Here is a 113,986-nt window from a genome sequence, read left to right as displayed (position 1 = left end):
AATCTTGGAAAACATTATACAAGCTATTAGTACACTATATGAAAAATGCATAAAAATACAGGACTTTTGGGAATGCAAATTCCAATCACCAAACAAGACTTTGCACAAATTCTTACAGGAACCTAATAACCATGGAGTAAACAATAGAGTACATGAAATTGCCTATCATCCAACACATGTGTCTGAAATCACACAGATTTAGTAGATTATAGGGCCACCATTTAAACTTCAATTGTTCATCCTTCTATGGGAGCTCTATTGAGAGCGCCCTGGCTGGCTGCATCACAGGGTGGTACAGTTACTGCAAAGAAATGGATCAGAGGTCAATCAACAGGACTATAAGAATGGCAGAGAGGATCACTAGAGTCTCCCTCCCGGCATCGATGAAATCTACAGGGATCGTTGTCTGAAGAAGGCGCACAAAATTGTTGGGGAACCTTTCCACCCTGCACACCCGTAGGGAAAGTCATATGGGAGTATCAGAGGCTGAGAAGCAGCTTCTTCCCAGGGACAGTGAAAATGCTGAACAACTAAAGGAACTGCTCATACTAACCACACGAGACTCTCATATTCACAAGACAAAATTTATTTATTTATACATATGTATACTTGTCCTGCATATGTATTGTTTATCTGCATATGTGCTGCGTCTTGTTGTGTGTTTGCATGTCTTGCTCTGAGGACCAGAGAACATTGTTTCGTCAGGTTGTATTTGGGGTGTATGGGCTGGAAGGGCCTGTTCTCTAAATTTAAAAAAATGTTATAACTGGGCCAAGAGGACACAGAGGTCACTAGATAAATAGAAGTTGAAGTTGCAGTTAAACATATAATAGAACATCTGGTGGGTATGTAGTATTCACTACTCCACACAATCTCATGCAGGAAAGCGTTTGGTCCACCAATGTGACAAGGCAATTCATTGATAGCATAATATTTTTCAGAATAGAGTAAAAGGTGTTCTCAATTCAAATACAAAATCCTTTTATAACCATGTGATCATTGCCATTTCTATATCTTAACAACTTTATTCTTATCCTAACCATTCAGCATTTTGAATGATGAAATAGAGTCACAGAATTACAGATAATGGAAATAGGTTCTTTGGAATACTTGCCTCGCTATCACAGACACCAGCAAATTTTATTTCTTCTGCAAACATTTTATATCCATATCCAGATTGTTCATGAACATAAAAACTGTTCCAGCACCATCTCTGCTATAAAAACACAATGAAATGCTGGAGGAACTCAGCTGTTCTTTCAGCGTCCATAGGAGTCAAAGATATATTGCTGACGTTTCAGGCCTGAGCCCTTCTTCAAGGAATAAGCAAAAATAAACAGAATGAATAAATCAATGGGAAAGGATGTGCTAGATAAGTGGAGGACCTTCAAAGGTGAAATTTTGAGGGTACAGAGTTTGTATGTTTCTGTCAGGATTAAAGGCAAGGTTAGCAGGCAGAGGATATCTTGGTTTTCAAGGGATATTGGGGATCTGTTTTGAAGAAGAGAGAGGTGTAAAGCAGTTATAGGCAACATGGAGCAAATTAGGTACTTGATGAGTATAAAAATGCAAGAAAAACCTCAAGAAAAAAATGAGGAAGGATTAAAGAAGACATGAGGTTGCTTTGGCACACAATGTGAAGGAACCCCCTATGGATTTCTACAGGTACAATATATTAGGAGCAAAAGGATAGTAAGGGACAAAATTGGTCCCCTCAAAGATCAGAGTGGTTGGCTTTGTATGGAGCCAAAAGAGATGGTGGGAGATCTTAAATTTTTTTTGATTAGTATTCACTTACAAAACAGGCACATGGCCATGGCAAATAAGCAAAACAAGCAGTGAGGTCATGGAACCTATACACATTAAAGAGAAGGAAGTGGTTGTTGTCTTAAAGCAAATAAGGGTGGATAGGTCCCCAAGGCCTGACAAGATATTCCCTTGGACTATGAGGGAGGCTAGTGTAAAAATTTTGGGGTATGGTGCCAGAGGATTGGAGGTTAGTTCATGTTATTCCATTGTTTGAAGAAGGCTCCAAAAGTAACCCTGGAAATTATAGGCCAGTAAGCCTGATGTCAGTAGTAGGTAAAATATTGGAAAGTGTTCTCAGAGAACAGATATACAACTATTTGGATAGCCAGAAACTGATTAGGGATAGTCAACATGGCTTTGTGTGAGATAGGTCATATTTAACCAATCATAGAGTTTTTTGAGGAGGTTACCAGGAATGATGATGAAGGAACAGCTGTGGATGTTGTCTACATGAACTTTAGTAAGGCCTTTGGAAAGGTCCCACATGGGAACTTAATTAGAAGGATTCAGACACTAGGTATTTATGGTGAAGTAGTGAACTGGATTCAATAATGGCTGGATAGGAGAAGTCAGAGAGTAGTGGTGGATCATTGCTTCTCGAAGGCCTGTAATTAGTGGTGTGCCTCAGGGATTGGTGCTGGCATCATTGTTGTTTGTTGTATATATCAATGATCTGAAGAGAATGTTGGATCAGCAAGTTTGCAGATGATTCTAAGATAAGAGGTGTTGTGGACAGCGAGGAAAGCTTGCAGAGGGATCTGGACCAGTTGAAAAACAGGGTTGTAAAGAGAGTTTTTGGAATATTGGCCTTCATAATTCAAAGTATTTAGTATAGGAGTTGGGATGTTATGGTAATAAAGAAACTTGGGTTATTTTATAACAACTATAATTTATTAGCTTTAGAACTCATGACCTTGTGGAGACATCCATTTTGAACCTAATCCTTGCTGCAATAACTCATCTCTGACTCCCTCTAGTAGTCAAGATGATCACCAGCACTCTATCATTATATCCCCTTTCCTAGAGATGTTTAATCTAACAACATGACATACGAATACAGTACACATTTCATTGTAAAGTTCAACAAAAGCATAAACTCAAACATCAGCAGCACAAACTTTTTAAGTGTGCAATTATTTTATTTTAGAGATTCAGACTGATAGCATGTGTGGATCTTCTTAACACAGGTGCTTATGTTGGCTCTACTGGTCCACTACTGTCAAGCACTGGTGGTATTTTATCTGTCTTGCTCGCCAGACAGGAGATCATTGCAAATGGCATCTCCAACAATACTGAATCTATAGCAACAGTTTGCTATGTCATGGTGCAAACGAGAGTCCAGCAGTATAACTGGATGGGTAGGTTGGGCTCATATGCCTTGGTTGGCAGCCAGCCTAAGAGATGGCAGGTTGGGCTCAGTAGCCTTGTCAGGGCATCCATCTAGGAGAAGGACACTCCCACATAACAGCTACGACCCAAGGACCTGGCTGTCACCGTCCCAACATGATAGGCGTGGCAGATAAACCCTGGGTGTAAAGAGTGAGGCTAGTACTGCACACACTGCACTCCACCAAAAAAATCCATTGCCCATGTCAATGATCCTTCCAAAATCTTTGTTCACAAAGCCAAGCCAAGAAGTGATAGTTAGAATGGTCTTCAGTCGTCCCCATTCTTCCTCGTGGTTGGACATCTACTTGAATTCACATTTGTCCTGTAACAACTTCCTCAGGTACATGTTTTGGAAGACCGGTTTGGTATGAACTCACAATGAAATTGACCATTCTCAGCATCCTCAATATCCATTTTTTGTCAGTGGGTCTGGGCATCTAAAATTGCTTTCACCTTGCTCTTGTCTGGCTCTATACCTGCCTCTGACAGTTTATCTCCCTGAAAGGTGTTTTCCTTCACAACAAACTGACATATTGCTCTCTTTAGCTTTAATCTGTATTTCTGGATGTGTTGTAGCACTTTGATGAGCCTCTTGTTGTGTTGTTCTTGTGTGGATCCCCATAGGATCATGCCATCCATGTACACACGTACCCCATTTATCCCTTCTATGATGTGCTCCATTGTCCTGTGGAAATTCCAAACAGCATCCTCAGTATCGGCAAAATGGTACATTAAATATACAGTGTTTTGTGATATATATTCTGGCAGATTTTATTTGCCAGAAGCCATGGGATGCATCTAATTTGGTGAAAAACTTTACAATTAAAAAAAAAGATATCTGGAAATTGATCCAGTATTTCCTCTACGTTGTTCCATGCATTGGTGCTGTTAATGTTGTACACTCTCTTGACTAGACTTAAGTTTACACATGCTTTGTCATCAAGCAGTGATTCATGTCCATCTGGGATACTTTACCTTTAACTTTCACCTTGAGTTTACATATACCTTCGTGTTGATGCCCTGTCCATTGTAGGCTTTGAACTGTACAGGATTTGTATGGATATATGGCTTTACCTTCATTGCCCTGATGTCACATTCACAGATCAAATTGGCCTTTGCTCCTGTGTTCAGCCTGAAAGGAATATTTGTTCCATTTGGATGCAATGACACAGTCCACTTCTCCTGCTTGTCTCTGTTCACACTTGGCTGTTCAGTGTCTGTGGGCTTAGAATCTTTCTGCACTACCATGCCACCATAGAGTGCATTACTGAGAGCAGTTTCTTCTATAGTGCGTACAGTGTGTACGCTTTCACTTATGTTTTGTTTCCTTTGGAAAAAAATTGCTTTGCATAATGGTTCTTCCCTTTGCACTTATTACAGGCTTTTCCATAGGCAGGGCATTGTTTTGGTACACGTTGAGTGCCACATCATTTACTATTTAACTTTTTGTTGTTCCCGATATCTTGTTTTATGTTTATGTTCAGACAATGTGGCTATGACTAAGCCTTCATTTTCACTGGCTTTTGCACTATCACTGAACTTTTTCATGTGCTGCAGAGTTATTTCACTGGTGTGACACATCTTCACAGCACCAGCTAAGGTAAGCTCTGTCTCTCGCAGCAACCTCTCTCTCACTTTCTTATCAATAATCCCAAACACAATTTGATCACAGATCTGTGAATCTTGCAGCTATCCAAAATTGCATGTGTCTGCAGCTGCGTGCACGTGTGAAACACTTACCTCTTGAACATTTCATTTTTCTTTGGCGGACAGTGTTCATTAAACATCTTGATAATCTTGTCAAATTTGTCCTGGTCAGCTGCCTCAGCAAAAACAAATGTGTTGAAAACCTCTAGTGCTTGAAGTCCTGGCATGGTAAGTAGCAGTGCAATTTTCCTTGCATCAAGTTTGCTATCAAGTCCCGTGTCTTGCAGATCCAGCATAAATTATTGCTTGAACAACCTCCACTCGTGGTCAACATTTCTAGTCCAATTTACAGCATCAGAAACCTTTATCTTTACACTCTTCATGTTTTCTGCTGCTATCTACTGATTCTCACTCTGCATACACCTGGTGTTTCTAACAGTCCTGGTGTTTCTAACATTCCTGGTACCATATGATGTTTCTTTTATTGTAATAAAGAAATTTGGGTGCTCTTTTTGTAACATGAATAAAAGCTCTCACGACTGGAGGGAGAACAAATGTTTTTATTAGCTTATAACTAAGGGTAATCTTCAGAAGGGTTCACAGATCCAGCAGGTAGTCATCGATGGTCTCTCCTGGCCGCTTCTGATGTGGAGCGAGATCGTGCCTCGCTAGGACCTTGTTCTGTGACTTCAGGTACTTTGTCTTCAATGCCTCAATAGCAGCGTCATACGTAGTCTCTGATGACTTTATACGCTTTCGTTCCTACCCTCGAAATGAGTACAGACCTCCTGAGTTTATTGGTGTGGAATACGTCTCTGGTCGTGTTCAGGTAGCTCTGGAAGCAATCTAGCCAGTACCTGAACCCCTTAGCTGCGTTGGAGGACAGAGGGTCTATCATCAGCACCCCTGGCTTGAGCAGTGCTTCCATCTTCTAGGGAATAAGCTAATAAAATTGTAGCGTGAATAAAAGCTCTCACGACCGGAGGGAAACAAATGCTTTTATTAGCTTATAACTAAGGGTAGGGTTCAACAGTACTCTTCAGAAGGGTTCTGGGTTTAGGAGGGAAACCAGGTTTATATGTGGCAGGTGGGGGTGGAGCCAGGAAGAAGGGCCAGCCATCAGCATGACTGCTTTTATAGCAACTATAATTTATAAAATTTAGAACTCATGACCTCGTGGAGGCATCCATTTTGAATCTACTCCAAGCTGCAACAACTAGTGTCTGACTCCCTCTACTGGTCAGGATGATCACTAGCACTCTATCATTACAATTGGTAAGGCCATATTTGGAGTATTATGTGTAGTTTTGGTCACCTAATGACAAGAAAGTCATCAATAATGTTAGAAACAGAATTACCTTTAAAGAAATTGCTCGAGACAAAAATTGAGAACAAAGAACATTTATTGTACAACAATGCAAAGTTGGGTGCTTCCCCTTACCCTGGGAATACACACATACACTGGGGCTCACCCAACTTTTATACAGTCAATTTCAGTATCAGAATACCCTCCCCCTTACATTCTTCTGCCCCCTGGATGGGTTTGGCATAGGCAATCCTTCCTGCCTACGTGCAGTTTCAGTATACTTGGAGGACCAGGGGGTATCCTGTCGGTGTCCCTTCATGTTATTGTCCTTATTCACACCTTCCTGATTCTCGGGGCTACAGTCTCTTGGTATGCAGAGTTGGCTCATCCTGTCTAGGGTTGGCTAATTTAATATGTATAAATCTGTGTAAGGTTAGCTAATTAGAAATGTAGGACTTGGTACTTCTGTCTAGCGCTAGGAGACCCTTATCTGATCCAGACTACCTCAACTTCCTACATTCTATTGTACCTTACCACTCCTTATCTTAGTCTTATGGTGGCTCTTGTCACAAAGACTAGAAGATTCTTATGTTAATCGTGCTGACTCTGCTTTCCTGCATCCTAGTTTCCAAGCTCATCCTGTTTGTACTGGTTACAGCCATTAACTGATGTATGAATTTTAGTTTCTTTCATGTTCATAATTTTACATCAGTTTTCCCATCTCTCACAATCCTCACTTTACTTTTAGATCAGTAATACTGATCTTTCACCATGATGAGTGTTACTGATCTTTGGTTACTGGTCTCAGTGTGACTGATCCCCCCCTTCCTCACTTTTGTTTTAGATCAGTATTACTGATGCTGTAAAGTGTAAGGTGTTGTTTTTCCCAGCTGGTCAATAACCGAATTGTAGTCTCTGTGTCATTAGAGAGTTAAGGCTTTGGGGGGTAGTGTTAAAGTCTTAAGGTAGGGGAGCACCATAAAGGTCAGAGTAGCGAGTCCAGCTGCTATTAGGGTTGTGAGTATCAGGCTCCAGTTCTCAGTAAAGAGTCTAGTCCATCCCACATCAGTCCGAGGTTGCCAAGTCTGAACATGGGCATGGGCAGATTCTCGTTGAAGTCTTGAAGCAGTGTCTTTAACCGCCTGACTGTTGTAAGCATTGTCCTGAACAAGTCTTTGAGAAACGCTGCCTTCAGCAGCGAACGAGTAGCGAGAGTCAGGCGGTTCCGTTGAATCGTGGCTAGTATCTGACGTTCTCTTCAGCCCTGAACCCCAGGGCCACCGATCTCCGAAGGCTGTCTGGAGTCTGATATTGAGATGCCAAGCAGCTTTAGAGTACTGTAGCAGATCATGTTGTTTGTAACTGGTGCTCCCCTTCACGGAGTGATGAAAAGAGACCAAGCTGGGGGGGGATTGTTTCTTATCGTTTAACTTGTGTGTTGCAGCTTGTCTGCTAACATTAGCATGGGTATCATTGAACTTGTGAGTTGCAGCCTGTCTGTGTACATTAGCATATGTATTAACTCTCTCTCTCTGCGACATGTACAATCCTGACTACCATTCTGTCTGTCTTTGTCCCACCATGTCCTTTGTGCTATCGCTTTAAAACTCCTGTCTTTAATACCTGTGTAGGCTAAGATACAAATTAGATGTACTCCACTAAAGCTGTTCAGTTCAGTTCAGTTCCCCTGGTCCGTATTGGAATCCCTTGTTAACCCAAACCCCACTATGACTATACATTAAATCTATGCCCTGTCAACATTCTAAAGGAAAATAATTGTCACCTCTGCTGCCCCTATCTCAGGACATATACATTGTGAGTAATGTATTTCTCCAGAAATGGAGAAGCAACAATTAAACAATACAATAAATGGTAAAAACAACATTACGGCACTTTTTCACGGTGTAGTGTAACTTTCAGGTCAGAAGGATGAGGGCTGCACGCCAGGTTGAGGGTTGAGTCTGTGTGTCATGATGTTGTGGTTCGGAAGCTGGTTTGATTCTTTGAATGTGGGTCCAGCCTTTTTCTCTTGTTCGTACTGCGGTGTCTGTAATTAAAAGTACACAGTAGGGACCGTCCCAGGCAGGTTTTAGTTGATCCTCTTGCCATGCTTTTACATATAATCAATCACTAGATTTTAATAAAATGAATAACAATCTGACTTTCCTTTGTGTTAGTGTAAAAATTGTAAAATGAAACACAAACCATATTTCCATGGGTTTTGAATATGTTAGACCTTATTAAAATGCAGTTGGAGCTGCTTGTCTGTATGGGGCAACAACCCTCCAATTTGTTAGAGTGAGTACATAACAGACATTGCAGCACAAGAGCCCCTGCGAGAGAACTTGAAACATATTCAACCTTTAGTTCTGCCTTAAGTAAAATGCCTTGTGCCACAGCTCACAGGAGCTGGCCTTATTTAAAACAATCTGTAAAACAGGCACCAAAAAAATTTAAAAGATGTTCTTATGAAGATTGCACACACAATCATTTAAGTACAGGCTAGTTTCTATTATATTCCACTTAAAAGTTCTGCTGCATGAATCCTGGGGCTTGTGGAGTCATTATTGAATCAAGAAATATTGGTGCCATGAGCTACGCTGAACTATATGACTTTAAATATTAATGGAATACATAACCAAATTAAAAGGAAGAAACTACTAAATTTACTGAAAAAGGAAAAAATAGATATAGCATTTGTCCAAGAAACACACTTAACTGAATTTGAGCACAAGAAATTAAAGAGAGATTGGGTAGGACATGTAACAGCAGCATCGTATAATTCAAAAGCAAGAGGAGTGGCTATATTAATTAGAAAAAATGTGCCATTTAAAATAGAAGAGGAAATAATAGATCCAGCAGGGAGATATGTTATGATAAAATGTCAGATATATTCGGAGCATTGGAATCTACTTAATATATATTCACCTAACGAAGAAGATCAAAAGTTTATGCAAGATATCTTTTTGAAGGTAGCTAATACGCAAGGGAACATACTAATAGGAGGGGATTTCAATCTGAATTTGGATCCAAATATGGATAAAACTGGGAAAAAAATTAACAGAAAGAACAAAGTAACCAAATTTATAATTAAATCAATGCAAGAAATGAAACTTGTGGACATATGGAGGAAACAAAACCCAAAAGAAAAGGAATACTCATACTACTCAACTAGACATAAAACATACTCAAGAATAGACCTATTTTTGTTATCAGCTAGTATGCAGGATAGAGTAAGAAAAACAGAATATAAAGTGAGAATGCTATCGGACCATTCACCCTTAATACTGACAGTAAAGCTAGAGGACATCCCTCCAAGAATGTATAGATGGAGATTAAACCCCATGCTACTTAAAAGACAGGATTTTAGAGAATTTATTGAAAAACAATTAAAAATGTATTTTGAAGTAAATACGGAATCAGTGGAAGATAAGTTTATACTATGGGACGCAATGAAAGCATTCATTAGAGGGCAAATAATAAGTTATGTAACCAAGATGAAGAAGGACTACAATCAGGAAACAGAGCAGTTGGAAAGGGAAATAGTAAACATAGAAAAAAAATTAGCAATGAAGGAAGATACAACTAAAAGAAGAGAATTGGCGGATAAAAAAATAAAATATGAAACATTACAAACATATAAGGTGGAGAAGAATATAATGAAGACAAAACAGAAATATTATGAACTAGGTGAAAAAACACACAAAATCTTAGCATGGCAGCTTAAGACAGAGCAAACTAAGAAAATGGTATTGGCAACAAGGAAAAAAGACAAACAAATTACATATAATCCGAAAGAAATTAAGGAAAACTTCAGAGAATTCTATGAACAATTATACCGAACTGAAAACGAAGGGAAAGAAGGGAAAATAGATGAATTTTTGACTAAAATTGAACTACCAAAACTACAAATAGAGGAACAAAATAAATTAACAGAACCATTTGGAACAGTAGAAATACAAGAGATAATAAAAAAATTACCAAATAATAAGACACCAGGAGAGGATGGACTCCCAATAGAATTCTACAAAACATTTAAAGACCTATTAATACCGCCCCTCCTGGATGTAATCAACCAGATTGATGAGACACAAAACTTACCAGATTCATGTCTTTGGCTTGGCTTCGCGGACGAAGATTTATGGAGGGGGTAAAAAGTCCACGTCAGCTGCAGGCTCGTTTGTGGCTCACAAGTCCGATGCGGGACAGGCAGACACGATTGCAGCGGTTGCAAGGGAAAATTGGTTGGTTGGGGTTGGGTGTTGGGTTTTTCCTCCTTTGCCTTTTGTCAGTGAGGCGGGCTCTGCGGTCTTCTTCAAAGGAGGTTGCTGCCCGCCAAACTGTGAGGCGCCAAGATGCACGGTTTGAGGCGCTATCAGCCCACTGGCGGTGGTCAATGTGGCAGGCACCAAGAGACTTCTTTAGGCAGTCCTTGTACCCTTTCTTTGGTGCACCTCTGTCACGGTGGCCAGTGGAGAGCTCGCCATATAATACGATCTTGGGAAGGCGATGGTCCTCCATTCTGGAGACGTGACCCATCCAGCGCAGCTGGATCTTCAGCAGCGTGGACTCGATGCTGTCGACCTCTGCCATCTCGAGTACTTCGACGTTAGGGGTGTAAGCGCTCCAATGGATGTTGAGGATGGAGCGGAGACAACGCTGGTGGAAGCGTTCTAGGAGCCGTAGGTGGTGCCGGTAGATGACCCATGATTCGGAGCCGAACAGGAGTGTGGGTATGACAACGGCTCTGTATACGCTTATCTTTGTGAGGTTTTTCAGTTGGTTGTTTTTCCAGACTCTTTTGTGTAGTCTTCCAAAGGCGCTATTTGCCTTGGCGAGTCTGTTGTCTATCTCATTGTCGATCCTTGCATCTGAAGAAATGGTGCAGCCGAGATAGGTAAACAGGTTGACCGTTTTGAGTTTTGTGTGCCCGATGGAGATGTGGGGGGGCTGGTAGTCATGGTGGGGAGCTGGCTAATGGAGGACCTCAGTTTTCTTCAGGCTGACTTCCAGGCCAAACATTTTGGCAGTTTCCGCAAAGCAGGACGTCAAGCGCTGAAGAGCTGGCTCTGAATGGGCAACTAAAGCGGCATCATCTGCAAAGAGTAGTTCACGGACAAGTTTCTCTTGTGTCTTGGTGTGAGCTTGCAGGCGCCTCAGATTGAAGAGACTGCCATCCGTGCGGTACCGGATGTAAACAGCGTCTTCATTGTTGGGGTCTTTCATGGCTTGGTTCAGCATCATGCTGAAGAAGATTGAAAAGAGGGTTGGTGCGAGAACACAGCCTTGCTTCACGCCATTGTTAATGGAGAAGGGTTCAGAGAGCTCATTGCTGTATCTGACCCGACCTTGTTGGTTTTCGTGCAGTTGGATAATCATGTTGAGGAACTTTGGGGGACATCCGATGCGCTCTAGTATTTGCCAAAGCCCTTTCCTGCTCACGGTGTCGAAGGCTTTGGTGAGGTCAACAAAGGTGATGTAGAGTCCTTTGTTTTGTTCTCTGCACTTTTCTTGGAGCTGTCTGAGGGCAAAGACCATGTCAGTGGTTCCTCTGTTTGCGCGAAAGCCGCACTGTGATTCTGGGAGAATATTCTCGGCGACACTAGGTATTATTCTATTTAGTAGAATCCTAGCGAAGATTTTGCCTGCAATGGAGAGCAACGTGATTCCCCTGTAGTTTGAGCAGTCTGATTTCTCGCCTTTGTTTTTGTACAGGGTGATGATGGTGGCATCACGAAGATCCTGAGGCAGTTTACCTTGGTCCCAACAAAGCTTGAAAAACTCATGCGGTTTGGCATGCAGAGTTTTGCCGCCAGCCTTCCAGACTTCTGGGGGGATTCCATCCATACCTGCTGCTTTGCCACTTTTCAGTTGTTCGATTGCCTTATATGTCTCATCCAGGGTGGGAACCTCATCCAGCTCTAGCCTTAGGGGCTGTTGAGGGAGCTGGAGCAGGGCGGAATCTTGGACTGAGCGGTTGGCACTGAAAAGAGATTGGAAGTGTTCTGACCATCGGTTGAGGATGGAGATTTTGTCGCTGAGGAGGACTTTGCCGTCTGAGCTGCGCAGCGGGCTTTGGACTTGGGGTGAGGGGCCGTACACAGCCTTTAGAGCCTCGTAGAAACCCCTGAAGTCGCCAATGTCCGCGCTGAGCTGTGTTCGTTTGGCGAGCACGGCACACGAACCATGGGTGTAAAGGGTGGGGCCAGTACTGCGCGCACTGCACTCCACCTAAAAGCTCCTTTGCGCAGGCCCGAGGACAGGTCCACGTCCTCCCCCTCCACGTCCTCCCCCTCCACGTCCTCCCCCTCCACGTCCTCCCCCTCCACGTCCTCCCCCTCCACGTCCTCCCCCTCCACGTCCTCCCCCTCCACGTCCTCCCCCTCAAAAGATGCTCACAAACTCAAGCTAGCATGCTGGAACATCAGAACCATGCTAGACAAGGCTGACAGCCACCGACCTGAACGTCGGTCTGCCCTCATTGCACATGAACTCCTCAGACTTGACATCGACATAGCAGCTCTTAGTGAAGTCCGCCTGGCAGATGTAGGCAGCCTCCAAGAACGCGGCGCGGGCTACACACTCTACTGGTCTGGCAAGCCTTCGGATGAACGACGCCTATCTGGTGTAGGCTTCATGGTCAAGAGCTTCATTGCCTCCAAACTCGAAAACCTTCCGACAGGCCTCTCGGACCGAATCATGTCCATGCGACTCCCACTTCAAAACAAGCGTCACATCACCCTCATCAGTGTCTATGCTCCAACCCTCCAGGCGGAACCAGCAGAAAAGAACAAGTTCTACACCGACCTGCGCAACCTCATCCAACGTACCCCTACAGCCGACAAGGTTGTCATCCTGGGCGACTTCAACGCTCGTGTCGGCAAAGACTCAGAAACCTGGCCAGGAATCCTGGGCAAGCATGGCGTCGGCAAGTGCAACGACAATGGGCGCCTCCTGTTGGAGCTCTGCGCAGAACAGCGACTTGTCATTACAAACACCCTTTTTCAGCAGAGGGACAGCCTTAAGACCACCTGGATGCATCCCCGATCCAAACACTGGCACCTCCTGGACTACATCCTGGTGCGAGAAAGTGACAAACAAGATGTGCTCCACACCAGGGTCATGCCTAGCGCGGAATGTCACACTGACCACCGGCTGGTTCGCTGCAAGATCAACCTTCACTTCAAGCCAAAGCCCAGGAACAATAAAGCCCCCAGAAAGAGGTTCAATGTTGGAAACCTGCAGTCAGACGAAGCGAGAGGAAACTTCCAGGCAAACCTCAAAGCAAAGCTCGACGTTGCAACCCGCCTCACGGACCCGTCCCCTGAAACCCTCTGGGATCAGTTGAAGACTACCATACTGCAATCCACTGAAGAGGTACTGGGCTTCTCCTCCAGGAAAAACAAGGACTGGTTTGACGAAAACAGCCAGGAAATCCAGGAGCTGCTGGCAAAGAAGCGAGCTGCCCACCAGGCTCACCTTACAAAGCCGTCCTGTCCAGAGAAGAAACAGGCCTTCCGTCGCGCATGCAGCCATCTTCAGCGCAAACTCCGGGAGATCCAAAATGAGTGGTGGACTAGCCTCGCCAAACCAGATTCATGTAAAACAGCAATAATTACAGTGATACTAAAACAAGGGAAAGATCCACTCTCACCAGCGTCATATAGACCAATATCTTTGCTAAACACAGATTATAAGATAATAGCTAAACTATTAGCAAACAGATTAGCAGAACAGGTACCGAAAATGGTAAATTTAGACCAAACTGGATTTATCAAAAAAAGACGCACAACAGACAATATTTGTAAATTTATTAACTTAATTCATGCAGTAGAAGGAAATAAAGCACCTGCAGTAGCAGTTGCTTTAGACACAGAGAAGGCCTTCGACAGAGTAGAATGGAATTATTTGTTCAAAGTATTGCAAAAATTCAGTTTACCGGAGAAGTATATTAATTGGATTAAAGCATTATATAAGGGACCGTTAGCGAAAGTGACAGTAAATGGACATGTATCAAAGCAATTTAACTTAAGCAGGTCAACGCGGCAGGGTATCACCGTTATTGTTTGCGCTAGCTATAGAACCACTAGCAGAATTGATAAGAATAGATAATAATATAAAAGGAATAAAAATAAAAGACAGGGAATATAAAATCAGTCTATTTGCGGATGATGTGATAGTGTACTTAACAGAACCAGAACTATCAATAAAAGAATTATATAAGAAATTGAAGGAATATGGAGAAGTGTCGGGATACAAGATAAACGTAAATAAAAGTGAAGCAATGCCTATGAATAACGCGGATTTCTCAAAATTTAAGAAGGAATCCCCATTCAGATGGCAAATGCAGGCAATAAGATACCTAGGTGTACAAATAAACAAAAATCTAGGCCAATTATATAAACTCAATTACAATCCACTAATGAAAAAATTACAGGACGATTTAGAGCATTGGAAAGAGCTACCACTAACACTGATAGGAAGGATAAACTGTATTAAAATGAACAATTTTCCAAGGATACTATACTTATTTCAGGCATTGCCAATACAACTGACAGAAAAATTCTTCAAAGAGTTAAAGAAAATAATAAGGAAATTTTTATGGAGAGGGGGGAAACCGAGGATAGCACTAGATAAATTAACAGAATGATATAAACAAGGAGGCTTACAATTGCCAAACTTCAAAAATTATTATAGAGCCGTACAATTAAGATACCTATCAGATTTTTATCAAACAAGGGAAAAACCAGACTGGACGAGATTAGAATTAGATAAAATAGGGGAAAAGATACCTGAACACATATTATATAAATGGGACGAAAAATTGGTACAACATAGAACTTCTCCAGTATTACACCATCTCCTCAATATTTGGAAAAAGATTCATGTAGAAAGAAATAAAACAAATTATCAATTACCAAAACTAATATTGACGCGAAATAAGCTACTCCCTTTTACAATAGACAACCTTTCCTTTAGAAAATGGGAAAAAAAAGGGATTAAAAGAATAGAAAATTGTTTTTCAGGAAGTAGATTCTTATCCTTTGAACAAATGAGAGATAAGTACAATATAACTGGAGATACAGCACTGGCATATTACCAACTGAGATCCAACTTGAAAGATAAATTAGGAAGCAATTTGAGTTTACCAGAGGGAAGTAACCTTGAATATGTGACTACAGATACAATGTTAATCAAAAGATTTATAACAAATATGTATATTAAACTGCAAGAAAAGGAGAATAAGGAAACAAATGGTAAAACTAAACAAAAATGGGAACAAGATTTAAATATAAAGATAAAAAAGGAAACATGGGAGAAATTATGTTCTGGAACGATGAGAAATATAAGAAATACGAGGCTACGTATGATACAATATAATTGGTTACACAGACTATACATTACACCGCAAAAGTTAAATAAATGGGACCCAACAGTATCTGATAGATGTTTTCAATGTGAAAAAGAAAGGGGAACAACAATTCATGCAATCTGGACATGTGAGAGAGTAGAAAAATTTTGGGATGATCTCAATCAGATATTAAATAAAATAACAGAAAACAATATACCAAAGAATCCAGAGATCTTTCTCCTAAGTAACATAAAAAATAAAGAATTTGGAATTGACTTGGAGGATGCACAAAAAAAGATTTGTTAAGATAGCCCTAGCCGTAGCAAAAAAATGTATTATGTCAACCTGGAAATTGGAAGATAATTTGAAAATACAACAATGGTATATAGAAATGAATAAATGTATTCCATTAGAAAAAATAACATATAGTTTAAGAAATAATATTGAAATATTCGAACAAGTATGGGAGCCTTACATTAAATACAATAGCGAAAACCTACCGGGAACAAACATTACCTAAGTTGATGGAAGGAGAAGAGAAGAAAAGAATGGACTCAGTAGAATTTCTGGTGTATTTTTGTTGAATGACAACATTGTCTGACTGGCTTAATGCAACCTAGATTGTATACCTAAAATGGATGAGAGTGGGGGGTGGGGGGGTGGCTTGGGAGGAGGGGGGGGGGAGAGAAAAAGTCACTGTATATGTGTGAAAAAAGAAAAAGTGTATATCATGGCTAATGTGATTTATGGTGTGAAAAATAAAAAATTTAAAAAAAAAAAAAATATTGGTGCCATGCCAATCTCATTCTAACATGCCAATTTCTCCAGTCCTTAAGTCAAGATGTCCTGAGGCAGTTTACCTTGGTCCCAACAAAGCTTGAAAAACTCATGCAGTTTGGCATGCAGAGTTTTGCCGCCAGCCTTCCAGACTTCTGGGGGGCTTCCATCCATACCTGCTGCTTTGCCACTTTTCAGTTGTTCGATTGCCTTATATGTCTCATTCAGGGTGGGAACCTCATCCAGCTCTAGCCTTAGGGGCTGTTGAGGGAGCTGGAGCAGGGCGGAATCTTGGACTGAGCGGTTGGCACTGAAAAGAGATTGGAAGTGTTCTGACCATCGGTTGAGGATGGAGATCTTGTCGCTGAGGAGGACTTTGCCGTCTGAGCTGCGCAGCGGGCTTTGGACTTGGGGTGAGGGGCCGTACACAGCCTTTAGAGCCTCGTAGAAACCCCTGAAGTCGCCAATGTCCGCGCTGAGCTGGGTTCGTTTGGCGAGGCTAGTCCACCACTCATTTTGGATCTCCCGGAGTTTGCGCTGAAGATGGCTGCATGCGCGACGGAAGGCTTGTTTCTTCTCTGGACAGGACGGCTTTGTAAGGTGAGCCTGGTGGGCAGCTCGCTTCTTTGCCAGCAGCTCCTGGATTTCCTGGCTGTTTTCGTCAAACCAGTCCTTGTTTTTCCTGGAGGAGAAGCCCAGTACCTCTTCAGTGGATTGCAGTATGGTAGTCTTCAACTGATCCCAGAGGGTTTCAGGGGACGGGTCCGTGAGGCGGGTTGCAACGTCGAGCTTTGCTTTGAGGTTTGCCTGGAAGTTTCCTCTCGCTTCGTCTGACTGCAGGTTTCCAACATTGAACCTCTTTCTGGGGGCTTTATTGTTCCTGGGCTTTGGCTTGAAGTGAAGGTTGATCTTGCAGCGAACCAGCCGGTGGTCAGTGTGGCATTCCGCGCTAGGCATGACCCTGGTGTGGAGCACATCTTGTTTGTCACTTTCTCGCACCAGGATGTAGTCCAGGAGGTGCCAGTGTTTGGATCGGGGATGCATCCAGGTGGTCTTAAGGCTGTCCCTCTGCTGAAAAAGGGTGTTTGTAATGACAAGTCGCTGTTCTGCGCAGAGCTCCAACAGGAGGCGCCCATTGTCGTTGCACTTGCCGACGCCATGCTTGCCCAGGATTCCTGGCCAGGTTTCTGAGTCTTTGCCGACACGAGCGTTGAAGTCGCCCAGGATGACAACCTTGTCGGCTGTAGGGGTACGTTGGATGAGGTTGCGCAGGTCGGTGTAGAACTTGTTCTTTTCTGCTGGTTCCGCCTGGAGGGTTGGAGCATAGACACTGATGAGGGTGATGTGACGCTTGTTTTGAAGTGGGAGTCGCATGGACATGATTCGGTCCGAGAGGCCTGTCGGAAGGTTTTCGAGTTTGGAGGCAATGAAGCTCTTGACCATGAAGCCTACACCAGATAGGCGTCGTTCATCCGAAGGCTTGCCAGACCAGTAGAGTGTGTAGCCCGCGCCGCGTTCTTGGAGGCTGCCTACATCTGCCAGGCGGACTTCACTAAGAGCTGCTATGTCGATGTCAAGTCTGAGGAGTTCATGTGCAATGAGGGCAGACCGACGTTCAGGTCGGTGGCTGTCAGCCTTGTCTAGCATGGTTCTGATGTTCCAGCATGCTAGCTTGAGTTTGTGAGCATCTTTTGAGGGGGAGGACGTGGAGGGGGAGGACGTGGAGGGGGAGGACGTGGAGGGGGAGGACGTGGAGGGGGAGGACGTGGAGGGGGAGGACGTGGACCTGTCCTCGGGCCTGCGCAAAGGAGCTTTTAGGTGGAGTGCAGTGCGCGCAGTACTGGCCCCACCCTTTACACCCATGGTTCGTGTGCCGTGCTCGCCAAACGAACACAGCTCAGCGCGGACATTGGCGACTTCAGGGGTTTCTACGAGGCTCTAAAGGCTGTGTACGGCCCCTCACCCCAAGTCCAAAGCCCGCTGCGCAGCTCAGACGGCAAAGTCCTCCTCAGCGACAAAATCTCCATCCTCAACCGATGGTCAGAACACTTCCAATCTCTTTTCAGTGCCAACCGCTCAGTCCAAGATTCCGCCCTGCTCCAGCTCCCTCAACAGCCCCTAAGGCTAGAGCTGGATGAGGTTCCCACCCTGGATGAGACATATAAGGCAATCGAACAACTGAAAAGTGGCAAAGCAGCAGGTATGGATGGAATCCCCCCAGAAGTCTGGAAGGCTGGCGGCAAAACTCTGCATGCCAAACCGCATGAGTTTTTCAAGCTTTGTTGGGACCAAGGTAAACTGCCTCAGGATCTTCGTGATGCCACCATCATCACCCTGTACAAAAACAAAGGCGAGAAATCAGACTGCTCAAACTACAGGGGAATCACGTTGCTCTCCATTGCAGGCAAAATCTTCGCTAGGATTCTACTAAATAGAATAATACCTAGTGTCGCCGAGAATATTCTCCCAGAATCACAGTGCGGCTTTCGCGCAAACAGAGGAACCACTGACATGGTCTTTGCCCTCAGACAGCTCCAAGAAAAGTGCAGAGAACAAAACAAAGGACTCTACATCACCTTTGTTGACCTCACCAAAGCCTTCGACACCGTGAGCAGGAAAGGGCTTTGGCAAATACTAGAGCGCATCGGATGTCCCCCAAAGTTCCTCAACATGATTATCCAACTGCACGAAAACCAACAAGGTCGGGTCAGATACAGCAATGAGCTCTCTGAACCCTTCTCCATTAACAATGGCGTGAAGCAAGGCTGTGTTCTCGCACCAACCCTCTTTTCAATCTTCTTCAGCATGATGCTGAACCAAGCCATGAAAGACCCCAACAATGAAGACGCTGTTTACATCCGGTACCGCACGGATGGCAGTCTCTTCAATCTGAGGCGCCTGCAAGCTCACACCAAGACACAAGAGAAACTTGTCCGTGAACTACTCTTTGCAGATGATGCCGCTTTAGTTGCCCATTCAGAGCCAGCTCTTCAGCGCTTGACGTCCTGCTTTGCGGAAACTGCCAAAATGTTTGGCCTGGAAGTCAGCCTGAAGAAAACTGAGGTCCTCCATCAGCCAGCTCCCCACCATGACTACCAGCCCCCCCACATCTCCATCGGGCACACAAAACTCAAAACGGTCAACCAGTTCACCTATCTCGGCTGCACCATTTCATCAGATGCAAGGATCGACAATGAGATAGACAACAGACTCGCCAAGGCAAATAGCGCCTTTGGAAGACTACACAAAAGAGTCTGGAAAAACAACCAACTGAAAAACCTCACAAAGATAAGCGTATACAGAGCCGTTGTCATACCCACACTCCTGTTCGGCTCCGAATCATGGGTCATCTACCGGCACCACCTACGGCTCCTAGAACGCTTCCACCAGCGTTGTCTCCGCTCCATCCTCAACATCCATTGGAGCGCTTACACCCCTAACGTCGAAGTACTCGAGATGGCAGAGGTCGACAGCATCGAGTCCACGCTGCTGAAGATCCAGCTGCGCTGGATGGGTCACGTCTCCAGAATGGAGAACCATCGCCTTCCCAAGATCCTGTTATATGGCGAGCTCTCCACTGGCCACCGTGACAGAGGTGCACCAAAGAAAAGGTACAAGGACTGCCTAAAGAAATCTCTTGGTGCCTGCCACATTGACCACCGCCAGTGGGCTGATAACGCCTCAAACCGTGCATCTTGGCGCCTCACAGTTTGGCGGGCAGCAACCTCCTTTGAAGAAGACCGCAGAGCCCACCTCACGAACAAAAGGCAAAGGAGGAAAAACCCAACACCCAACCCCAACCAACCAATTTTCCCTTGCAACCGCTGCAATCGTGTCTGCCTGTCCCGCATCGGACTTGTCAGCCACAAACGAGCCTGCAGCTGACGTGGACTTTTTACCCCCTCCATAAATCTTCGCCCGCGAAGCCAAGCCAAAGAAGTCAAGATGTACTGAATAGCATCTGGTACAAGATCTGTGAGTTATTAATGATATTATTATTCTTATGCACCCAATTGTTCTGAACTATGCCACCAATTTAAATCATATTCCACCTATTGCAGTACTCACACAGCACCATAGACCAGTCCGCAGGTTTATTTCTCCATTAAGCTGAATCCAGTTGCGCAGGGTTTACCTCCGTGATTATTTACAATGTAACTTCCGCACTACCGGATTTAAATATAAACCTGATGAATGGGGGGGAAAGTTATCATGAATTAAATAACAGCGGCAACACAGATAAATTGTGCTGAGGCATTAATTTCACTCCGGGGGTAAATGCACCAGAGAAATGAATGATTAAACTTATGGGAATCCCCAGAGGTATCTATTCTCCAGAGGTGGGTGATCTTTAAACTCACGGACCTTGACTGCTGAATGTGTAGAAGAAATGTATTAAATCTATTGATAGGGCTCCATACCTCTAACTGCAAGACAAGACCTGAAGCCTCAATTTCAAGTGAACAGCATACAATTCATTAGAGCCACAACATGCTTAAAGGGACATGCACACTCCCCCTTCAACTGGCTGATCCAGCCACTTTACACATCAGATCCTTTCTTTATCTCACATACACTTAAAGTTAAGATGTATAGAACTCACCCTATTTGCGCAAACATTTCTCCCTACAAATGTTATAACATCACTCAACTCTCAGGTACTCCCTGTGCATTTGAATACAATTTATTTCATAAATTGGAATTAACTGGTAGTTAAATTCGCTCATTCTACAGTATTGATAAATGATCATTTATGACATTTAAATTTTAGCATGAATTTTAATCAATATTGGTCAGTGACTGAAGTGGGAAGTCGTGATTTATGAAATTATCTCTGGTCTCTACTCTCCCACTCCCGGCACTTCTCCCAACATTCAGGAGCTGGCACACAGTCCCTGCCTTTTTCATGTTACTCATCTACTATTCCTTTAACTGCTTGCATCAAAATGTTAGCCTTTGCTTTCTGCTTATCCTCAGATGTCTGGACAAATGCTTTTTGTGTGATCTGTAGAAGCTGGGTTATTCCCTGCTCATGCCAATTTTCTGTCTTTTGTAATTTTCTTCTAATGTCTGGGGCTGAGTTGGTAACAAAATCTGTTAGTACCAATTGTTCCCCTGCTGGGGATTCTATGTCGAGACCTCCATATTGTATATATATTTGGTCCCAAAAATTGGTCTAACTGTTCGGCACATCCCTGGGGATCTTCTATCAGGGAGGTCAGTTCTTTCTTAAAGTTACGCACTTCAGTACTGGTCAGGGGCACATTTACGAAACCGAGACCCTCTCCCACGGGAACTTCCCGCAGTGGTCTCATCCAGTTGGTTTCTGGCTTATTAGGTCTGGGTTCCTGCTCCCTGGGAAATGATTCAAAGGGTTCTGCCCTTTCTTCCTGAAGAGTCTCAGACTGTTCTGAATTAAAGTTACCTCTCTCTCCTGTCAACAGAGGTGGTAATCGAGTCCTTTGTGAGCGAGTCATCATACCACTCCTATTCTCTTCTCTTTTCTCTAGCTGTGGGGGAGGAGGGGAAGGTGCAGAAGGGTAGGGCATAGGAGGGGGAGGAAAGATAGGAGCCGCCATAGGAGGAACATAAGGTGGAGGGAGGGAATGTAAGCACATCCCACCCTTGTGGTTCAGGGACAAAAGGTTCCTCCTCTCTCTTGTCCTTGTACTCTTTTTCTTTCAAAACCAATTGATCCCCTGAGCCACCAGGCTGCATATTCCCTGCTCTCTAGGTTATCTCTCTGGTTTTGATAGAGCCAGATGTTCAAAGCTTGACACATCCAGTAATCCTCGGATCCGAGCTTTGGCCAGTACACGGAGCTCCCTTTAATCGGGTATTTAACCCAGTCCCTACCATGGTCAGTTTGTCCTTTCCACGGGTCCTTCCCGTGCCCCACTCAGATAACATCAACGCGGGCGGGCTGTACGTAGTTATCTGATTCTCACATCCTTTACCAGGACTCTCTTCCTTGCTACCCATACTTCCCATACTGATAGGCAAGTAAAATTCCTCTTACCGGGTTCCAGTAGCAAGGCTCTAATGCGCTTCCTTCCGTCGTTTGTTCTCAATGCCTCTTCTCGGATATCACTCGCTTCTTCCACTGACCAGCCACCCGTCGTCCGTGAGTCCAGCTGAATCAGCTGGGGTGCACCTACTCTCGTCGTCGGGCACTCTGTCAGTGGAGGGAGTGTGATCCCGGACGAGCCCCCATTTGTTAGAAACAGAATTACCTTTAAAGAAATTGCTCGAGACAAAAATTGAGAACAAAGAACATTTATTATACAACAATGCAAAGTTGGGTGCTTCCCCTTACCCTGGGAATACACACATACACTGGGGCTCACCCAACTTTTATACAGTCAATTTCAGTATCAGAATACCCTCCCCCTTACATTCTTCTGCCCCCTGGATGGGTTTGGCATAGGCAATCCTTCCTGCCTACGTGCAGTTTCAGTATACTTGGAGGACCAGGGGGTATCCTGCGGGTGTCCCTTCATGTTATTGTCCTTATTCACACCTTCCTGATTCTCGGGGCTACAGTCTCTTGGTATGCAGAGTTGGCTCATCCTGTCTAAGGTTGGCTAATTTAATATGTATAAATCTGTGTAAGGTTAGCTAATTAGAAATGTAGGACTTGGTACTTCTGTCTAGCGCTAGGAGACCCTTATCTGATCCAGACTACCTCAACTTCCTACATTCTATTGTACCTTACCACTCCTTATCTTAGTCTTATGGTGACTCTTGTCACAAAGACTAGAAGATTCTTATGTTAATCGTGCTGACTCTGCTTTCCTGCATCCTAATTTCCAAGCTCATCCTGTTTGTACTGGTTACAGCCATTAACTGATGCATGAATTTTAGTTTCCTTCATGTTCATAATTTTACATCAGTTTTCCCATCTCTCACAATAGGATAGAAAGAGTGCAGAAAAGATTTACTAAGCTGTTGCCCAGACTTCAGGAACTGAGTTACAAGGAAAGGTTAAATATCTTAAGACTTTATTCCCTGGATCATAGAAGAATGCGGGGAGATTTGATAGATGTATTTAAAATTATGATGGGTATATCAAAGTAAATGTAGATAGACATTTTCCACTGAGGGTAGGTGAGTTACAAAGCAGAGAGCATGGGTTAAGAGTGAAAAGGTAAAAGTTTAGGGAGAACATGAGGGTAAACGTCTTCACACAGAGAGTGGCGGCAGTGTGAAACGAGCTGCCAGGTGAGGTGGTGAGTGTGGGCTCAATTTTAATATTTAAAAAGAATTTGGACAGGTACCTGGATGTGAGAGGAGTGAAGGGCTATGGATTGGGTGCAGGTCAGTGGAGCTAGGCAAAAAAAAAAGATTAGTCACAGACTAGAAGGGCCGAAGAGGCCAGTTTCTGTCGTCGAGACTTTGTCACTGGTCGCTGCTGTGCACAGAAAGAACCCTCCACCATCATCTTCTCTGGATCCCAACAGATCGCACATATCCTTGGTGGAACTTTGCCAAAAGCTTCACTAAAATTCGTGTACAGCACACAATTGCAATACTTTTATCAAGACTTACTCACCTCCTCCAAAATTTCAAACACTTAGTCAGGCAGGATCTCCTCACATTGACTGTTCCTGACGAATTTCCTCTCTCTGTAAGTGAAGATTGAATCCCATTTCTCACCAATGTTTTGAATATTTCCCCCCTCACAGATTCTCCTGCCTGTAATTTACCCGTTTTATGCCCGCTGCTCTTCTGGAACAGATGTACTGCATCACACAATCTTTTTATGTGGTGCACAAAATATGTGAACTAAGCTTCAGTAAAATTTCACCAAGCTCAGCTCCCCTGGTAACAAAAGTGATTTTTACCTTTAATTGATTTTTATTCCCTTATTTTCTTATTAAAAAGTGCTGGTCCTGAAATGTGTTGTAATTTCTCCAAGTCTGGACCATCCAATAAATTCCATTTTCTCATGGTAAATAAATCAGCTCCTCATTGATCGACAATTGAAAAAAGGTCGATTTGACAGGTTTAAAGAACAAAATGGGGAAGGAAAAACATCCTATTTTTCAGGGGTCTCAGAATTTTCCCAGGTTAACAACCTTTCCTCGGGCAGGGGGAGTTGTTTAATGATGGACCCGGTCATTTTCGGGGGGGAACCATATGTGCGGGACGGTGTTGGCGTCATCGGATTTCAACCGGAAACAGTTCTCCAAATACCCGGAGACACTTCCGGTGGGGGACATGTGTGGGGAATGAGAGTGAAACGGTCTTGGGTGAAGCTCGAGCTCGATTCGCGGAGAAGGAGCAGCAGCGGCCGGGTCGCAGGTGATTGACTGAAGGTGGGGGTTCGCTTTACTGGTGGGTTGACTGCCGTTCCTCCCTTTTATCTGCCATCGTATCTGTGAGTCCTGCTCGGGTTCTGTCTCTCCCCCCCACTCCCTCCCTCCCTCCCACACGTTTGTCCCCAGCATCGGTCCCTCCTCCCTCCCTCCCACCCACACATTAGCCCCCAGCCTAAGGCCCTCCTCCCTCCCCTCCCATTCATCGCCCCCATCCTCGGTCCCTTCCCCTACCTCCTTCCCACTCATTGCCCCCATCCTTGGTCCCCTCCCTCCCACCCACCTACCCACCCACCCACCCACCCACCCACTCATTGCCCCCATCCTCGGACCCATCCCTCCCACCCACCTACCCACCCACCCACCCACCCACCCACTCATTGCCCCCATCCTCGGACCCATCCCCTCCTTCACTCCCACTCACCCACTCATTGCCCCCATCCTCGGACCCATCCCCTCCCTCCCACCCACTCACCCACTCATTGCCCCCATCCTCGGACCCATCCCCTCCCACCCACCCACCCACCCACTCATTGCCCCCATCCTCGGACCCTTCCTTCCCCCCCCTCCCTCCCTCCCACCCACCCACCCTCTCATTGCTCCCATCCACCCACCCTCTCATTGCCCCCATCCTCACTCCCTTCCCCTCCCTCCCTCCCACTCATTGCCCCCATCCTTCCCCTCCCTCCCTCCCTCCCTCCCACTCATTGCCCCCATCCTTGCTCCCTTACCCTCCCTCCCACTCATTGCCCCATCCTTGCTCTCCCCTCCCTCCCATTGCCCCATCCTCTTCCCCCTCCCTCCCACACATTGACCCCCTTTCCACACTGTCCCCCTCACTCCCACTCATTGGACGCAATCCATGCTCTCCCCCTCCTTCCCAATCATTGCCCCCATTCTCTCTCTCCCCTCCCTCCCACCCTCCCACTCATTATCCCCAGCCTCTGTCTCTCCTCCCTCCCTCCCACGTTTCGCCCAGCCTCTCTCTCTCCCCTTCCCTCCCACTCATTGCCCCCAGCCTCTGTCTCTCCTCCCTCCCTCCCTCCCACATTTCCCCCAGCCTATGTCTCTCCCCTTCCCTCCCACTCATTGCCCCCAGCTTCTGTCTCTCCTCCTCCCTCCCTCCCACACATTGGCCCCGAGCCTCTATCTCGCCCCCTTCCTCCCACACATTGGCCCTCAGCCTCTGTCTCTTCCCCTCCCACCCACACATTGACCCCCAGCCTCTGTCTCTCCCCCTCCCTCCCACACGTTGGCCCCCAGCCTCTGTCTCTCCCCCTGCCTCCCACACGTTGGCCCCCAGCCTCTGTCTCTCCCTCTCCCCCTCCCTCCCACACGTTGGCTCCCATCCACACTCTCCCCCTCCCTCCCACACGTTGGCCCCCATCCACTCTCTCCCCCTCCCTCCGACACATTGGCCCCCATCCACTCTCTCCCCCTCCCTCCCACACGTTGGCCCCCATCCACACTCTCCCCTCCCTCCCACGCACGCCCCTCCCTCCCACGCACGCCCCTCCCTCCCACGCACGCCCCTCCCTCCATCGCACGCCCCTCTCTCCCCCGCGCACTGGCCCCTCCCTCCCCGCGCACTGGCCCCTCCCTCCCCGCGCACTGGCCCCTCCCTCCCCCGCGCACTGGCCCCTCCCTCCCCCGCGCACTGGCCCCTCCCTCCCCCGCGCACTGGCCCCTCCCTCCCCCGCGCACTGGCCCCTCCCTCCCCCGCGCACTGGCCCCTCCCTCCCCCGCGCACTGGCCCCTCCCTCCCCCGCGCACTGGCCCCTCCCTCCCCCGCGCACTGGCCCCTCCCTCCCCCGCGCACTGGCCCCTCCCTCCCCCGCGCACTGGCCCCTCCCTCCCCCGCGCACTGGCCCCTCCCTCCCCCGCGCACTGGCCCCTCCCTCCCCCGCGCACTGGCCCCTCCCTCCCCCGCGCACTGGCCCCTCCCTCCCCCGCGCACTGGCCCCTCCCTCCCCCGCGCACTGGCCCCTCCCTCCCCCGCGCACTGGCCCCTCCCTCCCCCGCGCACTGGCCCCTCCCTCCCCCGCGCACTGGCCCCTCCCTCCCCCGCGCACTGGCCCCTCCCTCCCCCGCGCACTGGCCCCTCCCTCCCCCGCGCACTGGCCCCTCCCTCCCCCGCGCACTGGCCCCTCCCTCCCCCGCGCACTGGCCCCTCGCTCCCCCGCGCACTGGCCCCTCGCTCCCCCGCGCACTGGCCCCTCGCTCCCCCGCGCACTGGCCCCTCGCTCCCCCGCGCACTGGCCCCTCGCTCCCCCGCGCACTGGCCCCTCGCTCCCCCGCGCACTGGCCCCTCGCTCCCCCGCGCACTGGCCCCTCGCTCCCCCGCGCACTGGCCCCTCGCTCCCCCGCGCACTGGCCCCTCGCTCCCCCGCGCACTGGCCCCTCGCTCCCCCGCGCACTGGCCCCGCGCTCCCCCGCGCACTGGCCCCGCGCTCCCCCGCGCACTGGCCCCGCGCTCCCCCGCGCACTGGCCCCGCGCTCCCCCGCGCACTGGCCCCGCGCTCCCCCGCGCACTGGCCCCGCGCTCCCCCGCGCACTGGCCCCGCGCTCCCCCGCGCACTGGCCCCGCGCTCCCCCGCGCACTGGCCCCGCGCTCCCCCGCGCACTGGCCCCGCGCTCCCCCGCGCACTGGCCCCGCGCTCCCCCGCGCACTGGCCCCGCGCTCCCCCGCGCACTGGCCCCGCGCTCCCCCGCGCACTGGCCCCGCGCTCCCCCGCGCACTGGCCCCGCGCTCCCCCGCGCACTGGCCCCGCGCTCCCCCGCGCACTGGCCCCGCGCTCCCCCGCGCACTGGCCCCGCGCTCCCCCGCGCACTGGCCCCGCGCTCCCCCGCGCACTGGCCCCGCGCTCCCCCGCGCACTGGCCCCGCGCTCCCCCGCGCACCGGCCCCGCGCTCCGGCCCCGCGCACTGGCCCCGCGCACTGGCCCCGCGCACTGGCCCCGCGCACTGGCCCCGCGCACTGGCCCCGCGCACTGGCCCCGCGCTCCCCCGCGCACTGGCCCCGCGCTCCCCCGCGCACTGGCCCCGCGCTCCCCCGCGCACTGGCCCCGCCCTCCCCCGCGCACTGGCCCCGCCCTCCCCCGCGCACTGGCCCCGCGCTCCCCCGCGTACTGGCCCCGCGCTCCCCCGCGCACTGGCCCCGCGCTCCCCCGCGCACTGGCCCCGCCCTCCCCGCGCACTGGCCCCGCCCTCCCCGCGCACTGGCCCCGCCCTCCCCCGCGCACTGGCCCCGCCCTCCCCCGCGCACTGGCCCCGCCCTCCCCCGCGCACTGGCCCCGCCCTCCCCCGCGCACTGGCCCCGCCCTCCCCCGCGCACTGGCCCCGCCCTCCCCCGCGCACTGGCCCCGCCCTCCCCCGCGCACTGGCCCCGCCCTCCCCCGCGCACTGGCCCCGCCCTCCCCCGCGCACTGGCCCCGCCCTCCCCCGCGCACTGGCCCCGCCCTCCCCCGCGCACTGGCCCCGCCCTCCCCCGCGCACTGGCCCCGCCCTCCCCCGCGCACTGGCCCCGCCCTCCCCCGCGCACTGGCCCCGCCCTCCCCCGCGCACTGGCCCCGCCCTCCCCCGCGCACTGGCCCCGCCCTCCCCCGCGCACTGGCCCCGCCCTCCCCCGCGCACTGGCCCCGCCCTCCCCCGCGCACTGGCCCCGCCCTCCCCCGCGCACTGGCCCCGCCCTCCCCCGCGCACTGGCCCCGCCCTCCCCCGCGCACTGGCCCCGCCCTCCCCCGCGCACTGGCCCCGCCCTCCCCCGCGCACTGGCCCCGCCCTCCCCCGCGCACTGGCCCCGCCCTCCCCCGCGCACTGGCCCCGCCCTCCCCCGCGCACTGGCCCCGCCCTCCCCCGCGCACTGGCCCCGCCCTCCCCCGCGCACTGGCCCCGCCCTCCCCCGCGCACTGGCCCCGCCCTCCCCCGCGCACTGGCCCCGCCCTCCCCCGCGCACTGGCCCGGCCCTCCCCCGCGCACTGGCCCCGCCCTCCCCCGCGCACTGGCCCGGCCCTCCCCCGCGCACTGGCCCGGCCCTCCCCCGCGCACTGGCCCGGCCCTCCCCCGCGCACTGGCCCGGCCCTCCCCCGCGCACTGGCCCGGCCCTCCCCCGCGCACTGGCCCCGCCCTCCCCCGCGCACTGGCCCCGCCCTCCCCCGCGCACTGGCCCCGCCCTCCCCCGCGCACTGGCCCCGCCCTCCCCCGCGCACTGGCCCCGCCCTCCCCCGCGCACTGGCCCCGCCCTCCCCCGCGCACTGGCCCCGCCCTCCCCCGCGCACTGGCCCCGCCCTCCCCCGCGCACTGGCCCCGCCCTCCCCCGCGCACTGGCCCCGCCCTCCCCCGCGCACTGGCCCCGCCCTCCCCCGCGCACTGGCCCCGCCCTCCCCCGCGCACTGGCCCCGCCCTCCCCCGCGCACTGGCCCCGCCCTCCCCCGCGCACTGGCCCCGCCCTCCCCCGCGCACTGGCCCCGCCCTCCCCCGCGCACTGGCCCCGCCCTCCCCCGCGCACTGGCCCCGCCCTCCCCCGCGCACTGGCCCCGCCCTCCCCCGCGCACTGGCCCCGCCCTCCCCCGCGCACTGGCCCCGCCCTCCCCCGCGCACTGGCCCCGCCCTCCCCCGCGCACTGGCCCCGCCCTCCCCCGCGCACTGGCCCCGCCCTCCCCCGCGCACTGGCCCCGCCCTCCCCCGCGCACTGGCCCCGCCCTCCCCCGCGCACTGGCCCCGCCCTCCCCCGCGCACTGGCCCCGCCCTCCCCCGCGCACTGGCCCCGCCCATCCACGCCCTCCCCCTCCCTCCCACTCATTTCCCCCGCCTCTGTCTCTCTCCCTCCCACCCACACATTGACCCACATCCACGCTCTCCCCCTCCCTCCCACTCATTGAACCCCATCCTCGGTCCCTTCCCCTCCCTCCCACTCATTGCTGCCATCCTCGGTCCCTTCCCCTCCCTCCCACTCATTGCTCCCATCCTCGGTCCCTTCCCCTCCCTCCCATTCATTGCTCCCCAGCCTCTGACTCTCCCCCTCCCTCCCACACATTGGCCCCCAGCCTCTGTTTCTCCCCCTCCCACCCCCCTCCCTCCCACACATTGGCCCCCATCCTCTGTCTCTCCCCCTCCCTCCCACACATTGGCCCCCATCCTCTGTCTCACCCCCTCCCTCCCACACAGTGTCCCCCAGCCTCTGTCTCACCCCCTCCCTCCCACACATTGGCCCCCAGCCTCTGTCTCTCCCCCTCCCTCCCACACATTGGCCCCCAGCCTCTGTCTCTCCCCCTCCCTCCCACACATTCGCCCCATCCACACGGTCCCCCTCCCTCCCACCCACACATTGACCTACATCCACGCTCTCCCCCTCCCTCCCACTCATTGAACCCCAGCCTCGATCCCTTCCCCTCCCTCCCACTCATTGCTCCCATCCTCGGTCCCTTCCCCTCCCCTCCCACTCATTGCCCTCATCCTCGGTCCCTCCCCTTCCTCCCACTCATTGGCCCATCCTCGGTTCTCCCCTCTGCCTTTCCACTCGCCCTTCCCTTATTAGTTTCTTCTGTTCTTTCTCTTCATCAACACCATTCATATTGCACTGCTATGACTGATTATCCCTTTCTCCTCAACCTGCACTTTGAAGTTCGAAATTCCTCATTGTCATTTGCATAAAATATACAAAAATGGTCTGTGTGCCGGTTAGTGGGATTAGCAGAATGATAGGAGGGCTGATTGGTCTGTTTTCTCTGCTGTAGTGTTCAATGTTTTGCCTTTCAAAGGAAAACAAAGTGTTGCCAAGTAATCCAAAGCCATTCTGAAAACAAGAGAGCCAAAAGAAAGTCCCTTTGGAGTCAGCACAGTTGGTGTAGCAATGCTGTTATTATGCCAGCAATTGGTACAGGGGTTCAAATCCCATGCTGTCTGTAAGGAGTTTGAATGTTCTCCCATGTCTACATGGGTTTTCCCCCGAGTCACCAGTTTCCTCTTGTCATTCAAAACATACAATTGGGTATAATTAGGTGGCATGGGCTGAAAGGGCCTGTAACCATTCTGTCTGTGTAAATTTAAATTGAAAAAAATTAAATTTATTCTTAGCATTTACATTTTAAATTTAAATTTCAGAGTCAATGCGTAGCCTGGGATCTCACCCCTTCCTCTGATGTCATAACTTCAAGTGCTCCCCTAATCTCAATAGCTGCCCATCCTGTTCCACAGAGAACTCCAGGTTCACGTTTCCAAATTGTATCTCCTCATCCTATAGTTCCTGATCCACAAAGTGTGAGGAAGCCTTTGATGCTAGAGGCCTTTCACCATTGCAGCCTCACAAATCCTGGATTTGATTCCTGGTTCTCAGGATCTGGCCGTCAGCAGCCTGTGGCCTGTTGTGAGTTGTTTGGCCACTGAGCCACTGGCCACTGACCCAGTTAGCTGTGTTTGGTCCATACAGCCACCTAATGGGATCGACAGAAGCCTCACTGGACTTATTCTTGCAGCTTGATCCTGCTTGACCTCATTCTCTGCTGTGGTTTCTTTCTCTGCAGAATTCTCCTCAGGGCTGCTCAGTTCTATGGGTAATTAAACCTGCACAGGCATTGGTTAGAGACTGGGTGGTATGACCCTGCAGAGAAGTTCTGTAAGGCCGTAGCCTAGCTCATCCCAGGTTTGCTGCTGTTACATTAGCTGCAGCAGCACTGCTATTTTAAAACAAATTGTATTTCTTTGTCAGATTAAAAATTTTCGATAATGGGAAGATTACGTAAAAGGCACAACTGGAAGGCCCGACTTTCAGGAAATACGGTAGCCTGCAATCCAGAGCAATCCAGTGATGGAGTCAAGGTTGAGATTGATTTGAAAGGTGTGTATGAGCGATTACTTAATTGGTTAAATAAAAGTTGAGATTATTCTGAGAATAGTTGACAATCTCCCATCTTCACCAATGGACACAGATTAATGTGAAGCTCATAAACTCAGCAGATCTCACAGCGTCCTAAAGAGGTAGATAGACAGTGAAATATCCATTATCTGGCATCTATAGGGACGACACTTAGAATGCCTAACTAATACACCTGCATTATTAACACTGTTCAAAAGACAGTGCAAAATATAAAGTATTTGGGGAAAAAAATCACAATTTTAGTCTTTAATTATGTAAAGTTCACTTTAAGCAAGTACTGTATATACTTGTGTAATTCTCAAATTTTTTGGACCATTTTTTTTCAGGCCATAAAGAGTGGGGGAGGGATTAACTTTTACATGGGTCAAATTTTTGGCCTTGTGAAGTACATCGCGATGGTGGAATCAGTGCTGAAAATGCCAAGTTAAACATTCTATCTCACATCTCATGTAACAAATATACCTAATTTTTTTTTAAAAGACAGCATTCCCATTCCCCCTCCTAACTCTGGGTCAGATCAAGAACTTTACTAGTTGTCTACTTAGTTGTCTTCCATAATTTTTTAAATAAAGTATTTGCTTGTATGGATGCTGCAAATTCCATATGAAAACAAAATGAGAAATACTCAGCAAAAATGTTACACTTGGCGCACAATGGATCTATATCAAGATCAAAAAACTTTGGTTATGTGTATTCTGTGCACCACCTTAAATTGCAGCAAACAATGCCGTGCACAAAATGAAGACCCATTGGTCAAATTAAGAGTTGTGTCCTAATCCTCATCCGAGAATGCTCTATTTAAATCATGCTCCCAATTGTTCTTAATCCTAGCCACTGAGGTCATTCTTAAATCCATTAAATTATTATAAATATTTGATATTAATCCTCCATGGGAAAATTGCAAATCAAGAATATTCACTTCAGAAATTCGAGGAAAATCAAAGTTTGGACTGAACAAAATGCCGAATTTGTAAATATCTAAAAAGTGTCCATTGGAAAGATTAAAATTTTTTGATGGTTGTTCAAAAGAAGCAAAATTATTTCAAATAAAAAGATCTTTAATGCCTAATCTATACCATTCCTTAAAACCTGTATCTAGCAAAGAGGGTTGGAAAAGATGATTAGTTACAATATGAATGGCAAGAGACAAACTATGATAACCAAAACATTTCCTAAATTGTGTCCATATCCTCAATCTATGCCTTGTTATTGGGTTCTTTGTCAATTTAGAGAAACACAAAGGTAAAAATGAATTTAAAATAACCAACATAGATGTCTTTTTAGAAAAATTAATTTCCCTCTTTACCAATGAAGGACTGTCAGCGAATTTATCAAAATATAAATTACATATATTGGCTGCCCAATAATAGTGTTAATTCCCCCATTCCTTTTAGCCTTTTGGAGATGAGCCTTATTTTTGAGGTTGTTTTCTTTGCCATATATACGATGAGATAATCCAATTCAGTGAATCAAATAAAGATTTAGGAATAAAAATTGGTAAAGATTGAAAAAGATACAAAAAAATTAGGTAAAATATTCTTAATTTGATCAATGAATCTTAATTTTGTACACAACCTTGTTGCAATTTAAGGTGGTGCAGAGAATACATATGTCTAAAGTTAAATTATCTTGTTTTTATCCTGATATGGATCCATTATGTGATAGGTGTAAAATCTTTGAAGCTTCATTGATTTATACTGTATGTTTTGGAGTATCAGAACTTAGAACATTTTTGGAAAGATATTTTCCAAACTTTATCAACGATTCTTAGGACTAAATTAGAACCATGCTCTTTGATTCCTTCATTTGTTTTTTTTCTCTCTAGAAGAGGCTACATCCTTGTCTTCAAAGCAAAATAAAATCTTAGCTTTTGCTTTGTTGATAGCTAGATGAGCAATTTTGATGAAGTGGAAAGATAATGTCTCATCTACTCACATTCAATGGTTACATGATATCATGTCTTATTTAAGTTAGGAAAAAAATTAGATATATTAAAGTTGCAGAGTTTGAATTTGATAAGATGTGGGGCCCATTTATGGATTATTATCATAATGTGAGGATTTAAGTGGTATGGATACTCTGAGGATTCCATGTCTGGTGCCATTATTCCATTCATATTTACAATATATAGCGATAACCTTGTTTAGAGAGGGGGGTAGATTTGTAGGGATAAAATTTGTTTTTTCCTATTTATTATTAAGACATATAGGTTAAACTACAGGTCATGGATCTTTATCACAGAACAGCATGATCACATCAGAGAAGTATAAAATAGCTTGTATCAAGGAATTTATTATTTTTGGATGTAGCACAAATTATGGTTTAATTATAATTATAGAATTTGATGTTCTGAACAAAATCAGTTATGTAATAATTATGGTTATGCTTCTCATTTACAATTTATGTGATATGTATTTTGATTTCCGTTATCATTAATATACCTTGTGTAAAGGGTTTTTGTTAAACTCAATAAAAATATTTTAAAAGAAAGAAAAGAATGGATATCATGTTTTATGAAACAAGGTTGACCCAACTAGGGTTTTTCTCTTTGGAGCAACAGAAGATGAGAGGAGACAATAAAGTTACGAGAAGAAGAGATAGAGTGGACAGGCAGTATCTTTTCCCAGCTTGGTAATAGGTCCCAATGAAGGGAGGAAAGTTTAGGGAGATGTCAGAGGTAAACCTTTTTAGTGGTTGGTGCCTGGAATGCATTGCTGGGGGTGGTGGTGGAGGCTGGTACAACGGCAACATTCATTTGACTCTTGTATAGGCATGTGGATTAAAGAAGAATAGAATGTTGTGGGTTTGTGGTTGGGAAAGGTTAGGTTGTGGAGTAGTCAGCACATGTATCGAAAGGCCTTTTTAGTGTTGTACTATGTTTTAAGAGTTGTATACAAGTAACAGCAATGTCACTGTCGCCTTTACTTGGATAAATCTTGCATGGCCATTCTTATTCTAGTTAAAAAATAAAGTTTAGATTCTGGTGTAGTGTTATGGGGTGTACAATATTTTATATGTAAAATGTTTGTAAAAGAGATAGATTGTGAGGGTTTAGTGTGGGTCACTTCACAAACAGACAGTAACATTTCACAAAAGGCTTCAGGTGCATTCTCCGCTAAGAATGCGCCTGAAGTAGAGGAAGCGGCCCTTTGAATTGTCGCTCAGGTGGCAGCGCTAAAAACGCAGTGCTGGCCACCTGAAGGGACAGCTGCATGGGATGTGCTTCTGAGCGCACTCCGGCTCCTGTCCCTTTGGGCTGTCAGGTTTGGGATGGCTGGCTGGCTGTCAGTTGGGACAGGTGGCGTGGGCTATCAGCACAGGGAAGTCCCCACACTGATCCTGCTGCCCCACTCTTCCAATAGCCTGATATCTGTCCCCACACTGTGGGGCATCCGACGCGGGCTGCAGCACTTGGGGTGGGCGGGGCAGGCGGCGCGGGGTTTTGGGGTTGGAGAGCCAGCCAGGCATTAGTGATTGGAATGGCTGGCGCCAGCCGCCCGAACCTCAACAGGCTGCGCCGGCCATTCCAACCACTAATGCCCGCGCCAGTTGCCCCACTGTGTGGGGACTGATATCGGGCTGTTGGGAGAGAGCAGGCAAGCGGTATCAGTGTGGGGATGTCCCCGCGCTGACAGCCCACGCTGGCTGTCCCTGCCCTGACATCCCATGCCGGGGGGCAGGGCCAGCTGGGAGGGGAGCAGTCAGGCCCTGACAGCTGACTGTCATCTCCTTAGCAACCGCTTTCAGGCGGCTGCATTCAGTTGGTTGGGGGGACCACTACTGCAGCGATTATCTGTGCTGCAGAGGAGGGTTACAAAGTTCACTTCACAGGCGGCTCCTGTGCATTCAAGTGGCCTCCCGACAGCTGCATATTGCCATAATATGCGGCTTTACAAGGGGAATTTGGCCACCTGAAAGTGCCTAAAAAGACATCTCATTTAAAATGCAAGAGTTTTGTTGATAGAGGCTTCATGTCCACAATAACTTTACAAAAACTTTGAAGAATGCTATGGAGACTTCACAAGTAGGTGTTAATTGGACCAATGTTATGGAATAAATGGACTATTGTCTTTAAAGCAACAGATGGCCAGAAACTGATTCCAGTGCCAGCAATCTGTTTGATTGCAGTTTGCTGTTTTCGAGGGCTCATGTGGTTTTGCAAGGAAGGAGGGGGAGAAAGAGAGAGAGAAGACCAAACAGAATATCTCTTTGAGAGAAAGAACTGAGAGTTTTTTGTGGAGGCTGCACCATGGCAAGCTAGCAGGCTTGTTAAAACCCCATTCTGAATATGGAATGTGAGCTCTGAGTTCAGCCTGTTGAAAACCCTTGTAGTCCTTACAAGAGGAAAAGGCTGGCTGGAGTGTTTCTCCTGAAATAAGAGAAACAGAAGGAATTTTTTGGTGACCTGGAAGAAGAGGTTATCATTTTGAAAACCCATGATGGGTCACATTTCTTCGGCAAGACACTGAAGTTCTGATCAGAGGAAATCAGTTTGTGTGTGTCCAACAAGCAACCTATCTCTTTCTGAAACCAACAAGAACCTTCCTGAGTGGTAACCGCTTAACTTTAAGCACTAGAGCCTTGTGAAAATTCATAAATGTTAAATTCTGTGCATAGTGAGAGTGAGAAATGAATGATTGGACTATTAAAGCAAAGAACTTTCCTGAACATAAACATTTTACATACACATGTGCTAGAATTAAAAGGGGGTTAAGTTGCCTTAAGTTAATTGTAATAAGTTAAAGTTTGATCCTGTTTTTATGTTTAAAGAAAATTAAAAGCAACTTTTGTTTAAGTAACCATTTGTCTTGGTGAATTTCTATTGCTGCTGGGTTTTGGGTTTTCTGGACTTGTAACAGTAGTCTTCATAACATGGAGGATTTGTCAAGCCAGTGTGTACATGGGATCTGAATTTGACCTAAAAAGGAGGGAATTATGAAGATAATTTTGTGAACATAATTAAGGGGTTACTTCAGAAAGCTAAGCCAGAGGGATTGCTTGCTGTGGCTTCCCCTTCCCCCTCACTCTCATCATTAGTGATGAATATGCATGAATTAAGTTTTAAAAACAAATTGTGCTTTTGCAGATGGAAGCATGTTAAAAGGAATTGATGAGTGCAATGCACTGGTTCTGCCAGCAAAAAGAGCAAAAAGAAAGCAGGTGAACAAAGAAGTTAGGGTATCAAAGCAGCCTCTGAGCAAAAAGCAAAGGAAGCATCTGGAAAAAATATTGGAGCAGAAGGAAAAGAAAGCTCAGGTGAACAATGTTCATTGTTAAATATTGAGGTTTGTGGACTCTTCCATTTAGGATAGGTGTTATAATGTCGATTTAACCTGAGATCCAAGCTATGGTCATTTATTTTTGAATACATGTTGTTTAAAATGCACGAGGCCCTTAAATTCCAGAGACCACCTTCCCAGGAGAAGAGGAAGCAGTAAGTCTGCAGTCCTGGAAATCAGTACTGGGTCAAATCCTTGGAATCAGCAGCAAATGGTCTAATAGTAGCTCTCCTTCTAGTGCAATAAGATCATCGATACCCTTAAACATTGGGTCATCAATACCCTTAAACATTGGGTCATCAATACCCTTAAACATTGGGTCATCAATACCCTTAAACATTGGGTCATCAATACCCTTAAACATTGGGTCATCAATACCCTTAAACATTGGGTCATCAATACCCTTAAACATTGGGTCATCAATACCCTTAAACATTGGGTCATCAATACCCTTAAACATTGGGTCATCAATACCCTTAAACATTGGGTCATCAATACCCTTAAACATTGGGTCATCAATACCCTTAAACATTGGGTCATCAATACCCTTAAACATTGGGTCATCAATACCCTTAAACATTGGGTCATCGATACCCTAAAACATTGGGTCATCGATACCCTAAAACATTGGGTCATCGATACCCTTAAACATTGGGTCATCGATACCCTTAAACATTGGGTCATCGATACCCTTAAACATTGGGTCATCGATACCCTTAAACATTGGGTCATCGATACCCTTAAACATTGGGTCATCGATACCCTTAAACATTGGGTCATCGATACCCTAAAACATTGGGTCATCGATACCCTTAAACATTGGGTCATCGATACCCTAAAACATTGGGTCATCGATACCCTAAAACATTGGGTCATCAATACCCTTAAACATTGGGTCATCGATACCCTTAAACATTGGGTCATCGATACCCTTAAACATTGGGTCATCGATACCCTAAAACATTGGGTCATCGATACCCTAAAACATTGGGTCATCGATACCCTAAAACATTGGGTCATCGATACCCTAAAACATTGGGTCATCGATACCCTTAAACATTGGGTCATCGATACCCTTAAACATTGGGTCATCGATACCCTTAAACATTGGGTCATCGATACCCTTAAACATTGGGTCATCGATACCCTTAAACATTGGGTCATCGATACCCTTAAACATTGGGTCATCGATACCCTTAAACATTGGGTCATCGATACCCTTAAACATTGACAATGTTTACTTGCGCCAAAATCTGGGAAATCCAGAAGATCCATCACAGCTATTTTTTGAAACTAGTATGAGCTTTCGCAAAGCCTTTTAAGGATGATACTGCTGGGCGGCATAGTTAGCGTGGCAGTTTGCACAATTCTATTACAGTGCCAATGGCCCGGGTTTGAATCCAGCGCTCTTTTTTAAATATTTTATTTAAAAATTTTTCCATACATGTAGTAATCAAATTTGACATAAATAGAAAAACAACCTAAGACTACATGATGGTATATAATTCCACCCAACACCTCCCTCCCCCCCGCCAAAGCCCCCTAACTCCCACCTTCAAAATAGTTAATATGAAAATAAAATATAGTTATATAAAGTGAAAGAAAAAAGAAACTTTTAAGATTGCAAAGAGGGATATCATCTAACATACATATTTAAACAAAAACTTTTAATACATTTCAGAAGAGGTTCTCACGGGTCTAGAGGCACCAGAAGTACATTATAAATTCAAACTTAATATTTGAGTGTATAGGTGCCAAATTTGTAAAAATACAGCTTATTCTTAAATTATATGTAATTTTTTCCAAAGGAATACAACTGTGAATTTCTTCGTGCCATACCCAAATGTGTATCAAACTGCAATATATGTCCTTGCCATGCTAATGCAATTTTAATAAATTCTAATTGGTACATTGACAGTTTTAATTTAGGTCTTGTTCCTATAGTATTTCCTAATAAAAATATATTTGGATTTTGCAGAAATGCGACACCTGTAACTTGTTCCAAAAAGTCCAACCAATAGGATCTTACCTTGGATCAGGACCAAATTCCTATATCTTCACCACATCTGAAACATTGGCCTAATAAGTCTGATTTCAATCTATTCAATTTTTGTGGTGTGTAAGATATAATGGATGTAGAAAATTATACTGAACTAATCTATATCTTACATTAATAGTGTTGGTCATACAATCACTACAAAGATCTGCCCATCTTTGCTCCTCAATTGTGGTATTTAAATTCAGTTCCCACCTCTGTCTAGATTTATGAACTCCACGCTTAAGAGTTCATAATTGTAATAAAGGATATATTGTAGAAGTAAACTTCTTAACAATTCCTCTCCTAATAAGAATTTCTACTTCACTACAGTCAGGTAGAAACATAGTTGGTCCAACCTTATCTCTCAAATATGGTCTCAATTGAAAATAACAAAAAAGAGTATTTTGGGATATTCCGTATTTATTTCTTAGTTGTTCAAATGTTATTAATTGACCTCTTTCATAACAGTCATCAACATTTATAATCCCCTTACAAAACCAAATATCTAAAAATTGATTATCTTTGACACAAAATTCCTTCGTATCTTTAACAAAAGATATTCTAGAAATTAATCAGGTTCTTCAACAAAGGTGTTTCTTTTTCACCAAACATCAATTTTACATCCCATGGAAAAAATAGGGATTAAAAGAATAGAAAATTGTTTTTCAGGAAGTAGATTCTTATCCTTTGAACAAATGAGAGATAAGTACAATATAACTGGAGATACAGCACTGGCATATTACCAACTGAGATCCTACTTGAAAGATAAATTAGGAAGCAATTTGAGTTTACCAGAGGGAAGTAACCTTGAATATGTGACTATAAATACAATGTTAATCAAAAGATTTATAACAAATATGTATATTAAACTGCAAGAAAAGGAGAATGAGGAAACAAATGGTAAAACTAAACAAAAATGGGAACAAGATTTAAATATAAAGATAAAAAAGGAAACATGGGAGAAATTATGTTCTGGAACGATGAGAAATACAATAAATATGAGGCTACGTATGATACAATATAATTGGTTACACAGACTATACATTACACCGCAAAAGTTAAATAAATGGGACCCAACAGTATCTGATAGATGTTTTCGATGTAAAAAAGAAATGGGAACAACAATTCATGCAATCTGGACATGTGAGAGAGTAGAAAAATTTTGGGATGATCTCAATCAGATATTAAATAAAATAACAGAAAACAATATACCAAAGAATCCAGAGATCTTTCTCCTAAGTAACATAAAAAACAAAGAATTTGGAATTGATTTGGAGGATGCACAAAAAAGATTTGTTAAGATAGCCCTAGCCGTAGCAAAAAAATGTATTATGTCAACCTGGAAATTGGAAGATAATTTGAAAATACAACAATGGTATATAGAAATGAATAAATGTATTCCATTAGAAAAAATAACATATAGTTTAAGAAATAATATTGAAATATTCGAACAAATATGGGAGCCTTACATTAAATACAAAGGCGAAAACCTACCGGGGACAAACATTACCTAAGTTGATGGAAGGAGAAGGAAAGAAAAGAATGGACTCAGTAGAATTTCTGGTGTATTTTTGTTGAATGACAACATTGTCTGACGGGTTCAATGCAACCTAGATTGTATACCTAAAATGGATGAGAGGGGGGGGTGGGGGGGTGGCTTGGGAGGAGGGGGGGGGGAGAAAAAGTCACTGTATATGTGTGAAAAAGAAAAAGTGTACATCATGGCTAATGTGATTTATGGTGTGAAAAATAAAAAAATTTAAAAAAATTAAAAAAAATAAAATTAAAAAAAATAAAATTTTTACATCCCATGTATATATAAATTCTTCTGCTTTTCTCTCTCCAATTTTATTCATTTTTATTTTTACCCATGCCGGTTTCTTCCTCTTTCAAAAAATTGTTTAAAAAAAACTTCATTTGTGCCACACAGTAATAATATTTGAAATTAGGAAGCTGAAGCCTCGTAATTCATATGTTCATGTTCACCTTTCTATAGAAACTCTTGACATTTTACCTTTCCAGAAGAATTTCTTTATATATTTATTCAATTCTTGAAAAAAAATTATTAAAATAGGTAATGTTTGAAAAAGATACTGTATTCTTGACAATTTATTTATCTTAATACAATTAACCCTTCCTACTAAAGTTATAGGTAAATCAATCCATTTAAAAAATATCTTCCTCAACCTTTTTAAGTAACAATAAATAATTCAATTTATATAAATTCTTCAAATTATTATCTTCACAGATCCCAAAACATTTAAAATACCATTGTTTTGCTATTGAAACTGAGTATCCCTTTGGCATTGAGTATAGTCTCCTTCTGTTAATGGCATAATCTCACTTTTATCCCAATTCATTTTATAACCATAAGTTTTCCCATATTCTTCCAATTAAATATATAATTTTTTCAGAGGTTTCAGGTTCAGTCAGATATATCAAAAATAAACTATGCTCTTCTTGACCAATTCTAAATCCCTTTATTTCCAAATCACTATGAATTGCTTTTGCAAGTCATTCTATTACTAAAATAAACAACACTGGAGATAAGTGTCATCCTTGTCTACTTGACGTTGCCAAATGAATCAGTGCAGATACTTGTCCATTAGTAACTACTTTAGCCATAGGATTATTATACAGTGCCCGAATCCAATTTACAAAGGTCAATCTAAATCCAAATTTATCCAACACCTTAAGAGAAGTCCCATTCCAATCTATCAAATGCTTTTTCTGCATCGAGAACCACTACAACACTAAAATCTCCTTTTCTGCGCTAAATGAATTAAACTAAGTAATCTAGCCACTGCCTCTTTCAGCCGACTTTTTTTTTCCACAAAACCCATCTAATCCATCTTTATTAATTTAGGTAACAATTTAGTCATTCTGTTTACCAAAATATTTGCAACAATCTCATAATCTACATTTAATAATGAAATAGTTCTTTAAGATGAAGACTTTAAAGAGTCTCTGTCTTTTGTTTGTATCTCTGTAATTATTGCCATCAAAGATGTTTCTGGGAGAGTATGGGTTTCCAAAGCTTGTTCTAATACTGCCATAAAAATAAGAATTAATGTCTTTAAATTCTTGGTAAAATTCAGATGGGAAATCATCCTCTCCTGGGGATTTGTTGTTTTGTATTAAACTCTAGCCTCTTTTACCTCTAATCTAGGCAAAGTTAACCGTGGTAAATATCTACCCTATTTTATTTTTGTCTTTCAGAGATTCCAAACTATACAATTTTGAATAAAAGTTTTTAAAGGATTCATTTATTTCACGAGGCTTATAAGTAATAACTTGAGTGTCATTTTAAATTGAAAATCTGGCACTGTCTGTGACCTGTGTGGGTTTTCCCCGGGTGCTCTGGTTTCCTCCCATCTTTCAAAAAAGAAGGGAATTGGAAGGTTAATTGGATGGCACAGATTTCAATGGCTGGACAAGGCTTCTACCATGTTGTCTATAAATTTAAATTGAATTAAAAAATAAGTCTTAGAAAGAATACACCTTGGCAAGGCCTGTGAAATAAGTCAGGCCTCCAGACCCACAGCTGTTAAATCGTTTGAATCTCCCCGAACCTGCACTTTGGCCCATACTGGATTTGTAAAGAAATTTAGACAATTTTAAAATGACCAGTCTAACTCTCCAAATTTGCAGGTTTATCTAAAAAATGCTAGATCAAACACAGTTAAACAAGCCTCTTGCTGATGTAATAAGTGGTGGTCAGGAATTTGACCTCCCAGTGGATTTGTATGGTGTTTAGAGTGGTAATGTTTTATTTGACCAAACAAAATATGCATATTTTTGTGTTGATGAAAATCCTCACAACTCTCTTCTATTTTTCATCACAGAGGAAAGATATTTTGAGTAAATTGGCCGAATGTCAACTCCCAGAATCTGAGATGAAGCTTTTCTACACCACCTCAAAAATTGGCATCGGCGAACGCTTGTACCAGCCTAAACTGTATGTTTTTTCCTTATTGGTTAAGAGAATTATTTGATTAATTGACTACACTGAAAATTTTACAGCAGCCCCGCCACTCCTCAAAATCTGGCATAAATCTGAAGTCACAGCCTGTCATCAGAATTGTGCCAGAAGTCCCTGTAAATTGTCATTTAGAGCAACTGGATTTTGGGGGAATTTTCAATTTCATGAACAATGTTTATAGACTGGTTAGCAAAAAGCAGCTCTTTCCTTGCCCATCTTTTGAAATAATTCATCTATTTCTTGACAGCATTTACTTCTGATGCTCTAATGGTTTCCTTTTTGTTATTGAAGGTCACTGAGAGCATTTGTGATTTTTATCTTGAATTGAGTAGAATACAGATCTAAAAACATTTATTCTACCATTTTGTTTTTCACTTTCTTTTGAACTATTCTTGACCAAGAAAGCAAACATGCAGGAGCTGACAAATTGATGTCCACCTTGTCGCATGTAATTGGTTTCCCAGCTTTAACACCTGTATGACAGTTGATAGTATTTACCTAATTTCTACCTTTGAAGACATAATAAAACCTTTGCTATATCCAGAATTGCATTGCATTGCACTGAGGATCAGTGCACTGAGGTTTCATTCTATTTACTGAATACAGTAAAATTCTTTTTATCCAGAATTCAAGAAACCGGCAGCCTCTAGCAACCGGTTAAAAAAAGGATGGAAAATAAGTAGGTAAAAAATATGGAAATTTAAAATTGGTGTGCCAGTCACTCACCACACAATCTCAAGCAACTGGAAAATCCACTTATCCAGAATCTACCAGTCCCCATAGGTGCCAGATACCAGGGGTTTACTTTACTATATTATAAAGATGAAGGATACTTGATTGATTAATTGTGAAACAGATAAACAAATACTGTTTTCCTTTATGCACAGGGAGTTGCTGAAATAATAACCAGAATACTTGACTTTTCTTTTTGATTAGGTCCGAACATGAAGTTGACAGCAAGTGCCAAATCAACAGTATTAGTGGGGCAAACAGAAAAAGATTTAGAAGAAATTCTGAGGTTGTCGAAAAAACACCAGAGTCCGAAACAATCACATCTTCAGATAGTTCAGATGAGGAGGAAGAACACATGGAAGATGTAGAAAATCAGGAGAGAGACAGCCCAGAGTCAAATGAAAAAGAGAAGAATGTGAACAGTGAACAAATTCTGAACTCAAGCACTTCAGAAGCACAAACAAATAAATCATTTGTTAATAAAGAAACCAGTCAAAACTCAACGAAGCAGCCTTCTTCAGAGTCTGCCATTTTTATTCCAGTGAATAGAACCCCAGAAATTCAGGTGAAATGTAAATTGCTATCTTCATTTAGAACTTTTAATGTCACTTCTTTTTTTAATATAAGTAGTTAATATAGTCTGAAATGGTTTTAAAAATTGATTCTCAATTTAGTGTAATTTCCCATTGTCTAAACACATTCTCTGGTGTATAGTTGGTCATGCTACTATCATGTGTCACACATGTTGCAAGATTTATTTTGTATTCATACTGTGCATAACTGGGATATGATGCTGTGACAAGCACGGCTTAACTTGGAATAGAGTTTCTTTCAGATTCCTTGGTAACTTTGTAACCTGTATAAGCACCTGAAGCAGAGAGAAGACCATTCCTCTTGAGTTTTCTCTGCTGCTCAATTACTTTGCAGTTTACCTCAACTCCAGTTTCCTTCATTACCCTATTTCCATCTTCATGTAGAAATGTAATCTTATCTTTATCCTTACTCTGAGATTGTAACTTTTTATTCTAGACATGCAACATGTTTCACTAAGATCATCTCTTACTATAAACACAGTCTGCTTCACCATAGAGGTCAAAGCCACCATCCCAGAAACCAATCCAATGACCCATCGTTGCAGTCCCTCCATAACAAATATATATTTTGTTCAACAAATGTATTGTTGCACTTGCTATGTTAATTAATAGATGATTTTACTGTATTGTTTGCCGGTTTTTCTTCCAGGAAGCTCGGCTTAAGTTACCAATTCTACCAGAAGAGCAAGTTGTCATGGAGGCTATTAAGCATAATCCAGTTATAGTTGTGTGTGGTGAGACAGGCAGTGGCAAAACAACACAAGTTCCCCAGTTTCTTTATGAAGCTGGATATGCCAGGTAAGCTCAAAAATGTTAGTTGTAAAATTTATAAAATTAGCTTATATTTTGGAAGATGAAAATATTTAGCAGCAAAATATTAGCAATGAGCATTCCTCCTTTCTCTGAATACCAATGGAAAACATGTAGTTCCTGTACAGTTATCTAATTTTACATCATCTTTCAGGTTGAAAGGTTTCCTCATTTTTATTCTAATTCATTTAGATTGGAACATTCAGATTGGAGTTTGTTTGCAATTAAAAATATTTGCAAAATGCGTTCATGCAAAATATCATGTGAGGTCAGTTGAATTGGTGCGTTAGATATGATCTAATTTTCCAATTGACACTGTTAACAAGGTGTGTTATATATTTTGATCAATGTGCTTAAATCAGCATTGTCCGCTAGAAGGTCATTTTGGTTATAAAATTGAAAAGTAGAGAAGTAATGTTAAACTATCAAACTGTAGCAACTGTTGCAGTGCGAAATGAAGAACGAGAAAATGATCAGACGTGGTTGAGTCAAAGTTCAGTAAAAGTCGTTTACTCGAACAGTCATACATAGCTTTTGAAAACCCCACGTGTTCCAAATGGCATCATCACAGCGATGACATCACTTGGAACCTCCCAAGCTGATTCAATTTAACCTCCGGTGAGCCCCACTAGATGCCCCCCCCCCCACAAAGAACCGTTAAATGGAGGCTAAACCGCTGGTGCCATTACTGTCCACCGCTCTTGGGCGCTCATCCATGCCTTCGCATCAGGCGTTGTGGCAAGGGCTGATCAAGGTTGAGATGAGCGGACTTTAGTCAGTCAATTGTAAATGTCTCTGGATGCCCCCTAATGCCTAATACACGTTTTACGATTGTTTCGTAGCACTCTGAAGAGACCCTCCTATGGTCTCTTAAGGATGGCCCGTGTGCACCTCTACGCGCATACACGAATTCACAGTCCCGGAGTTCCTTTGGGATGAAGGGTGTCATTGTTCTATGCCCTGAAGTTGGAACTGGGGCCAATTTTCCAAGCCGCTCCTGCAATCTGCCTAAGACTTCAATTGGTGGCACCTCCTGTCCACATGCTGTGGGCACGAACTCCCCAGATACAATGAGCAGAGCTCCATAAATCAACTCAGCCACTGAGGAGTTGAGTTGAGATCCTCCTTGGGTGTCGTTCTTATTCCCAGGAGGATCAAGGGCAACTTGTCTGCCCAATCAGGTCCCCAGAGGTGGACCATCAGTGCAGCCTTCATGTGCCTATTGAACCATTCCACTAGGCCATTCGACTGCAGGTGGTAGGCTGTTGCGTGGTGGAGCTGCATTCCCAGCAGTTGCAACAAAACGTCCCGGAGTGCGGAGGTAAACTGGACTTCTGTCAGAGGTGACACGTGGGTAGGCCGAACTGAGATACCCAGGCAGAAATAAAAGCCCTGGTGCATGAATCGGTTGATGAGTCTGTCATAGGAACTGCCTCCAGCCACCTAGTGAATCTGTTTATGACTGTTAACAAGTACCTTTGTGACAGTGGAAGCGGACCGACTGCACTGCGGTGGCTGGAAAGGCTGAAGTGGTGCCTTCACGTGCCTTTGCACTTTTGCAGATTGGCAGTCCATGCATGTCTTTGCCAGTACGCAACCTGATTTTTGAGTCCGTGCCATACAAACGTCAGCTATCAAGCAGACCATCGCTCGAATAGAGGGGTGAGACAGTCCGTGAATAGCATCGAAAATGCAACATTTCCACGCAGCAGGGACGATAGGGCGAGGCTGATCTGTGGAAATGTCACCTTGTGATCCAAAGGCTATATCTTCGAATTGCAGGCTCATGAAGCAGTTCTATAAATCGGGAGTTTGTAGTCCTGGCACTGAGCTTTGATGAGTGCCATATAGTCTACATCCAGAGAGAGGGCACATACTGCATGAATGAAGGAGCAGGACATGGCATCAGCCACCACATTACTCTTACCGGAGATGTGTTTAATCCTGGTTAAAAACTCAGATACGTAAGGTAGGTGGCGTTGCTGGCGGGCTGACCAGGATCTGATGCCTTTGCAAAGGCAAATGTTAGTGGTTTGTGGTCAGTAAAAACCGTGAAGTCCCTGCCTTCCAAAAAGTAGTTGAAGTATCTGACTGCTAGATACAGTGCCAACAGTTTCCTATCGAATGTGCTGTATTTCGTTTCCAGAGAGTGGAGGTTCCTTCTATAAAAAAACGGTAGAGGCTTCCATTGTCCATTGGTGTACTGTTCCAAGACTCCGCCTACTTCCGCATCAGATGCATCTATCGTCAAGGCAGTTGGTGCATCCATTTGTGGATGGACCAGCAATGTTGCCTTCACTAGAGTGTCTTTGGTCTGCTGGAATGCTACCGTCATCTCCTTTGTCTACTCGAGTTCTTTGGCATTGCTGGACATGAGGTCGAAGAGTGGTCTCATAATATGAGCTGCAGAGGGTAGAAAGTGGTAATAGAAATTGACCATCCCCACAAATTCCTGGAGTCCTTTGATGGTGTTGGACTTTGCAAATTTGAGGATGGCTTCCACCTTGCTAGACAATGGAATGACACCCTTGCAGCTGATCTGATCTCCCAAGAACTCGATAGAGAACTGCCCGAATTTGCACTTGGCAGGGTTCATAGTTATCCTGAACTCCTGTAAACACAGATGCTGCATGTGCTCTTTGTGAGAGTGGCCTGGCGACGATTATGTCGTCCAAGTATACGAAAAGGAAGTCTATGTGATGCCCCACTGTGCCCATCAGTCACTGAAATGTTTTTGCAGCATTGTTGAGCCCAAAAGGCATTCTCAAAAATTGAAAGAGGCTAAACGGGTGTTATGATGGCAGTCTTGATCACATCCTCCTGGTTTACAGGTATTTGGTGATACCCAACTCAATTTTAGAAAATACCCTGGCCTCATGAGGATTAGCTGTGAAATCCTGTATATGGACACCATATGCAGTGAGGAAGCCCACGGGCTATCAGACCTGTGTATGATTAAGTTTCTCCATTTTGTGGAACTCAGTGTTTTGCAAGCCCCAACTTGTTGAACAGCAGCCATCGTAGAGGAGGTCCTTGGGTGAAGATGTGATGTGCGATGCCATGCTTGGGTGTGGCAGTGGAGAACCGAGGAGTGACAATCTCTGGAAACTCTGCAAAAAGTTTGGCAAATTTGTTGTTCGAGTCAGGACAAACTCTCCCAGTAGCAAGAATGAACTTCCATGTGAACTTATTGTCGCTGAATTTTAAGCATAGTCCATGTGCCGTATGTTCGAATCGAACTGTTATTCACTTCAGTGAGCACCGGACCCGCACTCCTGGAACAAGTGTCAAAGCCCGAAGGAGGAAGGGCACTAACCTCTGCACCCGTGCTGACTAGAAATTTTCGCTAGGAGAGTTCGTCCCAGACGTAGAGTAGGCTGTTACGGTGGTCAGCCATCGTAGCACTAATTTTTGTGTATCTTGCTCTTTCACGTGCCACAGAATGTGTACACGGGCGGCCACTGTCCGAGGGTTATCACAGTCCTCATCACCCAACATGAGGCGGATGTCTTCTGGCACCTACTCTAAAAACAAATGCTCAAAGAGCAAACAAGGCCTATGGCTATCTGCCAGTGCCAACATGTCGTTCATTAACTCTAAAGGGGCGTGGTTCCTCAGGCCATCGATATGGAGGAACTGTGCAGCTCGCTTGCATTGAGAGATGCAATAAGGAGAGCTTTTAGTGCTTCGTACTTGCCGAGAGCTAGTGGGTCCTGAAGGAAATCCACTTCATCACTTGCTGTGTCCTAGTTGAGGGCGCTTACCATATGAGAGTACTTAGTAGCATCCACTTCTATCTTGCGAATGTGGAACTGCACCTCAGCCGGCCCAAACTAAACTTCAGGTTGAGTGGTCCAAAAGACAAGCAGTTTGAGCGAAACCACTGTGTGATCCATATTGGGTCCAAAATCCATTTGGGCCCTTCGGAGTTACAATGTAGCAGCAGTACAAAATGAAGAATGAGAAAACGATCGGACATAGTTGAGTCGAAGTCATTTACTCAAACAGTCGCACACAGCTATTAAAAACCCCGCACGTTCCCAGTGACAGCATCACATTGTGATGTCGTGATGTCACTCGGAACCTCCCGAGCCAGTTCGATTAAGCCTCCGGTGAGCTGGTACAAAGCCTTAGTTTTGACCAGTGTAGATTAATGAATGCATTTTATATTAAAAATCGATAGACAATAGGTGCAGGAGTAGGCCATTCAGTCCTTCAAGCCAGCACCACCATTCTCTGTGATCATGGCTGATTATCCACAGTCATTACCCTGTTCCTGTCTTCTCCCCATATTCCTTGATTCTGCTATCTTTAAGAGCTTTATCTAACTCTTTCTTGAAAGCATCCAGAGAATTGGGCTTCACTGCCTTCTGAGGCAGAGCATTCCAAAGATCCTCAACTCTTTTCCTTATCCTTAAACTGTGACCTCTGGTTCTGGACTCACCCAATGTCAGGAACGTTTCCTGCCTCTAGCGTGTCCAACCCCTTAATAATCTTATATGCTTCAATCAGATCCCCTGTCATCTGTCTAAATTCCAGTATATACAAGCTTAGTCACTCCAATCTTCCAACATATGACATCCTGGGAATTAGCCTCGTGAACCTACACTATACTCCCTCAATAACAAGAATGTCTTTCCTAAAACTTGGAGACCAAAACTGCACACAATACTCCAGGTGTGGTCTCACCAGGGGCTTGTACAACTGCAGAAGGACCTCTTTGCTCCTATACTCAACTCTCCTTGTAATGAAGGCCAACAAGTTTTCTTCACTGTCTGCTGTACCTGCATGCATGCTTACTTTCAGTGACACCTAGATCTCGTTCTACTTCCCCTTTTCATAACTTGACACCATTCAGATCGTAATCTGCCTTCCTGTTCTTGCCACCAAAGTGGATAACCTCATACTTATCTGCCCACTCACCCAACCTGTCCAAGTCATCCTCACATTTCACACTGCCAAATTCTGGAAATTTGCTAATGTTACTTTTAATCCCTTCATCTAAATCACTAATGTATATTGTAAATAGCTGTGATCCCAGCACCGAGCCTTATGATACGCCACTAGTCACTGCCTGCCATTCTGAAAGGGACCCATTAATCCCTACTGTTTGTTTCCTGTCTGCCAACCAATGTTCTATCCATGTCAGAGACATGGATGGAGACACTGGAGAAAAAAATAAATACAGTATATTAGAACTCCAAGTTTAAAGGATGAATAAATCTCTTGAGGTGTGATCTCATTAATAGAGTAGTAGAAATCTGTCTTATGTTGCCTGTGTGCATTGAACACTTCATCCAAAATTTGGCCCAGTTGGCTTTCAGGCAAGCCATATTTCAGAAACTTTATTTAATGTAGCTGCAAAATAGTGCACTTGGGAAGACCTAGCCTAGCGGTCATTAGTATAAAATAGTTATCCCCAAAAAAATCAAAAGGGCACTAGCCTTTCCCGAGTGACTGATGTGGAACCTGTGAGCGCTTCCTGCAGCAAGATAAATAGTGATGTTAAAGCAAGGTGAACTTAAATGGAGAGGGAGAGGAAATGGAGAATTTTGCTGATAATTGAAGAGAAAGGAAGGAGAGGTGAATGGTGCAGATTTTTTGTATCATATTTGATTATTGGAATTCAGCCCATATGTACTTAATTATTGTTTAGAATAAATGTGAAACCATTTAATGATGAGTATCAAGCTATTTCTCCTGATTATTCTCAGTGATGATGGAGTCATTGGCATCACAGAGCCCAGGCGGGTAGCAGCTATAAGCATGTCCCAGCGAGTTGCAAAAGAAATGAATCTTTCACACAGGTAACTTCTTTGTTGTGAACTTAAATATGCAGGTATTTGAAGTTCATTCCATTTTTACAGAAATTCCAGTTTTAAGAAATGATTGAAGTTTTTCTTCAATGCCAACATGTCGTTCGTTAACTCTAAAGGGGCGTGGTTCCTCAGGCCATCAACATGGAGTAACCGTGCAACTCGCTCGCATCGAGAGATGCGATAAGGAGACCTTTTAGTGCTTCGTACTTGCCGAGAGCTGGTGGGTCCTGAAGGAAATCCACTTCTTGTCTCATGCCAATTACAAGGTTGAGCACAAGCAGGAAATATCTGAATGGTGTTCTGCTTTTAGTTGTCAGTCCATCATTTCTGTCCTCACCTGCTATGCATTTATGTAGATATTTCAGAACGAGTCTTTTTCATTTGTTTACTGTGGCAATACTGAATATTTAACATGTGGCCTCTGAAGGGTGGTTTCTTATCAAATTCGATATGAAGGAAATACAACTGAAGATACGAAAATAAAGTTTATGACAGATGGTGTCCTTCTAAAAGAAGTTCAGAAGGTGAGTTGAGTTAATTTACCCAATGTATATTATTAGAAAGTAATAGATTTATGAATGATTAGCAAGTGTTTTTTGAGGTACCAACAATTTACCGACCTAAGACAAAAGGATGAGAGAGCCCCTGATCTTGGAGAAACTTGTTTTCAGATATTAAGTGGTTCTCTGACATAGATTTCCTCTTCTTCCGATTTAATTTACAATTAGACATGAGCTATGGATGATCTGTGATATTCAAGAACTTTAATGTCAATTAGACGGGACAATTTTCAAACACCAATTATCTATATTTTTTTTCCAAAACATGTTGCAGAAATAAAACATGTGATTAACACCTGTAATTATGAACGAAGCATATATATGTAGTATTTTCATTATTTTAGCACTTTTCCATTGCATGGACCCCATAGCCATTGATTACCATGTGAAAATTTGTATTGTCATCTTAAATATATTGAGTCTCCTCTTGAGTAAAGAATTCTTTAGCCTTGTATCTGACCTGAATATTGGACCCTATATTTTAATTTTGACCTCTGGGTCTACATCTGCCCTATCAAGAATTTAATTCAATCCGTAAGGCTTTTTTTCTTCTCAGCAAGAAAGCTATATTTAAAAAGTTGAAGTCTGATTATCTGATTCTGTGTTGTTGTATGGGTGAAAGACTTGCAAGATCACCTCTCATGAAGGAACAGTTTTAAACTGATAGCAGCTTCTGCTTTATGGCTTGTAACTGCATCGTTGCAGGCACCAAAAGCTGCTCTCAGTTTTAGGGGTGATGGCAACAAGCAATTAAGATTTTGCCGATGTTGTATGTTAACGATTTGGATCATGGAATGAATGGCTTTGTGACCAAGTTTACAGGTGATACGAAGGTAGGTGGAGGAACAGGTAGTGTTGAGGTGTTACAATATTAATATTTGGGGAGAATTTATAAGATTTTAGAGAAGGTCACATACATTCACACACTTTAAAACAGATCTTATTTGAAAGACTGAAGAATTCACATTGCAGGATCTCTGGAGAATGTAAGCACCTTTCACAAGGAGGTGTTCATTGAACTGACAGCATACAATGCTTGACCATTGTCTTGCTTAAGTCCTGTACTCTTTCGGCAAAGTGCTCATAGAAAGGTCACCCCTGGATTTTGTTTATCTAACAACAGATGAGAGCAGAAGAAAGAACTCCTGTTGTTTTGCTCAGAAAGGTGGGGTTTTGCAAGATGTGAATCACATGCTCTCTTTGGAGTTGCAGTTGGAAGAGAGAGAGAGTTGAGTTAACAGCACAGTTTAGTCAGTCAAGTGTGTGGGACACTGACAAGTAACTGAAAAGTGCAATCCAGGGAAAACTGTTTGAAACTGATGAAAGCAAGTTCCAGAGCAGTAGATGGGTGGAAGTGCTATCTGTTTGATGTTTCTCTTGAAATAGAAGAAGGAATGGAACTCTGTGGTAGATTGAAGGAAGAGGTTACCATCTAGAAGACCCTGATGGGGCAAGTTTCATCAGCGAGACCCTGAGGTGATGAATGGTGGTACCTCAGTTGTGGAAATCCTGGAGGAACAAATATCTCTCTCTGCAAACCCTACAAGAACCTTCCTGAGCGGTAAACATTTACCTTTCAAGCACCAAGCCTGGTGAACTTTATACATGTTAAATTCTGTGCACAGTATGGTGATTGCCTGCAACCAGAGAACTTGGAAGAAGAAGTGAGATTGAACTGTGAATCAAATAACTTTTCTTGAATTTACACACACATTACATACATGTGTGCTTAGAATTAGAAGGGGGTAATTTGGGTTAGTGTAGAGTATAGTATAAGAATAGAGTTAAGTTAAAGTTTTATTCTATTTTCATGTTTGAAGTTTATTAAAAATTTTTGTTTTGAAAGCCACGTCTTGGGGTCCTTTGGGCTCGTAACAGGAAACACTGAGGGTGCAGAAGGATTTGGACAGATTAAGACAATGGGCAGAGAAGTGGCAAATGAAATATAATTTCAGAAAGTACGGTCGTGCACTTGGGTAGAGAAAATAAATGGGCAGACTATTTTTTAAATAGGGAGAAAATTGAAAATACTCAGATGCAAATGGACTTGGGAGTCCTTGTGCAAGATAACTTGAAGGTAAACGAGCAGGTTGAGACAGTGGTGAAGGAGGCAAATATGCAATGCTCATTAATTTTGAGAGAATAGAATATAAGAGCAGGGATTGGATGTTGAGGTTTTATAAAGCACTGGTGAGACCTCACATGGAAAAACTGAGCAGTTTAGGGCTCGTCATTTAAGAAATGTTGTGCTGGAGTTGGAGAAGGTTCAAAGGGGTTTACTGGGATGATTCTGGGAATGAAAGAGTTATCATGGGAGAAGTGTTTGACAGCTCTTGGCTTTTATTCGTTGGAATTTCGGAGGATGAGGGGGGATCTCATTGAAACAGAGGAGAAAGGTTTCCCTTGGTGAGAGAGTTTAAGACAAGAGGGTACAACTTCAGGATTGAAGGATGTGTGCTTTGAACAGAGATGTGTAGGAATTTCTTTACCTTAAAGGTGGTAAATCTGTGGAATTTGTTGCCACAGGTAGTTGTGGAAGCCAGGTCATCAGGTGTATTGAAGACAGATTTTGGATTTATTGTCAGAGCGCATACATGTCATCACAAGTAACCCTGAGAGATTATTTTTTTCTGATGGGGAGGCAAAATTACCACTTAGCGGTAATGCAACAAAAAACTACACAGCGATTACATGTAAACAAATAACTGTAAACAAATAACAAATGTAAACAAACTGCAATACAGAGAGAATAAAAAGAAAATCAATAAAGTGCACAAGTAAGATTCCTTAAATGAGTCCTTGATTGAGTTTGTTTTTTAAGGAGTCTGATGGCGGAGGGGGTAGCAGCTATTCCTGAACCTGGTGGCACAAGTCTTATTGGCACCTATACCTCTTTCCTGATGGCAGCAGCGAGAATAGAGCGTGTGCTGGGTGGTGTTGATCCTTGATCATTGCTGCTGCTCTCCGGCAGCAATGTTCCCTGTAGATGGTCTCGATAGTAGGGAGGGTTTTGCCTGAGATGTCCTGAGCTGTGTCCACTACCTTTTGGAGGGCTTTATGCTCAGGGGTATTGGTGTACCAGACCACGATGCACATTTTCCACCACACATCTATGGTGTCATACCAAACCTCTGCAAACTCCTCAGCAAGTAGAGGTGCTGGCGTGCTTTCTTCACAATGTCATTAGTGTGTTGGGTCGAGGAAAGATCCTCCAAGATAGGGGTTCTTCATTAGCCCCGGCAACAAAGGTTATAGGGAGAAGGAAGGGCAGTGGGGCTGAGTGGAGAAATGGATCAGTTCATGATTAAATGGTGGGGCAGACTCGATGGGCTGAATTGACTATTTCTGCTCCTATGACTCCGGTCTTGTGGTCTTAAATTCTGGGCTATTAATTTGTTTGAAGCTACTATTAGATGAGGAACTCTGATTTCATGCATTCATGCAAACCTGGTGGTCTGTGGCCAGTACACGATGACTAGTTCATTTGTGGTTTAAGCAACAGTTTAGGTTGATGTCTGATGATTCACCTTCATGCAAAAATAAAAGTGGTGATCACAATGTAGGGAAAATTGTATAGTTAGCCATTGATATTGCAGTTGTGTTTTACATCATCAGGTTTCACTATTTACAAAGTTTACAAAGGTACAATTTTCATGGTATTCATGAAATGACACCTTGAGATATGTACCTAAAAGATTATTTTGAGTTGCTGATCTTGACTTCTTCATTTTATGAGGAAGGAATTGATTTGTAATGTTTCACTGCAAAGTTTTATGAAAAGACTGGGTAAAGAGCCAAATTAATCAATGGATCTGCTCATTACAAATGAGATTCTGATAATGGCTGATTTTTTTTAAAGTGGCCCTTATTGTATTTATGCTTAAAATTTTGAAATTTTTTCAATAATAGATTCAAGATTCCTTTACTGTTACACAATAATAATATTACACGACACCCCTTCCCAGTAAAAGAGAAAGGAAAGCAAATGTGAATCGCCTCTAGCTCTTCTGCAGCTCCAAGGACCCCTGTTTGATTCATCGCCAAAATGAGCTTTGGATCCAAACCTCTGATATGATCAGAAACCCTTAAGTCCTTCTTTCCCTCAGCACCCTCTCATATCCTGGCTCCGATACCTGGTTTCCACGAGCCAGTCTCCCGCAGCCTGTGGAGGTCTTCCAACCGCAGGTGGCCTGCACCTTGCTGGTTCACTGCCGTAGTCACCATTCAGTAGGGCTATCTCCTCTGCTTCTCCTTCTCAATGGGGCAGGGGAAGGGTGTTCTTCCCATTTCTTGTGGCCACTACTGACCATAGGTGCCACCATCTTCGACATAGACCCCCGTGATTGCAAGATTTTACTTGCAAATATCATCAGCTCCTTTAACAGGCCATTTAAATCCTTTGAGGAGCCATTGTCATTAGGTCTGGGCAGTTGTACTCTTCAGAGCAGTGCTGTGTCTCTGCTCTCACGGGTCTGCCCCTCTGCCATTACAGCAGCTCCAGCCACCATTAATTTACATTTGTTATTTATCAGATTTGTTGGCTTCAGTTACAGTGAGAAATTGTGAAAAAATGTTCATATCTTGCAGGATTTTTTGCTGACAAAGTACAAAGTGATTATAATTGATGAAGCTCATGAGCGTAGCGTGTACACTGACATCCTGATTGGTCTGCTATCTCGTATTGTTCCCTTTCGAGAAAAGGTAAAAAGAATTATTATTTGCTCTAAAAGACTTTTACATAGATGTGATTAAACGTCACATACCAATTGAATGTCTTTTGATTCTCTAAAACAACACAGTAGGGCTGTTGTGATGCTTTGAGAGATGATCAAAATTCCATTAATTGAATGTCTTATTTATAGAGTTGGTTGTAACTTCAACATCAAAGAGTATTAGGTATCCAATACTATATGATACTATATGATGTTGCTTACATTTAACATTCTTAATGTCCTCACTGTAGCAAACCACTAATTTCACCTGTGATTTGATCAGAATCATTGAATTGATATAACACAGAGGAAATCATTTCACCAATGTGTTTTATGCTGAGTCTTAGTGGAACAATTCCCATTTGTCCTATTCCCCATAGCCCAACAAATTATTAATTCTCGTGTACTTGAAAACGTCATCAAAACTCGCAACTTGTGCTTCAAGGAAAAGCCCCAGCTTCTCTTTTCCAACCTTACTGTTGAAATCCCACATATCTGGAATTACTCTTGTAAATTCTTTTTTGCATCCTCTCCAGGATCTTCGCCTTTTCCCCAATATTAGATGATTAGAATTGGACACAAAGGTCAAGTTGCAGCTGCTCATCATAGATTTCTACTTTTGCACTCTCAATCCATTTAAGAGTCTGCGGGATTTTGTGTGCTTTCCTAACCACTCTCTTTGCCTTACCTTCCTACTTCACTAACTTATACACGATATGAACCCTAGCTTCTTTTTCTGGATTACCTTCAATATTTTTGAATCTGCATCACTTCATACTTCTCTGTATTAAATTTCATTTACATGAAGAAAGACGCAATTACCACTAATAAAACTGCATATTTCTGTTTGGTCTCAGAATGATTTCTTCCACCCTGAAGCTCAAAAGTATAGAGAAAAATGTCTCTCTTTAATCCAAAATACATTTCTTTGAACACCCTGGCAACCAGATACTATTGATGAAAATACGAATCGATACTATATATGACATTTGGAATATAAAAATATTCTACATGCACTAAATAATACAGGGTTTCCATCAAGCATTTTTTAGGATCAGAATTAAAGAACCTTGTATATATTTTTATAATAGGTTAACAGTTTTTATCAAATAAAATTTGGAAATAAAATTCACACAACTGTTTTTCATCTCATTAACATAATAGAGCTATATTAATAAGTGAATATTTTCAAGAGTTAATCTTGTATCCCTACAAAATTAAAGCATCCTCGTTACTTCTTTTCTACAGAAAGGACAACCAATGAAACTGATTGTAATGTCTGCTACTCTACGTGTGGAAGATTTCACAGAAAACAAAAGATTGTTTCCAACCTCACCCCCTGTCATTAAGGTAATATATAACTGTGCTAACATCTAGCAGTACCTTTCATAATTATAAGTTCTGTTTTCCACATACTTCCATTCTGAGTCCAGTGAGATAAGTTAATAGTTTCTCTGATAATCTTTTCAGGTGGATACCAGACAGTTTCCTGTCACAGTTCATTTCAACAAGCGAACTCCACTTGATGACTACACAGGGGAGACTTTTAGGAAAGTTAGCAAGATTCATCGGATGTTACCTCCAGGTGTTGATGCCTTTCTGTTTTCTGCTATTAACTAAGTTTTACTTTTAGTGATTAGAGTGTTTTATTTTTTGTGTGATGGAGTTGGAATTCAGCCGTACAGTATTAACATTTCAAACATTTTATAGGTAAGAGTTGATTTGGTGTTTCAGTGAAATATTAAAAAAAAATTCTTGTAGATTCTTCCTGTGGTGGTATGGACTTCTTCCTATTTTCCACATCCCAAAGATGTGCAGGCTGATAGGTTAATTGGTTGCAAAAGTTACCCCTAGTATGTAGATGAGAGGTAGAATCTGGTGGCTTTTAACCATTCCTAATTAGGATAAAGTCTTCTTTGGCTTGGCTTCGCAGACGAAGATTTATGGAGGGGTAGATGTCCACATCAGCTGCAGGCTTGTTGGTGGCTGACAAGTCCGATGCGGGACAGGCAGACACGGTTGCAGGGGAAAATTGGATGGTTGGGGTTGGGTGTTGGGTTTTTCCTCCTTTGTCTTTTGTCAGTGAGGTGGGCTCTGCAAAGGAGGTTGCTGCCTGCCGAACTGTGAGGCGCCAAGATGCACGGTTGGAGGCGAGATCAGCCCACTGGCGGTGGTCAATGTGGCAGGCACCAAGAGATTTCTTTAGGCAGTCCTTGAACCTCTTCTTTGGTGCACCTCTGTCACGGTGGCCAATGGAGAGCTCGCCATAGAACACGATCTTGGGAAGGCGATGGTCCTCCATTCTGGAGACGTGACCTACCCAGCGCAGTTGGATCTTCAGCAGCGTGGATTCGATGCTGTCGGCCGACAGGATAAAGTATTGGTTTAAAAAATACATACATGCTGCACCATGTTGCTTAAATATTTGTCATCTTTTGGAACTTGATTTTAATTTGTGATCATTTATTTCTGGATAGGAGGAATTTTGGTGTTTCTGACAGGGCAGGCTGAAGTGCATTCTCTGTGCAGAAGGCTGAGAAGAGCCTTTCCCTACCGCCGTACCAGCACTTTACAAGGTAAACATTTTGTGCTGCTGGGTACATCAAACATATTTTACTAACAGTTGTATACTTTTTTTTTCCAATTTGGATATTGTTTGAAAGCATGTGGAGAACCTTTCTTCAACTGGTCCTTCTTGCTGACCTTTTGTATTGATATATGTCTGAGTTTATTCAGTGTTGGACAAAATTCAGATCTGATATTGGCCTAAGCAAGTGGCATTCTATTAATAGATTAGATCATGAAGTAGTAAATCTAGATAAAATTTTTGACTGGGGAACAAAAAACTGCTGAAAGATTTTTGGTCCTCATGGTTGAAGTAGGGTGGGGGACGAGAGAGATTTATTCAATATAATTATTGAAACCAAAATCTTAAACTAATTTTGAAAAGACAGATTTCTGACTTGACTAAAAATAGTAAATTAAGGAGGATAACTTTTAGCCAAGTAAAAGATATGCTTGTAATAATTTGGCTAGACTACATAGCGAAGTAGTTGAATGCAACTTCAAAAGAAATCTCTCACATTCGTTTTGGAATTTGGAGTGTGCAGACAATTGTTGATAATTCACAATGTTTTTCCAGAATTTAATAATAAGGGAGATTGGATATGCGAATTGTCATGAGTGATAAATAATGGTCTGGTCATTCATTTTTATTATTTTCATTTTCCTTCAAATTACAGAAACTGATCCTCCCACAGAAAACTCCATTAAAGTGAGAAAGATGAAAAGGGCCAAACGTAAACCAGTATGTATTTTCTTTCATATTTTCATTCTAACATTTTACTGAAGTTAGAGATGTACAGCACCTCTACATCAGCGCTGGCCATTAAACACCCACTTACATTAACCCCACTGTTTTATTGTTTCCCCCCCCCCCCCCCCATTCTAGTCAGCTCCCTTTGAGTTCTTCCCCTTACTACACACTGGGGCAATTTGCAGTGGCAGTCTTTGAGATGTGGTAGAAAGCCAGAATCCCTGGAGGAAACACATGGTCACAGGGAGAATGTGCAAACTCCTCCACCAAGTCAATGCCCGAGGCCAGGAATGATCACGGGTCTCTGGCACTGTGAGCAGTAGCTCTACCAGCTATTCCACTGTGCTGCTTTGTCTTGATTAATTTTCCTTTGTTTCTTTGTCTGTGGTTCAGACTGCAGAATCCTCTGCGATGTCTGACCAGTAAACATAATTTAATGTCCTTGAACTTGTATTACAAATATACAGCTTTTATTGGGTAGTTTGCAACCTTTGAAAGGTCTGGGATTAGATAAATTTCAACTTGCTTTTGTATATTTAGCATTATCTGTAGCGAAAAAATGTATTGCTAGTACGTGGAAGGATATGAATATGATTGATATTAATAGGTGGCATTAATGAGATGAAATATTGTTTAATAATGGAAAAAATTACATATGTTTCGCATGATAATTATAATTTTTTTCTTCGTAAGTGGTTGTTATATTCAGAATATTTACATTTTGATTTACATTGATTAGATTTTAATATGTATGCTTCATTTTTCTTTAATTTTTAATTTTTTTTCATGGCTCTCCTTAGGAGAGTTGGCTGAAGGGAGAGGGGGGTTTCTCTTTTTTTCTTTTATATAAAATGTAATGTTCATGTCTAGTTTATTGTTATATATGTTACTTATTACCTGTATCTTGAGCGAATAAATAAAGTTTTAAAAAAACAAATATACAGCAATAAAGCAGCGTTGTTAAAGCTAACTTAGTGTAGCATAAAAATTGTACAAAATTAGTGCCTGATAGAGTTGGCCCTTTGGAAATTCCCTTTTTCTATAAATTGGAAACAGAAAGACAACTTTGGTCAGTCATTTGTCATTTTTTGGTTGGACCTGCTGCGTAATAACAGAAGTACAAGTTGAGACAAATTCAGCAGTAGGTTTTAGATCACATGTAAGCATTTTCAGGAGGCAAGCGCAGACTCTGGAGAATGACAGGGAGAATGACAAACCTCTGGGGGTGCCACAAGCACCTTTGGTGAATTTGCAGATGCTTAAAAATTGTGTAATATTCTTTGTTTTGGGGAGAATCCAATCTTCTGTTCATTTTAAGCGTTTAGTCATATAGCAGTGATATCTGAAACTCGTCTTTCAGAATAAAGACTTGGTTTTTATAACCCATTTTTTGAACTTCATGAATTAATATGAGCACAAATATGCTCATATTTGTGTCAGAGCATGATTTTAATATCATTCAGCAATTTGCATTAGAAGCATTATTCTAGGTATGTTGAAGGATTTTTGTTTGGTATACCTTTGAGCGTGTCGCCTGAAACCTCAAGGAAACAGTTCATTTTTTCAGTAATTTAGGATGCTGAAACAAACAATGGACTGAAATAGGATTGGTTTCTGATTGAATGCTAGAAGCAGACACCCAGAATTTAGATTAACAAAAAGAGCAGGCAAATTAACTGGGAAAAATGTCAAGGCATAGGCTAGGACCACAGCAAGCTGTAGTTTTGATGCTCAATACAAAAATGCACTGTAATTTCTGTGCATCTAATATCTCTGCAGTTGCATTCTCTTGCAATTTCCATTTATGCCATTGTTCTAGTTTTGAAATCTTGCCTTCCATGTGGTTTTCCATCTGAAAATTTTGATTCTGATGAAAGTATTGGCCTTCTATGGATCAGTCAGTGATGTGATCTTGTGTGTTGCTTGGATTTTCATGCAGTAAAGTGCACTGACCTTTTTTTAAAATTATCTTAGAATTTACCAAAGATCAATCTTGATAATTATTCTGTAATGCCAGTGGATGAGGGAGATGAAGATCGAGAGGCAGGGATTGATGATGAAGATGAAGTTGGTTCTGATTTTGATTTGGATCTGGGGGACATTGATGATCCTGAAGAAGGTACATTGTGCTTTTTTTTTTCTCCCCTTAACAGTGTTGTTTGAAGAATTTTCCTGCTTGTAGGTTGAAAAACTGGACCAATCCATACTTGGTTGGTGTCACTGAGTATGCAATTGGATGAAGGTGCAATTTTTAGGAATGCATGAAATGATTGTTATTTTGGGATTATAATGTTTGAGTTAATCTGAGTTTTTGAAGTTTTGGTTTATTTAGAAGTGCAAAATCAGATTGGGCCAAAATGTGATATTTTTGCAGTTTATAATTCAACATATTTCAATATTAAGCAGACCCGATGGGAGAACAGGACCAGTATGCATCTTTAACTTTGCCCCTATCACTGTACTTCACGTATAATAGTAGTTTGACCAAATCATGGCATTCCAGAATCATTGTTATGGATGTTATGATCTCTAACATGATAATTGTTCACTCATGGTGATTTTAATGAAACTGGGAAGCATATGCAGAGGGTCAGGACTTGCTACTAACAAAATGTGCTTATTAAGAACTATGCTGGCCTGAAACCAGTTTAGTTCACTTCATAAAATGCTTTTCCTTCACTGTAAGTTTGTGATCATTTAATGATGAAGAGTTGATACATCTTTTTTTTTGCATACACAGCTGAGAAATCCGATCCTACTATTCCACTTTACGTTCTTCCACTATATTCGTTGCTGGCAGCAGATAAACAAGCGAAGGTGAGCTTTCTCTGATATTCTGATCTGAAGACAAAATGCTGGAGTACAGAACACAGGAGAAATTACAACTCCTTGGGGTATTTTCTACATGTAATATTAAGCATGGAAGTTCTGAAAGCTTCAATATTTGTTCGCTGATTTGATAATATTTCCACTGATTTCATACTCTTCCCCAAATTGAAAAAAAATGCACATTTTGATAAGTTTTAAACTTTTGGTTGAAGTATTTTCCAGAGAAGAAAACAATATACAGTAAAATCACCGTTATCTGGAATTCAAGCAACCTGCAAAAAAAATCGCAGAAAATAAATAGGTAACAAATATGAAAGTTGAACATTGGTGCTCCCTCCCCCACTTCGTGGTCAATTCGCCAAACCACACAACACACAATCTCAAGTGACTGGCAAATTCACTTAACTGGTATTTATCAATCCCCATAGGTGCTGATTACGAGGGGTTTTACTGTATATTTGCTAACATATGAACTGAAGTTTAACATGTAAAATCTTAACATTTTGAATTGAATAGTTTATAAAGAACTATCTTTTAAAGTATTTTGCAGAACTTAGCAGGTCCTGTTTGAGCTCTGTACTATTCTGAAATTGTTGATTCTTTGTTTCTTAGGTGTTCCAACCAGCTCCGAATGGTACAAGATTGTGTGTGGTGGCAACCAATGTAGCTGAAACCTCTTTGACTATCCCAAACATTAGATATGTGGTGGATTGTGGAAAGGTTAAAAAACGCTTTTATGATAAAGTTACTGGGGTCTCGTCATTCAAAATTACTTGGATCTCTCAAGCTTCATCCAATCAAAGAGCAGGTCGCGCTGGTCGCACAGAGCCAGGTCATTGTTACAGGTCAGTAACTGGACAACAAGTAATCACTCTTAAAAATGGAGCAACACAGTAGATTGGTATCCTGTCCATCGAGGTGAGACATTCAGTTACAGAAATGTTGTTACCTGTGCAGTTCCAATTGGTGAGCATCACCTTTCAATTGTTGGAACAAACTCCCTTAAGAAACTGAATCTGTGGAGCCTTCTGACTTTTTTCTGTTATTCAGTGAGCTTATGACTACACTTTCATAGCCATTCCATCTGACTGTCCATTCCAGATTTCTTGATTCTCTTCATGCTCAAAATCCTAAGGATCTCATCAAGTGTGGGTCGAGACCCCTCTGGATAGAAAATTGCACTTTGCATTGTTCTTAATGGATGTGCAATGGCAAAGATCTTGGAAATATGCCTATACTTAATGTTTTTGAATTCCAGCTGAACACTTAACTTTTAAATACAAAGAAGTGTTGATTATTTTCTTTGAGCTTTTTCTTCATTTGAAACTGAGCAATCGTAATTGCTGACGGATAGGGTTTATCATTATTAACTGAAGGATAACGTATGAACTTTGCATCAACTTTTTAATGGCAAAAGGCAAGGTGTTAAAGTTGTGGTGAAGTCTTAACAAGATCTGTGTTTTTATGGATCTTGTGTTTCATTGTAAAGCTTGAAAATTGTGATAGATTTGACAAGGGACCAGAAAGTATAACTGCTTAAGTACCAAAGAGGAAATGGTAAGCCTCCCGGAATGTTGAGCTTTTAAATGTAGCACGTTCATACTGAGATCCAAGACTTGGGCCACTGAACGGTATTGATCTAATTTTCTCTCTTGTGCTTCTGAATTTGTGGTCCTTAATAGAAATTAAAGGCTGTGCAAATGCTTTAATTAATTTGTTATTTTTAGCAACATCTGCTTGGTTAAAAAATGAATGTTTATATGCCAGAAATAGCTCTTAAAATGAATTTGTATCTCCAAATCTGGTATTACTAAATGCCTTGTGTGGATTCAGTGATAGAGAACACAATTGTGGTCTGTTGAATTCAATATCGAAACTATTTCTCGACATTGAGTGCTATTGCTTGTGTGCAGGCTGTACTCCTCGGCAGTTTTTGCCGACTTTGAGAAATACTCTGCAGCAGAGATCACGAGGCGGCCTGTGGATGACCTGGTTCTGCAGATGAAAGACTTAAACATTGAAAAGGTATTTTTGTAGGAAGTTTAACTTGCTGTATTTGAGAGACTTGGATTGACAAACAATGCACTTGTAATTAAGGAGGGCAAAGAATCACTAATCTTCAAGTCACAGGAAGGTCCCAGTGCGATGAGTCTGGGGCAGGATTTTTGCAAGAGTAACGGGAGACACGAGACCTGCAGGTGCTGAAAATTGAAGTGAAAAATGAGTTATCAGAGGAGCTCAGCAGGTTAGGCAGCATCTGGGGATGGAAATTTTAAACATTGGGTATTGTGCGTTCATCAAGAAGTGCTTCCACCTGAAACATTGGTTCTCAGTTTCCCTGCAAGGAGGCTGCCTGACCTGCTGAGTTTCTCCAGTTTGACCCCTGCCCGCTCAGAGCACTGTAATTTCTTTTCTGTCCATTTCCCTTTTGAGTGCTGCAGGCATCAACACCCATTACTACTCATGGCAGTGCTTCAGATCCTACCTTGCTATGTTTTTAAAAAAAAATATTTCTGTTACTTTTTTGCCAGACACCTTCATTCTTTGCCCCCCTGATTCTTACCCTTCTGTGACAGGAATAATTACTTCTTTTTGCACCCTTTCAAGGAGCTTCTCATCTTTCCCAATGTACGGTATCCAAAATTGGCCGCAGGATACCAATTGAGGCTGATCTAGTGTGTTATGAAATTGTGATTTCCTTTCTCGTAAGCAATATCACGGTATGAAAGATATACAATTATGTTGGTTCTTCATACGCAGGTGATCAATTTTCCATTTCCAACACCTCCAGCAACTGAGTCTCTAATAGCTGCGGAGGAATTACTCATTTCCCTTGGAGCTTTGGAAGAGCCACCAAAACATGGAAGGTAACTGCAGGCTTGGTCTGCTTCAGCTCACTTTATTAAGCTGTGCTGTATAGAAAAGAATCTTATTTTACAACTACCTTAAACTAAGTAGGATGCATTTATGCACCTGGACTTGTTTGTTCTTTCAGGTTTAAGGAATTAGAACGAGCAAAGCTGAGCTGTCCTATCACATCACTTGGAAGAGCGATGGCATCCTTTCCCGTGGCTCCTCGATATGCAAAAATGCTTGCCTTAAGCAAACAACATGACTGTATGCCATACGTCATTGTAATCGTTTCTGGGATGACTGTAAGGGAGCTGTTTGAGAAGTTTGACAGGTTAATTTCTCTTTCATTCATGGTGAAATTTTACTTAATGCCCCCGGTTGTCCACAGACTTGTCATCCATGAACAAGATAATCAAATTAGTAGGGAATTTTTTTATTCCAGAGCAAGATCCTTGGGGCCACAGCAAAAGCTGTGGATGCTAAGTCTGCACCATCCCACAGTTTCAGCCAGAGGATCTGAGGTCATGGCTAGGTGACAGACAAGCATGCTCCATTGCGGAACAAGGTGTTAGTGCTAAATGCAGAATATACTGTGCAGGTACCAATCTTTGTAAGACCACAGGTAATAGAAATCAATGCTGTTCTTCCTGTTTAAAGCAATTCACTTGAGAAACTGCTTTAAGCAAGGAGGCTCTGAATTGATTTTATAAAGTGTTGCAGTTATGTTGAGATAATTGAAATGAAGACTTCAAATTACTATGTGCCTTCCTTTGCACCCGGGGTGTCCAGGACTGAAAGTTTGTTAGAATTTGTACACCCAAGAATGTGGGGTTGGAACATTATCAGAATTTATTGTCATTGCACTATGTCACAAAATTCGTTGTTTTGTGGAAGTATTACAGGAGAAAATATTGCTATAAATTAACATTTAATAAATAAATTAGTGCAAAAGAAGTGCGGTCCATTGTCCATTCAGAAATCTATGGCGGAGGGGAAGACGTTGCTTTAGTACTGTTGGGTCCTTGCCTCCTTCCTGTTGGTAGCAATGTGAAGAGGACATGGTCTGGGTGGTGAAAGTCCTTGATGATACAGGCTGCTTTCTAAAGACAGCGCCTCTTGTAGATGTCCTCAACAGGGTGAAAACTGATGCCCATGATGGCACCTGCCGAGTTCACAACTCTCTCGCCTTTTCCCGTCCTGTGCATTGGCACCTCCCTACCAGACGGTGATGCAACCAGTCGCTGCAAGTGATAAAGAATGACCCAATCACGTCTTCAGTTCTGACAGATGGTCAACAGGCCTGCATGTCATAGCTTTTTAAGTACACATACTTTGTAAAAAAAAAAAAAAAAAATCGAGTGTTTCTGCCTGTACCAATCTTTCAGGAAATGAGCTTCATACCCTAACCACTCCCCTCTAATCTTTCAACCAATCACTCCCTGGTTATGGTGAAGGGAAATAGATCTACCGTATCTACAATTGAGGCTCCTCGTCATGCCATGCACCTCATCGGAGGTTACCTATCACATTCTTCTGTGGATAGTTATCTTATGTAACTTTCTCTTGCTTGGTCTAAACCTAAATTGGGGACAGGATAAGACTATCAAAGACCCGCAGGGCTCCTTTCCATATTAACGTTAGCAGTTATGTAAGTACAAAAACTACAATGTAATAGAGCTGCCACAAGATGCTCTCCAGTATTGGATGATTATCAAATACAGTGCTGAGCACTGAATAGATAGATGACCTTGTATAGCTTGAATTCTTAACTGGAACTTTTAATCAGGCACTGAAAGGAATGAAATAAAATATGGTGTCATGTGCCTGCATTTAATCTTCGATGAGTGGGGTACTGCTTTTTAATTAAAAATCACAAACATTTTTAACTTGCTATTTCTAGACCAACCACCAGTGATGAAAAGTCAGAAGAGCAGAAAAAGGAGAAAGCCCGAGTTTCACAAATGCAGAATGTTTGGGCCGGGCAAGGTCCTTCCCTTCAACTTGGAGACATTATGGTCATGCTCGGTACAAGAAAAACTGCTTGAACTCTTTTTGCTTGCCGAAATGTATCATTTCATGAAGATGCGAGTCAGATTTATTGTCACGTATTGAAAACGCAGTGGCCGAGGTTTGTTTTGTGGGCAGACCAGTGGCCATCTCGTACACAGTTAGAAAATAATGCTGAGTTACAGAGATATTCATGGAAGGCAGTCCAATTGATAGTGGAATGGCAATTTTAAGTAGAGGAAAACATTTGTCGCGACGAAAAGGCACAAATAAGCAATGAACGATTCTCGATAGGAATTCAAGTTGTGTGCTCCATGTAGATAGACACATGAATATGCAGGGAATGGAGGGGTATGGATCAGTTGCAGGCAGGAGAGATTTGGTTTAAATTAGCACCATGTTTGGCACCAAATGGTCTATTTACAGTGTGGTAATGTTCCATGTCTGAATGGAGAGAACTTGACAAATAATTCATCGGAAGCGACCTATCACATTCTTCTGTGGATAGTTATCTCAAACAACTTTTTCTTGCTTGGTCTAAACCTAAATTGGGGACGTGTACCCAATGGTAATGTTTTCTGTTCTCCTCCCCTAGAACAAATGTAATGATATTATGATTGTTGGGCTGAAGGGCCTGTTTCTTGGCTTTAAAGCTCTATGACTATTTTTTGCTACACAAACCATAGCAATACTTTGCACCTAAACTTCTTGCTTAATGTAAGCTGTTCTAACCAAATTCAGGGCTAGTATCCTACCTTTCTAAATCGGTCTTGTGCATAATACAATATCTTTGTCTGAACATTGCAGGTGTGGCTTCCACCAAGACTCTGAACTTCCCTTTCGAAGCTTCTAAGTGTCTTCATATGTGTAGTTTTGACCTTTGATCACTTTAGTTTGAGGTGCATTTTGGTCTAATGTTGTTTCTCTGAAGTACTTTTACATGATTCTCAATGTTAAATGAAGTATGTAAATAGTACATGGCTAATGCCATTTCTAGGTTTGTATTTGTAAAAATGGACCAATAATTCACTGAATGAGAATCTTAACATGCCAGAAATGTTTCTTATGTGGAAAATGTTAGTAGTTATACTTCGGATAACAGAATGGAATTAATGTTTAGGATAGAAAAGTTTAAAGACAAAAAAAATGTCCTACATGATTTAAAATTTCAAGGAGAGGTTGTACAACTAGCTGTCAAAAATATTACGCTGCACTCTTACGAACACTAAAATGCTATCATTTTAATATACTGCTTATTACTGTTTAAATAACAACTTTCTAATTTTTTTTTCCTGAATATTACTCATCATTCAGGTGCTGTTGGTGCTTGTGAGTATGCAGGATGTACCCCTCATTTCTGCATGAAAAATGGACTTCGACATAAGGCTATGGTTGAAGTTAGACGTTTACGAGGGCAGCTAACAAACGTTGGTAAGAATTGATGAATAAAGGAAGAGATGTGAGATTTTTAATGGATATATGATTAATTGGAATTTAATATTTAGAATTGATTGAAAACATAAGATTTACATATTTGAATTTGCTATAACGTGTTGGTTTTAAAAATGTGTCTAGAGTTTTTTTTAAATATCCATCTATTTTTTCTTTAAGTTTTTAAAGCTTTTCTTTTTTGGGTTGGGAGCTATCTTTTTTGTTTTTTCTATTTTCATTTTTAACCATAAAAGCCATGTATGATTAATTGTGAATGAAATGTATATAATGTAATTGATTGAATGGCATCTATAAATTTAAAAAAAAGAATTGATGAATAATTTCAGTAGTTTAAAGAATGTGCCAAAACATCAAGCAAAATGACCAGTTTTGTATTCTAGGTTATTTATAAATCAAGATATATTTAAACAAAATTTTGAACAAGGGAGAACAGTCTTTCCTAAGTGAAATGAGAAAGTAATTTTTTTTTCTCTGTACCAAAGGTCATGGAAATCTAGAGTTTTACTTAGAGCTCTGTGGCTATTGATTTTAGATCAAAATCAGTTCAATAAAGTCATGGTGCAGTTCATTCATGATGCATTTGAATTGTCAGTCTAATTTGAGGGGAAGAATGGCGAACTGCTTTTTCTACAACTCAACCGTAAGATGGTGATTGATTAGTCAGGCTACCGATTGATCAGGATTGAGGAGACCATGCAGAATAGGTGTATGTAGTTGACTTCCTGCATTCTGACAAGGGCAGGGTCTGATGAATTCTGTTTCCATGTTTTAATTTGAATATATTTTATTGCACAAACAAGTGCTATTGCTGAAACAATGAACTGCTGGAGGAATAGGTCAGGTAGCATCCTTGGGTAGAAATGGTCAGTCAATGTTTCGAGACAGTCGATTTAACTGATTTATCAAGGTTGCTTCAAAGCAACCTGTGCTATTGCCTTGTGGGTTCACTGTTCCGTAAATCCAACATCCATATGATAGATAATGGAGGAATTCACAGAAGTGCTGGAGAAACTTAGCAGCTCATGGAGGATATATAGGAAGTAACCAACATTTCAGGCCTGAGCCCTTCATCAAGGAATGGTCAAAAGGGCAGGCATCTGAATAAAAAGGTGGGGGGGAGGGAAAGGAGAGATGGGAGAAAATAGCAGGGGGAGAAGGTCAGAGGGTGGAAGAGATTAAAACAACCAGAAGTGATCGGGGGAGGGTGTAGGACTTTCCTGTTTAACTCCTTTTTGCTCTATGTTGAACTCTTTTTGATGTTCTATTATATTATTTAAAGTGATGTATCCGAGCTCCAAATCCTGTCTTTTTCCATTGAAAAATACCCAATTTGTAAGATCTCATTCTTTTCTAACTTATTGCATTGTTATTCAGAACATTTAACAAACATAGCCACACATTTCATTGGTGTATGATTCTTCTTTGGCTTGGCTTCGCGGACGAAAATTTATGGAGGGGGTAAAAAGTCCACGTCAGCTGCAGACTCGTTTGTGGCTGACAAGTCCGATGCGGGACAGGCAGACACGATTGCAGCGGTTGCAGGGGAAAATTGGTTGGTTGGGGATGGGTGTTGGGTTTTTCCTCCTTTGCCTTTTGTCAGTGAGGTAGGCTCTGCGGTCTTCTTCAAAGGAGGTTGCTGCCCGCCAAACTGTGAGGCGCCAAGATGCACGGTTTGAGGCGATATCAGCCCACTGGCGGTGGTCAATGTGGCAGGCACCAAGAGATTTCTTTAGGCAGTCCTTGTACCTTTTCTTTGGTGCACCTCTGTCACGGTGGCCAGTGGAGAGCTCGCCATATAACACGATCTTGGGAAGGGGATGGTCCTCCATTCTGGAGACGTGACCCATCCAGCGCAGCTGGATCTTCAGCAGCGTGGACTCGATGCTGTCGACCTCTGCCATCTCGAGTACTTCGACGTTAGGGATGTAAGCGCTCCAATGGATGTTGAGGATGGAGCGGAGACAACGCTGGTGGAAGCGTTCTAGGAGCCGTAGGTGGTGCCGGTAGAGGACCCATGATTCGGAGCCGAACAGGAGTGTGGGTATGACAACGGCTCTGTATACGCTTATCTTTGTGAGGTTTTTCAGTTTGTTGTTTTTCCAGACTCTTTTGTGTAGTCTTCCAAAGGCGCTATTTGCCTTGGCGAGTCTGTTGTCTATCTCATTGTCGATCCTTGCATCTGATGAAATGGTGCAGCCGAGATAGGTAAACTGGTTGACCGTTTTGAGTTTTGTGTGCCCGATGGAGATGTGGGGGGGCTGGTAATCATGGTGGGGAGCTGGCTGATGGAGGACCTCAGTTTTCTTCAGGCTGACTTCCAGGCCAAACATTTTGGCAGTTTCCGCAAAGCAGGACGTCAAGCGCTGAAGAGCTGGCTCTGAATGGGCAACTAAAGCGGCATCGTCTGCAAAGAGTAGTTCACGGACAAGTTTCTCTTGTAAACGCTGTTTACATCCGGTACCGCACGGATGGCAGTCTCTTCAATCTGAGGCGCCTGCAAGCTCACACCAAGACACAAGGGTGTATGATTAATTTGCTGCTTATCTGTCTACTTCCTTAACTTGCCCACAAACTCCTCTCTTCCTCACTGTGTAGGAGTGATATAGAATTGCAGAAAGTAAACATCTTTACACTTGTGATGTAGTAATTTTTTCTGCATCTCCAAATATGTGAAAGCAACTATTTGGTTTCTTTGCAGTAGAAATGGCCTTTTTAAGACTATTTTAAGTATGGCAATTGCATTATTGTTATCAGAAACTGTTCATTGGAATTTCTAAACTTTTAATTTGGATACTTAATGAATGGCTATTGTCTTCTGTTCTCCACAGTGAACACTGTCTTCCCGCAGCTTGGATTGTTTGTTGATCCCAAGATGAAACCACCAACAGCAACTCAGGTCCTGTACCTCAGACAGATTGTAATGGCAGGACTTGGGGATCACATTGCAAGGAAGGTCCAAATGGAGGAAGGGTTAGATGAAAAATGGAGAAATGCCTACAAGGTAAAGTGAACTGAGCCGTAGCACCTAAATTTCAGATCTGAGTTGTGATACTTTCCACTTTGCATTGGACTGTGAATGAACAATTGGTGTGCGGTTTCACAACAGTAGACTTCTCTGAAGGACTGGCTGTGCCATTTTAACACTCTTTTCCTGCACTGGAGCCACTTTGAATATTTATCATCTTTCCTTCGTTTGATGTATCCTTTAACAAAGTATATGTTTGGCTGCAGCAAATACGATTTTTGGTGCACAATACACTTATTTTTAAAGCTTGAATAGAACTGTTTTGGCTATTGAACATTTTCACATTAGAAAGATATTTTGAAAAATTACATCAACAGATTTTCTTTGCAAGACCTTTTTAATTTAAAAGTAACTTTTTCTCTGTTCTACCTCTGTGCAGAAGATGATTTAGAGGCTTTTTTCTTTGCTCCCCAAAATGAAACAACACTAAAAAAGAAAGTGGGTTACGAGGAGGAGGCAAGGAGGGATTCTAATGTGTAGGCATCATAGGGATTCCCTTTATGATCAGTCTTGTGACAACAATAACGAGGATTTATGTGTTCTGCTGACATTAGTTGCATTACTTTTGGGGAATTTCATTTCAAGCTACTTTCAGCCCCTGGAATCTACACTGAAGAATCACTGAGCCAGTTGGAATAAAATATCTTCTTTCGGGTTAGGCAGATCTGCAGAAACCTCTGGTGACGAGGTTGTATTTTCATGCATTTATAATGAATGTATTTGATTATAGGCTAATCATTTTATCATTTAAAAACCAGTAAGGGAGATCCTGTGAAAGCCGTATGGAGCAGGAGTAGTGTGTTTGTCCTCTTCAAACCTGATGCCATTTAATAAGAATGTGGCCAATACTCCTGCTTCCAAAATTTCCACACTTCTTGATTCCCATAATATTCAAAAATATATTGTATTGCGTTTGCATCCATTCAACTAGGATTGATAATTCCAATGATTCACAAATATATGAAGAAATGTATCCTTGATTCTAAATAGTCAATCCTTTACTCTCAAGATTGTAGTATTAACATTTCCTGGTCTTGATATTTTTTAAAAAATATCCTGTTATGTTTCTTACCAAAGTAGAAAACTTTTTTTTTTAAATTTTTTATTTTTCACACCATAAATCACATTAGCCATGATACACACTTTTTCCTTTTCACACATATACAGTGACATTTTCTCCCCCCCCCCCCTCCCTCCTCCCAACCCACCCCCCCCCTCCCATCCATTTAAGGTATACAATCTAGGTTACATTAAACCAGTCAGACAATGTTGTCATTCAACAAAAATACACCAGAAATTCTACTGAGTCCATTCTTTTCTTTCCTTCTCCTTCCATCAACTTAGGTAATGATTGTCCCCGGTAGGTTTTCGCTATTGTATTTAATGTAAGGCTCCCATATTTGTTCGAATATTTCAATATTATTTCTTAAACTATATGTAATTTTTTCTAATGGAATACATTTATTCATTTCTATATACCATTGTTGTATTTTCAGATTATCTTCCAATTTCCAGGTTGACATAATACATTTTTTTGCTACGGCTAGAGCTATCTTAACAAATCTTTTTTGTGCATCCTCCAAATCAATTCCAAATTCTTTGTTCTTTATGTTACTTAGGAGAAAGATCTCTGGATTCTTTGGTATATTGTTTTCTGTTATTTTATTTAATATCTGATTGAGATCTTCCCAAAATTTTTCTACTTTCTCACATGTCCAGATTGCATGAATTGTTGTTCCCATTTCTTTTTTACATCAAAAACATCTATCAGATACTGTTGGGTCCCATTTATTTAACTTTTGAGGTGTAATGTATAGTCTGTGTAACAGGTTATATTGTATCATACGTAGCCTCGTATTTCTTATATTTCTCATCGTTCCAGAACATAATTTCTCCCATGTTTCCTTTTTTATCTTTATATTTAAATCTTGTTCCCATTTTTGTTTAGTTTTACCATTTGTTTCCTCATTTTCCTTTTCTTGCAGTTTAATATACATATTTGTTATAAATCTTTTGATTAACATTGTATCTGTAATCACATATTCAAGGTTACTTCCCTCTGGCAAACTCAAACTGCTTCCTAATTTATCCTTCAAGTAGGATGTCAATTGGTAATATGCCAGCGCTGTATCTCCAGTTATATTGTACTTATCTCTCATTTGTTCAAAGGATAAGAATCTACTTCCTGAAAAACAATTTTCTATTCTTTCAATCCCTTTTTTTTTCCCATTCTCTAAAGGAAAGGTTATCTATTGTAAAAGGGAGTAACTTATTTTGCATCAATATTAGTTTTGGTCATTGATAATTTGTTTTATTTCTTTCTACATGAATCTTCTTCCAAATATTGAGGAGATGATGTAATACTGGAGAAGTTCTATGTTGTACCAATTTTTCATCCCATTTATATAATATGTGTTCAGGTATCTTTTCCCCTATTTTATCTAATTCTAATCTCGTCCAGTCTGGTTTTTCCCTTGTTTGATAAAAATCTGATAGGTATCTTAATTGTGCGGCTCTATAATAATTTTTAAAGTTTGGCAATTGTAAGCCTCCTTGTTTATACCATTCTGTTAATTTATCCAGTGCTATCCTCGGTTTCCCCCCTCTCCATAAAAATTTCCTAATTATTTTCTTTAACTCTTTGAAGAATTTTTCTGTCAGTTGTATTGGCAATGCCTGAAATAAGTATAATATCCTTGGAAAAATGTTCATTTTAATACAGTTTATCCTTCCTATTAGTGTTAGTGGCAAATCTTTCCAATGCTCTAAATCGTCCTGTAATTTTTTCATTAGTGGATAATAATTGAGTTTATATAGTTGGCCGAGATTTTTGTTTATTTGTACACCTAGGTATCTTATTGCCTGCATTTGCCATCTAAATGGAGATTCCTTCTTAAATTTTGAGAAATCCGCATTATTCATAGGCATTGCTTCACTTTTATTTACGTTTATCTTGTAACCCGACACTTCTCCATATTCCTTCAATTTCTTATATAATTCTTTTATTGATAGTTCTGGTTCTGTTAAGTACACTATAACATCATCTGCAAATAGACTGATTTTATATTCCTTGTCTTTTATTTTTATTCCTTTTATATTATTATCTATTCTTATCAATTCTGCTAGTGGTTCTATAGCTAACGCAAACAATAAAGGTGATAGTGGGCATCCCTGCCGCGTTGACCTGCTTAAGTTAAATTGCTTTGATACATGTCCATTTACTGTCACTTTCGCTAACGGTCCCTTATATAATGCTTTAATCCAATTAATATACTTCTCCGGTAAACTGAATTTTTGCAATACTTTGAACAAATAATTCCATTCTACTCTGTCAAAGGCCTTCTCTGCGTCTAAAGCAACTGCTACTGCATGAATTAAGTTAATAAATTTACAAATATTGTCTGTTGTGCGTCTTTTTTTGATAAATCCAGTTTGGTCTAAATTTACCATTTTCGGTACATGCTCTGCTAATCTGTTTGCTAATAGTTTAGCTATTATCTTATAATCTGTGTTTAGTAAAGATATTGGTCTATATGATGCTGGTGAGAGTGGATCTTTCCCTTGTTTTAGTATTACTGTAATTATTGCTGTTTTACATGAATCTGGTAAGCTTTGTGTCTCATCAATCTGGTTGATTACATCCAGGAGGGGCGGAATTAATAAGTCTTTAAATGTTTTGTAGAATTCTATTGGGAATCCATCCTCTCCTGGTGTCTTATTATTTGGTAATTTTTTATTATCTCTTGTATTTCTACTATTCCAAATGGTTCTGTTAATTTATTTTGTTCCTCTATTTGTAGTTTTGGTAGTTCAATTTTAGTCAGAAATTCATCTATTTTCCCTTCTTTCCCTTCGTTTTCAGTTCGGTATAATTGTTCATAGAATTCTCTAAAGTTTTCCTTAATTTCTTTTGGATTATATGTAATTTGTTTGTCTTTTTTCCTTGATGCCAATACCATTTTCTTAGCTTGTTCTGTCTTAAGCTGCCATGCTAGGATTTTGTGCGTTTTTTCACCCAGTTCATAATATTTCTGTTTTGTCTTCATTATATTCTTCTCTACCTTATATGTTTGTAGTGTTTCATATTTTATTTTTTTATCCGCCAATTCTCTTCTTTTAGTTGTATCTTCCTTCATTGCTAATTCTTTTTCTATATTTACTATTTCCCTTTCCAACTGCTCTGTTTCCTGATTATAGTCCTTCTTCATCTTGGTTACATAACTTATTATTTGCCCTCTAATGAATGCTTTCATTGCATCCCATAGTATAAACTTATCTTCCACTGATTCCGTATTTATTTCAAAATACATTTTTATTTGTTTTTCAATAAATTCTCTAAAATCCTGCCTTTTAAGTAACATGGGGTTTAATCTCCATCTATACATTCTTGGAGGGATGTCCTCTAGCTTTACTGTCAATATTAAGGGTGAATGGTCCGATAGTATTCTAGCTTTATATTCTGTTTTTCTTACTCTATCTTGCATACTAGCTGATAACAAAAATAGGTCTATTCTTGAGTATGTTTTATGTCTAGCCGAGTAATATGAATATTCCTTTTCTTTTGGGTGTTGTTTCCTCCATATATCCAAAAGTTGCATTTCTTCCATCGATTTAATTATAAATTTGGTTACTTTGTTCTTTCTGTTAATTTTTTTTCCCTGTTTTATCCATATTTAAATCCAAATTCAGGTTGAAATCCCCTCCTATTAATATGTTCCCTTGCATATTTGCTACCTTCAAAAAGATATCTTGCATAAACTTTTGATCTTCTTCGTTAGGTGAATATACATTGAGTAGATTCCAAAACTCCGAATATATCTGACATTTTATCATTACATATCTCCCTGCTGGATCTATTATTTCCTCTTCTATTTTAAATGGCACATTTTTACTAATTAATATAGCCACTGCTCTTGCTTTTGAATTATACGATGCTGCTGTTACATGTCCTACCCAATCTCTCTTTAATTTCTTGAGCTCTAATTCAGTTAAGTGTGTTTCTTGCACAAATGCTATATCAATTTTTTCTTTTTTCAGAAAATTTAGCAGTTTCTTCCTTTTAATTTGGTTATGTATTCCATTAATATTTAAAGTCATATATTTCAACGTAGCCATTTTATACTTTGTTTATCTTCCCTTTCCGTTTTTCCATCATTACCTTTCCTCCTTTTCCATTTCTGTTTTCTTATTTTAAACCCTTTATAAGACAACATTCCTAAAACATCAAACATTTTCCTTATTCTCCTATTTAAAACTTCTTTATCCCCAATCTCCCCTTCCCCTCCTGTGTTGTCCTTTATCCCTTGTCGGACAACAACATCTCCCCTCTCCATTTGGGTTTGCGAATTCACTCGCAAGCGTCAGCTGATTTTGCAGTGACCGCAACTCCTCCCCACCCAGCCCCCCCCAGAAAAGATTTCACTTTTCATATGTAACAAAGGTCACTCTTTTAGTTCCCTCCTTATTCCCTCTATTCCATTTCCTTCCCTTATTAATTCTTGTCTATACTATCTATATTTTCCTCTAAATACGGATACATTCACGTATGCACATTATACATATACACACTTATACTTCTTTACCCACATACATATAAATTGTGGTCATTTTTACTCTTATTACACGTCTTCATCCCTCAGTCTATTTTGTAATTGTTCTGCAAATTTTCGTGCTTCTTCTGGATCCGAGAATAGTCTGTTTTGTTGTCCTGGAATAAATATTTTCAATACAGCTGGATGCTTTAGTATAAATTTATACCCTTTCTTCCATAAAATCGCCTTTGCTGTATTGAACTCCTTTCTCTTCTTTAGGAGTTCAAAACTTATATCTGGATAAATGAAGATTTTTTGTCCTTTGTACTCCAGTGGCTTGTTGTCCTCTCTTACTTTCTCCATTGTTTTCTCCAGTACCTTTTCTCTTGTAGTATATCTTAGGAATTTTACTAAAATAGATCTTGGTTTTTGTTGTGGTTGTGGTTTAAAGGCCAATGCTCTATGTGCCCTTTCTATTTCCATTTCTTGCTGTAGTTCTGGACATCCTAGGATCCTAGGGATCCAGTCTTTTATAAACTCTCATATTCTTGCCTTCTTCATCTTCCTTAAGGCCCACTATCTTTATGTTATTTCTTCTGTTATAATTTTCCATTATATCTATTTTCTGAGCTAACAGTTCTTGTGTCTCTTTAACTTTTTTATTAGATTCCTCTAATTTCTTTTTTAAGTCCTCTACCTCCATTTCTACTGCTGCTTCTCATTCCTGCACCTTGTCCATTCTTTTTCCCATTTCTGATAAGGACATATCTATTTTATTCATTTTCTCTTCTGTATTGTTTATTCTTCTTCTTAAATCATTAAATTCTTGCGCTTGCCATTCTTTAAATGACTCCATGTATCCCTTAATAAGAGAAAGTACAACCTTTATCTTGCCTTTCTCTTCTTCTTCTATTTCACTGTACTCTTCCTCTTCTTCTTCCTCTGGGTTGGCCATCTGTTGTTTCTTTGTTGCCCTTCTCTTCTTTCTTGTTTCCATTGTCTTCTGTGTTCTCCTCTTGCTGCAGGTGTTCTGCAGCTGTCGTTGCCGGCTGTGGAGATCGACTCCCCAGCTGGTCCCCCCTCCCGTCGGTGTGTTTTTTTTTCATGCGCTGTTGCGCACTTTTACTCGGCTCTGCGAGCCATTTTTGTAGTCCGGTTTCTACCGACCTGAGGGAGTGGGTTTCTCTCTCCACCGCGGGCCTCTTCGAGCAGGTAAGGCCTTTTCCTTCATCTTCCGTTGTCTTCTCTTCCTCTCTTCTTACCATTGGTTTCGACTTTTCTTTTTTCGTCGCCATCTTCTTTGCACCTTTATACTCACTTTTCTTTAACTTTTATTTCTGTGCCTTTGTGTTTTCCTTTGTTTTTCCCGACTTTTCTGGAGAGGGCTGGAGTTCACCGTCCGGCCACTACTCCATCACGTGACTCCCCCCCCAAAGTAGAAAACTTGACGTCGTCACCATGCTTATCAACTCGCATAACATGACTATTTCCCTTTGCCTCCTCTTTGTGTTCCACTTTCCCATCTTGTTTTATGGCATTTAGCATCTTGCACATGTTATATTGCCTTCCGTAAATGGATATATGACTGTTTCTTGTAACCTTCAACTACAAAAGGAGCTGCGTGTTTCCTATTTTGCTTGTTATTAAATTTCAATTTTTTTTCTCTTTCTTGAGTCTTAATTGGGTGACACCTGAGCAAACACTTTTTGTGATACTTGATATATTGCATTAAGTAATTCCTCATTACTACTTTGCTATTTACAAGTTCTAAAATCTTTGGTAACAATTTTTGTTTCTTAAAATCTATGAATTTGTAAATAATGGTCCGTCTAAATATCCCCTTTCCCATCATTTTCCAGGCAACAGAAGTCAGGCTAACCTCTTGCTCAATCTGCAAGTTTATATTAATCTTTTCAGTTTTATCTGAGCCATCCAGGGATCAAAACTGCAGGATCAAAACCCCTATCTCAACTCTGAAAACATATGCAGTATGTAGACATCTCTGGATCCAGGGGATTTGGTGGTCTTTGGGGCCTTTTTTTTTCTGCAGTATATCATTGTGAATATTAATTGTTTAAAGACCATTTACACTGAACCCACTAATTCTGAAACAATGTTTTAGTCTTTAAATTAATGTTAAGAACTGATCTAACTTTTGTCTATTATGCTCTAAAGACCCCTCTCCTTGATGAACCAGTGTTTATCCATCCAAATTCAGTGCTGTTCAGACATCTTCCTGAGTTTGTGATTTATCAAGAAATAGTGGAGACTTCCAAGATGTACATGCAAGGTAGGAAGGATGCACCTCTCCAAAATAATTTACAAACTTTGCAATGCTCTCAACAATGAACTAATGATCTTGCTGACTAATAGAAGACAGGGCCTTTGAAGATGAGGTATTAAAGCATGTTGCAGATTGTAGCTGTATGATCCTCCACCTGCAGAGGCTCAATTTGTGGACCAAAAAATTGAATTTGAAGCAGCTGTATTTTGACAAAACTGCTGCGGATTTTATCTTTGTAAAATTAAGAAAGGATGCACTGATTTCCAAAAGTTGATTCTGAATCTTCAAGAACAACCTATAACTGCAATATGATTTTCATAAATAGATTTAATCCATTATATTTCACATCAATGTTTAGCCTAGCAGTACATTTTTAAATGTTTATAGGTCTGTTAACTTGGCTAAGGCCAGAAGCAAACTTTTTTTAAATGCATTTAAATGCAAATGCTATTTCAATTCCTATTTCTGTATGCTTGAATTGGGGGAAGGAAGACTTTAATGGCATAAGAGAGCTCTTGGTAAAAGTTGATTGGGAGCAGATACTGCAGGATTCGTGTAGATGGGCAAAAAGGTCAGCCTGTTTTTCTGCTGTAGAACTATTAATCTAAGGAGGAAATGTTCCATGTACTTGGAATGTTACCTAAAGAATAAAACTGATTCAGTCCAACAAACTTTTTTCATTCATTTATATCAGAAATGTGTTGATACAGAAAGTACATTTGAGCATGACCTGCACATTTATTACTTTGGCTCAGTATCCAGTACACCTAAAACTCCATTAGTTAATAGTTTTTACTTTTGTCGACGTTGGCAGACTCCTTGTGGTTTTAGTGTAGTTTAGTTTCAGTACGTTTCTAGGTATAATCTAAATTGTGGCAATTTAATATCATATTTCCATGTACTAATAAAGATTTTGTCTAGTGGTTCTGGCTTTTTGTTCATTTGTTGTAGAGCAGTGGTTCTCAACCTTTTTCTTTCCACTCACATACCACTTTAAGTATTGCCTAGGCCATCAGGGCTCTGTGATGAATAAGGTTTCTTAAGGTGGGGTGTGGGTGGAAAGAAAAAGTTTGAAAACCACTGTTTTAATCGTACCTCATTGACTCGTTACGTGCATGGTTTCATAAGACCAGTGATTCTCAACCTTTCCTACTCACATATCACCTAAAGCAATCCCTTATTCATCACTAATTACTAATAGGTGCCATAGAATGAAATTATCTTTACATTAGAAATATATTGACATTTCAAACTTTTCTATCTGTCGATCAAATTTAAGGATGAATGCTTTTCATTTTAATATTATTCATTGAACCATCGATGTTGCTGAGAGCAAATTAGGCTTGAGCAGTGTTTCATTTGGAGCGTTTTTGGGCAATCTGCAGGAAATCAAATGTATCACTATTTTGTTGAAAGAACTCTTTTATAAATTTTAGAAAGGTATTTCATTTTAATGCTCATTTCAAATTAACAATTGTGAAATCAAATCTTCTTACCAGGGCTGACTGCAATTGAACCTGAGTGGATCCCTCTCCTCCTCCCCCAATACAGTCACTTTGGAAAACCTCTGGATACACCCCCTCCACGTTACTGCCCCAAGACTGGTCGGGTGAAATGCCACAGAGAAAGTACCTTTTGTAAGTTGATGGGTTAATTATTACTGTTAATTAATTCTGTTTTTGGGACTATATTTTAAACTGAATTTTTCAGTTAAAAAAAAATGTCCTTGTCTTTCTATATCGAACATAACTAGGTGTTCTATATTCTTCAATGGCTGTATTTTTACTTATAGTCAGAATTGGCTGGCAACTTCCTGCTGTTGAAGTCGACTACCCTGAGGGACTGGACCGATACAAGTATTTTGCCAAGTTTTTGTTGGAAGGAACAGTGAGTACTTCCTTCAGCAATGATCCACTAAGGGAGTTTTGTTTTTCCTGTCACTTTTATATCTAATGAGTTCACTAAATGCATTCTTTATAGTCAAATTATTGATGGGATGAATGCTGCAGCCAAAATCTGTAAAGCTTCTTGCCAAAAGCTCCCAACAAAGTTGATTTCAGTTCTTCCCTTCTCTGATGGTTTCCCCAGTGTTGTTCCTCACTGATGTTGATTATCCATTTAAATGGCATTTTAATGGTTTCCTGAGTCCGAGTCGCCATTCATAGGTAATGAATGCAATTTGGAGCACACTTGCAAAGAGCATCATTGCACTCATCTGTATTTTCTACACTTTTCCCTTTTACTGACTCACAGAAATCGACTGATTTTAATGGGCTGTATGCATCATGAAGTACTTAAAGTAGTGAGTACAATATAACTGAAATGTAGTAATATTTTAAACCAATTGATTCGAAAGAGACTCTAAGCATTGACTATTGTTGGTTGTAGCCTTTTTAAAAACCATTCACTATGTAAAGGTAAGCATAAAGGTGGATCTCCTACAGAATTATCTCATAACCATCAATTATTTGAACCTCCCCTTATGGCTGAACTTGCTCCCATTGGCTAATTTGTAAATTCAAGTTACCATCTTGTAAATCTGAATGTGTACCTAGAATACCTGTGACCTGAAAGATTTAATTGACAGGGTGAAGTTGGTCAAAATCAAAAGTTCCTGGGAACAGGACCCAAATTTTGACTATATTGGATGTGGACTGAGACATAATTCTTAACTTGATTAATAGCTCTTCATTATGTACTCACCTTTGTCTATTACAATACAAAGTAGTTCATGGAGCACATTTGTCTAAGCATGGCTAAACTGTCTCCCCTCTATACCGATCTGAGTCTCTAGTGTGACAGGTGTAAGAGCGGAGAAGCGTCATTAATTCATATGTTCTGGGCTGGTCCTAGTCTAGAAAAATACTGGAGAGCGGTTTTCCATACTTTATCAAAAAATTTTAATATAGATTTAACTCTGAATCCTTTGGAGGCCCTCTTCGGCACAATGGGAGGGAATGATTCTTCTTTGTCTCTGGTTCAGAGTTGCGCTATCTCTTTGCCTCTCTTTTTAGCGAGGCTGTGATTTTACTTAAATGGAAGGATGTTGCCCCACCTACTCATGATCAGTGGTTGCGTGACACCAGGTCCTGTTTGAATATGGAAAAGATTTGTTATTCAGTTATTAATTCAGATATGAGATTCCAGAAGTTATGGGGGTCATTTATGACTCACTATCTTACTTTATAATTATACTCCAATGTAATTAAATTGTCTGACTTGCATCTTTTCCACGTTCTCTATATTAATTTTCTTTTGCCTTTGTTATTTCTTTTAATACCAGTCATATATAGCATCTGGCAACGTGGTTATTAATGGGTCTTAAGCTTTTATTCTTTACTATTTTCTTCTCTTTTTTGTATTGTTAGAGGTTTTTTTCTAAAAAGGTTTCATTCAGAATGTTGAATTATGGTCGTGATTTACAATTCGTGCATGTTTTTGCTATATTGAATGTTTTTGAAGGTTGTGTAACTGTCTGTATATTCTTATTGAATTGCACCCTTGTTTGTAAATGTTCTTTATTAAAATTAATTAAAATATTTTTTAAAAACACAGGGTGAATAAGTTAAGATCCACTTGGTTAGGAAGATAGAAACCTGCTAATCTCTTGACTTGTTTATGCAAGATAAATTACTTATTATGTATTGTCTGTTTTGGAAATAATTGCTCATTCCTTTTCCTCCCTATGCTGAAGGTAATTAAAAAATTGGCCTTGTACACAAAGTGTCTGCTTTCCAGTCCATCAATTATGTTGAAGTCCTGGGCCAAGTAAGTTTGTGCATTTTCATCAACAATGAAGCATGACATGGCAATGCTAGAATAGTATTTGATAACCTCATACCATCCCAACTTAGTGAATTTTAATAACTGTGATTAAAATGCACATGGTCAAATTTGGAAATGGGTCATACATCTGTGTACCAGTTACTGTTTTGGGAAGGCCCTTGGGATCGAAGATAATTTCCACTCTGGTTTTTCTGGGATCCATGGTGGATAATGAGGCTCATGTGGAAGCTGCAGATCCCACCCACCACCCCCCGCCCCCCCCCCCCCCCCCCCCCCAAAATGATGAGACAAAAGGTGATTGATAGGATGAGTGGATAGTTTGCAAGATGATCCACCGTGTTTACCGGGCTTTCATGCTCCTGATGCCTGGGTTCAAGGTTCTTTACCATCATAAATGCTCCTCCTCCACCAGGAGTCATCCTTGAGTCTTTTTGTCTCTTTTTCAGGCAATTTCTCCAACCCCCCCACCATTTCCACATTCTGGTGTCGGACACATAAATCATTCTAAAACCAGGCAACAATGATGTGTGGTGGCAGTGGTGCGCTGATGCATTCTACTCCTATTTTTGGAAGTATTGCCAGAGTTTAAACCATAACCAAAGCTGAATGATACAATTAAAAGCAATAGGATTTAGATGATTATTTGGAGGGTTGTCTTGGGTAGAGCAGGGAAATTAAATAGAGTTGATTATTTGCTGTTACTTTTTAAGTTGCATGCAACACCCATGACTAAGGTCCTGCTGTTTCAAAAGGCTTCAACCAAGGACAGATGCACTACTGAGAGCTCTGATTTCTGAAAAGGTGGACTGCTGTGATGCGTTAGATGCTGCCTGGAAGAAAAATAGCAAATGTGAGAAGGCTATTGTGTTTTTATCTGATATTGCCTCGTGTCAAAGTAACTGTGCCACCACTCAAAAAATTCTTTTGTTGAATATTGTAGTCCTCTACTAAAATTCTAAGACTAACAAATAGGCAAATGGTGCAAGACAACTTGGTTGTCTTGGACAGCTTGGGCTGTCTGATTCCAGGCCACCTGGTCCTTCAAGCCTGCTCCACAATTCATCAAGATCTTCCAGCACTGCTGTTTTCCATCTACTTTGATTCTATATTGCCCAGTAATCAATCTATCTATGCTTTGATTGACACACAACTAATCTTCCATAGCCATCCAGTGCAGAGAATCCCAAAAGTTCTCTGTGTCTCCTTATATCAGGCTCACGTGGCTTCTTCTTAATTCTCAAACTGGACTCCGTTGTCGAAGCAAAAGTCCTTTCTGCATCTTGCAGAATTTTGCAGCTGTTAATGAGAGCTCCTAACCTTATAAACTCTCTTTTTTTTCAATAAATAACTAAATAAATAATGCGGTCCCTTTCCACTCAATCTTTCCCATTTTTGGAACCAGTCTGATGATGTAAGGGAGTGTAGCAAATCTTAATAGGATTAAAGTGCATCCAGCTATGGTCTCTTCAAGACCCATATCCAATTATTTTTTGAATCAAACCTCTCGTACTAAAGACTGACATACTAATTGTGTTGATCACTTGCAGAGCCTACATGTTGGTCTCTCATAACTTGTGAATAAACATGCCTTGGTCTCTGAACATCATCTCCGCCTAAACTCTCTCAATCTAATGAACACTGCTTTTCTATTATGTGCATCAAATTGGATGACCTTTCATTTTCTTTTCATATTATATTCCATCAGCCATGTCCTCACCCACTCACTCAGCTTGTCCACATCTCCTTTAAACTTCTGGCATACTCGTCGTGCCTACCTTTCCCCTTTACAGTGTGGTCTGTACTCTCATAAAATGTGGTAGATTTTTCAGGGGGCTAAAAGTCCAAAAAGTTTGTTCCCTTTAAAAATCCTCTTTTAGAATAATCTATTCTGGGTAAAATGGCATTAAATTATTTTCTGGAAATTAAAGATTTTAATCATTTTTGGCAATGTGCTTGAAGGTGGAAAAATTGTCTATTGTACTGGGTTTATACTTTGTTGTAAGAAAACCAACAATAAATAGAAATAGGGAAAGGTTAATGGTCTTTTGAGCCTGATATTATTGATAAAATATCAGCACTGGTCAATTTTGCCTGATCCCTATGTTCTCTGATTCATTTAGTGTCCTAAGATCTGTCAGTCCTAACCTTAAACATAGAACAGTACAGACCATTCTGTCCACAATCGTAATAAACCTATTCCAGCATCAATCCAACCCTTCCCAACTTCACCCTCTTAAATCCATGTGCCTATCTATCTTTCTTTTTCAATCTTTTTATTGGTTTTTTTGAAAACAGGCTGCATAGATACATAATTTTCAGGTAAAGGTAAAATAGAATTATAGATGATAAACAATGCCAAACAAGATACGTATGATCCATGTTACGGATGAAAAAAAAGAAAGACAAACATCTATTGCTAATCTAATTTCTAACCTCAACCTGAGCGATTGCTGGCAAGGTCAGGTGTCAACTACTAATTTCAATACTAATAGGGAAAGGGAAAAAAATAAGGACCAAAAATAATTGATCTATAAACTTTGAAAATAATGGGAAAAAGATTTTTTTTCTCATTTAAGTAGTTGAGCTCCTAATTTTTGAGAGAGAGAGAGAGTGGTATGCCATCAAATCCTATGCCATCAAATCCAATAACCATTGTGTATGTGTGGGAGGGACAACATCTTTCCACCACAGCAGAATGATCCGTCTAGCAATCAGGGAAGCAAAAGTGACTACATGGTCCATTGGTCCACTCATTCCAAAAATACCAATAAAAGGCCTCAGAGAGAGATTTATATCAAGAATTAAAGATAGTGCACTAAATAACTCTTTCCAATAATTACAAAGGGAGGGACACTTCCAGAACATGTGATATAAAGTACCTTCCTGAGTTGTAGACTTATCATATATTGGGTTAAAATTTAGCTAATTGGAACTTTAAATTGTAATAAGGAATGTCTGGCACAGAGAGAGGATGAATGTACATGTTTCAAAATCGACACCCATGTATATTCAGCAAACATTTGTTGAAAGTCATGTTCCCAAACTTTCTTAATGTTAGATAAGGAACTATCGCTAGATCTTAATAGCAGACCTTTCTGATTAGGTCTGTCTATCTCAGAGTCTTTTAAATGTCTCCACCACCACCCCTTTTTTATAAAAAAAGAAAAACTTCACAGCTTCTAAGAAAGTTGAAGAGCCTCCATAAAGACACTTCTCACCTTTGTCCTAACTGGCAACCCTCAAATCTTGGGAGTATTCCCTTAGTTCTAGACCCTTCAACTGGAGGAAACTTTTTTTGTCATGTCCACCATTGAGTCCTGACATTATCTTGTTTGTCTCTGAGATCCTCTTTCGACTAAACTTCAGTGATAGCTTGAGAATCATCTTCCACATCATGCACGCAGCAATCTATTTCAATGACTGTGAGGCAAGCGCATCTTCATTTTGGCATAGAGTTTGCAACTGCGTGGTGTACGCAAAATGAGGACGCGCGAAAGCCCTATGCATTAAAAGCAGGCTTTGCTTTAGTTGATGGCATTTTCTGTTTTTGTTTAAGTAATGTAGTGACTCTGTTAATTTTGGCAATAGCCCACAATGTTTGAATTACTGGATTTATCCAAAAGGAAGGAATGGTGCATGACAATGAAATATTGGAGTTAAGCATGTAAGGTGGGATCTTTTACTTGATTTCACTTGCTCTGTGTAAAAAGGAATGAAGTTCTCTCATTGTCTGCCATCTGGATTCAACATAGTTCAGACTGATTTTTTGGTCATAGTCATCAATACAGAAGCAGGCCTACAACCCATTATGTCCATACTGACTATCAAGTACCCATTCATAATAAAGTGGCATTATTGCATTATAGGAAATTGAATTAAGACTGCAATTTGAGGGTTGGCAAGATAACCTCCACCTTGCCACCAATCAAAGGAAGTGGAACATGAGACTGGCAGTCTTAAGTCATTCTGAAAATGTTCTCCCCAGCATGTGAACTATTTGATCCTTCTGCTCTGTCTCCTCTGGGAATTACAAGATTATTGTGGAAAATCAATTCTCGTACGGTTCTCTATTTGGGATTAAGGGACAATATTTTGAGTGGAGGCACATTAAATTAGTTTTGCAATGCATCCAATGTATTTTGTAAATGTTTACATTTTCTTATCAATGTTCTGTGATAACTAATCTTGCATTTTTTTTTTCTTAACATTTAAACAGATCTGTTATCAGCTTATTGTCAATGGCTTCCTGAAGCCATGCACACAGATGTTTCTCTTCACTGGCCTCCAACAAAAGAATAAAATGCAGTTTCCAAGCGATGGAATTGTTTTCATCCAGAAATGTCCCTCTTTGGTAGAAGAGGGATGTCTTTCTGGCCAAGAACTGATTTAATAATGTTAAAAGAAAGAATAAAGTGTAAATATGAGATATTTTCCACAAGTCAAAAGCCTGGAAAAGTGTTGTTTGATTCATTTACCTGTGATGAAAATTAATTTAAATGTTGTGGCTCTTTATAATTGGAGTGATTTATATTGCATCAGGATCATTGTTAAGCAGATTGTAATACCTATTAAAGAGGAGCTTTGATGAATTCCTCATCTTCTCTATTTTGCTACACTCTAACGATTGCAACATGACAAATAAATGCTATTTGAAGCATTTTTTTTGAACCTGTGATTTTACTGAAGCAGTCTCGGTACTTTTCTGTGCATTTGCCTTGTAAACTAAGATTTTGGTCTTTATAAGATCAGGATGGGGGAAGAAATGATCAGGTATCAATGATGTCGCCAATGCACTATTAAAAATATATATAATTATGTTTAAACAGACCAATTCTTTCTTGTTAGGTCATTGAAATTGTTTTTAATAAAAATTATATGACACCAAACTATTTTGAGTATTATATTTCACCACAAACTTCAACATTGCAAGGAGTCTGATCTTAATTAGTTTTGTTTTCATATGATAGAATCATACTTATGGACTTGTTGGAAGTTTTGTCAGTTCTTGAGTATAGAAATTGCCCTGCCTGCGGTTTAACTCTTTGGACTCTGGCCATTTTTAATCTTTCATAATATATACTCAAGACTGGGTCCATGGGTAAACTACAGTACGAACACCAGTATAAACCAGCAGGTGGTTGCATATAAAACCAGTCCCTGAAAGCGGGAACACGGAGTATTTATGTTTGTTGATAGTCCCTGGGAACCGGGGCATGGAATATATGCACTTGGTGGTTGTCCCTGAAAACGGGGACACAGAATCCAAAGGGTTAAGTCAAGTCAACTTTATTGCACAAGTACAACCTGACAAAACAGAGTTCTCTGGTCCTCAGTGCAAAACGCCCAGGAATATCGCCAGACATAACACAAGTGCAGAACAAAACAATGCAGAGGCAGGACAAGTATTCATCTATACAAGTAAATAAATATTGTTTCGTAAATATGAGCGTCTTGGATGCTTAGTAGGGGCAGTGCCTTTGGTCGTTCAACCTGCCTGAGGGAAGAAGTTAAAACCTCTCAAATGAAGGTGACTACCCAAAAGAAGTTACTGTGAACTTCTTTGCATGTTGAGTTGTGAAATCACCATTATGAAGCAAGTTTTCTCCTAAAATTTGTTTTAGCTTGTAGAAATTTTAACTGTCGGGCAAATAAATTCAGTAATTTTTCGCTGGCGTTTAGCAAGTTTTTGAGCCTCCTTTCCAAAGATTTTGAGCATAGACTAAAGTTTAACATTCAACTCAAAAGCATTTGGTTTCTTCAGCAGGCATTTAATGGGTGCCAAGTTTTTTTCAACTGCACCTTCTCTTGAAAAGTACAAAACAAATGCTCGTCCAATCTACATGAGTAGTACCTTCAACTATCAGCAGAAATAGTTTTATATAACCAAAGGTTGCTTGTTTGGTTTAGCAGATGCCGGTTGAATTGTCAATTTTAAAATTGACATTGATAAAATTCTGTTAACTGAAAGATTAAATGTGTGGAAATGACTCACTGATCAAACATGACTTTAGACAATGGAAGAACAAATATGATCCAATAAGTTCCATTTCCCACTGTTAAATGGGATTAGATTTAGTTTCCTGCTCATATTGTTCAGCCTTTTTCATGAATAATGTTTCATAACTGAGCATTTAGCAAGTTTTTCCCCAGAGGGTGGGATTTGCTGCCCATTGAAGCAAAGACCTTGTGAGAGATAATAGAATATAGGAAGTAAAGCTAGTATGAATGAAATAAGGAAGACTAGACTAGAGGAAGTTAAGTAAGTGCTGAGTAGGGATGAATTCCGATAAGAGTATGAGGAAGGGTTATGCAAGTATAATAGAATAAGGGTCTTATAGTGATAGACAGAAGGCAGATTCATGAATAAGGACAATGACATGATGGGACCCAGACAGGATACCCATGGTCTTTAAAGTTTACAGAAATTGCACGTAGGCAGACGGAATTACCAAATGCCAAACCAATCCAGGAGGCAGAAGAATGTTAGGGGGGGAGGGTACCTCTACACTGAAATGAACTATATAAAAGTTGGGTGAGCCCCAGTATGTGTGTGTATTCCCAGGGTAAGGGGAAGCACCCAACTTTGCACTGTTGTACAATAAATGTTCTTTGATCTCAATTTTTGTCTCGAGTGAAATCTGTGAAGGTTCTTCTGTTTCTCACAATTGGGGTCTCGTCTGGGATCCCACTCCCTCCACTGACAGAGTGCCCGACGATGGGGGAAGGTGCACCCCAGCTGATTCAGCTGGATTCCCGGACGACGAGTGACTGGTCAGTGGACGAAGCGAGTGATATCAGAGAAGAGGCATTGAGAACAAACGACAGGAGAACGTTAAGGAAGCGCACTAGAAATGGCTACTGGATCCCGGTAAGAGGAATTTTATTTACCTACTAGTATGGGAGGAGTAAGTAGCAAGGGAAACAGTCCTAAAGAAGGATGGGAAGATCAGATACCTAAACATAGTCCATTAGGATTAATGTTATCTGATTGGGGTACGGGGGAAACCCGCGGGAAAGATAAGCAGACCATGATCAGGTATTGCTGTCAGGAATGGGTTAAGAATCTGATAAAAGGGAGTTCGGTACTGTGAGAAACACAAGCAACTTCACAGAATTTACTCAAGACAAAAATTGAGAACAAAGAACATTTATTATACAACAATGCAAAGTTGGGTGCTTCCCCTTACCCTGGGAATACACACACACACACACACACACTAGAGCTCACCCAATTTTTATACACTTTATTTCAGTATAGAAGTATCCTCCCCCTTACATTCTTCTGCCTCCTAGATGAGTTTGGCATTAGGCAATCCTGTCTGCCTACTTGCTGTACCAGGGGGTATCCTGTCTGTGTCCCATCATGTCATTGTCCTTATTGACAAATCTGCCTTTGTCCTTATTCACACCTTCCCAACCCTCAGGGCTTACTAACTCTTATATGCAGAACTTGCTGACTCTGTTTAAGGCTAGAAGACCCTTATCTTATTCAGACTAACTTTACTTCCTACATTCTATTATCTACCTTATCCTATTCATACTGGCTTTATTCATTACACATATATCCATACTAGCTTTCTTCATCTCTCATATTTTCATATTAGTTTTACTCATTTCTCACAGGTAAATTGGCCAAAGTTCGGATCCGATGAGGACTGAATGTGTCAGGCATTGAACATCTGGCTCTACCAAAATGAAGGAGGTAATACCAAGAGCAGAGAATATGCATCGTGTTGGCTCAGTTATGATCAAATTATTTTGAGCGAAAAGGAATGTAAGAACAAGAAGGATGAGGAACCTTCTTCCCCTGAAATACAAGGATGGGATGTGTTACATTCCCTTCCTCCACCTTATGTTCCTCATGTGCCGGCTCCTATCTCCCCCCTCTCACCTACGCTTTACCCTTCTTTACCTTCCCCTCCTCCTCCACAGTTAGAGAAAGAAGAAGAAAGTAGGGGTAATATGATGACCTGCTCACAGAGTACAAGATTACCACCTCAATTGACACGAGAAGGAGGAGACTTTGATTATGAGGGTCATTCAGAACAGTGTGAGACCCTTCGGGAGGGAAGGGCAGAACCGTTTGATTTGTCTCCTGGAGGGCAGGAACCTAAACATCATAGAGGAGGGGATAAGACAGAAATTAACTGGATGAGACTTTTGCGAGAGATTCCCTTGGGAGGGGATGTGGGGAATGATAACTGGGAAAGGACAAAATCCCACCCTCTGGGGAAAAACTTGCTAAATGCTCGGGTTCGTAAATGTGCCTCTGACTAGTACGGAGGTGTGCAATTTTAAGAAGGAAATGACCTACCTGATAAAAGACCCTCAGGGATGTGCAGAACAATTAGATCAACTTTTGGGACCGAATATATCTATATATAGATATCGATATCTATATATAGATATCGATATCTATATATAGATATCTATATAGATATATATATATCTGGGATGAATTAATATCAATCTTTAAGGTTCTATTCACTTTGGATGAGCGTGGAATGATTTGCCAGGTAGGGATTAGAGTCTGGGATAGGGAACACCAAGGGGGACCAGAGGCGATACCTGGGGAAATTAAATTCCCCCTGGTAAACCTGAATTGGGATAAGAATACTAATGATGGTCGCACACGAATGGAGGAGTATAGGATTAATCTAATAAAAGGAATGAAGGAGTCTGTTCCAAAAGGCATTTGAGGTTCCCCAAGGTCCCGAGGAGACCCCCTCTGCATTTCTGAATAGATTGCTTGCGGCCATACAGCAATATGGGGGGTTGGATATAGAATCCCCAGCAGGTGAACAGTTGGTATTGACAGGCTTTGTTACTAATTCAGCCCCAGATATCAGGAAGAAATTACAAAAGACAGAGAATTGGCATGAACAGGAAATAACACAGCTTTTACAGATCGATCAAAGTGCCTATGTCCAGAGGTCTGAAGATAAACAAAAAGGAAAGGCTAAGATTTTGATGCAGGCAGTCAAGGAAGGGAAATGTTAGGAGCTGTGTGCCAGCTCCTGGATGTTGGGAGGAGCACCGGGAGTGGGAAAGTAGAGACCAGAGCAGAGGCAGGGGTAGAGGAGAATTCTGGGGACGATGACCATTCCCGGGACCCCGTGGAGACCCTGGTAGAAATTGGGAAACATGAGCATTAGTTTGCTATTATTGTAAAAAGGAGGGACACTTTAAGAGGGAATGCCCAATGCGAGCCAGGGAGACGCGATCTTACGCATTGATGGAGGCAGATTATGAATAGGGGGGTCACGAGAACCATTGGTAAATTTAAGCATAGGACCCCACAGTGACAAGATGACTTTTCTAGTAGATTCTGGGACAGCCCGGTCTAGTATTTTACAATGGCCCGAGGGTGTTAAAACAGAAGGGACAGTGATGATTTCGGGAGTAGGAGGAAGAGATTTTACGGTCCCTGTATTAAAGGACTCTACATCACCTTTGTTGACCTCACCAAAGCCTTCGACAACGTGAGCAGGAAAGGGCTTTGGCAAATACTAGAGCGCATCGGATGCCCCCCAAAGTTCCTCAACATGGTTATCCAACTGCACGAAAACCAACAAGGTCGGGTCAGATACAGCAATGAGCTCTCTGATCCCTTCTCCATTAACAATGGCGTGAAGCAAGGCTGTGTTCTTGCACCAACCCTCTTTTCACTCTTCTTCAGCATGATGCTAAAACAAGCCATGAAAGAACTCAACAATGATTACATCCAGTACCACATGGATGGCAGTCTCTTCAATCTGAGGCGCTTGCAAGCTCACACCAAGACACAAGAGCAACTTGTCCGTGAAACGACTCTTTGCAGACGATGCCACTTTAGTTGCCCATTCAGAGCCAGCTCTCCAGCGCATGACGTCTTGTTTTGCGGAAACTGCCAAAATGTTTGGCCTGGAAGTCAGCCTGAAGAAAACGGAGGTCCTCCATCAGCCAGCTCCCCACCATGACTACCAGCCACCCCCCCACCCACATCTCCATCAGGCACACAGAACTCAAAACGGTCAACCTGTTTACCTACCTCAGCTGCACCATTTCATCCCTCAGCTGCACTATTTCATCTGATGCAAGGATCGACAAAGAGATAGACAACAGACTCGCCAAGGCAAATAGCGCCTTTGGAAGACTACACAAAAGAGTCTGGAAAAACAACCAACTGAAAAACCTGACAAAGATTAGCGTATACAGAGCCGTTGTCATACCCACACTCCTGTTCGACTCCAAATCATGGGTCCTCTACCGGCATCACCTACGGCTCCTAGAACGCTTCCACCAGTGTTGTCTCCGCTCCATCCTCAACATTCATTGGAGTGACTTCATCACCAACATCGAAGTACTCGAGATGGCAGAGGCCGACAGCATCGAATCCACGCTACTGAAGATCCAACTGCACTGGGTACGTCACGTCTCCAGAATGGAGGACCATCGCCTTCCCAAGATTGTGTTATATGGCGAGCACTCCACTGGCCACGGAGATGGAGGTGCACCAAAGAAGAGGTACAAGGACTGCCTAAAGAAATCTCTTGGTGCCTGCCACATTGACCACCACCAGTGGGCTGATATCGCCTCAAACCGTGCATCTTGGCGCCTCACAGTTCGGCGGGCAGCAACCTCCTTTGAAGAAGACCGCAGAGCCCACATCACTGACAAAAGACAAAGGAGGAAAAACCCAACACCCAACCCCAACCAACCAATTTTCCCTTGCAACCGCTACAACCGTGTCTGCCTGTCCCGCATCGGAGTTTTCAGCCACAAACGAGACTGCAGCTGACGTGGACGTTACCCCTCCTTAAATCTTCGTCCGCGAAGCCAAGCAAAAGAAATACTAAAGAATGTAACGATACAAATGGGAGAAAAGATAATAACAGAGGATATTTTAATAGTTCCCCAAGCTGGAGTTTGCTTGTTGGGACGGAATTTACAGGACCAATTGGCTATCGGTACCAGACCACAGGAATCGGGTAACGGGGTTCAATTGTATGTATTAACAGAGGAGGATCGGGAACTAATAAATCCTAGAGTATGGGCAAAAAGAGTCAATAGAGGAGGGTTAGATGTTCCTCCCCTGCAAGTTACTTTAAAAGACCCTGACCAAGAAATTAGACGAAAACAATATCCAATTCCTATGGCTGGCCAAAAGGGGCTGCAGCCAGTAATTGACCAATTGGTGAAAGATGGTTTTCTCGAACCTTCTATGTCACCTTTTAATACCCCAATTTTACCTGTCCAAAAACCAGACGGTACCTATCGATTAGTGCAGGATTTGAGGGAGTTAAACAAAATTATTCTCACCCATTAACCGGTTGTACCTAACCCCTATACGTTAATGGGTAAAATTGATGCCCATAGTAAGTGGTTTAGTGTAATTGACCTCAAAGATGCCTTCTGGACCTGTCCATTGGCAATAGACAGTAGGGACATGTTTGCATTTGAGTGGGAGAATCCTTTTACAGGATGGAAAAATCAATACCGGTGGACGGTCCTTCCCCAGAGTTTTACAGAATCACCAAATTTGTTTGGCCAAGTTTTAGAACAGGTACTAGATGAGGCCCCTCGGAGAGAGGATTGTCAATTAATACAATATGTTGATGATTTATTAATCACAGGAAAAATGTATGATGTGGTTAAACAATACACTGTTGAATTTTTGAATTTTCGAGGGAATAAGGGTTTTAGAGAGAGCGAATCAAAGTTACAATTTGTTCAGTCTGAAGTTAAATACTTAGGTCATCTGGTTAGTCAAGGAATTAGGAAGATAAGTCCAGCGAGAACACGCGGTATTCTGCAGATCCCGCCTCCAATGAGTGCTCAAGAACTTAGGAAATTCCTTGGTTTAGTGGGATACTGTAGAATTTAGATTGAGAATTATTCTAGCCTGGTCAAATTTCTTTATGATAAACTTGCGACTCTAGGGGGTGAAACTGTTGTCTGGACGGAGGAGGAGATTAAAGATTTTACCTTGGTGAAACAGCGTCTTATTAGTGCCCCAGTTTTGGGTTTACCCGACCTAAATAAGCAATTTGACCTATTTCTTTGGCTTGGCTTCGCTGACAAAGATTTATGGAGGGGGTAAATGTCCACGTCAGCTGCAGGCTCGTTTGTGGCTGACAAGTCCGATGCGGGACAGGCAGACACGGTTGCAACGGTTGCAGGGGAAAATTGGTTGGTTGGGGTTGGGTGTTGGGTTTTTCCTCCTTTACCTTTTGTCAGTGAGGTGGGCTCTGCGGTCTTCTTCAAAGGAGGTTGCTGCCCGCCAAACTGTGAGGTGCCAAGATGCACGGTTTGAGGCGATATCAGCCCACTGGCGGTGGTCAATGTGGCAGGCACCAAGAGATTTCTTTAGGCAGTTCTTGTACCTTTTCTTTGGTGCACCTCTGTCACGGTGGCCAGTGGAGAGCTCGCCATATAACACGATCTTGGGAAGGGGATGGTCCTCCATTCTGGAGATGTGACCCACCCAGCGCAGCTGGATCTTTAGCAGCGTGGACTCGATGCTGTCGACCTCTGCCATCTCGAGTACTTCGACGTTAGGGATGAAAGTGCTCCAATGAATGTTGAGGATGGAGCGGAGACAACGCTGGTGGAAGCGTTCTAGGAGCCGTAGGTGGTGCCGGTAGAGGACCCATGATTCGGAGCCGAACAGGAGTGTGGGTATGACAACGGCTCTGTATACGCTTATCTTTGTGAGGTTTTTCAGTTGGTTGTTTTTCCAGACTCTTTTGTGTAGTCTTCCAAAGGCGCTATTTGCCTTGGCAAGTCTATTGTCTATCTCGTTGTCGATCCTTGCATCTGATGAAATGGTGCAGCCGAGATAGGTAAACTGGTTGACCGTTTTGAGTTTTGAGTGCTCGATGGAGATGTTGGGGGGCTGGTAGTCATGGTGGGGAGCTGGCTGATGGAGGACCTCAGTTTTCTTCAGGCTGACTTCCAGGCCAAACATTTTGGCAGTTTCCGCAAAACAGGACGTCAAGCGCTGAAGAGCTGGCTCTGAATGGGCAACTAAAGCGGCATTGTCTACAAAGAGTAGTTCACGGACAAGTTTCTCTTGTGTCTTGGAGTGAGCTTGCAGGCGCCTCAGATTGAAGAGACTGCCATCCGTGCGGTACCGGATGTAAACAGCGTCTTCATTGTTGAGGTCTTTCATGGCTTGGTTCAGCATCATGCTGAAGAAGATTGAAAAGAGGGTTGGTGCGAGAACACAGCCTTGCTTCACGCCATTGTTAATGGAGAAGGGTTCAGAGAGCTCATTGCTGTATCTGACCCGACCTTGTTGGTTTTCGTGCAGTTGGATAACCATGTTGAGGAACTTTGGGGGGCATCCAATGCGCTCTAGTATTTGCCAAAGCCCTTTCCTGCTCACGGTGTCGAAGGCTTTGGTGAGGTCAGCAAAGGTGATGTAGAGTCCTTTGTTTTGTTCTCTGCACTTTTCTTGGAGCTGTCTGAGGGCAAAGACCATGTCAGTAGTTCCTCTGTTTGCGCGAAAGCCGCACTGTGATTCTGGGAGAATATTCTCGGCGACACTAGGTATTATTCTATTTAGGAGAATCCTAGCGAAGATTTTGCCTGCAATGGAGAGCAGCGTGATTCCCCTGTAGTTTGAGCAGTCTGATTTCTCGCCTTTGTTTTTGTACAGGGTGATGATGGTGGCATCATGAAGGTCCTGAGGCAGTTTTCCTTGGTCCCAACAAAGTTTGAAAAACTCATGCAGTTTGACATGGAGAGTTTTGCCGCCAGCCTTCCAGACCTCTGGGGGGATTCCATCCATGCCTGCTGCTTTGCCACTTTTCAGTTGTTCGATTGCCTTATATGTCTCATCCTGGGTGAGGACTTCATCCAACTCTAGCCTTAGGGGCTGAGGGAGCTGGAGCAGGGCTACCTCTATACCAATGTGAAAGACGGTGTGGCCATGAGAGTATTAACGCAAGAGAGGGCAGGCTTTAGACAACCAGTTGCCTTTCTGTCAAAAATTTTAGATCCTGTTTGTCGTGGTTGGCCAGAATGTGTGCAAGCAATTGCAGCCACTGCTATTTTAGTCGAGGAAGGACGAAAGATTACGTTTGGTGCCCCGATGATAGTTCATACCCCTCACACAGTCCGCACCATTCTCTTACAACATGCCGGAAGGTGGCTTACTGATTCTAGAATTTTAAAGTATGAAGCGATTCTTATGGATAGGAATGATTTAGCACTGATTATAAACAAAGAACAGAATCCAGCCGCCTTCTTGGTTTCTCCAGATTCTGAATCTGTCCCCAATGATTTAGAGCATGTATGTTTAGAAGTGATAGATTTACAGACAAAAATTAGAGATGATTTAAGTGATGAACCTTTACGGGAGGGTGAAAGATGGTTTATTGATGGATCTTCCCGCTGCATTGACGGCTTTCGGTATAGTGGGTATAGTGTAGTGGATGTGAATGAAGGAGTTGTGTTTGAACCGGTCATCTTCCCAGTCATTGGTCAGCACAATCCTGTGAATTATATGCCCTCTGTCGAGCTCTCCAGGGATTAGAGGGAAAGGTGGGCACAATCTATACCGACTCAAAGTATGCTTTTGGTGTAGTGCACACCTTTGGAAAGATTTGGAAAGAGCGGGGAATGATAACTGGAAAGGAACCAAAGTTGATCCATGAAAACTTAATTGTTCAATCCTTGGATGCTCTTATGTTACCTGAGGAGATAGCTGTAGTTCATGTACGGGGCCATCAAATTATTGTCAGTCCTGAAGCACAGGGGAACAGATGAAGCTGCCAAACAGGCTGCACTCACAGAAAAAATAGACATGCAGCTGTTACTCCCCACCCCACATGAGGTTCAAAAGACTCCCATCTTTTCATGGGAAGAGGAGGTTTATATGAAATACCAGGGAATGCGTCAAACTGCCGATGGGTTGTGGTGGACGGCAGAGGGACGCCAAGTACTGAACAAAGCCTTGGCTCGTCAGATTATTGATCAGCTCCACCAGCAGACACATTGGGGAACACAGGCACTTGTTGATGCTTTTGTACGGTCCTTTAATTGCTCGGGAATATACACCATAGCCAAGCAAAGTACTCGGGGGTGCCCAATCTGTCAGCGAGTGAATATGAAAGTCATGTGCCAGGTAATGCCTGGCGGTAGCGATATAGCTGTACGCATGTTTCAACGAGTACAGATTGATTTCACGGAATTACCTAAGATAGGGGTTTATAAATACCTCCTGGTGATGGTAGATCATTTTACTCGATGGGTTGAGGCTTTCCCGACCCCTAATGATCATGCTAGCACCATTATCCGGATATTACTAGAGTCTGTTATTCCGCGTTATGGCATTATTCAAACCATTGACTCAGATCGAGGTACACATTTTATCTCTCAGGTACTCCAGGGTGTGTGTAAAATCCTGGGAATAGATTGGCAGTTACATACCCCATGGCACCCCCAGAGATCAGGCCGCATTGAATGGATGAATCAGACCCTGAAAAATCAACTCACTCAACTTCATGAGGAAACTGGCCTCTCCTGGATTAAATGCTTACCCTTAGCTTTAATCAGGACTGGCACAGCTCCTCGTAAGGACCTTGCTGTCTCACCATATGAAATTATGTTTGGTCTTCCTTACATGGGATTCCACACTGATACCCCTACCCCTGAGGCTAATGACCAGTACATATCTAAATATTTACAGGGACTTTCTACTTCTCTGTATCACTTACGACAGAAGGGTTTATTAGCTCAAAACCCACCCCTGGACTATCCTATTCATTCTGTTAAACCTGGTGATTGGGCATATGTAAAAGCGTGGCAAGACCATAAACTAAAACCGATACGGGACGGCCCTTATTGTGTACTTCTGATTACAGAGACTGCAGTGCGAACAAAAGAAAAGGGGTGGACTCACATACAACGCATTAAACAAGCTAATCCACGGACTAAAGATGTTGATAATATACCCTCCACCTGGCGTGCAGTCTCACATCCTTCTGGTCTGAAAGTTACGCTACGCCGGGGAAAAAGTGCTGTAATGTTATTTTTATTATTTGCTGAATTGTTTTTCTGCTGGTTCCCAATTTTTGGGAAACCACCCAATTGTACACAATGTATTAAGTCCTCCTGGAATAGGGGCAGCAGAGGTGATAATCACTTTGAGGAATGAACAAGTTTACCTTTAGAATGCAGACGCGGCACAGGTATAGAGTGTATTCATAGTGGGGTACCTTATTTAGTATGGTTTAATTTAGGATCCCAACATGGACCAGGGAAACAGAACTGCCCTAAGGGAGTGGATTGGGTTTGCGTCCCGGCCTCTACAGATATTAAAGAGATGAGTGCTAAAAATATGGTACAAAGAAGATGGTGGGAAAATGTTAGGCAGAACATAGTCAGGGCTATACCTGGAGTAGGGATAAAGGGGGTATATATGCTAATGCTCGCAGACAAGCTGCTACTCACAGGTTAGGTAACAATAAATGCCCCCCCCCAACGGCATCTTGTAAATCATCCTTTGGGTCACGAATACATTCGGAAGGCTAAAGGCCATCACTCTAAGGGGTATTCCAGTTGTAAACAGCTCAAGCTGCTCCAGAATACCACAGCTGTTTGGCATTTAAACCGTTTAATCAGAATCCTGGCAGTTTTGGAGATTATCACCAAACAGACAACGACGGCCTTGGATTTATTGGCTGAAGAACAACGACGGAGGAGGGAGTCACGTGATGGAGTAGTGGCCGGACGGTGAACTCCAGCCCTCTCCAGAAAAGTCGGGAAAAACAAAGGAAAACACAAAGGCACAGAAATAAAAGTTACAGAAAAGTGAGTATAAAGGTGGAAAGAAGATGGCGACAAAAAAAGAAAAATCGAAAGCAACGGTAAGAAGAGAGGAAGAGAAGACAAAGGAGGAAAAAGGTGAAGGCCTTACCTGTCCGAAGAGGCCCGCTGCGGAGAGAGAAACCCGCTCCCTCAGGTCGGTAAATAATGGACTACAAAAATGGCTCGCAGAGCCGAGTAAAAGTGCGCAACCGCGCATGCGCGATACTTCGCGCATGCGCGATGCGAATGAAAAAAAACACACCGACGGGAGGGGGGACCAGCTGGGGAGTCGACCTCCACAGCCGGCAACGACAGCTGCAGAACACCTGCAGCAAGAAGAGACCACAGAAGACAATAGAAACAAGAAAGAAGAGGAGGAAAGGGCACCAAAGAAACAACAGATGGTCAACCCAGAGGAAGAAATAGAGGAAGAGGAAGAGTACAGGGAAATAGAAGAAGAAAAGAAAGGCAAGGTAAAGGATATACTTGCTCTTATTAAAGGATACATGGAGTCATTTAAAGAATGGCAAACACAGGAATTTAAGGATTTAAGAAAAAGAATAAACAACACAGAAGAGAAAATAAATAAAATGGAGATGACCTTAACAGAAATGGGAAAGAAAATGGACAAGATGGAAGAGCGGGCAGTAGCAGCAGAAATGGAGGTAGAAGACTTAAAAAAGAAATTGGAGAAATCTAATAAAAAAACTAAAGAGACACAAGAACTACTAGCTCAAAAAATAGATACAATGGAAAACCATAACAGAAGAAATAACATAAAGATAGTGGGCCTTAAGGAAGATGAAGAAGGCAAGAATATGAGGGAGTTTATAAAAGAGTGGATCCCTAAGACCCTAGGATGTCCAGAACTACAGCAAGAAATGGAAATAGAAAGGGCACATAGAGTATTGGCCTCTAAACCACAACCACAACAAAAACCAAGATCTATTGTAGTAAAATTCCTAAGATATACTACAAGAGAAAAGGTACTGGAGAAGACAATGGAAAAAGTAAGAGAGGGCAACAAACCACTGGAGTATAAAGGGCAAAAAATCTTCATTTATCCAGATATAAGTTTTGAACTCCTAAAGAAGAGAAAAGAGTTCAATACAGCAAAGGCGATTTTATGGAAGAAAGGGTATAAATTTATACTAAAGCATCCAGCGGTATTGAAAATATTTATTCCAGGACAACAAAACAGACTATTCTCGGATCCAGAAGAAGCACGAAAATTTGCAGAACAATTACAAAAATAGACTGAGGGAGGAAGACGGGTAATGAGAGTTAAAATGATCACGATTGATATGTATGTGGGTAAAGACAAAAATAGACTGAGGGATGAAGACGGGTAATGAGAGTAAAAATGATCACGATTGATATGTATGCGGGTAAAGAGGTATAAGAGTGAATAGAGACAATGAGCATACATGAATGTATCTGTACTTAGAGGAAAGTATAGACAAGAATTAATAAGGGAAGGTAATGGAATAGAGAGAATAAGGAGGGAATTAAAAGAGTGACCTTTGTGACATATGAAAAGTGAAATCTTTTCTGGGGGAGGCGGGGTGGGGGGAAATAGTGGTCACTGCAAAATCAGTTGATGCTTGCGAGTGGATTCGCAAATCCAAATGGAGAGGGGAGATGTGGTTGTCCGACAAGGGATAAAGGACAACTCAGGAGGTGAAGGGGAGATTGGGGATAAATAAGATAGAAATAGGAGAATAAGGAAAATGTTGGATGTTGTAGAAATGTTGTCTTATAAAGAGTTGAAAATAAGAAAACAGAAATGGAAAAGGAGGAAAGGTAATGATGGAAAAACGGAAAGAGAAGATAAACAAAATATAAAAGGGCTACGCTGAACTATATGTCTTTAAATATTAATGGAATACATAACCAAATTAAAAAGGAAGAAACTACTAAATTTAAATGAATAAATGTATTCCATTAGAAAAAATAACATATAGGTTAAGAAATAATATTGAAATATTCGAACAAGTATAGGAGCCTTACATTAAATACAATAGCGAAAACCTACCGGGGACAAACATTACCTAAGTTGATGGAAGGAGAAGGAAAGAAAAGAATGGACTCAGTAGAATTTCTGGTGTAATTTTGTTGAATGACAACATTGTCTGACTGGCTTAATGCAACCTAGATTGTATACCTAAAATGGATGAGAGGGGGGGGGGGTGGGGGGGTGGCTTGGAAGGAGGGGGGGGGGGAGAAAAAGTCACTGTATATGTGTGAAAAAGAAATAGTGTATATCATGGCTAATGTGATTTATGGTGTGAAAAATAAAAAAATTTTAAAAAAAAAGCTTCTGAAGAACTGAAAAGGAAAAAGTGTGTATCATGGTTAATGTGGTTTATGGTGTGAAAAATAAAAAAAATTATAAAAAAAAAAGAACAACGACGGATACAAGCTACAGCTTATCAAAACCACCTGGCTCTCGATTGTTGGCTGCTGAGGGCAGCATTTGTGGAAGATCAATTGATGACAATGGTCACAATGATCAGGCGGTTGAACTTTTTACTGGTGAATGGAGGTGGATACACACAGCCCTTAGACCATTTGGACTGGTTATTTTAGCCATCATGATACTTCCCTGCCTAATGACTTGTGTGCAGTGTTTAATTCAACGGACCCTTCGTCAGATCACTCCAACCCAAAGGATGTATGTTTCCCAAACTCCGTCTGATGATGCTGAGATTGCAGTTCGTTTGCTGACTCACTGGGAAAAAGACCAAGCTTCCAGTTGAGAATTTACTAAGCTAAAGAAAAAGTGTGGATTGTGAGAGATAATAGAAGAATATAGAAAGTAAAGCTAGTATGAATGAAATAAGGAATACTAGACTAGACTAGAGGAAGTTAAGTAAGTGCTGAGTAGGGATGAATTCTGATAAGAGTGTGAGGAAGGGTTACGCAAGTATAATAGAATAAGGGTCTTATAGTGATAGACAGAAGGCAGATTCATGAATAAGGACAATGACATGATGGGACACAGACAGGATACCCCCTGGTCCTCCAAGTTCACAGAAACAGCACGTAGGCAGACAGAATTGCCTAATGCCAAATCTATCCAGGAGGCAGAAGAATGGTAGTGGGGGGGTGGATACCTCTACGCTGAAATGAACTGTATAAAAGTTGGGTGAGCCCCAGTATGTGTGTGTATTCCCATGGTAAGGGGAAGCACCCAACTTTGCACTGTTGTACAATAAATGTTCTTTGTTCTCAATTTTTGTCTGAAGCGAAATCTGTGAAGGTACTTCTGTTTCTCACAACCTCAGTCAAGGTATTTAAGACAAGGTTGGAGAGAGATTTTGACATGGGGATGTGAGGCAGGTGGAGGTGAGTTGATCACCCATGGTCACATTGAATGATGGAGCTGACTCAACAGCCTCCTTCTGCTACTTCTTATGTTCACTTGGAGAACTCAGCTAAAATATGAAAGATTTGTTTTTAAACTGAGTAAAAGTGGCTCTTAAAACAGACCATCTTCAGAGTCAATGCTGTTTGAAATGAAATATCATTAAAGAAGCTGGAATGGTTACAATCCCCATCTGCCATGAGGACTTTTAACACTTCCGCAGGCACTTTCTCGTTGACCTTGAGTCTTTTTCCCCCGCGCATGGCCGCTGGCATGAAAGGTGCGTCAGGAAAAAAAGGAGTGGAGATGCCGGGGATTGAACCCGGGGCCTCATACATGCAAAGCATGCGCTCTACCACTGAGCTACATCCCCTACCCATGAGGCAGTGGTGGAAACCAACCCTACTATAGACTGCGGCGCTCGGGTTCTGAGTCTGAATTGATGCTTCAAGAGGCCCGTTCCGACAAGCTAATTTTATGATTTTACAAAAGCTTGCATTTCACCAAGAAAATATTTTAAATTAAGCTGCTTTTAGGCTAGGAGCATGCCAAATAGGCAGAAAATAAGAAATATAAAGAGTTCCAGAAATACAGACGACAAAAGAAAGTAGCCTCCCCGTCGGGGAATTGAACCCCGGTCTCCCGCGTGACAGGCGGGGATACTAACCACTATACTAACGAGGATTTGGCATGACGTCCACCCCTGACCATACACTGTGAGACCACAACAGGAGAATTTGTTTCTAATTATTGCTTAGAATTATTTCAGCAAATTTTAACCAATGCTATTGCTTCTGCAACTGAGATTGGTAGAACTCAGGGCACCATAAATGTTTGAAAGCGCTCACAGACTCTCTTGCATGAGCCAGATTTGCGAAAGGTTCCATTATTGTCACCTCATACTAAAATATACACGAAATTCTTTAGCTTTGGTCTACCGTAATGCAGCAGAGAGTCGCCACTTTGTCCAGCGCCCCAGAGCATCGACCCGAAGCAGGAGCAGGAGTTGGCCATCCTTCAGATCTTAAAGTCAAGTCGCACCAAGTCTTGAGGCCTACGGACTTGGCCTTTGTCAGCCATTTTAATTCAATTTCCCTGCCCTCAAACTGTACGTTGCATGCCGTGGTGCTTCCGATGTTCATTTAAATTCTCATATGTTGTGGAGTTCTTGCTTCCACTACCACCCATCAGTCATCAAGATCATGAGATGAGAGCGGAGAGTGTAGTCCTATGCATGAGTACTGTACAATCTCCAGATGCACCAGAAGTCTTACTTGCTGCAGCCAAGCAGGTACAAGAGGCACCTCAATAGGATAAAATGATGCTATGGTAGGATAAAAAAGCACTGAAATATGCCAAGACAGAAAAAGACATGAAATGAAATAGGTAAATGTTCAGTTGCTGTTAGTCCATGAAAAAAATCGTGCAGACAGATCTTTCGACGGTCCTGAGGTAGTTTATGATTAATCACCTAGTTCAGTGTTTCTTTCCTTCCCTATCCCCAAATCCCTCAACATCCAGAAATCTATCAAACTCTATTTTGAATGGAGAATCACAACGACTGAGACCGAAGAATATTTTGACAAGACTCAGAGTCCTGACCTTGAAATTATGCTGCATTCCACAGCAATCCAAACAATCTCTTATTCTCATATTATATGACAATTACAGCATGGAACCAGGCCATTATGGCCCTTCTAGTTTTGCTGAAACTCTTACACTCTCCTTGTCCCACTGACCTGCACTCTGCCCATAACCCTCCATACTCTTTCCATGCATATAGCTATCCAATTTTTTCTTGAAAGATAATATTGTACCTGTCTCCACTACTTCCACTGGAAGCTCGTTCCAGACACCACTCTCTCTTGTGTTGCACCTAAACTTTATCCCCTCTCAGCTCATGTTCTCTCGTTTGAATATCCCCTATCCTCAATGGAAAAAGTCTATCCATATCTAATCTATCCCCCTCAAATTTTTAAAAACGTCTATCAAATCCCCCCCCCCCCCAGCCTTCAACACTCCAAGGAATAAAGACCTAACTTTCTCTTTAACTTCGGCGCTGAGACCCAGGTATCACTCTGGTGAATCTTCTCTAGTTTGTTCACATCTTTCCTATAATTTGGTGACTAAACCTGAACATAATATTCCAAATTTGGCCTCACCAAAGCTTTGTACAATTTTATTATCTCCCAACTCTTATGCTCTGATTAATAAAAGCCAGATTTGCAAAGGACTTTTTCACTCCCTATCCCCCCGAGATTCCACCTTCAGAGAACTGTGTACCATTATTCCCCAATCTCTGTTCAAATGCATTTTTTTTTTAAAAAACACCCTACCATTCACTATACATCCTATTTTGATTAGTCCTTCCAAAATGTACCACCTCACATTTATTCGCGTTAAACTCCATTTGCCAACTTGCAGCTCACTTTTTTTTAAAAAAAACTTGCCAAAATCTCTCTGCAAGCTTTAAAAACCTTCATGATCCACAACACCAATCTTAGTGTCAGCTACATACTTTCTAATCCAATTTATCACCCCATTGTTGTATATAACAAACAACAGCAGACCCAGTACAGATCCATGAGCCACACTACTACTCATCGGCCTCCAACCAGTTATTCACCATCGCTCTCTGACATCTCCCATCCAGCCACTGTTCAATCCATTTTACCACTTTAATATTCACACGATTGAACCTTCCTAACTAACCTTCTGTGTGGGACCTTTTCAAAGGCCTTACTGAATTCCAAATCGGCAATATCCACCGCATTACCCTCATCAATTTTCCTGATATCTTCAAAAAATTCAGTAAGATTTGTCAAACGTGACCTTCCACAAACAAATCCATGATGACTGTTCCTAATCATACCACTTCTATCCAGATAATCATATATAGCATCTCTAAAAAGTTTTCATTAGTTTGCCCATCACTGACACCAAACTTACAGGCCATTTTTATAGAATAGGACATGCACAATCCACCATCCCTGGTGCTAATGAGATTTTAAATATTTCTGTCAGAGCCCCTGCTATTTCTACACTGACTTCCATTGAAGTCCTAGGGAATATCCTGTCAGGACTCGGAGACTTGTCCACCTTTATATTTCTTAAAAGCTCAAGGTCTTCCTCTTCTTCAATCATCAGTTTCTAACTTCCCTACTTGTTTCCCTTACCTTACATAATTCAATATCTTTCTCCTTAGTAAATACTGAAGAAATAGTATTTCTATTTGAAGAAACTATCCTCTTGCAACTTTCAGTTTTAGGCATCTCAACTAGGGGAGCCTTCTCTGCACTGTTTCTCAGTATGTGTTCCATATCACCATTTTCTAAATCTGAGAGGATAGGCAACCTTACATTTCTCTTCATCATATTTCATCTGCCGTGTTCTTGCTCACTCAGCTTATCTATGTCCCCTTTATGTTTTCCTCTTTGCTCACCATCCCATGCAGGTTTGTACCAATAAACTTGCAAATATGACATTTGGTCCTCTCAAGCAAATTGTCAAAATTGAACAGCCCATTGATCCATTTAAGGCAAAACGTAGATTCCAAGTTCTCACTCCCACACATTGTTTTAAGTCAAACTTGGCCCATGAGATAATCCCTCAGACTTCTGCTTCCGAAGATTCTTTCAGCACATAATTAACATACCTTGTTTTTATCCAGTTGCAAGTTGGATGATAAGAAGATTCAAAAAAATATTTAATATCATTACTTCAAATAGAGATCTGAAACATGTTAACTGAACTATAGTTCATTCTTGGTCACTATTACTGCAGTATAATATGCACATTGCAAGGGCCCTTCCGTTGAGTTTGGAAAGTATCAGGTTCAGAGATGCATCTGGACACAAGAGTTACAATCAAAGGTGACTTTATTGAACACACAGACAAACAGGGGAAGACATCAAATGATACTTAATTACTCTACTAAACAACTATACAGAAGACATTGGATTCAGATAGCAGTGGTCGCCCCCACACATGTACTCACTTCACAAACTTTCAAACACACTGCCAGTTCCCTGCACAAATTGATCTATTGCATTGCAATGACTCAAGTGGAGTGCAACCCTTACCCACAATTCCTCCAGCGATGTCCACAGTAGTGACCTGGCATGGAGTGATGTCCAGGACTTGGAGCAGGAGGCAGAAAGAAATGTGGTATGCATCAATGTTTCTACTGTTCTGAGCTGGGTGTCTGGCCACTGAATCATTTAAATAAGCCAAAAGTAAGGTGTGCATTAATGGGAGGCCTGAGTCCAACATCGATTAGCAGGTGTGACTTCCCAATAGGTTTCAGACAGGGAAATTATGCGATCCTCCACAATCCACATATAGCACCTTCCTAACTTTTCTGTGGTACATTTCGTTGATATACAAGTTCTTGTAGATCAGACCAATTCATTTTCAAGTAAACTAAAGCTCCCTTTTTGGCAAAAGTTGGTTTGGACTTTGAAAGGCATGGTTAGCCATTTCTTAGCTGTAACAGTTCACAGATTTACAGGACTTCTTCCACATGCCAATTAAACATAAACTGAACCATCTCCATAATTTACACATAAACTTAAGCTGACATGGTTCTAAAGCAAGGTGAAAAACTGGTGTGCATCAGACATTGTTAATGACTCAGCAGTATTTTACAAATGGATGGGTCAAGCAGACCAGAAATTTCTGCAAATGAGAATCAATGCTTCATTGTCAGATACTGCAAAGTTGCATGGTTGTTACTTGCAATTTCCATTTAAACAGCCAAAATTTATTGCTACTCAAATAATCGCCAAGCATTTCAGCTAAATTTCTATCATTGTCAATATACAATCAGAATATTCGTAACAAAATGAGGTCCATCTTACAAGGAATGTTGGATATGAAAAACTTGTGCTATTACTTTCACCACAGAAAGATGCACAATGGAGCGGGGACTGAAATTTATTAGTTTACTTTCTTTCAGTTTTTACTCTTCAGCAGCCATTCTCAATGGGGACCCTAGAATCCCCACACCCAAGAGACAGGACATTCAAGAAAAAGCCTTGTTTTCTTCTAACCTCATGCAACACAAATATACATTTCTTTGGTTATTCTGTACAGTCAGAAGGAGAGAGGGGGGTGGGGGTCCCATAAACTTTGAGCAGAGTCCTGGTAAGGGTAGAATTGAGAGGTTATTTGACAGGTGAACTTTGCAGAAACTCAATTAAAAAAAGCTGGTCATTAGTTGCAAGTTATGAACTTAGTTCAACACAAATTTATTGAAATCCAATGAAACCTATGGATGCAAAAATTGTTTATACATTTATGCACATGGCCCAAGACTATGACTACTTTGATGTTTACGCCATTTTATAGTTTAAAAAGTAGTCTCCCAAAATATTTTTTATATTCTGTAAAATTAAGGCATAAATAGAATATCACAGCTTAGAGTCAATTTAATAAATTGAGGTCTTGCTGTTTCTTTTCTTACAGTGTAAGATTTTTAAAGCATATTATTTCTTATTAATGTATTGAAATTCCACTACAGAACTACTGGTTACATATTTGTTAACAGTTGCTGGAAGAGCATGTTGATTTTTGAGCTTCTAGTTGAATTCCTTTTGCTGTTTCACTTTGTAGTCTGCTAGGGCAGCTTTAATTGCATCTTCTGCCAACACTGAAACAAAACAATTAAATATGCAGTTTAAATTTTCAATCTTGCCCCCATCACCCTCAATTCCAACCTAGAAAATTTAATGAGAAATGGAACAGTAGCATGGTTGAATGGCTTTTCTTTTTAAAATTTTATTTTGGTTGAATGTCTTAATGCAAAGGAGCAAGTACTCCAAATGCAGTGCAAATAAACAAAGCTTTCTCAAGGATTCACAGGTAGGGAAGGTGCAGTCTGAGAATCAAAAGACTGCTTTATCTTAAATTATGAGAAAAAAGGTAAATTGAAGTTAACCTCTGAAAAGAATAAGTAATTTGCTAAGAGCAATGTCAAATTGCTGAATTTCTAATGTAACTGTTGATAGCTTCAATTTAGTGAATCCAGACTTTGAAAACTCTCAAGCTTTTTAAATTTAACGGGTCTTTGTGTGCGTGCACGTGTAGCTTCTGCTTCCATTTGTATACTGCATTTTTCTTTTACAAGGTTCATTTTAAAACAATTTCAAGCATTGCACACTTTTTCTCGTGAAAAAAAATCAACTTTACATTTTTGACAAGTGCTTGCCTTTATTTTTCTTTAAAACTGCTTGTTTTAATAAACATGCTAATGCTACGCTGGCCAGGGCATGTCTCAAGGTTGGGAGGATCATCGCCTGCCCGAGATTATGCTGTATGGCAAACTCCCCACTGGTCACTGTGACGGAGGGGCTCTGAAAAAGAGGTACAAGGACTCTCTGAAGAAATCTCTTGATGCACTGACCATTGCCAGTGGTCAGCTCCAGCCTTCAACTGCGACACACCATTCACCAGTCTGTCTCCTCCTTCGAGAATGCACGCAGGACAAAAGGAGATGGAGGAAGAACCAAGACACAGGAGCACCAAAGCCAGAAGAGAATTTCCCTTGCGGCCGGGTACATCTGCCCCGCATTGGCCTCGTCAGCCACCAGCGAGTCTGCAGTAGACGTAGACAGCCCCTTCCTAAATCTTCATTTGCGAAGCCAAGCCATCATGGTGAATTACTAATGAACAAACTATCAAAATTTACCCGTTCTTCTCTTCTTTTTTCTCCTCAAATTTAAATTTTAAAAATACTGCCCGAAAATGCAGACCAACCCAATCCTCAAGCAGCCCAGAGTTTTGAACTTCTACTGTGTACACATTTCAGCACATGTGCTACCTGAAGCACAAGCCCTTGCCTCTTCAAACTAACAAGTTGCCAGATGACTAAAATTCCCTCATGAAGAAAGAATGGATGGGAGCAGCTTGTTTCAGAATCAGGCTTGGTAAGATTATTAATTGTGTATGAAAACTCTGGAGTAATATAATGGATGTGAAGAGTCCAACTCCTTTAGCAGCGAGCTTGATATCCAAGTCCATATAGTGACGTGATTGAAATATTAGTAGTCTGAAAGATTTTTTTTCTCTTTTTAATCACCTCATGCACACCCCCCCCCCCCCACCTTCCCCGGGAAGAAAGAAGTCTCTGGAATGTGCCTTTCAGGTCAGTAAAGATAAAAGCCCTAAACACATTTAAATTATACTTTTGAGCACCCAAAGCACTGTAACTGCAAGGCTACATTACCAGACGCAAGGTCGGATTAGTTTGAATGGTCTTTTTCAGCTGTAAAAGCAGACCAAATTCTGTACCTTAACTCTTTCTGGTCCTACACAATGAAGGACAAAACTTCTCTCCAAAAACATGTCAGTTCCTCATTCTAAAATTTCTCTCCGTTTCTCAACTGGATGGCACAACTCAATAACCCTTGCCAAACCAGAGAAAAGTTGCAAAATCTTAAAAGCAGAATTTGTCATGAAAATCTTGTGTTACCCAGATACAACTCCTGGTTCCCCTACAGCCCCTCTCCCAGATACAACTCCTGGTTCTACTACAGCCCCTCTCCCAGATACAACTCCTGGTTCTCCTACAGCCCCTCTCCCAGATACAACTCCTGGTTCTCCTACAGCCCCTCTCCCAGATACAACTCCTGGTTCTCCTACAGCCCCTCTCCCAGATACAACTCCTGGTTCTCCTACAGCCCTTCTCCCAGATACAACTCCTGGTTCTCCTACAGCCCCTCTCCCAGATACAACTCCTGGTTCTCCTACAGCCCCTCTCCCAGATACAACTCCTGGTTCTCCTACAGCCCCTCTCCCAGATACAACTGATTCTCCTCCAGCCCACCTACATTTGCACCTTGGTGGAAGTAAAATGCTTTCAAGTGATTCCTAGGAATGAAATTTTAGGACAGATGATCTATGGAATCTCAAATTTCAGTTTTCAAACTTCCATTTGTTGAGTATCCTCTGCTGCAATACTCAAAGGGTCAAATCTTATCACTTGATCATAAATTTTTTCCCCAGCTCCCACCTTGCTGATTCTTTAAACCTCCATCCCAATGACAATTTCTTCCTTGTTCTTAATCAGCTTTAATTTCCAATCTTCCACACCCCCAAGTTTATTCATGCGCTTAAAATGTTAAAGAACTAGAAACAGATAGGCCATACAGCCCCTCATGCCCACTCTGCCTTTAATAAGATTGTGGCTGATACTACTCAATCCATTTCAGGCGCAAACATCATATTCAAAGTCCAAAAAAAAGTCTTGAATGGTTTCAATGACTCAGCATCTGCAGCTTTCAAGATAGTAGCAAACTCCAAATTATAAGAATGCTATGTAAAAACTTTTATTTTCACCCTAATCAATGACCTGAAATTAGCTCTCATTATTGACTATCTAGATCACACATGTCAAACTCTGGCCCACGGGCCAAATTTGGTCCGCGATATAATTATATTTGGCCCGCAAGATCATTTCAAAAATGTATTAGAGGTGGCCCGCCCTGCAGCGAGAGCCAATGCTGTTTTTTGGTAATGTCACCCCCACCATTCTCCCCCTTCATTGCACATCCTTCCCCATTGTAACACGAGAAATTGTAACACGAGAAGTCTGTCGATGTCATCAGCCGGCAAGCCAGTTGGAAGGCTCCCTGCACAACCAGTCACTTCTCCCACCTGTCGAGCGGTGCGGCGGATTGGCGAGCGCCTGTGATTTCCTGTCAGCTTGACGGACATGGCAGGCTGCGCACGGCCCCCGGGCAGCGCGAACCCCGCGCGACTGGCACTGGACGGCCCTTCCACAGCGCGAGCGCACTTCTCCCGGTCGCCATGGCCTTCAGTGCTTGCACCCGCGCGGACCTCAGGGACGGCTGGTTCGGCCCTGCACGTGAAGAGAGAGATGGTGGCTGTCCGCAAAGGCTGATCGGCAGCGCGCTGGGCCTGAGTGGGTGGGTAAGCAGGGGTGGGCAGAGGGTGTAGGTGAGGAGTAATGGGCAGGGGAAGTTATGGTGGTGCGAGGGGCAATTAGAGGGAGGGGTGAGTAGAAGGAGGGGCAGGGTGAGTAGGGGAGGGGCAGGGTAACATTATCCTCCTAAAGTTATATCCTAAAGTTTAACATTACATATGTTGAAAGAAGAGAAAACATGCAGATGTTGTTGAAAATTTTCAATAAATATTTAGTTCGGCCCTCGACTTAGTCCAAGTTTTTAATTTTGGCCCTCCGTGAATTTGAGTTTGACACCCCTGGTCTAGATAGAAGAGCTGCATTTATCTTGGTAACTTCTCACAGAACTTGTATGTCTCAATAAAATCATCACTTATTCTTCTAAATTCTTAACAATTCACATCATCTGCATCACTTATCTAATAAGCGTGTGCTATCCATCACTATGAACCAAACCCAAACTTACTTGAACAATGCAGTTTGACTGGAGGAAGGCATAGTTCCTTTGCAATATCTATGTTCTTAATCTTTGAGGCTTCATCCACCTGTAATAAGTGAAGGCCAATTATAATTTCTTCAAATCAGCCACCTTCAAATCACAAACAATATTGCTGAATATAAATTTTAAAACCTATATCAGAAACATCTGATATTCGAGATTATATCATGCCACCTGTAAGGTAAAAACATCATGAGTTGGGACCGGAGAAGGAGTCACCCAGTACTAAGGAGTAACAGGTTGCAGGTGTGACCTTGTACGCTCAAGATAAGTGTGGCAATAACAAGATGATGTGCAGCAGACTAACAGAGAAGGGTAGCAACAGCTTATTCATTGGACAATGTAATGGTATGATAATTTACTAAGTGCGTGTCCTGAGGTATAAAAAAAACACCACTTGCTGATATCGGGAGAATGTGCCTTCTCCAACTAACACTGTTAGTTGCAAGTGTTACAATCCGGTAATAAAGAACCTTGATTTCGACTCAGTCTGGTGTCTGACTCACTCATTCTCGAACTAAGCAGACCTAACACCCTGCAGTACAATATATTCTGCTAGAACTGGGCCATACCATTTTCTAGAGCTATTTGTCTCTCCCTACAATGACTTACTCTTCTGTTTATAGTACCAATTTTTTGAAATTTTATCCAATTGGTCAAAAGCAATTCCTCAAACAGATCAATTGTCTTCCATGATAAAGGTCTAATTTTCTAGATTGGATTAAGGTGACACAATTTCATTCAGCCCCTATTCCTGCACGACACCAAAGCCTAAGAATCATACAATATACTAGCATAGGTTGCTTAATAAAGTTGGGAGACAGGGAAAAATGTAACTATTCTGTTGGAAGAAAACTATTTGGGTATTTAAGAAATCTCATTGACCAACTGTGGATCTTTATATTTTCAGAAAATGTTCCTTCCAAGCTATTTTTGTTTAAATCGAAGTATTCCAAGAAAATACTGTCACAAGTTATGTTTTGAAGATTACGTCTTTACCGTTTTTCCTTTTATCCATTCTGTAGCCAGTGAGCTTGAAGCGATTGCTGATCCACATCCAAACGTCTTAAATCTCGCATCAATAATTTTTCCATCTTTGTCCACTTCAATCTTAGAAGAGAAAGTAAATGAAAACAGTGACATTTTTGCCTCCAATGAAGTAACATCTTGGTGGTGACAATTTTCAGAAGGTATCAACTAGCAATAATTGCAGTAAATACTCCAAAAGTCAAATGTAAAGGAAATGACGAGAAAATAGAGCCCAGGTGGTTCTTCTGCATACTGACGTCTTCCCTCGTCACATTCTTTCTCAAGTCAATA

At 42.1% G+C, this 113,986-nt stretch overlaps 2 protein-coding genes, 1 long non-coding RNA gene and 2 other non-coding genes across 8 annotated transcripts; 1 reads left to right on the top strand and 4 right to left on the bottom strand.

Annotated features, from left to right (window-relative positions):
* Positions 1 to 6,230: 6,230 nt before the first annotated feature.
* On the bottom strand, positions 6,231 to 24,426 carry LOC138760006 (uncharacterized). Its single transcript, XR_011355320.1, has 3 exons — positions 24,125 to 24,426; positions 23,833 to 23,905; positions 6,231 to 8,198 (listed from the first exon to the last, which is right to left on the bottom strand). It is a non-coding gene; the product is annotated as an uncharacterized lncRNA (long non-coding RNA).
* Positions 24,427 to 24,481: 55 nt separating this feature from the next.
* Positions 24,482 to 87,966, top strand: dhx37 (DEAH (Asp-Glu-Ala-His) box polypeptide 37). Of its 4 annotated transcripts, none has more exons than XM_069933203.1 (28): positions 24,482 to 24,584; positions 31,305 to 31,433; positions 36,559 to 36,728; positions 42,635 to 42,747; positions 43,708 to 44,068; positions 44,746 to 44,894; positions 50,621 to 50,713; positions 51,153 to 51,249; positions 55,873 to 55,986; positions 57,246 to 57,347; positions 57,468 to 57,582; positions 58,475 to 58,573; positions 59,240 to 59,304; positions 61,288 to 61,432; positions 62,054 to 62,130; positions 62,755 to 62,987; positions 64,056 to 64,167; positions 64,903 to 65,009; positions 65,138 to 65,326; positions 66,896 to 67,020; positions 68,317 to 68,433; positions 71,283 to 71,455; positions 79,186 to 79,300; positions 80,794 to 80,931; positions 81,087 to 81,181; positions 82,989 to 83,062; positions 83,833 to 83,930; positions 87,297 to 87,966. In XM_069933203.1, exons 2-28 carry the CDS (start codon positions 31,322 to 31,324, stop codon positions 87,377 to 87,379), a joined length of 3,471 nt encoding a protein of 1,156 aa, XP_069789304.1. In that variant the 5' UTR covers positions 24,482 to 24,584; positions 31,305 to 31,321; the 3' UTR covers positions 87,380 to 87,966. The 4 variants fall into 4 exon arrangements, with proteins under 4 accessions (XP_069789304.1, XP_069789303.1, XP_069789302.1 ...); XM_069933202.1 differs by having other exon boundaries at positions 24,482 to 24,598; XM_069933201.1 differs by having other exon boundaries at positions 24,482 to 24,617.
* Positions 87,967 to 103,545: 15,579 nt separating this feature from the next.
* On the bottom strand, positions 103,546 to 103,617 carry trnaa-ugc (transfer RNA alanine (anticodon UGC)). The gene has a single exon. It is a non-coding gene; the product is annotated as a tRNA-Ala (tRNA).
* Positions 103,618 to 103,856: 239 nt separating this feature from the next.
* On the bottom strand, positions 103,857 to 103,928 carry trnad-guc (transfer RNA aspartic acid (anticodon GUC)). Its single transcript has one exon. It is a non-coding gene; the product is annotated as a tRNA-Asp (tRNA).
* Positions 103,929 to 107,104: 3,176 nt separating this feature from the next.
* On the bottom strand, positions 107,105 to 113,824 carry LOC138761303 (iron-sulfur cluster assembly enzyme ISCU-like). The gene is made up of 3 exons (XM_069933200.1): positions 113,666 to 113,824; positions 112,634 to 112,712; positions 107,105 to 108,894 (listed from the first exon to the last, which is right to left on the bottom strand). Exons 1-3 carry the CDS (start codon positions 113,807 to 113,809, stop codon positions 108,824 to 108,826), a joined length of 294 nt encoding a protein of 97 aa, XP_069789301.1. The 5' UTR covers positions 113,810 to 113,824; the 3' UTR covers positions 107,105 to 108,823.
* Positions 113,825 to 113,986: the final 162 nt, after the last annotated feature.

This window comes from Narcine bancroftii, chromosome 4, assembly GCF_036971445.1.
Source record: "Narcine bancroftii isolate sNarBan1 chromosome 4, sNarBan1.hap1, whole genome shotgun sequence".
Classification (NCBI taxonomy): Eukaryota; Metazoa; Chordata; class Chondrichthyes; order Torpediniformes; family Narcinidae; genus Narcine; species Narcine bancroftii.
The sequence above is the reverse complement of the archived record's forward strand: the minus strand, read 5'-3'. Positions and strand labels throughout refer to the sequence as shown.

Excerpts from the sequence above, each read along its gene's own strand:
- dhx37 (XM_069933203.1), top strand. The coding sequence starts at position 31,322 with ATGGGAAGATTACGTAAAAGGCACAACTGGAAGGCCCGACTTTCAGGA. Across the intron at positions 83,063-83,832 it reads ATGTTGAAGTCCTGGGCCAA|GCTTCAACCAAGGACAGATG; the intron begins GTAAGTTTGTGC and ends CTGTTTCAAAAG. Across the intron at positions 83,931-87,296 it reads CTGGAAGAAAAATAGCAAAT|ATCTGTTATCAGCTTATTGT; the intron begins GTGAGAAGGCTA and ends ACATTTAAACAG.
- LOC138761303 (XM_069933200.1), bottom strand. The coding sequence starts at position 113,809 with ATGTCACTGTTTTCATTTACTTTCTCTTCTAAGATTGAAGTGGACAAA. Across the intron at positions 112,713-113,665 it reads AATGGATAAAAGGAAAAACG|GTGGATGAAGCCTCAAAGAT; the intron begins GTAAAGACGTAA and ends CACTTATTACAG. Across the intron at positions 108,895-112,633 it reads AGTCAAACTGCATTGTTCAA|TGTTGGCAGAAGATGCAATT; the intron begins GTAAGTTTGGGT and ends GTTTTGTTTCAG.